At 38.3% G+C, this 144179-nt stretch overlaps 3 protein-coding genes across 4 annotated transcripts; all 3 read right to left on the bottom strand.

Moving 5' to 3' along the window:
- Positions 1–61425: 61425 nt before the first annotated feature.
- LOC119562494 (RNA polymerase I-specific transcription initiation factor RRN3-like) lies at positions 61426–62802 on the bottom strand. The gene is made up of 3 exons (XM_037875700.1): positions 62760–62802; positions 61821–62070; positions 61426–61759 (listed from the first exon to the last, which is right to left on the bottom strand). The coding sequence occupies exons 1-3, from the start codon at positions 62800–62802 to the stop codon at positions 61591–61593; spliced, it is 462 nt and encodes a 153-aa protein (XP_037731628.1). The 3' UTR covers positions 61426–61590.
- A 2472-nt stretch (positions 62803–65274) lies between these two features.
- On the bottom strand, positions 65275–68375 carry LOC119562493 (RNA polymerase I-specific transcription initiation factor RRN3-like). Its single transcript, XM_037875699.1, has 3 exons — positions 68333–68375; positions 65670–65919; positions 65275–65608 (listed from the first exon to the last, which is right to left on the bottom strand). The coding sequence occupies exons 1-3, from the start codon at positions 68373–68375 to the stop codon at positions 65440–65442; spliced, it is 462 nt and encodes a 153-aa protein (XP_037731627.1). The 3' UTR covers positions 65275–65439.
- Positions 68376–70847: 2472 nt separating this feature from the next.
- On the bottom strand, positions 70848–125995 carry LOC119562496 (RNA polymerase I-specific transcription initiation factor RRN3-like). Of its 2 annotated transcripts, none has more exons than XM_037875703.1 (6): positions 125764–125995; positions 125214–125695; positions 122620–123123; positions 122368–122543; positions 71243–71492; positions 70848–71181 (listed from the first exon to the last, which is right to left on the bottom strand). In XM_037875703.1, exons 1-6 carry the CDS (start codon positions 125929–125931, stop codon positions 71013–71015), a joined length of 1749 nt encoding a protein of 582 aa, XP_037731631.1. In that variant the 5' UTR covers positions 125932–125995; the 3' UTR covers positions 70848–71012. The 2 variants fall into 2 exon arrangements, with proteins under 2 accessions (XP_037731631.1, XP_037731632.1); XM_037875704.1 differs by lacking the exon at positions 125764–125995 and having other exon boundaries at positions 125214–125292; positions 125354–125400.
- Positions 125996–144179: the final 18184 nt, after the last annotated feature.

Below are 144179 nucleotides of genomic sequence, written 5' to 3'. Positions count from 1 at the left end.
AAAATTATTCCTGAGGAGATTGATGCCTGTGCTAGAAGAAAAACATATCATCCCAGATCACCAGTTTGGCTTCAGGCGAGCTCACGGGACCATACAACAGTGCCACAGGGTAGTCAGCTGCATTTTAGACTTCTTCGAGGCTAAAAGGTACTGCTCCGCAGTATTCCTAGATGCCAGGCAAGCGTTCGACAGAGTCTGGCACCAGGGCCTACTGTACAAAATAAAGCACAGCCTGCATACTCCTTATTAAAGGACTACCTTGAAAATAGAAGGTTTTACGTGAGATGCAACCACCAGGAGTCGCCCATCCACGAAGTGGCCGCCGGAGTCCCCCAAGGCAGCGTTCTCAGCCCAATATTGTACTCTGTATACACCGCGGACATTCCCATTCCCACGGATAGTCTCAACATGACTTGTACATATGCGGACGACACGGCGTTACTAGTCTCCGCAGACTCCCTGCCACTGGCTGCACAAGGTCTGCAACAAGCTCTCTTAAACATAGAACCTTGGCTTAAAAGATGGAACATCATCATAAATGCAGAGAAGTCGACGAATATTACCTTTACAGCGAGTATGCTGAACGGAGCAGTCATCCCGCAACAGCTCACAGCCAAATATCTGGGTCTGACCCTGGATTCCAGACTAACATGGAAGGAACACATCGTGGGCAAAGCAAAACTTTTGATGCTAAAAAACAGACAAATGTGGTGGCTACTGCAAAAAAGGAGCAAATTATCATTAAAGAACAAATTACTCCTTTATAGGAGCATCTTAAAACCAGCATGGACATATGGCATAGAGCTTTGCAGCTAGTACAAACTTAAAGAAATTAGAAAGAGTCGAAAACAGAATACTACGCCAAATTTTAAATGCCCCTTTTTGCGTGAGAAACACCACGATTAAGAGGGATCTTAAGCTCCCCACAGTGGTCGAAGAGGTGGCTAAACGCAGCAGACGGCATCTAGACAAAAGTGCTAGATGTTGAACCTCGGCGATTGAAAAGACGACACCCCACGGACCTGCCGTTCAGGGTCCCCTAAATGATGCAATTACACACACACAATCACATGTAATCCACCCCCATCTATTTCTACTAATACTCCTCACTACACAAACTTTTATGTAAACTAACACTGAATTTATTGTCATAACATTTAATTTATTGCCCCCTGGGCAGACGTAAATATAAAGAATCAAATCAAAAAAAAAAAAAAAAAATCTTGTTAGTCTGTTGTCAGTCACTGCTCTGGAGAGCAGACGTGTTTTTCGAGCGCTCCGTGTGACGGGTCAATTTCGGCAGTAAAACGCGTATTTCCTTGCTAAAAATAGCATGAATATTCGCGCATTGTGTCCGCAAAATCATTCCGTGTGTTTTCTGCACAAAAAAGTGGTAGGAAGGCCAAAATCGCGATTTTCCACCCCAGACAGTTCGAGAAGGTTCGACGTGCTGAGAGAGGCGCTCTCTCGGGCGCTCCGTGTGTCGGGCCAATTTCGGCAATAAAACTCCTATTTCATTGCTAAAAATAGCATAAATATTCGCGCATTGTGGTCGCATAGTCATTCCGCGTGTTTTCTGCACGAAAAAGGTGGTGGGAAGGCCAAAATCGAGATTTTCCACCCCAGAAAATTCGAGAACGTTCGACGTGCTGAGAGAGGCGCTCTCTCGGGCGCCCCGTGTGTCAGGCCACTTTCGGCAATAAAACTCTCATTTCATTGTTGTGAGAGAGGCGTTCTCTCTCGAGTGGCGCCTGCCTTATCTAGATAACGTTTTTACAGCAGCGCGGCTCGCGTCTGCACTAATTTGTATCGGTTCGTGTCTCCGCAAATTGGTTGGTTTTTGGAAATCAGCTGATTTCATTCCGCCAGAGGGCGACTACTCCAGGATTCATAGCATACATTCGGCGACACCTCATCGCTGTATCACTCGGCCAGAGGGCGGCGACTCCTAAAACTTTTGCCTACATTTCGGCGACACCTCGTCGTCGATTTTTTGTCAGCAGAGGTAAATGAAATAATTAGTTCACTCACACAGTTAGCCGGCTGTGCTTGTTGGTGGTGCTGTCGCCATGGGTGACAATAGCAACACCGGCAGCATGGATGTGGACAACGCAGCTGTAGCCGCACCCAAAAAATGTACTTGGCAGGTTCTGAAGCCGAGAATCTTACCACTCAAAAGGAGTCTACCTCCCGGGTCGCAAGATGCAATTAGAGGAGTAAAGAAAATCATCGTGGAGAAACGGGAAAAATCTCCCAACCCAACCCCGAGCTCCTCAAGCAACTCGTCACCTGAGGAAGGTGAGATAACTCGCCCTTACATTTTCCCTAAAAAGACCATAAAGATTAAGGCTGCCGTGAATCAAGACAAAAATAAGGATATAGGTCCTAGCACCTCCAATCGCTTCGCTTCTCTGCCTGTAGAGAGCAGCAATGAAAAGACAGTCGAAAATGCCGAACCTAAAACAGCACCCAAGCCCCCTCCAATTTTTGTCCCAGATGTAGAAAACATTGGCGAATTTTTAAACGAACTGCGCACATTGGTGAATTCCGATACTTTCTCTTACAAGGCAACGGGAAGAGGCAACATCAGACTGATGCCGAAGGACAGCACCACTTACCGTAAAATTGTTGCTCACCTGGACAACTGTCAAGTAGCTTTCCGTACCTTCCAACTTAAGGAAGAGCCAGCTTTCCGCATTGTTATTAAAGAACTACACCATACTACACCAATTGAGGAGGTTAAGGAAGCCTTTGTGAATCTCGGCCACAATGTGCGTGATGCTAAAAATGCAGTGTCAAGAGTAACGAAAATGCCATTGTCGATGTTTTTCATCAACCTCGAACCAGCTCCAACAAACAAGAAAGTATCCGAGATCAACAGAGTGTGCCATGCCGTCGTCTCCATTGAGGAGCCAAAAAAGTTCGATGGGGTGGTACAATGCTTCCGCTGCCAAGCTTTCGGGCATACTAAGAGGTACTGCAAACTCCAACATGTCTGTGTCAAATGTGGACTACCACACGACTCCCTTGATTGCAAGAAGGCAAAGGAAGACCCACCCGTGTGCGGAAATTGTGGTGACGAACACACCGCCTCCTACCGCGGTTATAGAGTCTACGTAGAAGCCAAGAAGAGCTTCAGCCCTAAGCCTAAGGCAGTAACTACTTCTTCATCCAATCCTACTCCACACGCAAATTTTCCAGCGAGCAGTGCCGCGAACCAGACAGGGAATCACAATTACAGTTACGCCAACGTTGCTAGGGCTAGCGCGGCTGGAAACTTCGACAACAATGGCCAGTCCCCCCTTGATGCCTTGGAGGAGAGAATGATGCGCCAAATGGAATCCATGATGAACTCCATGTTCAATCAGTTCCAAAACTTAGTGATGACAATGCTCTCCAACCAGAACAATCATAAATGTCCATAAACACCCAACTTATAATATGGAATGCGAACGGCTTGGCTAGGAGCAAGCCTGAGGTCAAACATTATATAAAGACCAACAAAGTAGACATCTTACTCGTGTCCGAGACACACTTCACCACCAGATCCCACTTTACCATTCCCGGCTACGAAATAATCAACGCATTGCACCCTGGCGACCGGATACGTGGAGGAGCCTCTATTATCATCAGACGCGGCATTCAATACGAGGAGCTCGAGCCCGTACAACTGGAATGGATGCAGTGTGCGAAAATCCACCTTATAACGTCGCAAGGCAAAATTACCATCGCCTCCGCATACCTCCCTCCAAGATACACACTGAGCCAATCTGATCTGTCCGACGTACTACTGAATCTGGGTCCTAGATTCTTAATCGGAGGCGACTTCAACGCAAAACATACCTGGTGGGGATCACGAACCGTCAACCCGAAAGGAAGCACACTTCTGGGATGCATCAGGGCACTGGGTTGCACCGTCTATTCAACTGGAGAGCCTACCTACTGGCCCACCGACCCAGCCAAAATTCCGGACCTCTTGGACTTTGCATTCAGCAGAGGAGTTGACCCCACAAAAATATCTACGGCTGCATGCCATGATCTTACATCGGATCACAGCATGGTCAAGATTTTGTATAACAACTCCTATCTGAGAAATCCAACTGCAGCCAAGCTCATCAGGCGGAATACAAATATCCCGATATTTAAATCTTGGCTAGAAAATCATGTAGACCCCAACCAGAATTAGAAACTCCAGTAGACATCGACGAAGCGGTGGAGCACCTCACTAGACAGGTTCATTTGGCAGCAAGCATCGCAACTCCAGAGGTTGAAACCACACGAACGGTGCACACCAGAAGCCTCAGAGACAACTATCTCTGGTCAACCGAGCTGGCATCAATAGTAAGCGAAAAACGGCGATTGAGGAGGGTCTGGCAGCTAAGTAGAAGCCGGTCGGACAAAACCACCTACAACAGGGCTTGTAAAGACCTTAACAGAATGCTCCTAGATCTAAAAAGCAAGTCCCTAGAAGATTACCTCGCGGACCTTGAACCCTGTAGCGCATACCACAAGCTTTGGAACGCAACTAAGTATTTGAAACGACCCACACGGAGAATAGCTCCGGTAAGATCATCGACTGCAGCTTGGTGTCGATCAAACCAGGAAAAAGCAAACGCCTTTGCCGACCACTTAAAGAGTAGTTTCCAGCCATTCGACCTGTGCAACCCAGTGGATCTTCAAGAGACACTTCATTTCTTGGATGTGGCGTGTCCCATGGACTTGCCCATTCCGGAAATCGACTGCGAGGAAATAAAGGAGGAGTTAGCAACACTCAAACCATCTAAGTTTCCCGGGTATGATCGTCTAGATGCCGCTGTTCTGAAGCTCTTGCCGCCAAACTGCATTGAAAACCTGAAGTCCATCATGAATCAAAGCCTGAGACTCGGGCACTTCCCTACACAATGGAAATGTGCAGAAATTATCGTCATCGCCAAACCAGGTAAGCCTGAGGCCGAACTGCTGTCAATTCTTTCCAAAATCTTGTAAAAATTATTCCTGAGGAGATTGATGCCTGTGCTAGAAGAAAAACATATCATCCCAGATCACCAGTTTGGCTTCAGGCGAGCTCACGGGACCATACAACAGTGCCACAGGGTAGTCAGCTGCATTTTAGACTCCTTCGAGGCTAAAAGGTACTGCTCCGCAGCATTCCTAGATGTCAGGCAAGCGTTCAACAGAGTCTGGCACCAGGGCCTACTGTACAAAATAAAGCACAGCCTGCCTTCTCCTTACTACCTACTATTAAAGGACTACCTTGAAAATAGAAGGTTTTACGTGAGATGCAACCACCAGGAGTCGCCCATCCACGAAGTGGCCGCCGGAGTCCCCCAAGGCAGCGTACTCAGCCCAATATTGTACTCTGTATACACCGCGGACATGCCCATTCCCACGGGTAGTCTCAACATGACTTGTACATATGCGGACGACACGGCGTTACTAGTCTCCGCAGACTCCCTGCTGCTGGCTGCACAAGGTCTGCAACAAGCTCTCTTAAACATAGAACCTTGGCTTAAAAGATGGAACATCATCATAAATGCAGAGAAGTCGACGAATATTACCTTCTCCCTAAGACCAGGTATATCCGCACCGATTATGCTGAACGGAGCAGTCATCCCGCAACAGCTCACAGCCAAATATCTGGGTCTGACCCTGGATTCCAGACTAACATGGAAGGAACACATCGTGGGCAAAGCAAAACTTTTGATGCTAAAAAACAGACAAATGTGGTGGCTACTGCAAGGAAGGAGCATATTATCATTAAAGAACAAATTACTCCTTTATAAGAGCATCTTAAATCCAGCATGGACATATGGCATAGAGCTTTGGGGAACTGCAGCTAGTTCAAACTTAAAGAAATTAGAAAGAGTCGAAAACAGAATACTACGCCAAATTTTAAATGCCCCTTTTTACGTGAGAAACACCACGATTAAGAGGGATCTTAAGCTCCCCACAGTGGTCGAAGAGGTGGCTAAACGCAGCAGACGGCATCTAGACAAAATAGAAGCCCACCCAAATCCACTCGCGTCCAGAGGGCTAGATGTTGAACCTCGGCGATTGAAAAGACGACACCCCACGGACCTGCCGTTCAGGGTCCCCTAAATGATGCAATTACACACACACAATCACATGTAATCCACCCCCACCTATTTCTACTAATACTCCTCACTACACAAACTTTTATGTAAACTAACACTGAATTTATTGTCATAACATTTAATTTATTGCCCCCTGGGCAGACGTAAATATAAAGAATCAAATCAAAAAAAAAAAAATCTTATTAGTGACGCGATTATAAAGTGGCAAACATATTCCATGTATAAATATTCCTATGGTATTAAAATTCAACTAAAGAGGACATATATAAAAGTAAGTATATGTTCATTTAATGGTAGCAGCGGTTGGTTAGTTGGTGTCTGCTCCTCTTATTGTTCAAAACTTATGTTATGGTAGCAAGTCTATATCGTCATATTATTAGTGACGCGAAAAAATAGTGGCAAACATATTCCATGTATAAATATTCCTATGGTATTGAAATTCAAGTAAAGAGGCCATTCAAGTAAAGAGGACATATATAAAAGTAGGTATATGTTCCTTCAATGGTAGCAGCGGTTGGTTGGTTGGTGGCTGCTCCTCTTATTGTTGAAAACTTATGTTATGGTAGCAAGTCTGTATCGTCATGTTATTAGTGACGCGAAAAAGTAGTGGCAAACATATTCCATGTTTAAATATTCCTATGGTATTGAAATTCAAGTAAAGAAAGACCATTCAAGTAAAGAGGACATATAAAATTAGTAAGTATATGTTCCTCCAATGGTAGCAGTGGTTGGTTGGTTGGTTGGCGACTGCTCCTATTTATTGTTCAATACTTATGTTATGGTAGCAAGTCTGTATCGTCATATTATTAGTGACGCGAAAAAGTAGTGGGGAACATATTCCATGTATAAAAATTCCTATGGTAATGAAATTTTCAAGTAAAGAGGACCATTCAAATAAGAGGACATATAAAAAGCAAGTATATGTTCCTCCAATGGTAGCAGTGGTTGGTTGGTTGGCGGCTGATCCTCTTATTGTTCAAAACTTATTTTATCAATATGAGTTTGGCAATACAGTAAAGAAGACCAATCTAATCCATATAAAACTAAATGTATTATATGGATATGCTTAGGAAACCCATATATTCATAAAAAAAAATTATGTATAGAAAATTATACATATATTTATATAAATGAATCGTATGGATTTTGCCTTATAGTAGATATAATAACTTTAAGGCATAATAATGTATAATATAAAAAATATACATTAAAATATATATGCATTTTTATAGATATGGCGGCATATAAGTGCCATATACATAAGAATAAATAAAAGAATTTACCAATATATAACTAAATTGAGATATATGAACCTAGTGAGGGGCGGCACTTGTGAATGAATCGTATGGACATGGCTTACAGGTATAATACATATATGGCATAATAATGTATAATATAATAAATATACATTAAAACATGAATGAATTGTATAGGCATGGCATATTAATGCTATATACATAAGAATAAATAGTAGAATTTACACATATATCACTAAAATACGATATACAAACCTAGTGATGGCTAGTACTGTAAACATGCACGCGGTAGAGCGTGGGGTAAAAAACTACTATAGGGAGGTGGTCGTTGGCGGGCCCCTCCTCGTATTGGTCAAATCTTATGTTATGCATATGAATTTGTCAATACTATATAGAACGCCAAGCATATCCATATAAAACTATGGATATGCATAGAAATCCATACAATAGTAAAAAAAATTATGTATTGAAAAATATACATACATTTATATAAATGAATCGTATGGATATGGCTTATAGGTATAATACCTATAAGGCATAATAATGTATGACAAGTAAATATACCTTGAAATGTGAATGCATTGTATAGATATGGCATATAAATGCCATATACATATATAGAAATAAATTGTATATCAATGATATAAGATTTATAAGCCTAGTGAGGGGCGGCACTAGTGAATGAATTGTATGGATATTGCTTATAGGTAAAATACCTATAAGGCATAATAATGTATAATATAATAAATATACATTAAAATGTGAATGAATTGTATAGATATGGCATAGAAATGCCATATACATAAGAATTAATAGTAGAATTTACCCATATATCACTGAAATACGATATATAAACCTAGTGATAGCTGGCACTAGTACTGTAAACATGCACGCGGTAGAGCGTTGGGTAAAAAACTACTATAGGGAGGTGGTCGTTGGCGGGCCCCTCCTCGTATTGGTCGAAACTTATGTTATGCATATGAATTTGTCAATACTACATAGAACGCCAAGCATATCCATATAAAACTATGGATATGCATAGAAATCCATACAAAAGTAAAAAAAAATTATGTATAGAAAATTATACATTTATTTATATAAATGAATCGCATGCATATGGCTTATAGGTATAATACCTATAAGGCATAATAATGTATAACAAGTAAATATACATTGAAATGTGAATGAATTGTATAGATATGGCATATAAATGCCATATATATAGAAATAAATTGTATATCAATGATGTAAGAATTATAAACCTAGTGATGGGCGGCACTAGTGAATAAATCGTATGGATATGGCTTATAGGTATAATTCCTATAAGGCATAATAATGTATAATATAATAAATATACATTAAAATATGAATGAATTATATAGATATGGCATAGAAATGCCATATACATAAGAATAAATAGTAGAATTTACCCATATATCACTGAAATACGATATATAAACCTAGTGATGGGTGGCACTAGTACTGTAAACATGCACGCGGTAGAGCGTGGGGTAAAAAACTACTATAGGGAGGTGGTCGTTGGCGGGCCCCTCCTCGTATTGGTCGAAACTTTTGTTATGCATATGAATTTGTCAATACTATATAGAACGCCAAGCATATCCATATAAAACTATGGATATGCATAGAAATCCATACAAAAGTAATAAAAAACAAGAAAGGAAGTTAGCTTCGGCAAGCCGAAGCTTATTTACCCTTGCAGCTATAATTATTAAATTTAAAAACACAAAAAATGATATTCCCAATAGTATAAGATAATATGTCAAAAACACCGAAGCTATAATTTGTTTCATATTATTTTCCTACCAATTTTCCGATCGTTCCTATGGCAGCTATATGATATAGTCGTCCGATTTTGATAAAATTAAATTCGAAATTCAGAACTAATTAAAAAATGTTGTTTCCAAGCGTAGGAGGTTATATGTTAAAAAACACCGAAGCTATAATTTGTTTCATATTATTTTCCTACCAATTTTCCGATCGTTCCTATGGCAGCTATATGATATAGTCTTCCGATATTGATAAAATTAAATTTGAAATTCAGAATTAATTAAAAAATGTTATTTCCAAGCGTTGGAGGTTATATGTTGAAAAACACCGAAGCTATAATTTGTTTCATATTATTTTTCTACCAATTTTCCGATCGTTCCTATGGCAGCTATATAATATAGTCGTCCGATTTCGATAAAATTTAATTCGAAATTCAAAACTAATAAAAAAATGTTTTTTCGAAGCTTAGGAGGTTATATGCCAAAAAACACCAAAGATATAATTAAAAAAAATTTTTTTTTTCAATTATTCCTATGGGAGCTATAAGATATAGTTGTTCGATCCGGCTGGTTCCGACTTATATACTACCTGCAAAAGATATAAGACTTTTGGGAAAGTTTCAGCCCGATAGCTTTAAAACTGAGAGACTAGTTTGCGTAGAAACGGACGGACAGATGGACAGACGGACATGGCTAGATCGACTCGTCTAGTCATGCTGATCAAGAATATATATACTTTATGGGGTCGGAAACGTCTCCATCACTGCGTTGCAAACTTCTGACTGAAATCAATATACCCTCTACAAGGGTATAATTATGTATAGAAAAATATACATATATTTATATAAATGAATCGTATGGATATGGCTTATAGGTATAATACCTATAAGGCATAATAATGTATAACAAGTAAATATACATTGAAATGTGAATGAATTGTATAGATATGGCATATAAATGCCATATATATAGAAAAAAATTTTATATCAATGATATAAGAACCTAGTGAGGGGCGGCACTAGTGAATGAATCGTATGGATATGGCTTATAGGTATAATACCTATAAGGCATAATAATGTATAAAATGGTAAATATACATTAAAATATGAATGAATTGTATAGGTTTGGCATAGAAATGCCATATACATAAGAATAAATGGTAGAATTTACCCATATATCAATGAAATACGATATATAAACCTAGTGATGGCTGGCACTAGTACTGTAAACAAGCACGCGGTAGAGCGTGGGGTAAAAAACTACTATAGGGAGGTGGACGTTGGCGGGCCCCTCCTCGTATTGGTGAAAACTTATGTTATGCATATGAATTTGTCAATACTATATAGAACGCCAAGCATATCCATATAAAACTATGGATATGCATAGAAATCCATACAAAAGTAAAAAAAACAAGAAAGAAAGTTAGCTTCGGCAAGCCGAAGCTTATATACCCTTGCAGCTATAATTATAAAATTTAAAAACACAAAAAATGATATTCCCAATGGGTTATCTGCTTTCGCGACGTATTCTGTTCTTCTCAAGAAACATACTAGTTTTTGAATGCTTACGTCCTGAATGGCCGCAAGGTTCGGAAGTGTGTAGCTACCTAGGGTTTGAAAGCGCTTTAGGTTATGCGCTGGGCAGAAGCAAAGGAGGTGTTCGATGCTCTCCTCTTCGTCTATCTGTTTGCAGCTGCGGCAGAAGTCGTGGTTACTTAGACCCAGCCTTATCGCATGAGTCCCTATAAGACAGTGGCCCGTGAGGGCATTTAGGAGAGTGGAGATGTCCTCCCTGCTACATTGTAGGAGAGTTTTTGTTCTTTTCGTGTTGTAGTTTGGCCATGTGAGTCTAGAATTGTGGCATGTTGAGATTGAGTTCCAACGGTTGTTGGAAAGAGTATACAATCTCTGCCTGAGATGGAGCTTGCAGGTAGCCATGGGCATCCCTACCGTGTCCTTATCACGAAGGATATCGGCGGTTGTCCCCTGTCTTGCTAGCTCGTCTGCTTTGCAGTTGCCCTCAATGTTGCGGTGTCCAGGCACCCAGATGAGGTTGATTCTCAGATGAGTGGCCATCTCGTTAAGAGATTTACGGCATTCAGAGATTGTTTTTGAGCTCGTTGTGCAGGAGTCGAGGGCCCTGAGGGCAGCTTGACTATCCGAGAAGATGAAGATATCTATGTCTTGATGTACAGACGTGTTCAGGTGGGTAGTGGCTTCCTGAATTGCCATCACTTCCGCTTGGAAAACACTACGGTGGTCTGGTAGGCGGAATGAGACTTTTATGTCTAGTTCGGGGGAAAAGACTCCCCCACCTGTTTGGGAGTTAAGCTTGGAGCCGTCCGTGTATATGTTGACGGCGTTTACGAATTTATGTGGGAGGTTGTCCCAGTCTGAACGGGTGGGTATATAAATTTTGTATCTTCTTTCGAAGTTGACTATGGGTGGGACGTAGTCTGTATTACGTGGTAGGAGTGAATGTTTTGATAGGATATTGGAGTGACCCGTGGAGCCTGTTGTCCATGCCGCTGCTTCACTGAGCCTCAGCGCTGTTGCAGATGCCCAGCTTTTGGCAAGTAGGTCCAGGGGTTGGAGATTGAGAAATGTGTTTAGTGCCTCAGTGGCGGTAGTGCGCAGCGCCCCACTGATGCAGAGCTCTGCGCTTCTTTGGATCTTGTGAAGGATCCGGAGGTTGCAGTTCTTATCTAGAGAAGGCCACCAAACGATGTTTCCGTAGAAGAGAATGGGCCTGACTATTGCAGTATATAGCCAGTGAACTATCATGGGGGAGAAACCCCACTTCCTCCCTATGGCTTTTTTACAAGCGAAGAGGGCTATGGCCGCTTTGCGTGTGCGATCTAGGATGTTATCAGTCCAGAGGAGCTTTTTGTCAAGGATGACACGTAGGTACTTTGCTTGGTTGCTAAAGGTTAGGCGCGTTTGGTGTAGTTTTGGGGGAACTAGAATTGGTACCTTGTACTTCCTTGTAAAGAGAACTAGTTCGGTCTTTTCCGGGTTAACTCCCAGTCCACAGCCAGCCGTCCACCGGGAGAGGGTGGATAGGGCTGTCTCCATTAGATTGCAAAAGGTTGGCGGGAATTTGCCCTGCAGTAGGATAACCACGTCATCCGCGTAGGCTACCCTTTTTTGTGCCCGCCTCTTCTAGAAGTGATAGCAGTTTGTTGACCACTAAAACCCATAGAAGGGGTGAGAGTACGCCCCCTTGTGGGGTTCCTCTACTGACGTTCCTGGTCGAGTGGGCCGATCCCATAGTGGAGTGCACTACCCTGCTGGTTAGCATGGTGTGTATGAGTCCCACTATGGGCCGCTCAATGCCCAGTTCAGTCAGAGCACCAGTAATCGCCGTTGGGGTGACGTTGTTAAAGGCGCCTTCTATGTCTAGAAACGCTGCAAGAGAGTAGTCCTTATTGCGGAAGCCACGTTCTATACTGTACGCATGCTGTGCGTCAAATAGTAGGCTATGGTCGATGGTTAGTCTGATATGGGTGTCAATTAGCCTTTCCAGGGTCTTCAACAAGAAGGAAGAGAGACTGATCGGGCGGAAGTCCTTTGGGTTGGTGTGGGAGGGCTTGCCGGCTTTCGGTATAAAAATTACCTTAACGTCCAGCCACCTTGTTGGAATATGGTTAAGAGCAAGGCAGCCGTGGAAGATGGCTGTCAGCCAGGGAAGGGACATATCTAGTGTCCGTTGTAGCTGGGCCGGGAAGAACCCATCTGGGCCAGGTGATTTGAAGGGCTTAAAAGAGTTAACAGCCCACTGAATGCGGCCAGGGTTTGAAATGTTGTCAATACTCTGGTCGTCTAAATTCTCCTCTATGTGGAGGTCCTCCACTACATGGGTGTTCTTAGGGAAGTGGGTGTCTAACAGCAGTTCAAGGGTTTCCTGACTGTTTTCCGTCCAGCTATCAGCATTGGCTTTAAGATAGCCAATGGTTGCTGGAGCTTTAGCTAGAATTCTTCTGAGTCTGGATGCCTCCGCAGTAGATTCTATGCTACTGCAGAAGTTAGCCCAGGCTCTTCGTTTTGATATTCTAATTTCCTTTTTGTATAGGCTTAGTTTTGTATGATATAAATTCCAGGAGGATTCGCTATTGTTGTATTTAGCTTTATTGAAGTAAGTTCTACACTCTCTTTTAAGGTTCGCCAGGGTTGGGTTCCACCATGGGGGTTTGTGCTTTGTTTTGACTGTTCTACTTGGGCAAGCCCTTTTTAAGGCCTCACCGCAGATATCAGTAAAAGTGTTAACTAGGTTATCTAATTCTTGACGGTTGCGTATGTGTGTCGAAGGAGCGTGTAGGTTCCTGTTGAGGAGATTTGTGTAGTATTCCCAGTTGGTTAATCTTAGATTAGTGATGTTCTCGGCGGGAGGATAGTCTAGACTTATTGTAAATTCTATGTATCGGTGGTCTGAGAATGAGTGTTCGATCCCCACCTTCCACGCTTCTAGCTGGGGTAGGGGATCAGATATTAGAGTAATGTCTAGAACTTCCCTCCTATTTCTAGTGATGAAAGTTGGGTCATTACCTTTGTTGCAGATGAATAGATTTGATTGAAGGAGATAGTCGTAGAGTAACTCACCCCTTTCGTTGGTGTTTGTACTTCCCCATTGTGTGTGGTGTGAGTTAGCGTCCCCACCCAGGATGAGTTCCTTAGATAAGTGAGTGCGTATGAGTTGTTGTGTAGTGGTGTTTGGTAGTGGCCCTTCGTAGTCGTGAGCCAGATAGAATGATGCTATGGTGTGATGGGTGTGTTCGTTTAGCTCCAGTCTGACCGTGGTAAGGTCGCCTTCGCTAAACTGTGGAATAAGAAATGTATTGAAGTGTGTCTTTGTAAGAATGCAGGTACTGGTTTTACCCTTGTCCTTGGTGTAAAATAGCTTGTATAGGGGGGTTGATAAGCCACAGATGTTGTTACCAACAATCCATGGCTCTTGAATGAGGACTACGTCTATGTTGCCTGTTGCCAGGCGGGTGAGGAGGGCAGCGGATGCTGCCTTGCTGTGGTGCAGATTAATTTGCATAAACTGCACCATCTTTGGGACTGGGGTCGGGCTGGGTACCCTCCGCTTCCTCCGCTATGTCCTGGAGAACAGAGCGCCCTGGTCGGGTTTTGTCCTGGTTGCACAGCTGCTTCAGGCTCTCTGTCAGCTCCGAGTCGGTTGACACTTAGCCGGTGAGGGTTGCCTCTTCATGATCTGGTTCGTCGTCGCTCGGGGGTTCGTACGACGCACAGGCAGCCAGGTTGTCTGCCGCTATCTTATCGGTGTCGTATATACGTAGCTGCACCTTATCGAACCCGTAGTTCACTCTGTGTTGTTGAGCTGCGAGAGGTTCCAAGCAGGCCTGGTTCAGGAGGATAACCACGCTCATGGTGACTCGCTCGGTTTTCTCCACCTTGACCACCTTCCAACCGTCTGTTGGAAGTTTTGGGTTGAACCTGGTCAGCAGGCTGAGTATAGCCTCTGGTTCCGATGGTTCCGACGGCAGCCACACCCTCGCTCTCGGTCGAGACGGGATGTCTGCAGCCTCACAAACTGCCAGCTTGGTCCCGGGGTAGACCTCGCCGACTTTGGTAATTGCAGCCTTGTAGAGTGCTGCCGATCTCTCGTCTTCGCAGGCGATCAACTTTACATTGCCCTGGTACCACCCTGCATCTGTGCGGAGAGAGTTGTGAAAGCAGAGAGTGCGGACGCGTTCTAAAATCGCTCCGTTTATTCCTTAAAGTTTTCAGCATAAAACCAGAAGCGCAGCCGGCCATCCGGCGTGGAGCACTTGGGACACGCACCTGGACATCAGCTGGTGGACGGGAGGCCGTGGACGACATCCAGGAGAAGCTTGGGAATCTATCCCCAACAGGTTTGGTGGCCAGGCAGGGGCCGGTCGTAGATGAGGGAGGGGAGGCATCTCTGCCTCTTATTACTTTCCACTCGTTGTTTGTTTAGCAGTTGCCAAATTTTTTTCACTCGCGCTTTCTATTTTTGCAAACACTGAATCAGTGGTGGAAAGCGCTTGCGCGACCAGCTGATCGTAGTGTGCGAAAGGGGCTGCGGGTGCTAAGGCAGCAAGCTTCGGACAGGGTGCAGGCCAAGCACATAAGTGCGTGCCGTAGCACGTAGGGAATTTTGGGTGGCTCTTTTAAAAAAATTAGAAAATAAAAACCATAAGCCTTATTACTAAGACTTATCCCTTTTATTGAATAATTCATAAAAACATTAAAGTCCGATCGAAAAACAGCAGATACTGCGGGTAAAGATCCAAGCTTACTGCAGTACCATCGAACTCCCCAGGCGGGGAAATGGCGGGCAGGGGATCGGGGGCACAACACCCTGGCGCTAGCCTAGGGGTTGGGCCAACCAATAGTGGAGGCACGCCGGCAAACAAAGGCCTGGCGGCGCCGGCTAATACCGACGGCTTCCGCACGCCTTTGTCCAGTCTACCTGACTGGGCCAACACGGGAGTTGACCCGTTTAAAAAAAGCAGTGTAATGGCGAGATCGCCAGAAAAAAGGGTGGAGTGCAGTGGCAGGCAGCCAGGCACCCCCCCAGCAGGAGATAAAAGCAGCCCAAAAGCTGCTGATGAGGAGCAGGGGGATATGCTGAAGCAGCTGACGGGCCTGGGATCAAAGGCCAGAGAGCTGAAGAAGCTAATGGAAGGAAAGCGTTCCATTACTAACCCCATGAGGGATATAGTCGACGAAATCGATGTCCTGGGCAACAATGTCGACGTCAGAGCGCTGACTGAGACAATGCTGATCGAGGTAAAAGACAGCGATGAGACCACCGTGGAACTGCCACCATGTGGAACTGCCAGAATCCGCGGTGGTAAACCTAAGGGTGGCATACGGAGGCACCCAAACCGCCACACTAAGAGTTATGCCCGACATAGGGAGGCGACTCTTGGAGAAGGGCAAAATAAGGCTGGGATGGACCTGGTGTAGAGTCCGCCCAAAGCTAACACCTAAAAGGTGTTTTAAATGTATGGAGTTTAACCATATAGCAGGGAATTGCAGGGTCCAGGAGGACTGCTCAAAATGCTGCTACAACTGTGGCGCAAAGGAGCACCAAGCCAGAGGCTGCAAAGCAAAGGCCTGCTGCAGCTATGCAAAAGCAAGAAGGAGAAAGATTGCGATCACCCAACAATGAGTGGGAAATGCCCGTACTTCAGGAGGGCTATGCAAGGGCTTAGGGGTAAATGAAGTTCCTTCAGATTAACCTAAACCATTGCGAGGTTGCCCAATCGTTGCTAGAGCAAAATGTCATCGAGAAAAACGTACAGGAATAAAAATTCCGGAGAATGGGTAACAAATAATAGCAAAAAAATCGGCAATATGGAGCTGCGGTAATCCAAGGCGACAGATTAGCAACAAAAAATGCGGAAATTGCTTCGCTAGGGCCCAAGTGAATGGTATAGCTTTCTATAGCTGCTACCTGCCGCCAAGCCTTAGCCTTCCCCAGGCAACATCTGCGCTCGAAGAGATTGCAGAAGACGCCCGGGAAAATCGCCCCGCCGTAATTGCCGGGGACTTTAATGCCTGGGCTACGGAGTGGGGCTCCCCCGAACCAACGCGAGGGGAAAGGCGCTACTTGAGAGCTTCGCCGCACTTGACCTAGTGCTGCTGAACTCTGGAACAAAACCGACTTTTTCAAGAGCCGGCACCAGTTCTATCATTGACCTCACATTTGTGAACGCTGGATTGGCCTCGGGCTCCAGCTGGGAGGTTAGTGACACCTACACGGGTAGTGACCATGCAGCAATAATCTGCACGATAAATTCTAGAAGTGGCCCACCACGAGTCCCTAAGACCGTGCCAGGGTACAAAATAGAAACGCTAGACGTGGAGATGGTACAGATGTTGTTCGAGGACCTCTCCACAAGCGGCTCAGCTGAAGAAAGGGCAAACCACATCGCAGAGTACACCAAGGTAGCCTGTGATGCATCTATGCAGAGAAGAGGGAAAATCCCATCAAGAAGAAGACCTGCATACTGATGGAACCAATCCATTGCGGAAGCCAGGAAAGACTGCCACAGGGCAAGACGCGCATACCAACGCTCAAGAGGAAGGCCCGAATTTGAGGCACTTCAAATATATTTCAGGGAAAAAAGACGAGCCCAGGAAAAAACTATAAAAGAGAGCAAACGCAGGTGCTTTAACAATATTTGCGAAGAAATAGACTCCAAACCATGGGGCTTCGCATATAAACTCGTCACAAAACGGCTGCGGGTATTTAGACGGCCATCACCGACATGCCCAGTCAGCCTAAAAGGGATAGTGGAAACACTATTCCCAGGGCATGGCGCGAACCTTACTGATCGTGAACTGGGCGAGCATAAAGCTCACAAGTGCCGAAGAAGTCCTCCAGGTATTGAAGACAATACTGGACGACAAGGCACCGGGACCAGAAGGAATCCCGAATAAAGTTCTCAAAATTGCCATAAAAGCAAATACTAAAGAGTACGTTGACATGTATAACGCATGCCTAACGGAAGGTGTGTTCCCTAGCCGCTGGAAAACACAGCGGCTGGTTCTGGCTCATACCAAAGGGGGAAAAACCCGCGGAGGAGCCTTCTTCGTATAGGCCACTCTGCATGCTGGACACGGTGGGTAAAATTCTCGAAAGAATAATCCACTCCCGGCTAGAAGGTGCCCTTGTCGAAACCAACGACCTCTCAGAGATGCAGTATGGTTTTCGGAAGGGGCTATCCACTATCGACGCCGTCGGTAAACTGTGTGAAATCGCAGATAAAGCCATTGAGGGGAAAAGGTGGTTGCACGGCACTAAGCAGTACTGCATAGCGGCAACGTTGGATGTAAAAAACGCTTTCAACTCCGCCAGCTGGCACCACACACTAAATGCACTGAGCAACCTAAATGTACCAGTGTATATACAGAGAGTACGAAACTGTACGAAACTGATTCCGGGCAATCGACCCACAGGGTCACCGGGGGAGTTCCCCAAGGATCAGTCCTAAGCCCTTTGTTATGGAATGTACGATGGGATACTTAGGATCACGATGCCCGAAGGGGCACGACTCATTGGTTTCGCGGATGACGTGGACATAGTGGTTACGGCAAAGAAACTCCCAGATGCGGAAGGAATCTGCAACGAAGCGGGGAAACGAGCAAGCGCATGGCTCGACTCCAAGGGACTCGCCTTGGCAGCGCACAAGACTGAAGCAGTCCTGATAAGTAGCAGGCAGAAAGTGGAGGTAGCTACTATCAAAATTGGAGAAGCCACAATTACATCGCATCCAAGCCTAAAATACTTGGGCGTCATGATCGACCACCGGCTTTCTTTCAAAGAACATCTAGCGTACGCTAGTGGCAAGGCAAGTAGGACCGCGGCCGCGATCTCGCGAATTATGGCGAACACTCGGGGACCAAGGCAACCAGGACGTAGATTACTGGTTAGTGCTGTCACATCGACGCTGATGTACGCTGCTCCCATATGGGCTCGAGCCACAAGAAATTGAAATTATATGCAAGACGGCGACTCCGTGCAGAGATCGTGTACGGGTATGCTGTGCGTTCCGCACGGTATCCCACGACGCGGCGCTAGTAATATCGGGAGGCATACCGATTGATTTGCTGGCAGTGGAATCAGCTAACATCCGCGCAGGCAGCACAGGGGTCGCAACTGCATAATCCGTACGGAAAAGGTGCAGAGAACTCACCATTGCTAAGTGGCAAGAGAGGTGGGTAAATAGTAGCAAAGGACGATGGACGTATAAGCTTATCCCAGAACTGCAGAGATGGCTGGGACGGAAGCATGGACATGTGGACTACTACTTAACGCAACTGTTGACGGGACATGGATGCTTTAAATACTATCTGAATAGGTTTAAGCATGAACGTTATCCGCACTGCCCACTCTGCGAGTCGGATAATGAAGACGCAGAACACGTGTTTTTTGTCTGTCCGAGATTCGAAAATGAACGAAGAGATCTGAGCATAAGGGTTGGGAGGACGCCAGCCGCTTGTAACCTGGTGGACATTATGCTTGAATCAGAAGTAAATTGGTCTGCGTTATGCAACATGGCCACAATAGTACTCAAAAAACTGCGCATCGCAGAAAGACTGCGAAATTCCACTAGGATAGAATCCTAGAGATCCCTAAGGGCATTCCCCCCCCGGCGAAGTAATACCTAACGGCAGTACCGCCGGGGAAGCGGGGAGGGGGTGGAGTTTTTACTGGGTTAGAGTCCCAGACTTCGGCAAGCTAGTTCAGCTCCGAGTTGGCTTTCGATGCTTTAAACCACCACTAACACAAAAAAAAAAAAAAAAAAACCCTGCATCTGTGCAATCGGGTGGCGGGCCTGGGTTTTCGTCCAGCACTTTCAAGGCCACTGACGCAAGGGCCCGTCTAACCAGACCCCATTGGTTTCTTGGGATCCTACCGCCTTCATCGCTCTGGTCGATGACACCAACGATCTTCCGACCCTTTACCACTTCCGCAAAGGATCTCGACCATGTGCCGCGGTTGGTTACCTTAGCCTTCTTGCTCGCTGGTTGAGCTGACTCCATCGACCTCTCTCGCTTGTTGCTGTTGCTGGTAGTCATAGCGATGTCGAAGTCTGGGATAATTGCCTTTGCCCAGGCTATGTCCTCTTGGATTTTCAGGTAATCCAATTTCTATGTCTGATCCTCACGTATCGGATTGGTGGCCAGCCGTTTGAGGATCCTATAAGCCTTCTTTCTTTCAAGAGGTCCTGCCTGGTTAGGTGGTACCCTCTTGGACTCCTTTGCCCTGGTACTCACCACGAGACCGGCTTTAGCGCTCCCCTCAATTTGGAGTGGCTGGTTAGCCACACCTACGCTGGTGGGAGGCTTGGGCTTGTCGCTATGGCGAGTTGGGCTTAGCCGGCTGCGTTGTTCGCTGGCCTTGGCAGGGGTAGACGTCACATGGACTGGGGTGGTCAGAGCCGTGATCTTGCTCTTTCTCTCGTCGTTGGTTGCGACTTCCGACTTTATAAGAGTATCGGGCTCTTGTCTTGTGCAGTCTTTTAGTCTTATATTTGTTAAATTCTCCATGTTAATTCCCACGAGCTGCGGAGAAAGGACAGGTCCACCCGGGCAGAGATCCGCCGTACCCGGGTAAGGCTGACTTAGAACAGGCGGTCGCCACTTGCCTGAGCTCACCGTTTGAGACTGAGTTATTTGATGACTCGGGCTCCCAGCCAGATTGACTCTCGGCACGGTACGAGTGACACCTTAGTCCAGCCCGGGGTGAGATGAGTTGTGTGGGTAGGGAAGAGGTAGGTTCAAAGAGTGTGGGAAGGGGTGTGTGTGAGCTATTTGTCGGAGGCGACAGCACAAGCGCGACGTCGGTACTGCTACGGCGCAGATACCCGCTGACTGTCCGGGGCTACTTATTTGCGCTTCGTGTTGGGGGCTTGGCGGTAGCCGTGTTGGCCGTGTCCAACTTCCACGCTTATTCGTAGCTACCCTGGTAGCGACCCGTTCGGTAGCCTTCAGCTCGGCGCCCTCAGAGCCATCCCACAAGCTCTTTGGCCGAAAATAGTATAAGATAATATGTTAAAAAACACCGAAGCTATAATTTGTTTCATATTATTTTCCTACCAATTTTCCGATCCTATGGCAGCTATATGATATAGTCGTCCGATATTGATAAAATTAAATTCGAAATTCATAACTAATTAAAAAATGTTATTTCCAAGCGTTGGAGGTTATATGTTGAAAAACACCGAAGCTATAATTTGTTTCATATTATTTTTCCACCAATTTTCCGATCGTTCCTATGGCAGCTTTATGATAAAAAATTTCGATAAAATTTAATTCAAAATTCAAAACTAATAAAAAAATGTTTTTTCGAAGCTTAGGAGGTTATATGCCAAAAAACACCAAAGATATCATTTAAAAAAAATTTTTTTTCCGATTATTCCTATGGGAGCTATTTAATATAGTTGTCCGATCCGGCTGGTTCCGACTTATATACTACCTGCAAAAGATATAAGACTTTTGGGAAAGTTTCAGCCCGATAGCTTTAAAACTGAGAGACTAGTTTGCGTAGAAACGGACGGACAGACGGACAGACGGACATGGCTAGATCGACTCGTCTAGTGATGCTGATCAAGAATATATATACTTTATGGGGTCGGAAACGTCTCCATCACTGCGTTGCAAACTTCTGACTGAAATCAATATACCCTCTGCAAGGGTATAATTATGTATAGAAAAATATACATATATTTATATAAATGAATCGTATAATACCTATAAGGCATAATAATGTATAACAAGTAAATATACATTGAAATTTGAATGAATTGTATAGATATGGCATATAAATGCCATATATATAGAAACAAATTTTATATCAATGATATAAGAACCTAGTGAGGGGCGGCACTAGTGAATGAATCGTATGGATATGGCTTATAGGTATAATACCTATAAGGCATAATAATGTATAATATGGTAAATATACATTAAAATATGAATGAATTGTATAGATATGGCATAGAAATGCCATATACATAAGAATAAATAGTAGAATTTACCCATATATCAATGAAATACGATATATAAACCTAGTGATGGCTGGCACTAGTACTGTAAACATGCACGCGGTAGAGCGTGGGGTAAAAAACTACTATAGGGAAGTGGTCGTTGGCGGGCCCCTCCTCGTATTGGTGAAAACTTATGTTATGCATATGAATTTGTCAATACTATGTGAAACGCCAAGCATATCCATATAAAACTATGGATATGCATAGAAATCCATACAGAAGTAAAAAAAAACAAGAAAGAAAGTTAGCTTCGGCAAGTTGAAGCTTATATACCCTTGTAGCTATAATTATAAAATTTATAAACACAAAAAATGATATTCCCAATAGTATAAGATAATATGTCAAAAAACACCGAAGCTATAATTTGTTTCATATTATTTTCCTACCAATTTTCCGATCGTTCCTATGGCAGCTATATGATATAGTCGTCCGATTTTGATAAAATTAAATTCGAAATTCAGAACTAATTAAAAAATGTTGCTTCCAAGTGTAGGAGGTTATATGTTAAAAAACACCGAAGCTATAATTTGTTTCATAGTATTTTCCTACCAATTTTTCGATCGTTCCTATGGCAGCTATATGACATAGTCGTCCGATTTTGATAAAATTTAATTCGAAATTCAGAACTAATTAAAAAATGTTATTTCCAAGCGTAGGAGGTTATATGTTGAAAAACACCGAAGCTATAATTTGTTTCATATTGTTTTTCCACCAATTTTCCGATCGTTCCTATGGCAGCTATATGATATAGTCGTCCGATTTCGATAAAATTTAATTCAAAATTCAAAACTAATTAAAAAATGTTATTTCCAAGCTTATGAGGTTATATGCTAAAAAACACCAAAGATATAATTATACCCGTTACTCGTAGAGTAAAAGGGTATACTAGATTCGTCGGAAAGTATGTAACAGGCAGAAGGAAGCGTTTCCGACCCCATAAAGTATATATATTCTTGATCAGGATCACTAGCCGAGTCGATCTAGCCATGTCCGTCTGTCCGTCTGACCGTCTGTCCGTCTGTCCGGATGAACGCTGAGATCTTGGAAACTATAAGAGCTAGGCTATTGAGATTTGGCGTGCAGATTCCTGAGCTTCTTACGCAGCGTAAGAGTACCACGCCAACTTTTACGACCACAAACCGCCCAAAACTGTGGCTCCTACAGTTTTGATGCTAGAATAAAAATTTTAACTGAAATGTATTGTTCTCATCAATACCTATCGATTGACCTAAAAAAAAGTTTGCCACGCCCACTTTATCGCCCACAAACCGCCCACAAACTTCAAGAAATCGTAAATATGAACGTGTATATCTCGGAAACTATCAAAGATAGAGAATCGGGATTTCAGATTTCGATTCCGTAGCTTTGTACGCAGCGCAATTTTGTTACGCGAATATGCCACGATCACTCTAACGCCCACAAACGTCCCAAGCCTGTGGCGCCCACAATTTTCATGCTAGATACAAAACTTTAACTGAACTGTATTGGCCTCGTCAATACCTATCGATTGACCCAAAAAAAAATTTGCCACGCCCACCCTAACGCCCATAACGCTATAATCTGTCTACCGCCGGTAGGTGGCGCATTTCAGTCTTGCTTTGCTGCTTGCTTATCTCCATTTCCCTTTGGTCCCTTTAGCTGAGTAACGGGTATCTGATAGTCGAGGCACCCGACTATAGCGTTCTTTCTTGTTTTTTTTTTAACTTTTTTGTCCGATTATTCCTATAGGAGCTATTTAATATAGTTGTCCGATCCGGCTGGTTCCGACTTATATACTACCTGCAAAAGATATAAGACTTTTGGGAAAGTTTCAGCCCGATAGCTTTAAAACTGAGAGACTAGTTTGCGTAGAAACGGACGGACAGATGGACAGACGGACATGGCTAGATCGACTCGTCTAGTCATGCTGATCAAGAATATATATACTTTATGGGATTGGAAACGTCTCCTTCACTGCGTTGCAAACTTCTGACTGAAATCAATATACCCTCTGCAAGGGTATAACAAGGAAGAACGCTATAGTCAAGTACCTCGACTATCAGATACCCGTTACTCAGCTAAAGGGACGAAAGGGAGATTGAAATGCGCCACCTGCCGGCGGTAGACAGATTTAAGCGTTATGGGCGTTAGAGTGGGCGTGGAAAATTTGTTTTGGATCAATCGATAGGTATTGACGAGACCAATACATTTCAGTTAAAATTTTTGTATCTAGCATGAAAATTGTGGGCGCCACAGGTTTGGGCGGTTTGTGGGCGTTAGAGTGATCGTGGCATATTCGCGAATATATACACTTTTTGGGGTCGGAAAGGCTTTCTTCTGCCTGTTACATACTTTCCGACGAATCTAGTATGTATACCCTTTTACTCTACGAGTAACGGGTATAATTATGTATAGAAAAATATACATATATTTATATAAATGAATCGTATGGATATGGCTTATAGGTATAATACCTATAAGGCATAATAATGTATAACAAGTAAATACCCTTCAGTTCTGCATTAGGGACGCGGTGACATGGCTGAAGGAAAAAAGCTTTTTGTTTTTTTTTCTGCCTAAAACGCTGCGCCGCTGTTGACGTCAGCAGAGCAGTCGGCGCAGCGTAGAAGACTGCCTACGAAAACGATCGTGCAACAAAGAGAGGCAGATATTCGGAGATTTCCCTCTCTTTCTTGTCTTATAATCTGCCTGCACTCCGCGCTCGCAGAGACAAATTTCGGCCGGTCCGTTATTTTTTTTGCGTCTCCGTTATGTTCGGCTAGCGACTAAAATTTCGACAAAAAAAATTTCGTAGAGCAGCGACATGTGAATGCCCTAATATTTTAGGAGCTGTTACGTGGGCATATTAGTGCCCGAGTCCTGACAGGGACTTGGGCCGAGGGAGAGGCGTCCGATATTCTGGCACCATTTGCCGGCATAAGCTACGTCGTATTCGGGTCGTGGGATCTTGGTAAGCCTCTCTCCTCTCCAACATAACGAGAATAAATATTAAAAGTGCCTGGAAAATAATATTAGTTCATAAAGTTCGTCAGTCGTCAGTCCACACTGCCCCACAAGCTTAGCTGTCGCTTGATCGCAATACGATCGGGCTGTGTTTTGGCCATATTCCCTCCCCTTCACACGTTCGTGTGCCAATGGATCGTCGCGGGCCACGCAATACGATCCCCTATTGTCAAGGTTGTCCGTCAAAAGTTATGTCATTGCTCTTGACCTACTCCACTTCTCGCGTCAGCACACCCCCTTAATAAAGCTTTAGCACACCATTATTTCGAATTCTTCTTCACATTACAAATTTATTAAATAATATTTAGGTCGGCGTGCACCGGTGTTGAGTAACATAATATTGGCTAATTCATATAGGAATTAAATTAATTGACAATTATTTTATTAGCGGAGAGTATCGATTTTATCACCTGTGAAGATGCACACATCAGCAAAATGCTGACTATTCACGACTACAAACGTCGCTCAGAGGGCTCTTGCAATTGTCATACAATTACAAGGCTGATACTCTCCGCTGAAAAATTAACATTTAATTATTATATATAAAAAATGGTAAAATGTATAAAAAGAGGAAAGTATATCTAAATGATTATATATATGAAATAATTATTGTATATGGATATTATTATATGAACTCCTAAAGGATTAATTCTTTGTCTTAACTAGGAAAGTTTTAACATTGACCAAAAACAAATTCTTATCTAAACGGGAAAGGACAATGACCGTTGGTACGGTGGAGATAATGATTGCTTTTTCGGTATTATTACAATGGGCAAGTGGTGAAAAATCTAGACGGAAGGTTTCAATATATAAGTACTCTAATTCACTCACTGTTATTGGCAGTTTGGCTTTGGATAACAAGTATAGAATTCTTACGTTAAACTGTGGATCGTTGTTTATAGTCTTTGCTAAAGCTTCTGAAGTGATCATGGTGCACGGATATATATATATATTAATTATAAGAAAGGAACCGTGTTCCGACGAACTTACCCTCCTTTTAATCCTGGGCGATGAGATCTCGACGCTCAGGATCCTGGGCTTTGGGAGATTTTAGAATTTTTTATACGTGCAAGACTTGATGGCGGTTTACAAAAACAAAACATCGCAAAATATCGCTGTATAGATATCAAACAAAAACACCTCTTAACGAGGTAGAAAGTAGTGGCGAACGCGCCTTTAACAAAAATTTCTGATATCAACAATTGTGACGAAAAATGATATTACATTCGATAAAATAAATAAACTATATTAAATTTATGATTTCGGCCCGCAACAGTAAATATTTATTTACCTACACGTAATTTTTCTGTTGTAGCGTGCCGAATACATAAATTTAATATAGTTTATTTATTTTATCGAATGTAATATCATTTTTCGTCACAATTGTTGATATCAGAAATTTTTGTTAAAGGCGCGTTCGCCACTACTTTCTACCTCGTTAAGAGGTGTTTTTGTTTGATATTAGAAGTTTTTTTTTGCTTAAGAGTTTAAATACCCCAATACCATGACTATGAAGTCGTCCCCATGTGGATTGGCTATCGAAAAACCAAACACACAGATTCGACCCCTAATCTTAGCTGAACGCCACCTTAAATTAGGCACAACAAGTTTTATCGCTTCAATTACCCATTTTAATAGCACAAGTTTGGAATCTCAAGGGCTGTATAGTTTCAGATTCCAAGAGAAATCTGTCGTTTCTTACATTTCCCGCCGAACTAGCGGGTTTTCTCAAAGTGGTAAAACAAATAGATCAAGTTTCCTATTTCGATTAGCTTCATGCAAGTAAAGGACCCTCAAACCAAAACAGATTTTCCGTTTGAAAAAATCTAATAAGAATATTTTTCATCAAATTGGTTTTTTTCTTTCTTATTCCAGTAAGTACGAAATATTTCGTATACGGAGCTGAAACGAGTTGCACTTTTTATCGCTTAATATCTTCCAAACGGTAATTTTTAGGCCAAAAAATGTTATAGTTCAAAATTTGAGGAATCTCAAGGGCTGTATGATTTAAAATTTAAAAAGAAATCGTTCGACTCAATTTTGAGAAAATAGTCAAAAAGTGGTTTTAAAAAATAACTTTTTATTATAACTCTAAATCTATTATATTCAATATACAATATACAATTTTACTGAATGAAGGGTATTTAGCAAATTAAATTATCTTTTCAGAGATACATAGCACGTTTCTGTAGCATTAGTTGTTTAGATACTATAAGCATTTTAAATCTGGCCTTTTTTTAGATTTCCCGCTAAACTAGCGGGTTTTTCCAAAAGTCTTAGAACAAACGTTTTCTATTTTAAGCTGCTTTATACACCCATAGGGTTTCCAAAACCCTAAAACTAAGATGGGATGCATACAAACCCACAAACAAAGGGACAAACATTTTCATCTTGTTTTTGAATTACTTTTGAACGGAACATCGGATTTCTACAAATGAGATGTCATTCGACGCGTATTCTCAGTAAGAATAAAACTAGCTAAACAGCCGGGGGATTTTATCCCCACCGTATCTAGCAGCTCCAATTTTCTAAATTTTTACTTTTACACTTTCACCGCTTTTTCTCCCAAACAAATCTATATTTCGAAAGTCTTGGTATGCAATCTTCTTAGTATTTGCAATACCTGGTGTATCACTCGTTGCGATCGGACCATAATTGCAGATTTTCAATTCTGCGGCTATATATAGTAGTTGTCTCTTCGCACGCTCTCTTGCGCGCTTCGCCACTACGCGTACTGCCGTCCACAGTGATGTATGTATGTATGCATCGTATGAGAGTTCCACTGCGGCACACGTCAGTTCCAATGCTCGGGCTGGGGCTGGTCGGTGCAGCTCCAATTTCTTGTTCAGCGTTTGTAATTGGGGATTCTGTTTACATTTGCATTCAGAAATGCATGTACTCGCAAATTGTTTGTGATTGTTTTTGGCGATTCACTTTTTTGTTTATAATATTGGAGTTCAATTTATTTATTATTATTTAATTGTTTCTATTGTTTTTTTTTGCTGCTGGTTTCACTTCACTGTATCTGCTCGGCTTATGCTCCGATGTGGGTCACCACTTTCTCCAGGGTGTGATGTTGGTCGCGGCGTCTCTGAACAGAGCGCTTGTACATCTTAACCACCTTAAGGATCACTATAACCAGTAGTAGTCCAGCTATGAGCTTCAGGGTCTTGTTGACATCTCGAATATCATCCCTGTGGTCAATGACCTCTACGTGGTTAATCACATTGGCGGTGCTGTCGGCCACTTTGGAAGTTTCGCCGCCCATCTTGGGGTCCTTAGGCCATTCACTTGGTTCACTAGTTCTTTTCGTCCTTCGGGACTTGCAGGTTGACTTCCTCCAGATTGTGGTCGATCGCAGGACCGGTTATCGGGACTTTCTCCTGGGTGAAGCAGATCCTAGGGAAACGTCAAGACATCCTTCTGGACACCAGCCTTCTTCCAGTCGTGGTCTGTGTTGATGGGAGTTGTGCTTCTAGACCACTGTCAGGGGGAGATCAGAACAATTTCTGTCTGACTTCTCTATTTGGCTGGGGTCTTTTATACCGGACTAGAGCTTTCGCTAGCCCCCCATATTGGATGAATTAACTAGGTGTTCCCACCTAGGGGTACAGTTTCTCTATTTCCCCTATTTTAGGAGTCAACGGCCGGCTGGTGCACTTTGCCACCTTACTGGAGTACGGTTACGAGCAGGTCGATCGTGGTCGTTGTTCTGGCCACGCGACACCCATGAGTTGTCGAATTGTTTTTGCTGTTTTGCCCTTATCAATCGGAGCGTTAGTCATTAGGGGCCCCTACCCTCAACTTATGGCAGTTGTTTTGCCGGGGTTAGTCTTGGTATGGGGGAGGGCGTACATAACAGAGCATCATAGTAGGGTGGATATGTATGTTTTGGACCACTTTTTGATTGTTGTTCTGGACCAGAATTCTTATCGCTGGTGCGGGGGCGCTTATCGCGAGCGGAAGCTTCTGGGGCCGCGCTCACTCCCCCTCCCCCTTCCCCACCCGCTTGTCCTGGGGCTTGACTCTCTGAGGGGTTGCGCTCACTTCCCCTCCCACTTCCCCTCCCGCTTGTCCTGGGGCTTGACCCTCTGGGCGGTTGCGCTCACTTCCCCTCCCGCTTCCCCTCCCGCTTGTCCTCGGACTCTCACTCTCGTTTGCGATAGCGCCCACTCCGCCCTCCCCTCCCACTTCCCCTCCCACTTCCCCTCCCACTTGTCCTCTCACTCTCGTTTAAAAGTTATATAAATATATATATATTGTTATCGTGAAACATTGTTGTGTGTATATATATACATATTGTTGTTATCCCACTTACCACAAGTATTTATTTTATTTAAATATAAGTATTTATCTCTCTTTCTTTTCTTTTCAGATTTGTTCGTCTCGCAAACTGGTATAAATATGAGATGTAGAGTACTGGAGTAATTCAGAAAGCAGAAATCAAATTCAGAGCAAGAATTACCTCGCACTATTTGAAGAATCCTTCATCATCAGCATTATCAGCAGCAGCAGCAGCATGTCTGACTTTGGAGAACAGTTTAACGAGCTTGGGGCCGTCTCTCTACCCCCGTTTAACACACCGATTGTGATACAGAACGCTGAAGTAAAGCGGACACGCTTCGGCGATAAAATTATGCTTACATTTGAAGATTTTGTGGTGTTCTTACCAGAACGCTGTGGAACACATGGCGACGGGGGGCTACAAGCTAGTCAAACCATATTATATTTTAAATTTTTGTAACGAATAAGAAAAATAAATAAAATAAACTTATTTAATTAATATTTAAAACAAAACAAAAACAAAAATGGCTGATGCTTTACATAACAATAACAATCCTGGGCCTAGTAACACAAATCCTGTCGCTAGTGAAATACGATATTGTGATGTCTGTAATCTAAATGTTGCTAAAATTAGTTGGTCGCATCACTTACGCACCAACTAGCATAAACAATTATCTGGTGCGCAAATAAGTGATAACTTGCGGTGTATAAGAAGTGCATTTCGTAATCGTATTGAAACTTATATAATCACAAATCACAATAAAGAGTGCTTAGATATCAAATTATTTCAACAATCAATCAAAGAACAAGTGATCACTCTACTCCAAGAAGCTCAAAAAAAACACATCAATATCAAATTTAATTTTGAACAATTCTGTAATTATGTTTTGATTAAATATAGTGAAAATCATTGTGAAATAAATCTAAAGTCATCTCAAACAAAAATGCAAGCCTTAAATCCAACAACGAGTCAGACTGAAAGTCTAAATGAAATAATCAATAATTTAAATGACTATATAAAAAGTGAGATGAGCGAGTTTCAAAAACGAGACAGTGGTTGATCCCTAATTGAAATAGTTCATTTAGAAGTTAATATAAATAAATATCAACTCATAAAGGGCTCGAATTTCATTAATTTGCCCAGAGAAATAGTAAGCAGAAAAGCCTGCATCAACGTGCAAAATAGAGACGAATATTGTTTTAAATGGGCATTAATATCGGCTTTTGTGAAATGTCCTTATCATAAGAATCGACCCAATCAATATAAAAGTAAAGGCATTTACAACATTAGGTCGGATATAATAAATATAAATAATAAATCATTAAATTTTAGTGGGTTAAAATTCCCCACACCGGTCGACAGCATAAAAATATTTGAAGAAAATTATCCTGAAATTAGTATAACTGTGTTGGGTGTAGACAGCGATGAAAAGACAATCATCGGCCCATATTATTTAACTAATAATAAAACTAGCAACGTCTTACACACTATATATCTACTACTTCTCGAGAAGGATGGCAAATATCACTATGCTTGGATTAAAAATATTTCCAAGTAAGTTTTAAATTAGAAAATTTAAAAAAAAAAATTATATTTATTTCTTTGCTTCTTCATTAGATTACTTCGCAAACAAATAACGAAAAGTTCGAGGAAGATTCATCTATGCAATGGCTGTTTTCAACATTTCGATGATAGCGAAAAACTGGAACGACATATTATGGAGTGTAATAGAGTTATAACTGAGATGCCCTCAAATGAAACGGCGATTTTAAGATTTAAAAATTTAAAAAATCAACTAGATGTTCCTTTTGTGGCATATGCTGATTTTGAGTGTATTTTAGAAGGGATGAATCTGAAAACTTCGGATAACATAAATTTAGTTCAAAATCACATACCGTATGCATATAGTTATTATATAAAGTGTTAATTTGACAATAGTTTGGATATATATCGAATATATTATGGTGAAGATTGTGCAGCACATTTTGTTGAGAGCATATATAATGATTGTTTATTGTTATATCAAAATCACTTAAATGTAACGATACCCTTGTATCCGCTATCAATAGAGCAACAAAAAATAATTGACTTAGAACAAAATTGTAGTATATGCGGTAATTTGTTCACTGATCAATCTAAAAGAGTTCTAGACCATTGTCACTTAACAGGCAAATATAGAGGTGTAGCTCATAATAATTGCAATTTAAACTATAAATTAGCAAAATTTTTCCCAATATTTTTCCATAATCTCTCGGCATACGATGCTCATTTATTTGTGAAAGAATTAAATCAAATTCCTGGTGATATTTCTATAATTCCGCTAAACAAAGAGTTTTATATTTCGATCTCAAAGAAAATTTATATAAATCCCAATGAAACGTTAGAACTTCGATTTTTAGATTCATTTAGATTTATGCCTTCCAGTTTAGACAGCTTAGCCAGTTATTTAAAAGAAGAAAATCTAATCACAATAAAGTCATTTTTCACGGACCCGAACAAATTTCAAATGGTTAAACGTAAAGGCATATTTCCGTATAGCTATTTAAATTCAGTTGAACGCTTGTCAGATACACAATAACCGTTGCGCGAAATTTTTTATAATCAATTAACTGGTAGACACTGTTCTGAAGAGAGTCATCAGCACGCTCAAAACGTTTGGAATGCCTTCGAGTGCACAAATTTATTAGATTATTTATTATTATATTTGAAGGTAGATGTGCTGTTGCTATGCGATGTTTTTGAGAATTTTAGAAAAGTATGTAAAAAAATCTATAATTTAGATCCTTGTCAATATTATACAACTCCTGGTCTATCATGGGATGCTATGTTGAAGACAACTAAAATTGAATAAGAACTACTCACAGATATTGATATGTATAATTTTATAATGAAAGGTATTAGAGGTGGTCTTGTTCAATGTAGTAAACGTCATTCTATTGCAAATAACAAATATCTAAATAACGATTACGACTGTGAGAAAGAATCAAATTATATTGTATACTTAGATGTTAATAATTTATATGGGTATGCTATATCACAAGCTATTCCGTATACAAATTTTAAATGGCTAGAAAAAACAGCAGAGGGAAATTTTGATCATTTTGATTTAAACACGTGCGTAGATGATCAATCAATTGGTTATATTTGAGAGGTAGATTTGGAATACACTGAAAACTTACACAGCCAGCACAATGATTTACCATTTTGTTCGCAAAACAAAAAAAATGAAAATATGCAACAATCAAAATTGATTGCAGACTTGACAAACAAATATAATTATATAATTCATTATAGAAATTTCCAGCAATGTCTTCGACATGGACTGATTTTAAAGAAAATTCATCGAATATTACAATTTGATCAATCTGATTGGCTTAAAAAATATATTGATTGCAACATTCATCACAGAACATTGGCTGTTAATGATTTTGAAAAGAATTTTTTCAAACTGCTAAACAATGCAGTCTATGGCAAGACAATGGAGAATGTCGACAAGAGAAAATCAATTAAATTAGTGTCCAGGTGGGAGAGTGATGGTAAAAAATTGGGAGCTAGAGCACTTATCTCAAAATTTAATTTTAATAATGTATTGCAATTAGCCGATGATTTCTTTGCAATTCAAATTAAAAAAGTGCATGTTGTCTATGATAAGCCTGTCTACATTGGCTTCACCGTTCTAGAATTATCAAAATATTAAATGTACAATTTTCACTATGACTATATGAAGCCGAAATATCAAGAAAATATCAATTTAATGTATATGGATACTGATTCTTTTATCTATGATATTAAGACTATAGATTTTTATGATGACATTCGTTTTGAAATTGATCAGCATTTCGATACTTCAGAATATTATAAGGATAATGTTTTTAAATTACCATTTATAAACAAAAAAAAATTAGGTATGATGAAAGATGAGTGCAGGGGGGATGTAATAAAAGAATTTATTGGACTCAGAGCTAAAATGTATTCAATACAAGTCTCTAATACAAAAAAATGCTAAACCATCGGAGATCAAAAAAATTAAAGGAGTAAAGGCGAGTATGACCTCAAAATTAACTATTAACGATTTTCGAGATTGCTTGTAAAAAAAAAATAAGTAAGTTGGAACAATGTACTTATTTAAATCGAAATTACATCAAATTTATACGCAAGAGTATACAAAAGTCACCCTAAACTATTTAGATGATAAGCGCTATATAAAAGAGAATAATATAGACACACTTGCATGGGGGCACAAAGATATAGCCTACTAAGTTAAGCTAAAAATAAAAAAATTGTCTTTTTTTTTATACAAATATATTACATTTTATTTTTTCGAAATAAAAATTTTAAACATAAATGGCCAGTTATATGTATTGAATTTTTGTTCATTTCTATAGTTATATTCAATGGGTGGTTTTAAATATTTCACAATTTCAATGGGCGGTTGCAAATCACCAAAACTATCATAGTATTCTTTATAATTTCTATTCTTGAAATATGCTGCCCAATGCGTGCCAGTGTTCTTTACCATTTTTGACAGCGTTTATTGCTTTAGCAACAGCAGATCCACCACTGGCAAGGCCACCAACTGCACCAAGTGCAGTCAATATTGGTATCAACGGTAGGAATCCCCCAATTTTTGGTAATGGTATCACCCTCGGAATATTGGAGGTATTATTCGCTAGACCTAGTCGACCTCGTCCTCGTTGTCCTCGATGAAAACTTGGTGGGATTGATTGTTGAGATATCTGAATTGCTTCATCGATACTCGTAGAATTTCTTCGTTTCAAAATTCGCTTCGTTTGACTCACAATGCATGCGAATGATTTTTTTTTTTTTTGTCGATGACGTCGACGTTGTTTTTTTTTTTATTACTAGCTGGTTTCCTCTTACGTTGACGTCGACGAGATTTGTTTTTAGACATACCTAGACCGAATTTAACTTTTGTTTTCATGGCGTTAGTCACAAACCAAGCAGCAGAACGTTCTTTTAGACCGCTATCTTTTGCTTTAAAACGTTCCCACGCTCTATCAGCTAATATATCATCGGCCTGATGACGATTTTTCAGGTCTTTGAATTGTGAATATGCAATATCGTGCTCTCGACACGCTGCATCTAGCGGATTAATCCCTTTGTCTCCACGTTTCAAACGCTCTGCAAGTTTTGTGCCTGGTCCACAAAATTGATATCCTGGCAAATTAAGTTCAATTGGTAGTTTGTTAATCAAGTTGTTAACGAGTCCACTACCAATTCGATACTGATATGAATTTAATTTATGTTTATAATTTATACGCATTATTGCATTTCCGTTTTTTTTTTTGTTTTTTGTTTATGACTATTCTGTTTCAATGACAACCGTATATTAAACAAAATCGAAATATATACTCAAATATTTATAGTATTTTCATTAGTAGTTGTAAAAATTTGTTCAATAAAACAACCACAACAACAAAAATAGCAACAACAACAAAATGAGATTTATAAAACAAACCAGACAAATTAAAGTTCGAAATGTCGATCAAATTTGTGGTGAGGGGGATAGGAGCGGAAAAATTACACATAGCCCATTGTTACCGAATTCGATACGCGCTCTAATTGTGGGACCATCTAATTGTGGAAAGACAAACGTAATGATAAGTTTGATCGAAAGTCCCAATGGACTTTAATTTCAAAATATATACATTTATTCAAAATCGTTGTATCAGCCAAGGTATCAATATTTAATGAAATTGATTAAACCAATTAAGGGGATACACATGTTCACGTTTTCAGACAAGGAAAAAGTCGTCAGTCCAGAAAGGGCTAGACCACACTCAATAATGATATTTGATGACGTAACAAACGCAAACAGCAATAAGAGATTATTTCTGTATGGGTCGCCACAAACACATAGACTCCTTCTATCTATGCCAAACTTATACAAAAATACCAAAACATTTAATACGTGACAACGCTAATTTGATTATAATTTTTAAACAAGATGAAATGAATATAAAACATATTTACAATGATCATGTTATAGGCGATATGACTTTTAAGCAAATTATAAAAATTTGTGAGGAATGCTGGAAGCAAAAATATGAATTTGTTCTCATAAGTAAAGATAATGATATTGATAAAGGACGATATAGAAAAGGATTCGATAGTTTTATACATCTATAATCATCATCTCTCGATCAGCTCTGGATCAGCTCTGGATCAGCTCTGGATCAGCTTTGGATCAGCTTTGGATCAGCTATATATATATATATATATATATATATATAATATCATATATTTTACTAGTAAATAATTGGCTTTTAAACAAACAACAACAACAGCAACAACAACAACAGCAGCAATAGTGAAATCAAAAAATAAGACTAAAGTGTTGGATGATCTGGTTCAAACCAGATTGTTGTTGACACAGAAATTGAAGAGCATGAAGTCGAATGAAATGGATCAAATTAATATGCTGGAAAATACCTTTAAACCAATTACAAAACCTTTGAATGTGATTGCGGAAAATTTTCTAAAAAAGAACAAGAAGGCAAATAAATACAACGTTGAGAATCCGACTAACCCGAACAACAACAACAACAATAATAAGCGTGAACTGATAAAATATGATGATCATCAGCATCGAGGTCGTCGAGAAGGAGAACAACAGCAGCAGCAGCAGCAGCAGCAACAACAACATGTTGAAATGCTTAAACACAAAAGACGATACTCTCCAAAGAGGGTTATGCGAAGAAGACTAGACACCAACAACAACAACGATTTGGGGATAAAAGTGGGAAAATTTAAATCCTATAATGCAAACAGTAGGAAAAGAAGACCTTATCAACGCAGAAACATCCAGCATGAGGATGCTGCTGCTGCTGCTGCTGCTGCTGCTAATGCTGATGATGATGATGATGCTAATGTGTTTGATATGGAATTTAATCGTCCGCAAATAACGAGTTTTCCAATAATCAACAACAACAACAACAACCCACCCGACTTGATAGATACTTCCAACGATATCCTATCGGACTATACTTCATTTTTGGATGGTCAAAGAGCAAAATACTCTAATTTATTAGAAAAAAACAGTCCTGCACACACACAAAACGGCAACGACGACGACGACGACGACCACAATGCAGTAGTTAATAGTAGTACATCTGCTGCTCTCCCTCTCCCTCTCCCTCCTGCTCCCCCTGCCCCCCCAGCTCTCCCTGCTGCTGCTGCTGCTGCTGCTGCTGCTGTTGATGATGATGATTATGATTTAAAATTAGGTCTTTTTACAAATCTCAAACGTAATGCTAACATTGAGAATTTATCTTTAGCAGCAGTCCAGCCTAATAACAAGAGATACAAATTACCTTTTAATCTGCTACAAAGAGATTCTATGCTTGAAAAAAGTCGTAAGGTCAATGGTCCCAAATTTAATAGATTTAAAAAAACAGCACAGACATCGTCGTCGTCGAACATTATAAATTTTACGCCGAGATCACACACACACACAAAAAAACGAAGTGCTCACACAGAAAATTTACCTCTGCCTCAGTCTTCTTCTTCTTCCTCTAATAAATGATTAAAATTAATCGAAAAAAGAGATTCTATGCTTGAGAAAAGTTTTTTGATAAATGGACCCAGATATCCAAGATATAACAAAACAAAACAACAACCACAACAACAACAACAACAAAACAACAACAATGTGATCAAAAAGGAAAAACAAATTGCAATCAAGAGAAAAGTTTCGATCAAGAAATCACCGTTTTTGCGTAATATTCAGCTTTTAAAAAGTCAAAAACAATTAAACATGTTGTATGGTCTGAATATAGAAGAAAATGGTGAATGGTATTTTGCCAATAGTAAATTGAAATATAATAATAATACAATTATTATTGATAAGGAAAAATGGAAATTGACTCCTGGTCTATTTCAATTGCTATTTCACACGAAGCCCGCGCATTATTCAAATCTGGACTTGAAAAATTATCGAGATATTATGTTAAGAACAAACGCACACAAACGAAAATATCAGAATATTTCACAAGTTAAGGGGTCTAAATCATTTAAGTATCAGCATATTATAAAAAATCTATTCAAACCGAAAACACAACTTATTGGTAAAGGTTTGCTTACAACACAAACAGCAGCAGCAGCAACAACAAAATCTTACTCCAAGGAGGATAGAGGATACAAGTATTGGGATGATCCGAATGAATTAATCGAGAGATTACGATTACTATTAGCATCCGAGAGTGCTGGAAATACCAATCACAAAAACGAAATTATATCCATTATTGAAGAGCTTAGAGAGGCAAATATAATAAAATGAATCAGATTAATAAATTTGGTGAAAGCTTGTCGTCCGGAGGAGTAGGAGGAGGAGGAGGAGGAGGAGCAAGTCTAAAAAAATATATTTTAAATCGACAAGAGAAAACGGATAGTGATTTAAACAGCTTGAGACAGAGCATAAATACTTTAAAAAGCAAAATAATTACATTGGAAACAAACCTTCAATCAGATGTCACTGAAAGTGCGAATCTTATAAAATTAGCTCTAGAAGACTACTCTCAAGATATTTATACTAAGTATATAGAGCGATTAGAAGAAAATATTCAACGGCTTGAGGACGTTCTCTTTAAATTACTCTCTACACAGCTACCTACGGATGAGGTGAAAAGAATTAAAGTACAGTTCCCTATTATTATCAAAGGTATTGAAAATAAACAAAATGAGTGACAACAACAACAATAACTTGAATGCGGATAAAAGACAACTCACCGAAGAGTTGCATAGACAAGGACGGAAAAATTTTATCAGACGACGTGTTTTAATGAAGGGGATAGATGATTTATGGCAAGCCGATTTAGTTGAAATGATACCCTATCAATTATATAATAAGGGATATCGTTATCTTTTAACTGTTATTGACACGTTTTCGAAGCAAGCATGGGCTGTTGCTATTAAAAATAAAACAGGAGACAGCGTCACAAAGAGTATGAAAAGCTTTTTCGATGACGCACAAAGAAAACCGAAAAACTTACAAACAGATGATGGTAAAGAATTTTTCAATAAGACATTTCAAAATCTGATGAAATTAAATCATATTAATCATTATTCAACGTATAGTATTTTAAAAGCCAGCATCGTTGAACGATTTAATAGAACCATCAAAAATATGATGTGGAAAGAGTTCAGCTATCAAGGTAGCTACAAATGGATTAATATCTATAAGGCATTGATTGCTAAATATAATAACACATACCATAAAACAATTCTGATGGCGCCAAACGATGTAAGTTTTCTAAATGAAGAATTACTCCTCCAAACCGTTTACAATCATCTGAAAATCACTCATAAACCAAAATTCAAAGTTGACGATTATGTGCGAATAAGTAAATATAAACATGTGTTCGAAAAAGGTTATACTCCAAACTGGACAACTGAGATATTCCAAATCAAACGGATACAAAATACCAATCCCATTACGTATATATTGAAAGATTATCGGGGAAATGATATTTAGGGAGGATTTTACGAATATGGGCTGATGAAAACTAAATTTCCCGATACATATCTAGTGGAGAAGGTTATTAGACGTCGAAATGGTAGAGCATTCGTTAAATGGTTAGGATTCTCATCAGAGCATAATTCCTGGATTGATTTGTAAACACACACACACACACGCAGCATACTATATATGTGTATGTGTAAAGTCTATAAACATTTCATTCCGTCCCGAACCGTTAAGATGCCGATAACATTAACACTAACAGGCAATACGTCAGTACTTGTTGCAGATTATTTTCCTCCAATTGAACTTGAACAGAACTATCAGTGTGCGTTAATCAGCCTGGACACTTATAATTCGATTCCAAACGTTGACGTAGACAATAATTTATTTCATATTGGTAAACATTTGATAAAAATCCCCGTAGGTTCCTACGAAATCAGCGATATTAACGACCTATTGACGCGAAAATATAGAAAGTTAACACAGAATGAGACCGACGGAAGTCCCAAATTTTATCTAGTTCAGAAATTTTCTCTGCAACTGATGAAATATATTTCAATAAGGAAAAGTCAATCGGCTCTTTATTGGGATTCACTTCGAATATATTAAGCCCTAATATATTACATACTTCTGATAAGGCAATTGATATCACAAAAATTAATACAATTTGTTTACAATGCAATATTATAAATGGTACATATATAAACAACGAAACAACACACACACTACATCAGTTTGCGCTTGTCGTTAGTCCTGGATATAAAATAACTGAGGTACCACAAAATGTTATATATCTACCAGTAAACACAAAAGAAATACATTCGATAACTTTAAAAATCTGTGATCAAGACGGTAATCTGATTAATTTTCGCGGTGAAAGAATTACAATAAGATTACATTTAAAACCAATATAAAAAAAATGATTACATGCAACAACAACAACAACGTCTATAAAAAGGCATTATCACTCAATTCTCCCTCACTCGCTTCACCAACGCTGACCAGATTAGCTACTCGACAACAACAACGACGGCGACGACAACAAAAACAAATCCCATTAACGGAGTGCAATAAAAAATTTTTATTGAGTTTAGGATTCAAATTAAAAAAAAAAAATGTTACATATAATTAACGTGCTCGAGAAACCAACTATTGATAATTCAATAATAAAGAAAGATTATCATAGTTATTCACCCTATTTGCGATCGTATGAGAACAATGACGAAATTCGGATTGCCATACAAAATGAAGATTTGTATGTGTTGCCGAGCGAAAGTTTTCTTCACATTCAAGGGCATATCACAAAAGTTGATGATCAAATCGAAACCACAATAGCTTTATTGAATAATTGTATGGCGTATCTATTTAGTGAAATTCGATATGAATTGAATGGTATTGAAATTGATCGAACACGACATTTGGGTGTAACAAGCGATTAAAAAAATTATTTATCAATTAAACAAAATCAAGAACACTTGCTCGAAAATTGTGGATGGTCCATCACAGACCATTTAAAACTTGAAAGAGGAAACTTTAATTTTTGCGTGCCGTTGAATCTGTTACTTGGATTTGCTGAAGACTACAATAAAATATTGCTTAATGGGAAACACAAGCTAGTTCTATTAAGAGGAAAAGATAACGATGATGTTTATAAGAGCACTGCTGTAGCTTTAACAATGAGTCAATTGAAAATGACGATTTCGAGCATTGTTTGGAAAATGCCTCATGTACAATTGTCTGATGCTTATAAATTGTACATGTTTAATGTGATAAACAAACAAACGCCATTATTGATTCCCTTCAGGAGTTGGGATATATATTATAACCCAGTAGTTCCACAGACTACTACATTTATTTGGAGTGTTAAATTAGCTGCTGAAACTGAACGCCCTCGCTATGTTATTATCGCATTTAAAAACAATAAGAAGTATGTTGATTGTGATTTAGTCGATGTGAAAGCATATCTCAATTCTGAAGTATATCCGTATGACGGATTAAATCAAAATTTTTCTTATAATAGATATGCACTATTATACGATATGTATATCAATTTTCAAAAAAGTTACTACGGCTGTGAGTCACAACCGTTATTATCGCTAGAGACTTATAAAAATAAGGCTCCCATTATTGTCTTAGATATAACGCATCAAAATGAAGCAGTACAAAGTGGAACAATTGATATACGAATTGAGATTAAAACACAAAGTAATATCCCTTCAAAAACATCTGCATACTGTCTCATAATTCATGATAAATTATTCGAATATACACCGCTATCAAACGAGGTTAGAAAAATATTATAAATATATGTACGTACATATATGTGAATATTTTTTCTATTTCGTTCTCTGTGAGAATGCAAGCAAGCAAGCATTTGTAGCAAGTCGAACTGCAAGCTAGAAACTACAATCAAAACGAGAATAAAAACAAAAAAAATATAAATAAAAATGTTGCGAATAATAATCATTACAATTATTTTACTATTCGGTTGCAATTCGGGAGGAAACTGTAATCCTATTCCGAATCCTGAATTTGCTTCTTTTCTGAATATCACCAATAGTATCAATGCAAATACAAAAAGTGTAGAATTTAATATAACATTATCAAACAACGAGGTGTTAAAAGTAAACCTCTCATTACAATTTATGAGACAATCATCATCAACACCACCACCACTACCACCACCACCACCACCACCAACCACAACAATAAAACCCAGTGAGTGGGTGGAATTGATAACTGAATCGTCAACACCACCACCACCACCACCAGCAGCATCAACATCAACAGCTAACGATGAGGACAATGCTGAGGATAATATTAAATTGAATTGTTCCAAGCAAACCTAATAGAAAAGGAGAAAAATATTGGAGGAATATTGAATGCAACAGTACCATTCTATAGGCACTTTAATCTCCAATATAGAGTCGGCAATATCAATTCGTTGTTTGTATAAAAGCAATTATGAGAAGAGAACACTAGATATAAAATGCAAGCAATATATTGAAACAATCATAATTGAACGTTTATTAGCAAACGGTGAAGTAGAACAAACATTTGTTGAAAAAAACCCCAACACCCTGAATAACATTATCCTCAACGAAGACATCAATAACTATGTACAAACTGAGACGATGACAATCACTTGAGAGAGAGAGAGAGGGGCACGCGCTAGAAGTCGATGACAACACAAACAAACAGACGCAGCCAATAAACGATAATCAGTGGAGAGCCGGAGTCCGAGAGAAAGAGAGCAGACAAAAAAAACTTTTTTAATCTTTTTTATACTTATACCTATATATATATATATTTATATACACATACTTTATTCATGCATTTACTTACTAGTGTTGCTAAGCTATCAGCCCAAAACAAATGCATCAAATACTCAATAATCAGTAGAGAGCCAAAGCCAGAGCCCGAGAGAGAGACGACAAAAAAAAAAGTTGTATTTTTTATAACTATATACTATTCATGCATTCATGCATTTTTTACTTTAATCACAATTCTGTTAAACTGGTCTCTAAGCATTCGCCCACAGGGAAAGTATATAATCGCATAATAAAAATTAATAAAATACAAAAAAAATGAAAATAATTATGGTTTTGATATTATTATTTGTACTTGGAATCGTCGTCGGAATAGCGCCAGTAAAAAGCGAATCTGATATCAAAAAAATTCCCTATCAAACGGAAATTAAATACTCTAGTTTTGATCTCGTTGTAAACGAAACATTGACTGTCAAAGTAAATTTAATTTTTGAACTTAATACCGCATTTGTGGAAGTGATTCGAGAGAGCAGCACCAGCAACAACAAAAATCAACATGATAATAGATTTAAACGAGATTTGGTACTATTCGAGCAAATGCCTCATACTTTCCCCACGATCGATGAGGTAGTTGAAAATTTCCGCCAAGAGTTAAATAGAAAAGAAGAGGATATTGGTGGAATAATTGATGCACCCGCTGTAATTTGTAGATATTTCAAATTAAGATACTTGAGAAGTATTGTCAATATTCGATGCAATTATCATAGCGATTTCACAAAGAAAACATTACGAATTTTTTGTCATCACTATAATGCTGTAAGCAATACCAATGAGCGAAACCTGTTAGAGAAAAATTATTTTTTTTAACGAGACTTTACCAACGATGAGGAAGATAATTATTACGATGAAGCCAACCCCACCAACCTTCAGTTAGAGAGACACATCGGAACGTATAACATCAATGATTATCAACAGGTTTTGCATATGAATATTCAATAATAACAACACAAAAAAAAAAAATGACATTTACAAAAAAAATTATTGATTTCATTCAAAATTATCTACACATTCTGTCGCCCGAGGATAAAGAGACTCTCCAAAGTATACATATGCGATTAGAACATATTAAAAATTTAAATATTACCTTTAATCAAATGGAAACGAATAAAGACATGAGTACAACTTATGCTGCTGCTGCTGATGATGTAGTAGATTGTGAAAAAGAACAACATTCCAAGTACATTCAACAAAAATTGGTTGATGAACATGACGCATTACATATTATGACCTCCTATCAAATTTTGTAAATATATATATATATATCAATTATTTTATTTGATTTATATATTTCAGATCGACATCATCATCATCGTCATCATCTAGTATATCCGAATAATAAGTGGGAGGCTTCCTGTGTTGTGTGTGTGTGTGTGTGTATTATAGAGCGAGAGATTGTAAAAAGGAAACAAAGAAAATGGGAAAAATTAAGGCAAGATAGAATGTGTTATATAGTATATAGATTCAGCTATAAAATTGACTGTATGTTGGTCAGTAGATTTAGTATGTTGGAAATTATTCTCGAGTCTCTCTCTCCAGCATTTCGAACACAAAAAAAATGCATTTTCACGTATTCCTATTACTGTTAGTATGCGCAGTCGCTAAAATCACTTCAAATCAAACAACAACAACAATAACAACACCACAACCCCCGACAACAACAACAACAGAAACAGCAACAACAACAACAACACAAACAACAACCAGCACCAAAGAGCCATCCTCATCATCATCAGCAGCAGACAACACAACAGCAGCAACACAAACAACAACCAGCAGCATCATAGAACCAGACTCATCAGCAGCAGCAGACAACACAACAACAGCAACAACACAAACAACAACCAGCACCAAAGCACCAGCCTCAGCAGCAGCAGCAGACAACGATGACGTTTCAAAAACACCACTTGTACCAAAATATGTCTATCATATTAACATTACTATTATATTTGTATTATTGCTTTTGTTAGTCTATCTTGCAATTGCAATATTTCAAATAATCTTTTCTTGTTATATAGACTGCATCAAAGTTGCGATGACTGAAGATACAGCATCAGCAGTTCTTAATAATAATAATTACGAACTTAATAATGTTTATTGTCCTCAAAATATTTAAAAAACAAAAATATTTCATATTGTGGTGAAATTAAAAGATCGTATTTAATATTGGGGTGAGCGGGAGGGAGAGCGGGAGGGAGAGCGGGAGGGAGAGCGAGAGGGAGAGTGAGAGCGAGAGCGGAAGGGAGGGCGAGAGCGGGATTTTTTTATCACTCACTTGTTGTGCAGTTGGGAATTTAAATCACCCACTCAGCCAATAAATTTAAAACCCTTTATTTCTTCGTTATCACAAAAAAAAAATACATACTTTGTATTGCAAGTGATTGTTTTTTTTTTTATATTCATTTATTTCATACAACTATATACAGTAGAAGTGAGTTCAAGAACATGAGTAGGGGGCCGAGGTTGCGCGGTATCACCGCAAGGTATTGCTTCGCGCAATGGTAGCCACCTAGGCTGTTACTTCTCTCCTCTCGTTGTCGGTGCGACGCAGCGTTCGCAGTACGCTCGCTGCGTAGGCTGCCGTCGCTTCCCAATTCGCTTCCTTCAGCAGCATGAGGGGCACAAAAGTTTCTGGCCGAACTCTTGCCCCGGTGGTCTCCATGAGTATCTGGCGGTCATAGCCAAAGCGGCGACATTCAAACAGGACATGCTGAGCGTCCTCGACAATGCCGCTGCCGCACTCTGGGCAACCGTCCTCCGTGTCGTGCCCGAAGCGCTTAAGGAAGCTTCGGAAGCAGCCGTGTTCACTCAGCGCCTGCGTGAGGTAAAAATCCACCTGGCCGTGCTTCCTACTTAGCCATGGCTCTATGCTGGGGATGAGCTTGTGCGTCCAGCGACCCTTGCTGGAGATGTCCCAGGCTGCCTGCCAGTTGACGACGCTCTGCATCCTGGCTCTTCTCTTCACCTCGGTCTTGGTACTGCGGTCCGCCTGTTCGCCTGCTAGAGCCGCGCGAATCTCCTTGGCCTCCCGCACCAGTTCACACAGGGGAACTTGGCCTGCGATGACAAGGGCTGCGTCGTCCGAGATCGTCCTGAAGGCACTCGAAATTCTAACGGCGCACAGGCGGTACGTCGAGTTAACACCTCGCATGTAGCTACTCACAGCAGTGGCCTCAGCCCACACTGGAGCAGCGTACAGCAACTGCGACTTGACAACAGTCGCGAGGAGCCTGCGTCTGTCCTGCTTCGGTCCCCTGGTATTCAGCAGGATCCTGCAGAGCGATCCTGTGGTTTCGCTTGCCTTCTTGTTTACGAACTCCAGGTGTTCGCGGTAGGAAAGGCGGGTGTCCAGCATGACTCCCAGGTACCTTATGGCACGCTGAGAAGTTATCGTTGACCCTCCGATCTGAATATGCGCCGACTCCACTGCTTTCCTGCTTGAAATCAGCACCGCCTCAGTTTTGTGTGAGGCCAGCTCCAGGCCCGCCACTGCGAGCCACTCCTCCACTGCTCGAATTGCGCAGTTTGCAGCTGCCTCCACGGCCGCAACTTCCTTGGCCACCACAACCAGCGCGACATCATCCGCAAAGCCCACAATGTCGGTGCTGCTCGGCAGTGGGAGCTTCAAAACACCGTCATACATCGTGTTCCAAAGCAGAGGGCCCAGTACCGAGCCTTGAGGAACACCGGCTGTCACCTCGTAAGTCCTGGGGCCCACAGAGGTATCTAAGACCAACTCCCTTTTGCTGAGGTAGCTGTGAACTACATTCAGCAGGTAATCCGGGATGTTGAAGGACCGTAGTGCCTCCAGTGTCCTCCCCCAATCGGCTGTGTTGAACGCGTTCCGTATGTCCAGCGTGACCACTAGACAATACTTTTTCGTCCCACCTTTCCATCTGGTACCCGCGATGGCTTTAGCAGCAATATTGGTGACCCTCTCTATCGCGTCCAGTGTAGATTTCCCTTTACGGAATCCGTACTGGTTTGAAGACAGTCCACCGGCATCCTCCATAGCAGCGTTAAGCCTTGTTGCAATGACCCTTTCGAAGACCTTGCCTATAGTGTCCAGCAGGCAGATGGGTCTATAGGAAGAAGCTTCGCCCGCTGGTTTCCCTGGCTTCGGCAGGAGCAGAAGTTTTTGGCGCTTCCACCTGTCGGGGAAGGTCCCTTCCAGCATGCACGTGTTGTAGAGCGATGCTACCACGCCCGGATGGAGGGATAGCAGGGTCTTCACTGCCCTGTTCGGGACCAAATCCGGCCCGGGTGCCTTCCTGCTCTTCAGGTTCCTTGCCGCAGACAATAGTTCCGTCTCCGTGACCGGACATATCTGGCTCCCAATTTGTCGCGTCCATCGGGGGATGCAGTGGCGGCGACCCTCTGGAAACAGCACTTGGACAATGCCTTCCAGGACCGCTGGGTCAGTAGGCGACCTGTTGCCGGCACTCACACGCTTGACCACCGTCTTGTAGGCTCTTCCCCATGGGTCGTTTTCCAGCTCGTCGCAGAGCTTGAGGTAGCTCTCCCTCTTGCTGTCCCGAATCGCCAGTTTGAGTGCCTTCTTTGCACTCTTAAAGCGAGTGTTGCAGGCAGAAAGGTTTGCGGTGCCTCTCGCCCTTTGAACTAACCTCCTGGCTCGAAGGCAGGTCCTGCGCAAGCTAGCGATTTCCTCGCTCCACCAGTACACTGGCGCGTGGTGCTTCCGAAAGGTCTTACGCTGCTGCATGCTTTGGTCACAGGCTTCCTCCAGTCTGGCTGCCAGTTTGTTCGCTGCTACATCTGCCGAGTCCAGCTCAGAAACAGCCAATCCCTCTAGTGCGCTGGCGAAGGTCTGTGTCCTAAAGGTGTCCTGGCGGTAGGCTTTTCTTGGCCCGGACATCGGCTGGCTTTGGCACGGTGGACCGCCAACTGTCAGCAGGATGGCCTCATGGTCGCTGGCCGTGAACACCTCGCCTATCCTCCAGCGTGTGCTACGGGATAACGAGCTGCTCGCGAACGATAGGTCGATGATTGAACCGGCCCCAGCTCTGTTGAAGGTGTGCTGGGAGCCCTCATTCAACAGGACGATGTCCAGAGACGCAATTGCTTCAAGGATGGTGCGCCCCCTGGCGTTGGTATAGAGGGAGCCCCATTCCTCGGCCCAGGCGTTAAAGTCGCCTCCGATCACCACGTTGCTCCTTCCTCTCAGGTCGCTGATCAGCTCGTCCATGATCCTGCTAAAGGACGTCAGTGATAGACTGGGGGCCAGGTAGCAGCTGTAGATCCATGTGCCGCCTACGTTCGCTCGGACAAATCCCTCTACTGCCATCGTGTCCCGCATCGGTGGAACACTCACGCCGCAGAGCCACAGTGCCGCTTTGCCTGTGCGATCCGTGACCCAATCGCTGCTGTTTTCCACTCTGTAGGGCTCGCTGAGTATCGCCACCTCAGAGCCCAGCTCGAGCACCGTCTGCTTCAGGAGGTCTTGCGCGGCCCTGCAATGGTTCAGATTTAGCTGAATCAATTGCATGACGGCCGAGGTATCCCTGTCCCGCTGGTTGTGGCTGGGCAGAGTCTGCTTCCTGCCTGGTGCCTGGTCTCCTTTCTTCCTGCCGCAGAGCAGAACAAGCATGAAGGCTCCTTGCTGCACTTGGCTGCCTTGTGCCCTTTTTCACCACATCTCATGCAGCAATCACTCCTGTCCACTAGGCTCTTGCAGTTAACTGCAATATGCCCGGATTCCAAGCATCTGAAACATCTTGGGGGGCCTGTTCTTTCCCGGATCCTGCAGATGGTCCATCCAATCCGTACCTCGCCTCGATGGAGGACGGCTTTCCCCAGGGAGTAGGGCAAACTGATCACAGCTAACTGCGACTCCGCGTAGCCTCGACGCAGACTCCGAACTCTGATGCGCTCCGCGTCGATACCATACTGGCTCGCAATCGCAGCGCAGATTTCCTGCTCCGTCGCGATGGAGTCGATGTCTCTTATCTCCAGAACGAGCAGTTTGGTCTCGTCCGACATGGCTCGCACTGACGCTGCGTCGCCTAACACCCTCGCAATGCTCTCCTTCATGGATTCTGCACTTTCTGCGCTGCCTTTGGCCACCTCGAGCAGTAGGTTGCCGTTAATGGTGCGGCGTACCTTGGATACACAGCTTCCCAAGTCCGATAGCTGTTTATCTCCCCTTCGAGTCACCATGGCTAACACCTCGCTGTACGATTTCCCGCTCGCCTGGACAACGACGGCGTCGGGTCTGGCGCGACGCGTGGCCCTCGGCTTTTTCTTGACCACCTCCCACTCAGCGACCGGAATTGCGGGGGTCACAGTCTTACTGGCGCCAGCGTGCGTCGCATCTCTCTCCTGTGGCCCTTTTGGCGGGTTCTTTTGGGTGCTCCTGGGAGCTTTGGCACTTTTCTGCTGCGTTGGGCGCGTGGATGGTGGGGCCACTTGCGCCGCGGATCCACCAGCCACAGTCGGCTGGCTTATCCTTCGCCAAGGCTCCGTTTGCGCTGCAAAATCTCTCCTCCAGACAGGCGTTGTCTGCTGTTCTTTGTCGGCGCTCTGCAGGCTTCGAGAGCATTTCGCGCACACAATTGCAGCATCTTGCCCATTTACCCTGATGTTGTCGTCCTTGCCGCCCTCTCTGTTCGCCTCTAGGATGTTCGTGTGTAGCGCCTTCATGCGCACGAACGTCTCCCTCGTGGCGACAGTTATGTGGCGCGCCGTCTTATCCATCATCTTGGTGGATACCTCCTGCAGAAGCTTCCCCAGCTCCAAGAGATCCTCCAGGCAGGTTGCCTCGTGGGAGGCCTTGCTCCTTTTGGCCGGCGTTGTCCTCTGCGAGTTAGCTGGGCTTGCAGGATCACGCGTCCTCTTAGGGGTTTCCTTGGCTTCCTCGGTGTCTACGGTCAGCTCATCGACTTGAGTTGTCGAAGGTGCCGGCGAGCGGGCGAGCTTGCTGCCCTTCTTGAATGCCGCTGGAACTCCATCGGTCCCATCTTCCCTCGGCTGGCGGGGAGATCTTGCCACCACTGGTCTGCCCGCGAAAGGGTTTTCAGTCTCCTCCATCTCGGGCTACCCGGTTTGTTCGAGGGAGGCTCCCGCGCTGACCACAGATTTCCCCTAGGCTTACGATGGGGGATATACCGCCCCTTTTCGGTCCCCAGAGCCCCTTTCGATACGCACCGCCGCGGCGGAGGGGTTGGAATTTAGCCCGATCCTTGGCCTTCTGCCTTTTGCCGTCCCTGAATCCCGGTGCCAGAATTTGGAGAATTTCGAATGTTCAAAATTCAAAAACTTTGGCTGGGCCCGCGTTTATGGCGCTTTCCAACACTATGTGCTGTTAGGCGCGGGGATCCGCGCTGTTAAGCTCCTACCCCGACGTTGTTCAACACTGTAAACAGCTGATTTTGTTGTTTGCAGTGATGAGGGAAAAAACGCGCGGGTGGCAGCTTGTGGATGCTGTGCGCGTGAGAGAGATTTCGAGGTGAAAGCCTCTCACTCGATGGGCGCGGGAGAGGATCCCCCCCCTGGCCCACGAACCGACAGCAGCCTCACCGGTACAAGACTTGGGGATACGTTCGGAGGCCCCGCCGGAACAGTGCCCTGGTACGTACCTCTAGTCCCGGAGTGTCTCGCACTATACACAGTACACTTTTTAGGTAACGACCGTCGCTACATTGACTTTAAAACGAGATAATTTCAGAGCGCACTCGACTATACAACCGTCTTGCCTCACGTCACTCTTCTTTTTTCGCAAGTGATTGTGTGTGTGTGTGTGTGTGTGTGTGCACTTATTGCGCAAATGTGAATTTAAATCGCATTTTTTTCTCAAAGCATACTGTTATCACCCACTCAGCCAATAAATTTTAAACCCCTTTTTTTCTTCGTTATCTTTCACATAACTTAAAAAAAAAAACAAAAAAATTTAGCAAGCCACCTACTCAAATAAAAAAATTGAGCGTGGGGGTAGAAATAAACAAATTAATAATTTTTTTTTTGCATTGGATGCAGTTATCGCGCATCCGGTGTTCAAAAGGGATTTCAAACAAAAAACACTTACTTTGTATTTGCAAGTTATTGCGAGAAAATATAGCGTCCACATACACACAGTCAATCAGAGAAAAATTGTCAATAAATAGCGCTGGGACAGTCGAATTCAAAGGCATTTCATAATTGTCTTACATTGGCTAAGTACGTGAACAATATATAACCCGCCGCCACCACCAACATCCAGACTTAGAACCAGAACTAAGCAAGCAGAAGTAAACATGGAGTCACAAACGATCAAATTCAAGCAAGTGGTAGTAGGAGCAGAAGAAGCATCCGATTCAAATTGGTTAAGCAAATTGGTTAGACCACCGAAAGCGCTTCGATGCTCCGATTGCAAATGCGTGGTGTGTACCCACAGACAACCCGGTTACGTAACCTCAGAAGAAGAAGAAGAAGACTACAAGATCTTAACTCAAATTCCTGAGGACACCATTGAGGATAATAACGTAGGTCTCCACCATAACCATACCTGCTGCGCCTAGACAAAAAAAAAACATAAAAAAAGAATGTAAAATTAAAATTTATTCTTCATCTCTTTTTTTATTTATATTTTTTTAATCAAAAAAAAAATAAAGGGCCCCAAAACACAAGTTTCTAAATCTATCATTGATGGTGATGGTGATGCTGCTAGTACTGATGATGGTACTACTGTTGATGCTGCTGGTGCTGCTGCTGCTGCTGCTGCTGCTGCTGAAAAGGAAGATCCTCGACCCAAAAAGTTGGTTAGATCCACCACTGTTAACTCTGTTGCTAAACGAGGATCTATCAACATTGAAGACGCTGTTGATGTTGCTGATAGAGAAATTCGAGAGTTAAAGGATGAAATTGAAGAATTTCGTACGTTATACGATGATGTAATATCTAGCACCGATCTGAGGACCTTACGTACCATAAAAAAACTGTTGTCAGTAGGAACAGTACTTACGCCAGGGGACTACAGAGCATTACGCCCAATCAGGGGGCAATTCATGTGGAAGCCTTCAATTTAATGCAACGCTATCGCTTTTTGCGTGAAAACTTATCAAAAAAAATCCTAAAATTATTATTGAAGATGATGATGACGTTTTCGGTGTGGGATACAGAAATAGGAAAGAATTAAGCAGTTATGAGATTGAAACATTCGTTAATACAGACGAAGTTGAGGACCTAAAAAAAGAAATAGACGAATTTTGTATTGAGTATGAAGATATTCTACCCGATTTTGAACTACAGACCTTACGTAATATGAGGAAATTGATGACGATAGGGCGCACACATATCAGACACCGATATGAAGATTTCGCGTAACATTAGAAAACGCTTCAAAGTAGGAGTTTATATTATAATGCAACGCTACCAGGATTTGGCTGAGAGAATTGAAAGGCGAAATTAATTATATACACATATTTAATAATAACCTATATACATATATATATATATATTAACCTATCAACATTAGTAAAAACTTATTTACTCCTGAAAATAGAATCTCTTAATATGCAACGTTCTCATTTCAGCTTACAGTCCCAAAAAAAAAAAAAAAAAAACAATATTATGTGAGGTTTGTGAGAACTAGTATATACACTGTTAAAAACAAAACAAAAAAAATATTGTTTCTGTACAACGGCCTATTGCTTGTATTAATATTCACAAAGTATGGCACTGGAACGTTGGACAGAAACAATATATCAAATACCTTCAACGATCGTGTGTGTGTGTGTGTGTGTGTAACGTGAGTTGAAGAGTATATTTTTTTCTGTATCGATGAGGAGGATCTGCTATATTTAATAGATCTTTTTACGCGATCAGAAAAAAATATATTTTTAAAGCCTTCAAAAAAAAAAAAAAAAAAAAAAACAGAAATGCAGAGAAAGTGATGTGAGATAAAATGTATTTTTTTTGTGTCGCGGAAAAAGATTTGCTACTTATTTAATAGAAGAACTCTTTCCGCGATAACAAAAAAAAGATATTTCTAAAGCCTTCAATAATGTGTGTGTGTAGAAAATAAAAAAAAGTGAAGTATGCGATAAAAGAGTATATTGTTTGTGCCATCATGGGAAAAATATCTGATATATTTAATAGATATAGCACCACGGTGACATCAAAAATATATTTAAAGCCTTCAAAAATGCGGAGAAAGTGAAGTGAAAGAGTATATTGTTTTGATGTTATTGAGTGGAAAAATCTAATATATTTAGTAGATATTGCACCACGATGACATCAAAAAATATATTTAAAGCCTTCAAAATGCGATGAGAGTGAAATGAGATAAAGAGTATATTGTTTTAACGTTATGGTGTGGAAAAATCTAATATATTTAAAACATCTTTAAACACGATAACTTCAAAAATATATTTAAAGCCTTCAAAATGCAGAGAAAGTGAAGTGAGATAAAGGGTATATTCTTTTTATTGTTATTGTGTGGAAAAATTTAATATATTTAATAGATCTTTTGTCACGATGATATCAAAAATATATTTCTAAAGCCTTCAAAAATGTAGAGAAAGTGAAGTGAGATAAAAAAGAGAGTATATTGTTTTCTATGGGGTACAAACTCTTTGTATTATAATTATATTCACATAATACGAAATTTTTGTAGTCCGTAGAAAATAATATACATACATATATAAAATTTAAACGAGTAACGTCAAAAAAAATATATTTTTAAAAGGCTTCAAAAAAATTCAGAGAACGTAAAGTGAGATAAAAAGAGTATATTGTTTTCTATGGTTACAAATTTTTTGTACTATATTAATATTCACATAATACAGGAGTTTGTAAACCGAAGAAAATAATATATATACATACATAACTTTTAAACGAGAGTGAGAGGTCAAGTGGGAGGGGGAGTGGGAGGGGAAGGCGGAGTGGGCGCTATCGCAAACGAGAGTGAGAGTCCGAGGACAAGCGGGAGGGGAAGGGGGAGGGGAAGTGAGCGCAACCCCCCAGAGGGTCAAGACCCAGGACAAGCGGGAGGGGAAGGGGGAGGGGAAGTGAGCGCGGCCCCAGAAGCTTCCACAACAACAACTTCCACTCGCGATAAGCGCCTCCGCACCAGCGATAAGAATTCTGTTCCAGAACATACAATCAAAAAGTGGTCCAGAACATACATATCCACCCTACTCATCATTGTATATCGAAAACAACTTTATTGATTTATAAAAGTATATTATTTGATTATAGTAAAATTAAGTAAATTGAATTTACTTATAATGTTATGTTTACTTATTATACATTTTTATTACAATATAATTCTTTAGTTTAGTTATAGAAATTTAGTCCGTTAAAATTGATTTAAATATTTAAAACATTTTATAATTAACATTTTTAAAAAAAATCAAATTGTGTTGTTTACTCAAGAAGTAAAAATTATGTAGTCGGATATTTTTCGCTTTAGAAAGGGTATAGGTGCAGTGGCACGCGCCAACAGCGAAGAGTAAATTGAATTTACTTATAATGTTATGTTTACTTTTTATACATTTTTATTACAATATAATTCTTTAGTTTAGTTATAGAAATTTAGTCCGTTAAAATTGATTTAAATATTTAAAACATTTTATAATTAACATTTTTTAAAAAAATCATATTGTGTTGTTTACTCAAGAAGTAAAGATTATGTAGTAGGATATTTTTCGCTTTAGAAAGGGTATAGTAAGTAACAAGTAAACCGCATTTTTTAATCATATGACAGTTATCCAACCCGTGAAACGGTTCCACTTATGGAATTTATAAACAAATTTTTGAATTCAATCTCAGCTATGTTACCCTTGCCTTCAACGACATTGACCGTCCTGCTAAGATAAATAAACCAATCGTAAAGTAAACACAAGCTTCCGTTCGAAGCCCAAACTTTTCCGTTCGAAGCCCACAGTATTGCGTTCTAAGTTCAGAACATATTGCGTTCCGATTTTCAATCAAATTGCATCGGTCAGCATAATTTCATTTCACAACGAGATGCGACAGTTTCAGCATAAGCTTTTATTTTAAACAAAAAGCTTAAGAAAAGGAAAGCTTCTGGCCGAGGTTCATTGGATAATTTTTTAGAATTAAGAGCCAGTCCTATTTTACCCGAGACCGCGATCGGTTCACAAGTTTTAAAAAGTGTCTTGTATTAATTGTGTTTTAAGAATAAAGGTTTATCACCCGAGTTTTAAAAATAAAAAATTAAATTTTTTTAAATCATCTACAAACGACGAATTTAATTGGCGCCCGTGGGGCCGCGTTAAATAAAAAGTTCCAAAAATTATTTAATGAAAAATAAGTTAAGTATAAACGGAGCTCGCGCGGCCAACAACTCAACATTTCTAGTGAAGAAATTAAAAAATCCACCAAACAACACCAGAAAGTGACAGTCGTTAACTACAATTAAATGGAAATTAAACAAGGGAGAACGCTATAGTTAAGAACCTCGACTATCAGATACCCGTTACTCAGCCTAAGGAACCAAAGGGAAATGGAGATATGCAAGCAGCAAAGCGAGATTTAAATGCGCCACCTACCGGCGGAAGACAAATTTAAGCGTTGTGGGCGTTAGGGTAGGCGTTGCAAATTTTTTTAGATCAATCGATTGGTATTGACGAGACCAATACATTTCAGTTAAAATTTTTTTTCTAGCATGAAAATTGTGGGCGCCACAGGTTTGGGCGGTTTGTGGACGTTATAGTGGGCGTGGCATATTCACGTGACAAAATTGAGCTGCGTACAAAGCTACGGAATCAAAATCTGAAATCCCAATACCCTATCTTTGATAGTTTCCGAGATATCCGCGTTCATACTAACGATTTTTTGAAGTTTGTGGGCGTTAAAGTGGGCGTGGCAAACTTTTTTTTGGGTCAATCGATAGGTATTGATGAGAACAATTCATTTCAGTTTAAATTTTTACTCTAGCATCAAAACTGTAGGAGCCACAGTTCTGGGCGGTTTGTGGGCGTTAGAGTGGGCGTGCCACTCTACTGAAACAAACTTGCGCTGCGTAAGAAGCTCAGGAATCTGCACACACTCTCAATAGCCTAGCTTTTATAGTGTTCAAGATCTCAGCGTTCATCCGGACAGACGGACAGACGGACATGGCTAGATCGACTCGGCTAGTGATCCTGATCAAGAATATATATAGTTTATGGGGTCGGAAACGCTTCCTTCTGCCTGTTACATACTTTCCGACGAATCGAGTATACCATTTTACTCTACGAGTAACGGGTATAAAAATGAAATAATCCATTTAAAGGTGAATTTTAAAAAAAGGTGGACCAAAATCTTAAATCAAAAAAATACAAGAACACAAAACCAGAAACGCACTAAACTAAAACAGTTAAACAAACAAGCTCTTACAACAACAACAACAAAATCACAACACGCTGAAACAGGAAAAATTAAAGAAGGAAGAAAGGGGATTCTATCGCCAATAATTTCTACTGAATCCAGGAAGGAAGATCAACCCACAACCTCACAGAAGGAAGACCCCATCGGGACAGTCTCGTGAGAAATTAATTTTCAATAATAAAAAAATTAAAGATTATAATCTAAGATCAGGGAATTTAAGAAAAAATAATATAAGATTTAAACATTGATAAAAAGTAAGATAGATTCGCAATTTAATAAAAAATATCGAGAAACAATCTGGAAGATTTAATAAATAGCTTTGGTAAAATAAATTTAACAATGGCAACCGGAGGTTCAGCACCAAATTTTTTCTGCAGGTAGTATAGCCACAGCAGGCGGCTTAACAGTGGAATTAATAAATAGATTGATAAATGTTCAATTAAATGAAGTAAGCAGGAAAATAGAAGGTTTAGAAGGAAAGTTAGCCACAGATGCAAACACTGTGGAGGATTATAAAATACAAATAATCGACCCAACTATAAAATGCGACTATAGTCAAACATTTTTATAATTATAATAATAAAATGCGATACAACACTTGAAGTGGTAAAATCTTTACCAAAATTCACGGGGGAACCAACACAATATGTAGGTTGGGGGGAAGCCGCAGAAACTGTAGAGTCTCTATAAAATTCAAAGTGAACAATATTTTATCGCCTAAACAATTTTACGAAATACAATTTTGGGAGCTGCCCATGATGCTCTTACCAATCATGGCACCGTTTTAAACTTTCGAGCAATCTTATCTAGATTGGACTTTATATATAGCGATAAATGACCAATACATATTCTCGAGTTAGAGCTAAGTATCCTTAGGCAGGGACGAATGACAGTTACAGAATACTATAATGAAGTCAATAAAAAAAATGACTCTACTAATAAACAAAACCATAATGACATACGGAAAGGACAGCGTAATTGCCAAAGAAACAAACAAAACAATAAGGAGCAATGCTTTACGAATTTTTATATCTGGGCTAAATGGATCTATCTCAGAAACTCTTTTCTCATTAAATCCACCAGATTTACCCAATGCTTTGGCAAAGGTCCAAGAATTACAATCAAACAATTTCCGTGCTCAATTTGCAAACAGGTTTCATGGATTTAAAAATGAAAATAAATATCAGGGAAAAAACTTACGATTTGATCAAAAACGACAGAACAATGATACTAATAAAATTGGAAATAATTGGAGTAATAACCAGAATTATAATTGGCCACAAAAGGGAAATTTTTGGCAAAACGATAATCATAATAACAATCAAAAGCAGCAAGCCGTCGAGCCAATGGATGTTAATCCACCGATTCATCTCCAGAATAAACGTAGTTACAATCGACAGCCGAATAATAATTGGCAGGCAAATAATAATCGAGGTAGATACAATAATAATTATTATCAAAATAATAATCGATCAAATTACTATCGCACTAATCAAAATAAAGAGCAAACTCAAGCTCAGAAAAGGGAACCAGATGGAACAGTAAATCAGCCAGCTAATAAAGTAACCAAATTAAACAATATCAACGAAGATCATTTTTTAGACCAGACCCCTACAGGGGAATGCCTTATTTAAATAGGACAGACCGAAAAACCAAGAAGCAGTTAAAGATTTTAATAGATACAGGAGCCACTGCTTGTTATATAAAAAAGGGAATTTTCGAAAATAAAAATGAGTTATCAATATACAAAAAGGTAACTACAGTTCATGGGTATTCAATTATTAGGTATTACCATATTATAAGTATATTTGAAACAGACAATTATTTTATGAAATCGAAGGATTAGAATCTGATTTAATTTATTAAGAACAATTGTAGCTATAATAAATAATTTTTCGGAATTATATAATGGCATAATTATCATTGATTTTTGTGTTTTTATATGCACTTGTATGATTAACAATGCGAAAGATTCAGGATACCTTCGGGACCCGTTTTGAAACACGGACCAAGGAGTCTAACATATGTGCAAGTTATTGGGATATAAACCTAATAGCGTAATTAACTTGACTAATAATGGGATTAGTTTTTTAACTATTTATAGCTAATTAACACAATCCCGGGGCGTTCTATATAGTTATGTATAATGATATTTATATTATTTATGCCTCTAACTGGAACGTACCTTGAGCATATATGCTGTGACCCGAAAGATGGTAAACTATACTTGATCAGGTTGAAGTCAGGGGAAACCCTGATGGAAGACCGAAACAGTTCTGACATGCAAATCGATTGTCAGAATTGAGTATAGGGGCGAAAGACCAATCGAACCATCTAGTAGCTGGTTCCTTCCGAAGTTTCCCTCAGGATAGATGGAGCATTTTAATGTTATATAAAACAAGAAAGGAAGTTAGCTTCGGCAAGCCGAAGCTTATATACCCTTGCAGCTATAATTATTAAATTTAAAAACACAAAAAATGATATTCCCAATAGTATAAGATAATATGTCAAAAAACACCGAAGCTATAATTTGTTTCATATTATTTTCCTACCAATTTTCCGATCGTTCCTATGGCAGCTATATGATATAGTCGTCCGATTTTGATAAAATTAAATTCGAAACTCAGAACTAATTAAAAAATGTTATTTCCAAGCGTAGGAGGTTATATGTTAAAAAACACCGAAGCTATAATTTGTTTCATATTATTTTCCTACCAATTTTGCGATCGTTCCAATGGCAGCTATATGACATAGTCGTCCGATTTTGATAAAATTTAATTCGAAATTCAGAACTAATTAAAAAATGTTATTTCCAAGCGTTGGAGGTTATATGTTGAAAAACACCGAAGCTATAATTTTTTTCATATTATTTTTCCACAAATTTTCCGATCGTTCCTATGGCAGCTATATGATATAGTCGTCCGATTTCGATAAAATTTAATTCAAAATTCAAAATTATTTAAAAATTGTTATTTCCAAGCTTAGGAGTTTATATGCTAAAAAACACCATAGATATAATTTTTTTTCATTTTTTTGTCCGATTATTCCTATGGGAGCTATAAGATATAGTTGTCCGATCCGGCTGGTTCCGACTTATATACTACCTGCAAAAGATATAAGACTTTTGGGAAAGTTTCAGCCCGATAGCTTTAAAACTGAGAGACTAGTTTGCGTAGAAACGGACGGACAGACGGACAGACGGACAGACGGACATGGCTAGATCGACTCGTCTAGTCATGCTGATCAAGAATATATATACTTTATGGGGTCGGAAACGTCTCCTTCACTGCGTTGCAAACTTCTGACTGAAATCAATATACCCTCTGCAAGGGTATAATAATCTTATCTGGTAAAGCGAATGATTAGAGGCCTTAGGGTCGAAACGATCTTAACCTATTCTCAAACTTTAAATGGGTAAGAACCTTAACTTTCCTGATATGAAGTTCAAGGTTATGATATAATGTGGCGCTGTGGGATGAACCAAACGTAATGTTACGGTGCCCAAATGCAGATACCATGAAAGGCGTTGGTTGCTTAAAACAACAGGACGGTGATCATGGAGTCGAAATCCGTTAAGGAGTGTGTAACAACTCACCTGCCGAAGCAACTAGTTGTATACCTGTACATTACCGCTAAATGATTTATATTACTTGTGATATAAATTTTGAAACTTTAGTGAGTAGGAAGGTACAATGGTATGCGTAGAAGTGTTTGGCGTAAGCCTGCATGGAGCTGCCATTGGTACAGATCTTGGTGGTAGTAGCAAATAATCGAATGAGACCTTGAAGGACTGAAGTGGAGAAGGGTTTCGTGTGAACAGTGGATGATCACGGGTTAGTCGGTGCTAAGTTTAAGGCGAAAGCCGAAAAATTTCAAGTAAAACACAAATGCCATACAAATATATTATATAAATTAAGCTAATTATTATACTTGAATCATTTTGAAAGAAAGGGAATACGGTTCCAATTCCGTAACGTGTTGAGTATCCGTTTGTTAATAAATATGGGCCTCGTGCTCATCCTGGCAACAGGAACGACCATAAAGAAGCCGTCAAGAGATATCGGAAGTTTTCTTTTCTGTTTTATAGCCGTACTACCATGGAAGTCTTTCGCAGAGAGATATGGTAGATGGGCTAGAAGAACATGATATGTCGATATTTTCTCCTCGGACCTTGATAATTTATGATGGCGACACGCAAACTTCTTAACAGGCCGTACCAATATCCGCAGCTGGTCTCCAAGGTGAAGAGTCTCTAGTCGATAGAATAATGTAGGTAAGGGAAGTCTGCAAATTAGATCCGTAACTTCGAGATAAGGATTGGCACTGAAAATTGAGATAGTCGGGCTTGGTTGGGAAACAATTACATGGTTTATGTGCTCGTTCTGGGTGAATAGAGTGTCTGGCATTTATGTTGGTCACTTGTTTCCCGGATATTTTAGTTTCGTAGCCAATTGTGGAACTTTCTTGCTAAATTTTAAAAGCCAATTAGTTCTTATTAATTATAACTTTTATCAATTAAGAATCAATTCAGAACTGGCACGGACTTGGGGAATCCGACTGTCTAATTAAAACAAAGCATTGTGATGGTCCTAGCGGGTGTTGACACAATGTGATTTCTGCACAGTGCTCTGAATGTCAAAGTGAAGAAATTCAAGAAGGCGCGGGTCAACGGCGGGAGTAACTAAGACTCTCTTAAGTCGAGAAAAGGAGAAGGAGTGGGAGCGAAAAAGGAAAGAGCGCTTATGTGTCGTGACCAAAGGAAGGAACGGTACAGCGCCTACTTTTGGACTCTAATGTGTTGCCGTGTGCAGAAGGCGAAAGGTCGAACGGTAAAACCGTGGACTTAAGATTCTGGTGTGGTGCCGTTTACAGAGGAGACGAGGAGGGGCCGAGGATAAACGGTACCTGGAGGCCTATATAAGCGGAGCCAGCGCCTTAAGCTGGACCAGTCATCGATAATCAAACCACGAGTGAACACGTATACAGTAGTGAAAGTCAGGAAGGAGCAAGATCGTTAGGTCGATACATTCGGGACAGCATAGTCACCGAATTGAGACAAAGGTAGCTGGCAATACACGGCTAAGTTGAGTGAAAACTCGGTCGACACTTAGGAGGACTGCTCTAGCTATTTGATTGCCCGTGGCTCCGGCGAATCTTGCCGATCCTGACAGAAGTCTGGAAAGCGCAGCCGTTAACTACCTTGAGTCCGGTATGAAAGGTGATTTCTTTTAATGGGGAACCAAGTGCTTGGGAGGAGTATAGAGGAGACCCGGTCGACTGTTACGAGTACAGCTCTGGCGACGTCGAACGAATGCCCGAATATTCAAGCAGTATTGGGCAGACGTGGCACCGTCTCACCCTAGTCAGAGAACGTTGTCCCATCCCTAAGCCCCAACAGCCCAACTCTTCGCCATCTCTTACGACTGGCAGTGGAAGTATCCGGTGCGGCGGAGGCCAACAAGCACGAAGGATCACCGAGACGTCGTCGCACGAGAAGCATCAGCACAATTCCATACACTTTGGATCCGGAGCCGTTTATAAACGCCTCATAACCAAAATTCTGAACTGTTGTTACTGTTTAGCCGGTCGGCCACGTTAACCATAAATATGGTGGGACGAACGCACAAATCTACTGAGCTAGTCTCACTAATTTCGTACGGAGCAAAAATATAAAAAAAAGTTCATTACAATGGTTTTTGATAAACAAAACCAAATTTCAAATACACTTTTACAAGACATTAGCGACAGCCATTAGCGTTGTGGGCAGAATGTATTCGGATAACAAACTTGAGCTGAACCAGAAGTCAAGGAATCTTCTGCTTGACCAGTTGTCTTTTGGCTTTTCCCAGATCTCAAAAAATCGCTTTTGCTCTCTGCCTGAGGTTGGTTCTTTTTCCCTTTTACTGGCTTTGTTGCCGGTGCCTTGTGCATCGCATTAGCTTCCTCAAACTCCCTGGCTTTCATACCCAGGTCTAATCCGGCAGCTTTTGGGCTGCTTGCCTCTCCTGCTGAGCGGGAGCTAGGCCTCTTGCCCTCGTACTTCACACTTTTTCTGGCGTTCTCGTCAGTACGCTGCTCTTCCTAATAGGGTCAGCCTTTGTCCGTCGCCTCCTCGAGGAATTTCCGGCCGCTCTCCTAGTTTGTATGCTAAAAACGTAAACTAAAATCGGAGAGTTTTTAAAACATGACTGCACTCTCTGTCCACAGAACTCTCATCCTGGGTAAGGGGAGAGGGACGACGCGTAGACCAATTAAAACGATATAGATAATGAACGAATACAAAAATCTCACAAGGCTGGTGTTCCCTTTGGTTTTCGTTTATTAATTACACGTATGTTTTTTAAAGACAAATAAATTCGTTGAAACTGTTTTTTCACTGGTAAAGGTAACTTAGAGTCCATAACTTCATCACATTTCTTAAATAAGTTAAATGGTAAGTCGCGGAAGACGGTGAAGATGAAAGGGTACCGTTTTTGTTAAACTATTGCTTCGTAGACATTTCCAAATGCTTTAGCATGTCCGATATAATGAAATCGTCCTCCTCGTCATCTGGTGGTGTAGAAAGGGACTTATTGGTAGAGCCACACACACAATTATCCGTGCCTTTGCATTGGTGAACTATGAAGTTGGCCTCAATATACTTCTTCGATCTTAAAATGAATAAGGACTTTTGTATATTGGCATATAAGGAATTATATGATGAATACTTACAGCTTTAGCACATAGTGGTTGAAGGGGAATAACGTTTCAAGCTTTTCCTCGGTCTTACATTTTCCACGGACGGAAACAATGGGTAGTTTACGCCGAGGGCTACTATGCAAAACTGTATAACAGTAGGCCAGCTGGTAAGTTCTCGAAACATCAGCGAATGCTGTGGCCACTGAGGCTAGACAGTATCGCAGGGGATTTAAGTGACATCCCGCGATGCGGGATAACTGCAGACACTCAAGAAAATGCAAATCTAAAAAAAAATTTTAAAAAATAACAATTTAATACTGTTGTATATGTACATGCTTAGGTATTTAAGACTATGTCATTAGGGCTGCTTTTTTAGTACAACTTTTAAGGCCATACCCTCACCCCCATTTTATAAAATTGTATATGAGAGTTTGTAAAAATCGGATAATCGGATCGAATTAGGATGAACCTTTACTTTAAACAGTGGTGCCCACTGGCCTGACTTGCGAGTCTGGTAGTCCTCTGCCGGCTCTCTGCCGCGACACCGACCTGTAAACGGTCATGTGGCTTTGGCAAGCGCCTTACATTTACGCACACAAATGCAAGTCTTACGTATTATTGTTTGTGTGTGGACACCACTGCTTAAGAAACTTTATCTTATCTCCCTACCCCACCCCCTTCCTATGTGACATGATGCATTAATTGATAAGAACTAAATCTCATTTGAATTTTTACAAAATATAAACAAATTTGGGTGTTATAGTCGTTTGTGGGCGTGGCACCCTGCTGAAATAAACTAGCGCTGCGACTCGGCTAATTATCCTTATCAAGAATATATATACTTTATGGGTTCGGAAACGCTTCCTTCTACCTGGTACATACTTTCCGACGAATCTAGTATACCCTTTTACTCTACGAGTAACTGGTATAACAAGAAAGAAGGATATCTTCGTCAAGCCGAAGTTTATGTACCCTTGCAGGTCGTTTCTATCGGAGCAATGCATATACAGAGCATTCCGGTTTTTAGAAAATAAATAAAAAACAAGAAAGAAAGTTAACTTCGGCAAGCCGAAGTTTGTATACCCTTGCAGTTATAATTATTACATTTAAAAATACAAAAAATGATATTGCCAATAGTCCCAATAGATAATATGTCAAAAAACATCGAAGCTATAATTTGTTTCATATTATTTTCCCACCAATTTTCCGATCGTTCCAATGGCAGCTATATGATATAGTCGTCCGATTTTGATAAAATTAAATTCCAAATTCAGAACTAATTGAAAAATTTTATTTCCAAGCGTAGGAGGTTATATGTTTAAAAGCACCGAAGCTATAATTTGTTTCATATTATTTTCCTACCAATTTTCCGATCTTTCCTATGGCAGCTGTATGATATATTCGTCCAATTTTAATAAAATTAATTAATAATTAAAAAATGGTATTTCCAAGCGTAGGAGGTTATATGTTAAAAAACACCAAGGATATAATTTAAAAAATTCCTATGGGAGCTATAAGATATAGTTGTCCGATCCGGCTGGTTCCGACTTATATACTACCTGCAAAAGATATAAGACTTTTGGCAAAGTTTCAGCCCGATAGCTTTAAAACTGAGAGACTAGTTTGCGTAGAAACGGACGGACAGACGGACAGACGGACATGGCTAGATCGACTCGTCTAGTCATGCTGATCAAGAATATATATACTTTATGGGGTCGGAAACGTCTCCTTCACTGCGTTGCAAACTTCTGACTGAAATCAATATACCCTCTGCAAGGGTATAACAAGGAAGAACGCTATAGTCAAGTACCTCGACTATCAGATACCCGTTACTCAGCTTAAGGGACCAAAGGGAAATGGATATATGCAAGCAGCAAAGCGAGATTGAAATGCGCCACCTACCCGTGATCTCTATATATGGATATGTGGGTGGACGACAGATTTAAGCGTTATGGGCGTTAGAGTGGGCGTGGCAAGGTATTAACGAGACCAATACATTTCAGTTAAAATTTTGTATCTAGCATGAAAATTGTGGGCGCCATAGGCTTGGGCGGTTTGTGGGCGTTAGAGTGGGCGTGGCATATTCGCGTAACAAACATGCGCTGCGTACAAGGCTACGGAATCTAAATCTGAGATCCATATTCTATATCTTTGATAGTATCCAAAATATCCACGTTCATATTTACTATTTTTTGAAGTTTATGGGCGTTAAAGTGGGCGTGGCAAACAAAGGTAGCTGGCAATACACGGCTAAGTTGAGTGAAAACTCGGTCGACACTTAGGAGGACTGCTCTAGCTATTTGATTGCCCGTGGCTCCGGCGAATCTTGCCGATCCTGACAGAAGTCTGGAAAGCGCAGCCGTTAACTACCTTGAGTCCGGTATGAAAGGTGATTCCTTTTAATGGGGAACCAAGTGCTTGGGAGGAGTATAGAGGAGACCCGGTCGACTGTTACGAGTACAGCTCTGGCGACGTCGAACGAATGCCCGAATATTCAAGCAGTATTGGGCAGACGTGGCACCGTCTCACCCTAGTCAGAGAACGTTGTCCCATCCCTAAGCCCCAACAGCCCAACTCTTCGCCATCTCTTACGACTGGCAGTGGAAGTATCCGGTGCGGCGGAGGCCAACAAGCACGAAGGATCACCGAGACGTCGTCGCACGAGAAGCATCAGCACAATTCCATACACTTTGGATCCGGAGCCGTTTATAAACGCCTCATAACCAAAATTCTGAACTGTTCTTACTGTTTAGCCGGTCGGCCACGTTAACCATAAATATGGTGGGACGAACGCACAAATCTACTGAGCTAGTCTCACTAATTTCGTACGGAGCAAAAATATAAAAAAAAGTTCATTACAATGGTTTTTGATAAACAAAACCAAATTTCAAATACACTTTTACAAGACATTAGCGACAGCCATTAGCGTTGTGGGCAGAATGTATTCGGATAACAAACTTGAGCTGAACCAGAAGTCAAGGAATCTTCTGCTTGACCAGTTGTCTTTTGGCTTTTCCCAGATCTCAAAAAATCGCTTTTGCTCTCTGCCTGAGGTTGGTTCTTTTTCCCTTTTACTGGCTTTGTTGCCGGTGCCTTGTGCATCGCATTAGCTTCCTCAAACTCCCTGGCTTTCATACCCAGGTCTAATCCGGCAGCTTTTGGGCTGCTTGCCTCTCCTGCTGAGCGGGAGCTAGGCCTCTTGCCCTCGTACTTCACACTTTTTCTGGCGTTCTCGTCAGTACGCTGCTCTTCCTAATAGGGTCAGCCTTTGTCCGTCGCCTCCTCGAGGAATTTCCGGCCGCTCTCCTAGTTTGTATGCTAAAAACGTAAACTAAAATCGGAGAGTTTTTAAAACATGACTGCACTCTCTGTCCACAGAACTCTCATCCTGGGTAAGGGGAGAGGGACGACGCGTAGACCAATTAAAACGATATAGATAATGAACGAATACAAAAATCTCACAAGGCTGGTGTTCCCTTTGGTTTTCGTTTATTAATTACACGTATGTTTTTTAAAGACAAATAAATTCGTTGAAACTGTTTTTTCACTGGTAAAGGTAACTTAGAGTCCATAACTTCATCACATTTCTTAAATAAGTTAAATGGTAAGTCGCGGAAGACGGTGAAGATGAAAGGGTACCGTTTTTGTTAAACTATTGCTTCGTAGACATTTCCAAATGCTTTAGCATGTCCGATATAATGAAATCGTCCTCCTCGTCATCTGGTGGTGTAGAAAGGGACTTATTGGTAGAGCCACACACACAATTATCCGTGCCTTTGCATTGGTGAACTATGAAGTTGGCCTCAATATACTTCTTCGATCTTAAAATGAATAAGGACTTTTGTATATTGGCATATAAGGAATTATATGATGAATACTTACAGCTTTAGCACATAGTGGTTGAAGGGGAATAACGTTTCAAGCTTTTCCTCGGTCTTACATTTTCCACGGACGGAAACAATGGGTAGTTTACGCCGAGGGCTACTATGCAAAACTGTATAACAGTAGGCCAGCTGGTAAGTTCTCGAAACATCAGCGAATGCTGTGGCCACTGAGGCTAGACAGTATCGCAGGGGATTTAAGTGACATCCCGCGATGCGGGATAACTGCAGACACTCAAGAAAATGCAAATCTAAAAAAAAATTTTAAAAAATAACAATTTAATACTGTTGTATATGTACATGCTTAGGTATTTAAGACTATGTCATTAGGGCTGCTTTTTTAGTACAACTTTTAAGGCCATACCCTCACCCCCATTTTATAAAATTGTATATGAGAGTTTGTAAAAATCGGATAATCGGATCGAATTAGGATGAACCTTTACTTTAAACAGTGGTGCCCACTGGCCTGACTTGCGAGTCTGGTAGTCCTCTGCCGGCTCTCTGCCGCGACACCGACCTGTAAACGGTCATGTGGCTTTGGCAAGCGCCTTACATTTACGCACACAAATGCAAGTCTTACGTATTATTGTTTGTGTGTGGACACCACTGCTTAAGAAACTTTATCTTATCTCCCTACCCCACCCCCTTCCTATGTGACATGATGCATTAATTGATAAGAACTAAATCTCATTTATCATTTATCTCTATCATTTTATCTCTAAAGTCTAAAGTCTAAATAAGTCTTTATTGAAATATATATATATATAGTGACATATTCACATATTCAGTTATGTACCAAGATATAAGAATATGCAGCGTAGGCGATCCCACGCTGAATTAATGTAAACAATCCACATCCGGAGCAGGCAATGCGGTTTTTTAATAACATAAATCACTAATTGACGCACCCTGAGTAGCACTCTTACTCTCAAAAATATTGTATAAAATCAATATCCCAAGCGGGAGACTCGATCCCAAACTTATGTACAATCAATATCCCAAACTTTTGTAAACAAAGGGTAGCACAAGAACGATTTTTGTCACAAGAAATTAGTCTTAAGCTGAGATCAATCGAATAAAGACGTTAAACTAAATCTTCCTTAATTTATTCTCCATAGCGTTGTCCTTAGTCAACTGACGGGTCATTAGTTCGACTCATTCAAATAATAAACATTTTACTAGCGCAGTCGGTAGGATACAAATAGTATTCGAAAAAAAATAACGTCGAGTGGAAAATAAATAAAATTTTATAATTCAGTTCTCGATTAATAATTATGCGACCCTTCAACCCTCAACTTGGAATATAATTCCAATTCGGTTTTCCAACAAAAAGTGGAAGATTAAAAACAAAACTAAAAAACACAATAAGTCAAAAGGCAACTAGCAGTTACAAAAATAAAAATAATAACATGTACAATTAAAAAAAAACTAAGTTAAACAAACACTAAAACAAAACATTTATTTTTACTGTAACAATGAAATCACAACTTTACAATAACAATGGAGCAACCAAATATAGCCGCTCCCCAAATCGTGGCGCTAAACGACAACAACCTTGCTGAAGGGTCGTCGGCAACTAAAAGACATCATGCCATTTAAGGGTGATAAAGAAACCCTCTACACCTTCATCAGCAGAGTGGACTATGTAATTTCACTCTACCAAACTAATGATGATGTGCGTCATTAGAGGATTTTACTTGGAGCCATTGAAAGAAACTTAGATTCACGATTATTGGGCCTTCCGAGCATCGAAGACTGGCCTACCCTTAAATCGAGACTAATTGCAGAATTAAAAGCGCAAACACCGAACTAAAAACTACTGGAGAACTTCGGGGAGACACCTTATAAGGGAAATCTGAGAGCATTCTGCGAAGAAGCGGAAACACGACGTCAACTACTGAATTTGAAATTGCATCTGGAAGGTAACCAACAAGATTTTCTTATTTATGTACAGGCGATCAAAGATTAAAATACGGATCAGAAAATTACCAATACAATTATTCACTATTTTGGCTCATAAAGATACGCACAAAATGAGGGAATATATGAAGAACATATTAATTTTGAATTAAATAAAAATCTAGAAATCCGTAATAAAAATGCAAACCTTATTATTATGAACAACAGTATTATGACCACAATCAATACTATGTTGATTAATGAAGGGCAACAACAGATACAATCCATCCAAAATGCAAAAGAAGAAAATCAAAATAGCTCAGAACCAAACGAAAATTTTCGGTTAGCAGCCCCGGACAACACCAGTACATAGAAATAGCATACAAAGGTTGCACATACAAATGCCTTATAGACACAGGATCCACAATAAATATGATCAATAAAAATATATTTCGTCTTCCCATTCAAAATAATAAATGTGAAGTTTTGACATCAAATGGTCCTATTAAATCTCATTTGAATTTTTACAAAATATAAAAAAATTTGGGTGTTATAGTCGTTTGTGGGCGTGGCACCCTGCTGAAATAAACTAGCGCTGCGACTCGGCTAATTATCCTTATCAAGAATATATATACTTTATGGGTTCGGAAACGCTTCCTTCTACCTGGTACATACTTTCCGACGAATCTAGTATACCCTTTTACTCTACGAGTAACTGGTATAACAAGAAAGAAGGATATCTTCGTCAAGCCGAAGTTTATGTACCCTTGCAGGTCGTTTCTATCGGAGCAATGCATATACAGAGCATTCCGGTTTTTAGAAAATAAATAAAAAACAAGAAAGAAAGTTAACTTCGGCAAGCCGAAGTTTGTATACCCTTGCAGTTATAATTATTACATTTAAAAATACAAAAAATGATATTGCCAATAGTCCCAATAGATAATATGTCAAAAAACATCGAAGCTATAATTTGTTTCATATTATTTTCCCACCAATTTTCCGATCGTTCCAATGGCAGCTATATGATATAGTCGTCCGATTTTGATAAAATTAAATTCCAAATTCAGAACTAATTGAAAAATTTTATTTCCAAGCGTAGGAGGTTATATGTTTAAAAGCACCGAAGCTATAATTTGTTTCATATTATTTTCCTACCAATTTTCCGATCTTTCCTATGGCAGCTGTATGATATATTCGTCCAATTTTAATAAAATTAATTAATAATTAAAAAATGGTATTTCCAAGCGTAGGAGGTTATATGTTAAAAAACACCAAGGATATAATTTAAAAAATTCCTATGGGAGCTATAAGATATAGTTGTCCGATCCGGCTGGTTCCGACTTATATACTACCTGCAAAAGATATAAGACTTTTGGCAAAGTTTCAGCCCGATAGCTTTAAAACTGAGAGACTAGTTTGCGTAGAAACGGACGGACAGACGGACAGACGGACATGGCTAGATCGACTCGTCTAGTCATGCTGATCAAGAATATATATACTTTATGGGGTCGGAAACGTCTCCTTCACTGCGTTGCAAACTTCTGACTGAAATCAATATACCCTCTGCAAGGGTATAACAAGGAAGAACGCTATAGTCAAGTACCTCGACTATCAGATACCCGTTACTCAGCTTAAGGGACCAAAGGGAAATGGATATATGCAAGCAGCAAAGCGAGATTGAAATGCGCCACCTACCCGTGATCTCTATATATGGATATGTGGGTGGACGACAGATTTAAGCGTTATGGGCGTTAGAGTGGGCGTGGCAAGGTATTAACGAGACCAATACATTTCAGTTAAAATTTTGTATCTAGCATGAAAATTGTGGGCGCCATAGGCTTGGGCGGTTTGTGGGCGTTAGAGTGGGCGTGGCATATTCGCGTAACAAACATGCGCTGCGTACAAGGCTACGGAATCTAAATCTGAGATCCATATTCTATATCTTTGATAGTATCCAAAATATCCACGTTCATATTTACTATTTTTTGAAGTTTATGGGCGTTAAAGTGGGCGTGGCAAACAAAGGTAGCTGGCAATACACGGCTAAGTTGAGTGAAAACTCGGTCGACACTTAGGAGGACTGCTCTAGCTATTTGATTGCCCGTGGCTCCGGCGAATCTTGCCGATCCTGACAGAAGTCTGGAAAGCGCAGCCGTTAACTACCTTGAGTCCGGTATGAAAGGTGATTCCTTTTAATGGGGAACCAAGTGCTTGGGAGGAGTATAGAGGAGACCCGGTCGACTGTTACGAGTACAGCTCTGGCGACGTCGAACGAATGCCCGAATATTCAAGCAGTATTGGGCAGACGTGGCACCGTCTCACCCTAGTCAGAGAACGTTGTCCCATCCCTAAGCCCCAACAGCCCAACTCTTCGCCATCTCTTACGACTGGCAGTGGAAGTATCCGGTGCGGCGGAGGCCAACAAGCACGAAGGATCACCGAGACGTCGTCGCACGAGAAGCATCAGCACAATTCCATACACTTTGGATCCGGAGCCGTTTATAAACGCCTCATAACCAAAATTCTGAACTGTTGTTACTGTTTAGCCGGTCGGCCACGTTAACCATAAATATGGTGGGACGAACGCACAAATCTACTGAGCTAGTCTCACTAATTTCGTACGGAGCAAAAATATAAAAAAAAGTTCATTACAATGGTTTTTGATAAACAAAACCAAATTTCAAATACACTTTTACAAGACATTAGCGACAGCCATTAGCGTTGTGGGCAGAATGTATTCGGATAACAAACTTGAGCTGAACCAGAAGTCAAGGAATCTTCTGCTTGACCAGATGTCTTTTGGCTTTTCCCAGATCTCAAAAAATCGCTTTTGCTCTCTGCCTGAGGTTGGTTCTTTTTCCCTTTTACTGGCTTTGTTGCCGGTGCCTTGTGCATCGCATTAGCTTCCTCAAACTCCCTGGCTTTCATACCCAGGTCTAATCCGGCAGCTTTTGGGCTGCTTGCCTCTCCTGCTGAGCGGGAGCTAGGCCTCTTGCCCTCGTACTTCACACTTTTTCTGGCGTTCTCGTCAGTACGCTGCTCTTCCTAATAGGGTCAGCCTTTGTCCGTCGCCTCCTCGAGGAATTTCCGGCCGCTCTCCTAGTTTGTATGCTAAAAACGTAAACTAAAATCGGAGAGTTTTTAAAACATGACTGCACTCTCTGTCCACAGAACTCTCATCCTGGGTAAGGGGAGAGGGACGACGCGTAGACCAATTAAAACGATATAGATAATGAACGAATACAAAAATCTCACAAGGCTGGTGTTCCCTTTGGTTTTCGTTTATTAATTACACGTATGTTTTTTAAAGACAAATAAATTCGTTGAAACTGTTTTTTCACTGGTAAAGGTAACTTAGAGTCCATAACTTCATCACATTTCTTAAATAAGTTAAATGGTAAGTCGCGGAAGACGGTGAAGATGAAAGGGTACCGTTTTTGTCAAACTATTGCTTCGTAGACATTTCCAAATGCTTTAGCATGTCCGATATAATGAAATCGTCCTCCTCGTCATCTGGTGGTGTAGAAAGGGACTTATTGGTAGAGCCACACACACAATTATCCGTGCCTTTGCATTGGTGAACTATGAAGTTGGCCTCAATATACTTCTTCGATCTTAAAATGAATAAGGACTTTTGTATATTGGCATATAAGGAATTATATGATGAATACTTACAGCTTTAGCACATAGTGGTTGAAGGGGAATAACGTTTCAAGCTTTTCCTCGGTCTTACATTTTCCACGGACGGAAACAATGGGTAGTTTACGCCGAGGGCTACTATGCAAAACTGTATAACAGTAGGCCAGCTGGTAAGTTCTCGAAACATCAGCGAATGCTGTGGCCACTGAGGCTAGACAGTATCGCAGGGGATTTAAGTGACATCCCGCGATGCGGGATAACTGCAGACACTCAAGAAAATGCAAATCTAAAAAAAAATTTTAAAAAATAACAATTTAATACTGTTGTATATGTACATGCTTAGGTATTTCAGACTATGTCATTAGGGCTGCTTTTTTAGTACAACTTTTAAGGCCATACCCTCACCCCCATTTTATAAAATTGTATATGAGAGTTTGTAAAAATCGGATAATCGGATCGAATTAGGATGAACCTTTACTTTAAACAGTGGTGCCCACTGGCCTGACTTGCGAGTCTGGTAGTCCTCTGCCGGCTCTCTGCCGCGACACCGACCTGTAAACGGTCATGTGGCTTTGGCAAGCGCCTTACATTTACGCACACAAATGCAAGTCTTACGTATTATTGTTTGTGTGTGGACACTGCTTAAGAAACTTTATCTTATCTCCCTACCCCACCCCCTTCCTATGTGACATGATGCATTAATTGATAAGAACTAAATCTCATTTATCATTTATCTCTATCATTTTATCTCTAAAGTCTAAAGTCTAAATAAGTCTTTATTGAAATATATATATATATAGTGACATATTCACATATTCAGTTATGTACCAAGATATAAGAATATGCAGCGTAGGCGATCCCACGCTGAATTAATGTAAACAATCCACATCCGGAGCAGGCAATGCGGTTTTTTAATAACATAAATCACTAATTGACGCACCCTGAGTAGCACTCTTACTCTCAAAAATATTGTATAAAATCAATATCCCAAGCGGGAGACTCGATCCCAAACTTATGTACAATCAATATCCCAAACTTTTGTAAACAAAGGGTAGCACAAGAACGATTTTTGTCACAAGAAATTAGTCTTAAGCTGAGATCAATCGAATAAAGACGTTAAACTAAATCTTCCTTAATTTATTCTCCATAGCGTTGTCCTTAGTCAACTGACGGGTCATTAGTTCGACTCATTCAAATAATAAACATTTTACTAGCGCAGTCGGTAGGATACAAATAGTATTCGAAAAAAAATAACGTCGAGTGGAAAATAAATAAAATTTTATAATTCAGTTCTCGATTAATAATTATGCGACCCTTCAACCCTCAACTTGGAATATAATTCCAATTCGGTTTTCCAACAAAAAGTGGAAGATTAAAAACAAAACTAAAAAACACAATAAGTCAAAAGGCAACTAGCAGTTACAAAAATAAAAATAATAACATGTACAATTAAAAAAAAACTAAGTTAAACAAACACTAAAACAAAACTTTTATTTTTACTGTAACAATGAAATCACAACTTTACAATAACAATGGAGCAACCAAATATAGCCGCTCCCCAAATCGTGGCGCTAAACGACAACAACCTTGCTGAAGGGTCGTCGGCAACTAAAAGACATCATGCCATTTAAGGGTGATAAAGAAACCCTCTACACCTTCATCAGCAGAGTGGACTATGTAATTTCACTCTACCAAACTAATGATGATGTGCGTCATTAGAGGATTTTACTTGGAGCCATTGAAAGAAACTTAGATTCACGATTATTGGGCCTTCCGAGCATCGAAGACTGGCCTACCCTTAAATCGAGACTAATTGCAGAATTAAAAGCGCAAACACCGAACTAAAAACTACTGGAGAACTTCGGGGAGACACCTTATAAGGGAAATCTGAGAGCATTCTGCGAAGAAGCGGAAACACGACGTCAACTACTGAATTTGAAATTGCATCTGGAAGGTAACCAACAAGATTTTCTTATTTATGTACAGGCGATCAAAGATTAAAATACGGATCAGAAAATTACCAATACAATTATTCACTATTTTGGCTCATAAAGATACGCACAAAATGAGGGAATATATGAAGAACATATTAATTTTGAATTAAATAAAAATCTAGAAATCCGTAATAAAAATGCAAACCTTATTATTATGAACAACAGTATTATGACCACAATCAATACTATGTTGATTAATGAAGGGCAACAACAGATACAATCCATCCAAAATGCAAAAGAAGAAAATCAAAATAGCTCAGAACCAAACGAAAATTTTCGGTTAGCAGCCCCGGACAACACCAGTACATAGAAATAGCATACAAAGGTTGCACATACAAATGCCTTATAGACACAGGATCCACAATAAATATGATCAATAAAAATATATTTCGTCTTCCCATTCAAAATAATAAATGTGAAGTTTTGACATCAAATGGTCCTATTAAATCTCATTTGAATTTTTACAAAATATAAAAAAATTTGGGTGTTATAGTCGTTTGTGGGCGTGGCACCCTGCTGAAATAAACTAGCGCTGCGACTCGGCTAATTATCCTTATCAAGAATATATATACTTTATGGGTTCGGAAACGCTTCCTTCTACCTGGTACATACTTTCCGACGAATCTAGTATACCCTTTTACTCTACGAGTAACTGGTATAACAAGAAAGAAGGATATCTTCGTCAAGCCGAAGTTTATGTACCCTTGCAGGTCGTTTCTATCGGAGCAATGCATATACAGAGCATTCCGGTTTTTAGAAAATAAATAAAAAACAAGAAAGAAAGTTAACTTCGGCAAGCCGAAGTTTGTATACCCTTGCAGTTATAATTATTACATTTAAAAATACAAAAAATGATATTGCCAATAGTCCCAATAGATAATATGTCAAAAAACATCGAAGCTATAATTTGTTTCATATTATTTTCCCACCAATTTTCCGATCGTTCCAATGGCAGCTATATGATATAGTCGTCCGATTTTGATAAAATTAAATTCCAAATTCAGAACTAATTGAAAAATTTTATTTCCAAGCGTAGGAGGTTAGGTTATATGTTTAAAAGCACCGAAGCTATAATTTGTTTCATATTATTTTCCTACCAATTTTCCGATCTTTCCTATGGCAGCTGTATGATATATTCGTCCAATTTTAATAAAATTAATTAATAATTAAAAAATGGTATTTCCAAGCGTAGGAGGTTATATGTTAAAAAACACCAAGGATATAATTTAAAAAATTCCTATGGGAGCTATAAGATATAGTTGTCCGATCCGGCTGGTTCCGACTTATATACTACCTGCAAAAGATATAAGACTTTTGGCAAAGTTTCAGCCCGATAGCTTTAAAACTGAGAGACTAGTTTGCGTAGAAACGGACGGACAGACGGACAGACGGACATGGCTAGATCGACTCGTCTAGTCATGCTGATCAAGAATATATATACTTTATGGGGTCGGAAACGTCTCCTTCACTGCGTTGCAAACTTCTGACTGAAATCAATATACCCTCTGCAAGGGTATAACAAGGAAGAACGCTATAGTCAAGTACCTCGACTATCAGATACCCGTTACTCAGCTTAAGGGACCAAAGGGAAATGGATATATGCAAGCAGCAAAGCGAGATTGAAATGCGCCACCTACCCGTGATCTCTATATATGGATATGTGGGTGGACGACAGATTTAAGCGTTATGGGCGTTAGAGTGGGCGTGGCAAGGTATTGACGAGACCAATACATTTCAGTTAAAATTTTGTATCTAGCATGAAAATTGTGGGCGCCATAGGCTTGGGCGGTTTGTGGGCGTTAGAGTGGGCGTGGCATATTCGCGTAACAAACATGCGCTGCGTACAAGGCTACGGAATCTAAATCTGAGATCCATATTCTATATCTTTGATAGTATCCAAAATATCCACGTTCATATTTACTATTTTTTGAAGTTTATGGGCGTTAAAGTGGGCGTGGCAAATTTTTTTTTTGGGTCAATCGATAGGTATTGACGAGAACAATACATTTCAGTCAAAATATTTATTCTAGCATCAAATCTGTAGGAGCCACCGTTTTTTTGGGCGGTTTGTGTGCGTTAGAGTGGGCGTGGCACTCTGCTGAAACAAACTTGCGCTGCGCAGGAATCTCAGGAATCTGCATGCCTAATCCCAGTACTGTAGCTATTATAGTTTCCGAGATCTCAGCGTTCATACGGACAGACGGACAGACGGTGATCAAGAATATATATACTTTATGGGGTCGGAAACGCTTCCTTCTGCCTGTTACATACTTTCCGACGAATCTAGTATACCCTTTTACTATACGAGTAACGGGTATAAATAGTAGTAGTAGTAGTCGGTTCTGGCACGGTTTTTTATGTCGGTTCTGGTACGGTTTTTTTTTATGTCGGTTCTGGCCCGGTTTTGTATGTAGGTTCTATTTTTATACCGGAAGTCGATTCTGGCACGCTTTTTATACCGGTTTTGGCACATTGTTATACCGGAAGTCGATTTTGAAACACTTTTTATACCGGTAGTCGATTCTGAAACACTTTTTAATTTTCTAGAATATTCTCCACCTCCTTTACCATCTTCATTTCTCCCTTCTTAGCATTTTATCATTTCTACTTTATCGTTCCACTTCCCCTCCCACTTCCCCACCCACTTCCCCTTCCCAATGCACACGATCGTTGTGTCTAAAGTCTAAAGTCTAAATAAGTCTTTATTGAAATATATATATATATAGTGACATATTCACATATTCAGTTATGTACCAAGATATAAGAATATGCAGCGTAGGCGATCCCACGCTGAATTAATGTAAACAATCCACATCCGGAGCAGGCAATGCGGTTTTTTAATAACATAAATCACTAATTGACGCACCCTGAGTAGCACTCTTACTCTCAAAAATATTGTATAAAATCAATATCCCAAGCGGGAGACTCGATCCCAAACTTATGTACAATCAATATCCCAAACTTTTGTAAACAAAGGGTAGCACAAGAACGATTTTTGTCACAAGAAATTAGTCTTAAGCTGAGATCAATCGAATAAAGACGTTAAACTAAATCTTCCTTAATTTATTCTCCATAGCGTTGTCCTTAGTCAACTGACGGGTCATTAGTTCGACTCATTCAAATAATAAACATTTTACTAGCGCAGTCGGTAGGATACAAATAGTATTCGAAAAAAAATAACGTCGAGTGGAAAATAAATAAAATTTTATAATTCAGTTCTCGATTAATAATTATGCGACCCTTCAACCCTCAACTTGGAATATAATTCCAATTCGGTTTTCCAACAAAAAGTGGAAGATTAAAAACAAAACTAAAAAACACAATAAGTCAAAAGGCAACTAGCAGTTACAAAAATAAAAATAATAACATGTACAATTAAAAAAAAACTAAGTTAAACAAACACTAAAACAAAACTTTTATTTTTACTGTAACAATGAAATCACAACTTTACAATAACAATGGAGCAACCAAATATAGCCGCTCCCCAAATCGTGGCGCTAAACGACAACAACCTTGCTGAAGGGTCGTCGGCAACTAAAAGACATCATGCCATTTAAGGGTGATAAAGAAACCCTCTACACCTTCATCAGCAGAGTGGACTATGTAATTTCACTCTACCAAACTAATGATGATGTGCGTCATTAGAGGATTTTACTTGGAGCCATTGAAAGAAACTTAGATTCACGATTATTGGGCCTTCCGAGCATCGAAGACTGGCCTACCCTTAAATCGAGACTAATTGCAGAATTAAAAGCGCAAACACCGAACTAAAAACTACTGGAGAACTTCGGGGAGACACCTTATAAGGGAAATCTGAGAGCATTCTGCGAAGAAGCGGAAACACGACGTCAACTACTGAATTTGAAATTGCATCTGGAAGGTAACCAACAAGATTTTCTTATTTATGTACAGGCGATCAAAGATTAAAATACGGATCAGAAAATTACCAATACAATTATTCACTATTTTGGCTCATAAAGATACGCACAAAATGAGGGAATATATGAAGAACATATTAATTTTGAATTAAATAAAAATCTAGAAATCCGTAATAAAAATGCAAACCTTATTATTATGAACAACAGTATTATGACCACAATCAATACTATGTTGATTAATGAAGGGCAACAACAGATACAATCCATCCAAAATGCAAAAGAAGAAAATCAAAATAGCTCAGAACCAAACGAAAATTTTCGGTTAGCAGCCCCGGACAACACCAGTACATAGAAATAGCATACAAAGGTTGCACATACAAATGCCTTATAGACACAGGATCCACAATAAATATGATCAATAAAAATATATTTCGTCTTCCCATTCAAAATAATAAATGTGAAGTTTTGACATCAAATGGTCCTATTACATTGAACAACTTGATTATGTTACCCAGCAATAGTATTTTTAAGACAAATGAACCATTTTATGTACACAGTTTTTCTAATAATTACTATATACTGATTGGCCGAAAATTGTTGAAAAATGCACAATCAATTATAAATTACAAAAACAGCACTGTATCCCTTTTTGATAAAATATACAAGTTAATTACTTTAATATCAGAAAAAAACCAAAATTTGTATATTCAAAAGGCACCAGAACCAATTAAAAAATCAGCTCAGGAATCAATAAAAAAAATGTATTTTGAATTATTTCGATTAGATCACTTGAATCAGGAGGACGTTACAAGGTTGAAAGGTTTATTAAGTAAATTCCAAAATCTTCAATATGAAGAAGGAGACAATCTATCATTTACAAATGCTACAAAACACGTACTAAATAAAACACATAGTTCCACAATTTATTCAAAACAGTACCCACTTGCTCAAGCGCACAATATTGAAGTCGAAAACCAAGTGCAAGAAATGCTTAGTCAGGGATTAATTAGAGAAAGTAATTCACCATACAATATTCCTACCTGGGTAGTACCCAAAAAAAACTGATGCTTCTGGTAAAATGAAGTATAGAGTAGTAATTGATTATAGGAAATTCCAATATTTTACTACTATCGATTTGGCAAAGGGATTTCATCAAATAGAAATGGACCCAGAAAACTGCATTTTCCACCAACAGCGGTCATAACGAATATCTCCGAATGCCATTTGGCCTTAAAAATGCACCCGCTTCTTTTCAATGGTGCATGAATAATATCCTTCGACCGTTGCTCAACAAACACTGTTTAGTGTATTTAGATGATATTATAATTTTTTCCACATCCCTTACCGAACACTTAAATGCATTACAACTAGTTTTTTCAAACTTGCAGAAGCCAATTTAAAATTGCAGTTAGACAAATGTGAATTCTTAAAAAAAGAAGCTAGCTTTCTTGGTCACATCGTAACCCCTAATGGCATAAATCCAAACCCCCTTAAAGTTAAAGCCATAGTTTCATATCCAATCCCAACAAAAGTAAAAGAGATCAGATCATTCCTTGGATTAACAGGCTATTATCGTAAATTTATCCCAAACTACGCAGACAAAGCAAAACCAATGACCAAATGTTTAAAAAAAGGAGGAAACACAGATACACAAAATCTCGACTCCATAGAAGCATTCAAAAAACTTAAAGCTTTAATAATTAGAGAACCAATTCTCCAATTACCCGATTTCGAAAAACAAAATTCACTTTAACCACAGGTGCCAGTAATTTAGCCCCTGGAGCCGTGCTTTCTCAAAATGGCCATCCTATATCCTTTAAATCACAGTGCTATCGAAAAGGAATTACTCGCCATAGTTTGGAACACTAAAACTTTTCGACATTATTTACTAGGACGACATTTTCTCATTGCTAATGACCATCAACGTCTTAGATGGTTGCATACCTTAAAATAACCGAATGCCAAGTGTTTAAGTCAAAACACCAAGTTACAAAGGTGGAGAGCTAAATTAAACGAATACCAATTTAAAATCGACCGTATTAAAGGGAAGGAAAATTCAGTTGCTGATGCATTACCAAAAATTCAAATTGAAGAAAATCATCATAGTGAAGTTACTCAACATAGTGCAGAAGAAGACAATAGTAACCTTATTCATTTAACAGAAATACCAATAAACCATTTCAAGAAACAAATAATTATACCCGTTACTCGTAGAGTAAAAGGGTATACTAGATTCGTCGGAAAGTATGTAACAGGCAGAAGGAAGCGTTTCCGACCCCATAAAGTATATATATTCTTGATCAGGATCACTAGCCGAGTCGATCTAGCCATGTCCGTCTGTCCGGATGAACGCTGAAATCTCGGAAACTATGAGAGCTAGGCTATTGAGATTTGGCGTGCAGATTCCTGAGCTTCTTACGCAGCGCAAGTTTGTTTCAGTAGAGTGCCACGCCCACTCTAACGCCCACAAACCGCCCAAAACTGTGGCTCCTACAGTTTTGATGCTAGAATAAAAATTTTAACTGAAATGCATTGTTCTCATCAATACCTATCGATTGATAAAAAAAAATTTGCCACGCCCACTTTTACGCCCAAAAACTTCAAAAAATCGTAAATATGAACGTGGATATCTCGGAAACTATCTAAGATAGAGAATTGGGATCTCAGATTTAGCCTTGTGCGCAGCGCAAGTTTGTTACGCGAATATGCCACGCCCACTCTAACGCCCACAAACCGCACAAACCTGTGGCGCCCACAATTTTCATGCTAGATAGAACATTTTAACTGAACTGTATTAGTCTCGTCTATACCTATCGATTGACCCAAAAAAATATTTGCCACGCCCACCCTAACGCCCATAACGCTTAAATCTGTCTACCGCCGGTAGGTGGCGCATTTCAATCTTGCCTTGCTGCTTGCTTATCTCCATTTCCCTTTGGTTCCTTTAGCTGAGTAACGGGTATCTGATAGTCGAGGCACTCGACTATAGCGTTCTTCCTTGTTTTCATTAAATCCGATAAAAATAAAGTAGAGAATTCAACAATATTCGGTAACTCCATTACCACAATTCAATGTAATGTAATGACATTCGAAAAGGCCAAACAGGTTTTACTTATTCATTTTATTCATAGAAACATTACCATTTATAATGAGAGCGATGTAGATTTTGAAATTATTCAAATACATACAATACATACAGAGAAATTATTAATACCACCTACACTAGAGTAATTTGCAGCCTCTACCTATTTTAGAGTGTTTGTTCATACACCGAAAGGAAAATAGATAAATTAAATGAAGATCGACAGGAATTTAACATTGACAATGGATACAGAAAAGGACAAATTCAAAAAGGAAAATTAGAAAATCCATTACAGCAAATAAAAATGTAGAAAAAATAGACGAAGACCATTACAAATTTACTAATCGATGCAGGGAAACCAAATACTGCAAAACACAATTTAAGAAACATAAGATAACTAATGTCGTTGAACTCCGACAGGAACCTTCTGTACAATGATGTTGTTTCTATTATTGAAAACGGGTCACGCTCAAAAAATTCAAATAACCAACTCAGATTCCGACCTTGGCTATTTACTCTTCTCAAGCATTCCAGTTCAAGTACCGGTAGTGTATGAACATTACTGTCTAAGAATTAATTTAACGGAAATCAATATCATCACTAAATCTTTTGGTAACAAAATCACAGATTCGCCCAGAATGAAATATTTGTACAATAAACTACTGAAAGAATTAAATGGTATAACCAAAGATAATATAAACTACAAGATGAGTAACGGCCATACAACGGAATGTACGGCAAAATTTTTGGTGTGGATTTTCGATCTTGCTAGTGTGCGTCATCCGTGTAAAGCTCTTTGGTTGTATGGGTGTATCATTTCGTGTGGTCTGCTGCAATAAGGGCTCAATGTCGCATTTGTCAAACGCGAGGTGCTAATGGGCTGTAGGTCAGGGGTGTAGTCGCTCAACCGCGGGAATGGAAGGTCGGAGTTCAACTCCGACTGGGAAAAACTTTTTTTTTTATGCAGTTGGTCTTTTTTAATTAATGGTGTTTTAAACAATGTCCATGGTTTCAGCCCATGTTTCAATATATTTTTTTAAAAATAGACGATTGAAAACATCATCGATGTTTTCCACTGCGCCAAAAAACTAAAAGGTTTATTTTTGGCTTATCAAAATGTTAGGGGACTAAATATGAAGCTACCCAAGCTTTATGCTGACTCCTCTGCATTTACTGCAGATATTTTGGCTTTTACGGAAACTTGGCTGAAACCAGAGATATCTGACTCTGAAGTTCTGTCAAATAACTTTAATGCCTATAGGACCGATCGCTCCTCACGTATTGGAGGCGGTGTGCTGATTGCCGTTACCACTAGCCTAACATCTGAAAAAATTTACTATGGTACCCATAACGAAATTGAATTTGTTAGTGTGAAAGTTTCCTTGCAATCCTTATATATTTTTGTTACATGTTCCTATATTCCACCTGGCTCTGATTTAATAATTTATGAGCACCATCTGTCTGCGATAAAATCTGTTCTATCCCTTCTTTCTAACAGAGACCTTTTAATTGTTTTGGGTGACTTTAATCTCCCTGATATTTCTTGGTCTCCTCCTACTGACTCACTTGTCGCTATACCCTTTTCCGTCCATGATTTTGTAGATGGCATTTTAGAATTATCGTTACAGCAAATAAGCTTTATACGGAATTCATTAAATAGACAATTAGATCTTGTGTTTGTTTCAGACCCGTCTGAAGTCACAATATCAAGAATTGACGCTCTTGTTGTACCTGAAGACCGATATCATCCAACAATGGAATTGACAACCTGCCTCCCATGCGTTGATACCCTCTCTCCTTTAGTTTCTCCAACTAAAATGAGATGTTTTCGAAAACATGACTATAATAAACTTAACGATATGATTTCTCAATATAATTGGACAGACTTGTACAATTTACTACTACTACTAATACTTTTTTAATGAATGCGTTCCTGATAGGCTTCCTTCAAAGCTAATCAGGTCTCCTTGGTTTTCCAATTCGCTTCAAAGACTTAAAAACCTTAAAACAAACACTTACAAAAAGTATAAAAAATCGGGTAAGCCATCTGATTTTTCAAAATATGTGGTGGCTCGATCGGATTTTAATGTTCTCAGTAGTCATTGCTATTCTATGTATTTAAGTCTATGTAAATTTTAATTTTCAAATGATCCGAAGCAGTTTTATAACTTTGTTAATGCCAAGCGTATGTCGTCGGCATTGCCTTCATCGGTACGTTTTAACTCAATGGAGGCATCGATGGATTCTGAAATTGCTGATTTATTTGCCGAGTTATTCCAAACTACTTATAGTTCGGCTGCTTGGTCAAATTCTAACTACCCTAATCCCTTAAATAGGGCAAATTGTATTTTTACCCTTGCAATTACGGAAAGTTCTCTCTTAAGAGACTTAGCAACAACAACGCCAACTTATTCTCCCGGTCCAGATGGTCTCCCCGGGTGTGTGTTTAAGTTTTGTGCGTCAACCATATGTAAACCGATTTTTAAACTTTTTAATTTGTCTATTTCATCATCAGTTTTTCCTACTATCTGAAAGGACTCTTTTATGCCCAGAATTATAGAATTATAGAGGTATTTCTAAGTTACTAAATTACTTCTCATTTGCAACATTCATGTTCCTCGCTAATATCACCGTGTCAGCATGGTTTTGTTAAGCGAAGATCGACCACCACCAACCTTCTTGAATTGTCATCTATTCTAATAAATGGATTTAAGAAAAAATACAGACTGACCTTATATACACAGATTTAAAAAAATGCAGACTGACGTTATATATACAGATTTTAGTAAGGCTTTGACTCTGTCAACCACTCTCTTCTCTTATTCTATTAACTTTAATTTCAATTTATTTGAATGGTAGGACTCAGAGGGTTATATTCAAGATCACTGCTTCAAAATTGATCTACGTGACATCTGGTGTGCCTCAGGGTAGTCATTTACCTCCCTTGTCCGTCCTATTTTGTTTTGGAGTCCTCAATATTAAGTGCATATTGACCGTATTGAGTCGGTACAAAACAAAATTTCTTCTTTTTGCCCTTCGTAGTTTGAACTGGGATCAAAACGTAAGGCTACCTTTCTATCAGAGTAGATTACTATTGTTTAATTTACCTACACTTGTAAATCGTAGAACAATGCTTGGTACTATTTTTATGCAAAATCTTATTAGAGGTGATATTGATTCTGTTGAACTTGTAAACCGCCTAACTTTCAATGTTCCTGTTAGACTAACACGAAATTATTATCCCCTAAATTTGCCACGATGTTCATCAACTTTTTGTCTGCACGAGCCCTTTCGCGTTTTTTGTAATAATTATAACAACCTTTATCATTTAACTTGCACTTCAACTTCTATCCCGTTATTAAAGACTAATATTTTAACTCATTTGCTTCATTCTTAGTTGCTTCTTTTATTTTCATTTGTGTCCCGTCTCTATTGGTTTTTTGTATCTTCCTCGCGAACTCGCATTTTTTGCTCAAATTGATAAAAGGGCCCCGCGCGTAACAAGCACGTGCTTGGTGTCGTTGGGCCATTTGGTTGTACTGCTCGTAGTGCATCAACGTCCATCATATATTTATTTAATACTCAATCGATGTTTTGGTCGATTGTTTGTGTCGAATGTCGATAATAACGATTTTTCATCGTGGTTTGATGAAAATGATGAGTGCTATTCACATAAAATGCTAATGTTAGATAAATTGATTAGAGTTTTGGTGTACAAATATTGTAAGTGGCTAGACTCCCCAGACAAATGTAAGAGTAGCAATAAGCTTGATATACTTCGTCATAAATAAATAAATATCTGGGGATCTTGGAACAGTAAAGCTTTAATCTATTTATCGAAAATTTGCATTTTATATGCAAAGCACTCACCATATTCATCAAAACATAATAAATAATCGTTTTCTCGAGTACACATTACGCTTTGAGTCAAAGTGAATTGCTTATTGTGTCATATTTTTATAGTTATTTGATATTTTTTAAAAACCTTTGATATGTAATATACACAAAAAAAAGTATATCTATAGAAGCGATTAATTCCTAAAATTCCAATTGGAACATATAAAAGACATTTTCGGCTATAAAAACCTAATTTAGAATAATAAAATAAATAAAAAAAGTCTATCAAAAATATTATTAAAAAAAATAATCAAAAAAGTACAACTAAAAAATATTAAAATAAAAAAAAACTATGAAAAATAATTAAGTTGTATCCAGCCTCAGAGTAGAATGAGTGGAACAGAGTGGAACTCAAATCCATTATCCACGGGTCACCAACATACGCAGAGCGCCACAGCCCGCTTATACACAACATGAGCAATGCGTCTTTTACATCGATTCCTTTTCGTCATCATAATTCAAGAATCGACAATTGAGACAAAAATTGAATTTCGACTTTTTCACAGCGCGTGAACGAGATAGCAAGAGAGGGGGAGAGAGAAGGAAGCAAAGCAACGGCATTCTAAAAATAGATTCCCATACGTGCGAGTCTTGCTTTGCAAAAATTACGCCGCCTGTGTACATTTTCTTACTCCTCGTTACGCATCTTGGTATTTTATAGTCTTTGGTATAACTATTCATCAGCAAAATAGGCAGAAACGTGGACTATTTGACATAATAAGTTAATCCCTTAAATTTCTTTTTGGCACACTTGATGAAAATTATAGAGTCAAAAAAACCTAAAAATGTAAAGACTTCGTCGTCTTTCTGTCAGAGCGTTTAAGCTCGTTGTCTAAGCTAGCCGTGGAGCACATTTCGAAGGGGAACTTTAAGTTCGTCAAACAAAGAACTGATGGAGACAACTATACTCTCAACTTTTATCAAGAAGAGGAATAAAAACGAAATATAATAAAATTTATATCAATATTGACAAGCAAAAAAAAAACAAAAATGGTTGTTGTTAATTGCGAATTTTGTGGAAGAATTTTTCAGTATAGCGCCTATTAAGGCGGCACATAAATACAAGCATAACAATAACAATCATGTGTCTAGTAACAATCCTACGACTGGTAACAATCCTACGTCTAGTAACAATGGTTCGGCTAGTGAAATACGTTATTGTGATGTCTGTAATCTAAATGTTGCAAAAATTAGTTGGTCGCACCACTTACGCACCAACTCGCATAAACAGTTATCTAGTGCACAAATAAGTGATAACTTAAGGTTTATAAGAAGTGCATTTCGCAATCGCATTGAAACGTATATAATCACAAATTCCAATAAAGAATGCTTGGATATCGCATTATTTCAGCAATAAATTAAAGAACAAGTGATCAATTTATTCCGAAACGTTAAAAAACAACACATTAATATAAAACTTAATTTTGAACAATTTTGCAATTATGTTTTAATAAAGAGGGTGAAGATCATTACCATATCAATCTTGAGTCATTTCAAACGAAAATGCAAACTTGAAATCAAACAATGTGTGAGAATGGAAATCTAAATGAAACAATCGATGATTTATATAACCATATAAAAAATGAAATGATTGAATTTCAAGAACGAGACAGTGGTTGGTCATTAATTAAAATAGAGCATTTGGACGTGAATATAAATAAATATCAGCCCATAAGGGGTTCAAATTACATTTGTTTACCGAGCAAAATATTAAACAAAAAAGCCTGCATCAATGTGTAAAATAAAGATGTTTATTGCTTTAAATGGGCATTAATATCGGCTCTCGTTAAAGTTGATTATAATAACTATATAAACGTAGAGGCACTCACAACATTAAATCGAATATAATAACTATAAATAATAATGCATCGTTAAATTTTAGTGGGTTAAAGTTCCCCACACCGGTTGATAGCTAAATACCTTCAAAGAAAATAATCCTGAAATTAGTATAACTGTGTTGGGAGTAGACATCGATGGAAGCACAATAATCGGGCCATATTATTTTACCAATAATAAAACTAGCAATGAATTACTCTCTATATATCTACTACTTCTCGAGAAGGATGATAAATATCAATATTTTTTTGGATAAAAATATTTCAAAGTAACTTTTAAATTAAAAAATTTAAAAAAAAAATATATATATATTTCCCTCTCCTCCATTAGATTACTTAGAAAACAAATGACGAAAAGAGAGGGGAAAATGCTTCTATTACTATGTTTATGCTATGAATTTCATGCATTATCCAATGCATGAAATTATAAAAGCCACTGTTTATACAACACAGACAATTTCATGAAATGATGTTAGTAAAGCTGTCAAATTTTTCGAATTTGATATAGAGCTCTATAGAGTAGTAGGCTGTGAAGTAGGCTGCGCTTCAGCATTTCGTAAATTGGGACTGAATTCATAGTCAACTTTCGTGTGTTATCGAATTCATGAAACGGTGTTTATGCACACACGAATTTGCTCATTTCATGAATTGATTTCATGAAATAGGCATAGCATAAACAGAGTATATGTAATGACTGTTTTCAGAATTTCGATGATAGCAGCAAACTGGATAAACATAGTCTGGAGTGTAATAAAATTGTAACTAAGATGCAGTCAAATAACAATTCTATATTAAGATTTACAAATTTTAAAAATCAATTAGATGTTCTTTTTGTCGTATGTGCTGATTTTGAATGTATTTTGGAAGGGATAGATATTTAAAGTTCGGATAACGTAAATCTAATTCAAAAGCATATACCGTATGCAAATAGTTATTATATAAAATGTTCATTTAATAAAAATGTGTATATATATCGAATATATATATGAAGATTGTGCATCGCATTTTATAGGGAGCATATAGAGATTGTTTAATGTTGTATGAAAATCACTTAAAGATAAAGATGCCGTTAAATCCGCTATCAATCGAACAATTAAATTAATTTCACTCAGAACTAAATTGTAGTATATGTGGAAATTTATTCACTGATAAATGTAAAAAAGTTTTAGATCATTGCTACTTAGCAGATGAATATAGAGGTGTGGCTCATAACAACTGTAATATAAACTATCAATTGCCAAAATTTTTCCATAATCTCTCAGCATACGATTGTCATTTATTTGTGAAAGAATTATCAAAAATTAATGGTGAAATTTCTATAATACCACACAGAGAAAATAAAATACCAAAACTGGTCATCAATCGGGTATGTTTCCCTATCAATTTTGATCCCTTATGTTGCCATATCATATTCATATATTCGAACATATGAAATTGATATTTTCGAACATGTCAATTTGGTATATTTCATACCAGATTGATATGCGCACATATTAAGGTTGTGACCAAATTGCGGTATTTTTGATATGATGATATGCTTTAATTTCAAACTGATATGCTTTCATATCAAACTGATATACTTTCATATCAGATTGATATGTTTGTAATATCAATATTAATCAGTTTTGTTTTTACTTTTTTGCATCTTATAAACAAATATTTATTGATAACGCATAAAGATCGCTGTAAATATTTATTTTTAATATATTTCGGACCAATTATAAAAATAATTCCAGGACTTAGCAATAAATGACCGATCACGCTGTACTCGGATGCCTCCTGTAGCTTTGCCTCAGCGCTAGGAAGTCCTTCTTCTGTCCTCGATAGAAGTTTCCCAGCGAAGTGGTGGACGCCAATTTGCCCAGTTTGGCATCTTGGCCAGCCATTTGACTTTGTGTAGCGCAGTGTGTGTAGTCAGCCACCGAAAAGCACGTTACAGTGTCCAAGAAATAAATATATTAGAATTAGACAAACATCAAGTACAATTGAAAATGAGATACTTACCATTTGTAAAAAAAAAAAAAACAACATATGTAAATGTTTCACTTTTGTACACTTACACTTGTCGTCGAATGTTAGAGTGACCGCGGCAATTCAGTCATAAAATATCTTTAGTACCATACTAAATACCATAAATACACAAAAAATACGAAGGCACAGCCATACTTTTTTATCGAAGACTTTTCGATGTTACGTTTGATATGAAAAACATATCAAATTAATACGAATTTATATTAATATGATGCAAAATCATATCAATTAGAAATGTTGATATGAATCCGTATCATATCGATATGAATTCGTATCAATTTGTTATGTAAAAGGTGATATGTGAAAATTGAGGAGACAATATCAAACGGGTATTGTTCTGTGCACTTAAAGAGTTTTGTATATTCATATCAAAGACAATTCTGATAAGAAAAATGAAATTTTGGAACTTAGAATTTTAGATTCATTTAGATTTATGTCTTCCAGTTTAGACAGCTTAGCAAGTTATTTAAAAGAAGAAAATTTATGCACGATAAAATCATTTTTCGGAGAACCGGACAAATTTTAAATGGTTAAACGTAAGGGCATATTTCCCTATAGCAATTTAAATTCAGTTGAACGATTGCAAGATACACAATTACCGCCACGTCAAAATTTTTATAATCATTTAACTGTTCTGAAGAGAGTTATGAGCACGCGCAAAACGTTTGAAATGTCTTCAATTGTGAAAATTGTTTGGATTATTTATTGCTATATTTAAAGATAGACGTGCTTTTGCTTTGCAACATCTATGAGAATATTAGAAGTGTGTAAAAAATGTATAGTTTAGATTCATGTCAATATTAAACAACTAAAATCGAATTAAACCTACTCATCGATATTGATATGTAAAATTTTATAATGAAAGGCATTAGATGTGGTCTTGTTCAATGCAGTAAACGTCATTCAATTGCAAATAATAAATACCTAAAGAAGGATTACGATTGTGAAAAAGAATCAAATTATATTGTATACTTAGATGTTAATAATTTATATGGGTCCGCCATGTCACAGGCTATTCCATATAAACATTTTAAATGGGTTGAAAAAACAAAAGAGAGAAAATCTAAACAAATTTGATTTAAACACGTGCGTAGATGATCAATCATTGGTTATATTTTAGAGGTAGACTTGGAATACACTGAAAACTTACACAGCCAGCACAATGATTTACCATTTTGTCCGCAAAACAAAAAAAATTTAAATATGCAACAACCAAAATTGATTGCAGACTTGATGAACAAATATAATTACATAATTCACTATAGAAATTTGCAACAATATCTTAAACATGGAATGATTTTAAAGAAAATTCATCGAATATTACAATTTGATCAAACTGGTTGGCTTAAAAAATATATTGATTGTTAATGTGTTTGAAAAGAATTTTTTCAAACTCCTAAACAATGCAGTCTATGGCAAGACCATGGAGAGTGTTGACAAGAGAAAAGCAATTAAATTAGTGACCAGTTGGGAGAGTAAAAGTAGAAAATAAGGACCTAGGGCACTTATCGCAAAATTTAATTTTAGGTATGTATTACAATTTACCGATGATATGTTCGCAATACAAATGAAAAATGTGCATGTTCTTTATGATAAACCTGTCAGTATTGGTTTCACCGTTCTAGAATTATCAAAATACAGTACAGTTTTCACTATGACTATATGAAGCAGAAATATCAAGAAAATATCAATTTAATGTATGTATCTATGAGACTATAGTTTTATATGTTGAAGATAAGGTTTTTAGTTTACCATTAATAAACAACAAAAAATTAGGTATGATGAAAGATGAATGCAAGGGGAATATAAAAAAAGAATTTATTGGACTGAGAGCTAAAATGTATTCGATACAAATCTCTAATGTTAATAATGCTGAAACAACACCAGCAACAACAACAACAAAATTAAAGGCGTTAAGGCGAGTGTGACTTCCAAATTAACTATTGCCGATTTTCGAAAATGCTTGTATAATAAAATAAAGCAAGTTGGAACAATGTATCTGTTTAAATCGAAATTACATCAAATTTATACGCATACAAAAGTCACCCTAAACTATATAGATGATAAGCGCTATGTAAAAGAGAATAATATAGACACTCTTGCTTGGGGTCATAAAGACATACCCTAAGTTAAGCTAAAATAAAACGCATACACACAAATATGTAAACAAAAAAATTTTATATTTTTTTAAATATCTTACATTTTATTTTTTCGAAATAAAAATTTGAAACATAAATGACCACATTTATATGGATTGAATTTTTGCCCATTTCTATAGTTATATTCAATGGGTGGTTTTTAAAAATTCACAATTTCAATAGGCGGATCCAAATCTCCAAAACTATCGTAGTATTCTTTATTATTTCTATTTTTGAAATACAAGTATGCTACCCAATGCGTGCCACTACCGCTTTCGTTATATAAATTTATTATCCCACATTCGTTGACCCATGGTTTCTTGGGGAGACGATTACGCATAAAAGCACCACGAAAGTTTCTAAAATGCTGTTTACCAAAATCAATTAAATCAGTATCGGTAAGTTCTCGTTTGGGTAGCATATCTATTAGTTTTTTGCTGAATACGTCCATATAAAATAGTCCATAGCCTTTCTTATATGGCTTCAGGAAAAGTCTCTTTCCCATCGCAATTGATTTCATGTATCGGTTATGTCGTGTCGCTTCAGATAATTGCTCTTTACCATTTTTGACATCGTTTATGGCTTTAGCAATATCTGATCCACCACTAGCAAGACCGCCAAGTGCACCAAGTGCAGACAAAATTGGTATCAACGGTAGGAATCCACCAATTTTTGGTAATGGTATCACTCTCGGAATATTTGGGGTATTGCTCGCTAAGCCTAGCCGTCTTCGTCGTTGGCCCCGATGAAAACTTGGTGGGATTGATTGTTGAGATATCTGAATTGCTTCATTGATACTCTTTGGATTTCTTCGGCTCAAAATTCATCTCGTTTGAATCGCAATGCTTGCGAATGATTTTATTTTTTGCTTATTGACGTCGACGCTTTTTTTTTTATTAACTGATTTCCTCTTACGACGTTGACGAGATTTGTTATAAGTGATGCCTAGACCGAAGTTAACTTTTGTTTTCATAGCGTATGTCACAAACCAAGCAGCAGAGCGTTCTTTTAGGCCACTATCACACACGTTCGCAGGCTCTTTCAGCTAATATATCATCGGCCTGATGTCGATTTTTCAAGTCTTTGAATTGTGAATATGCAATATCGCGTTCTCGATACGCTGCATCTAGCGGATTAATCCCTTTGTCACCGCGTTTCAAACGCTCTGCAAGTTTTGTGCCTAGTCCACAAAACTTATATTCTGGTAAATGAAGTTCAATAGGTAGTTTGTTAATTAAGTTGTTGACGAATCCACTACCAGTTCTATACTGATTCGAATTTAATTTATGTTTATAATTTATACGCATTATTTATTATTTGAATTATTGTATATGTATTTGTATGTCTGTGTATGACTATTCTGTTTCGATGACAATCGCATATTAAACAAAACGAACCCAAATATTTATAGTATTTTCATTAGTAGTTGATAAAATTTGGTTTATAAAAAAACAACAACAACAATAACTACAACATAAAAAACAAGGAAGAACGCTATAGTCGGTTAAGGGGTCTAAATCCTTTAAATATCAGCATATTATAAAAAATGTATTCAAACCGAAAACACATATTATCGGCAAAGATTTGGTTACAACAAAATCTTACTTAAAGGAGGATAGAGGATACAAGTATTGGGATGATCCGAATGAATTAATCGAGAGATTGCGTTTACTATTAGCATCTGAGAGTGCTAGAAATACCAATCATAAAAACGAAATTATTTCCATTATAGAAGAGCTTAGAGAAGCAAATATAATAAAATGAGTTAGATTAAAAAATTTGGTGAAAGCCCTTTGCGCTCGAATTCCGGTTCCGGGAACGGTCTGAAAAAAATATCTTAAATCGACAAGAAAAAACGAATATTGATTTAAAGTGCATGAGATAGAGCATAAATATTATAAACAGCAAAATAATTCAATTAGAAATAAGTCTTAAAACATGTCGCTGACAATGCAAATTTTATAAAATTAACGTTTGAGGAATACTCTCAAATTATTTGTTCTATATACTTAGTACTTATATACTTAGGTTAAGAGGCATTACAATCAAATATTCAACGTCTTGAATTTTTTTTTTGCAAAAAATTAAAGTAACGTTACCAATTATTAAATTTTAAAAAATAAAAAAGGGCGACAACAACAGCAACTTGAATGATTATGTAATGAGGGCTATCGATATTTATACCCGTTACTCGTAGAGTAAAAGGGTATACTAGATTCGTCGGAAAGTATGTAACAGGCAGAAGGAAGCGTTTCCGACCCCATAAAGTATATATATTCTTGATCAGGTTCACTAGCCGAGTCGATCTAGCCATGTCCGTCTGTCCGTCCGGATGAACTCTGAGATCTTGGAAACTATAAGAGCTAGGCTATTGAGATTTGGCGTGCAGATTCCTGATCTTCTTACGCAGCGTAAATTTATTTCAGCAGCGTGCCACGCCCACTCTAACGCTCACAAGCCGCCCAAAACTGTGGCTCCTACAGTTTTGATGCTAGAATACAAATTTTAGCTGAAAAGTATTGTTCTCATCTGTTTACGTCAAAAGGGCGTTTAATTTCAGGAGGCAGTGTCGAGCGGCAGTTTTATCCAGATGTCTACATCTCGCACGCTCGCACTGCCGTCCGCTCTCCCTCTTCATATCTCCCCTAAGTCTCCGCACCTATGCACGTCGCGCAAAAAACCCCAAGGTACCGCCGAGTTTTTTTGCGTACCCTTCGTTCTTGGGACTTCATCTTTTTCAGCTATCAAGCTACCCCGGCCCAACATTTTGGTCCTTCGAGCCGGATTTTAAAATCTTAGGATTTTCCCCTCCTGGAGTTTCCTTTGATTTTTCCCAGCAGGCTTGAACCGCTCCAGATAAGATCCACTTACTATATTTTGCTGGTCATACAGCCAGTTTTTCGAACCCTATTTCGACTAACTTTCTGTTTGATATATTGTCTAAGTCCAAAAGTGATTAATCCGACCCAACGGCAATAAATATATTTATTTCAATTCCGTTATTTGTGCCCGACAATATTCCAGTTTCCTTTGCCCACAATTGTACACTTGAAACAATTCTAGTAAATATTTCAGTGCTACTATTTAACTGAAATAATTCTCAATTATTTTAAATTCCAATTGTCTGTAAAATATAACTCAGCCACAGTAAAAAATTCCCGATCATAAAATTTTCCCTAAGATTTGCACTCCCTATTTTTTACTGTGTTCCAGCTGCGTGTGTATATTTACATAAATATTCTAGTACAGTCCACTCTAACTACTCTTTATAATACAGTCCACTCCAACTACTTTTCTCGACCTACAAATACGGCTAAATTATTTCTAAAATTAAAAATAAAATTACAATATCCACAAATTTACTCCAGCAAATCGTCTGCAATTTAGTTGTGCAGGTGACAAACATAAGCGAAGTCTTTACAATTCCCGCAGCGTTATTCCGCTATTCGCACCCCATATATGTACATATGTACAGTGTACATACATACGTATATCGACATTTTTGCCAGTGCACAGTGGGTCAAGGGCTCACAATACAAGTTCCTTCCAAACAAACAAAATTTAAGTCCGTAATTCTTTACATAAGTCCGACCATCCGATATAATAAATATTTATTGACTTAGCCTATCCGACAGTGTGACCGTATATATTTACAATCTTGATTGGTTCAAAAATTCCAATTGGATTCTAGCCCGTTTCCTTACTTCTGAATTAAAATTTTTTAATTAATTTACGTCTTGACAACATCAGTCAAATCCGCTTTAAGGGGGTATTCTAGTCTAGAAATTAAAAAAAATCTAAAAATTTTTTTTTTCATAATTCGATAGTTTAGATATTCAAAAATATCTCCCTAAACGAATTTTTCAAAATTCAAATTATTTTTAAAATTATGGCTGATTAAGAGAATGTAAGTTATACGAGCTATTCTATCAGTTAGACTGCCTGAAATTTAACGTAAAACTTTAAACGCGTTTTTCTCCAAACTACTTTTTCTGATACGGTAGCCATAATATTTCAAGTTCTAATCATCCGATTTACTTAAAATTTGGCATGAATATTCTTTCAATATCTCTCTATCGCATGAACCAACAAAAATTAAGAATTTAAAATTTGTAATATTTTTAAAAAAATTCGATAAAATTAAAAAATTAGTAAAAAAAATCGACCTTTTTTTGAGTGGCCGCCATTTTATGAAAAAAATTTTTTTTTTAGTTTTGCTGGTTCATGACATAGCGACATTCGTACCGATTAAGAATCTTTTTTTTTTTTTTTTTTAAGATGACCACAAGGGTAGAAATCATGGCGACGAGGACACGGCCCTTTTTTTCCCCCTCTACTTCAAGGACGCATAACTCGATGAAAAAAAAATTTTTTTTTTTAATTTTATTTTATGTACTCTTCTAAGTTAAGTAAACAAATGATAAAAAACCCGACACTAAAAATATTAATTGTTTAGTTTTAATTAATTGTTAAAAAAGGCTCGAAACTAGAGCCTCTAGACTAGAATACCCCCTTAACCCGATTTATGGCCACAGCTGACTGTCTGATCCACTTTGAGGCCACTGTGAACGCTCCAGGTGCTCCTAACCCAACGTTATCCGCCTGTAAAATCCGACGCGATCACTTCAATTCCTTGTGGCAAACGGTAAAGGCAGCATACGACATATGCTCCGACTGTATTATAGCTGCAGGCGAGGGCGCCGCAGACACGAAATCCATACTAAAATGCAAGTATAACCAAACGTACTCCACCTATGAAATGTTTGCCGCGCAGCTCATGAAACAAATCCAAAAAGGCTCCTCCCAAATACCTCAAGCGCCAGTAGCTCCGTCCCAAAATCCCACGTCTTATGGCTTTCGGCTCCCTCCTATCGACACAGAGGTTTTCTCTGGCGATTATCTTCGCTGGCCGACTTTCCGGGAAATTTTCACGGCAATATACATAGACAATCCGAGACTAACGCCCGTTGAAAAATTATTCCACTTAAATTCAAAAACAAGTGGCGAAGCTCATTCCATAGTTTCGAGATCCCCACTTACCAAACCTAACTGAGCGTTTCGAAAATAAGCGATTGCAGGTGAACATTCACCTGAAAACACTTTACAATGTGCAATCCATAGCACAGGAGTCGGGAGCAGCCTTAAAGGAACTTCAACGCACTTTTCAAGGTTGCTTAACTTTCTTAAAAGTATCCGGTGCTAATATTGAAAATTGGGACCCTATCCTGGTTTATATGTGCTCGGCAAAACTACCAAAGCTCACCCTCTCATTATGGGAGCAATCCGTCCAAAATAAAGCTGAAATTCCTACGTGGCTTGAGCTTGATTCCTATTTGACGGAGCGCCATCGAACTCTTGAGGCCGTCGATAGCTTCCGATCTGCCAATTTCCTCCACGTCCAGTCCAAAGACACAAATCGAGTGGCAGAATTTCTAAAAATAAATTCCTTCAACACAAGGCTATTCCCGATACCCAAAGGCTGCGATCTGTGTTCGAAGAAGAACCACCCCGTGCGTATATGTCCACGCTTCCTACAGATGACGGTAGACGATCGCCTAGCCTATATCCAAAGCAAGCAGTTGTGCTCCAATTGCTTTGCAAGCAGCCATCCATTCCGGGATTGCTCAAGCGATCACAACTGTCTCACTTGCCAAGATCGGCATCACACATTGCTGCATCGAAACAGCGGTCCTACTACTCCGCTGATTCCATCCGACCCTCCAAGGCCAGTATCCGCCTCAGTTCCACACACCATTTCGTCCTATTCAACGCAAGTTTCCGTACAAAAAGTTCCTCCTAAGAATACTCCATCCAAATATTGGGTTCCATACCCCGCCTTGGATGGCAGACGTACTCGAGGTATTAAATCCTACCAAAACCGAGTCTGCCAAGAGAATGTCTGGCGGAGAATGTTTACGTCAAAAGGGCGTTTAATTTCAGGAGGCAGTGTCGAGCGGCAGTTTTATCCAGATGTCTACATCTCGCACGCTCGCACTGCCGTCCGCTCTCCCTCTCCATCTCTCCCCTAAGTCTCCGCTCCGCTCTGGAGCGCTTACGTTAAGTTAGGCTTAATGAGTTCTTATGTCGAAGTGTACCTATAAACACCTATGCCATAGAGTAAGAATCTATATAGAGACACCATTTGCTCTGCCGCTCTCTTTTGAGACTTTGCCAATGTTGCCACCTAGGCGAAAACAGATCATTTCCCTACCTTTTTAAAAGTTCGATTGGACCTTGTAATTCCTTCCCGTGGTGAGTTTTATGGGAAATTATATATGGCGAATTCGTATTACTTTTGAACGGAGCATCCGATTTCGACAGTTGAGGTGTCATTCGACGCGTATACGCGTAAGTGAGAATATAACTAGGTTAAAAGCGGGGGGTATTTATCCCCACCGGCCCCAACAAATCAAATTTTCCAAGTTTTCAATTTTACACTTTCACAACTCTTTCTCCCAAACTAATTGATTTTCTTAAAGTCTTGGTATGCAATCCTCTTCGTTCTCTCGTAACCATCGAACAATTACTGTAGATTTTCATTTTTTCGTGTATATATAGTAGTCGCCTTCGCACACCCTCCTGGTGCGCTAGAGATATTTATTTATTTCTCTATTTATTTATTTCTCTATTTATTTATTTCTCTATTTATTTATTTCTCTATTTATTTATTTCTCTTTTTCTCTATTTCTCTATTTCTCTATTTATTTATTTCTCTATTTATTTATTTCTCTATTTATTTATTTCTCTATTTATTTATTTCTCTATTTATTTATTCTCTGTTTATTTATTTCTCTATTTATTTATTTATTTATTTATTTATTTATTTATTTCTCTGTATATTTATTTCTCTATTTATTTATTTCTCTATTTATTTATTTCTCTATTTATTTATTTCTCTTTTTCTCTATTTATTTATTTCTCTATTTCTCTATTTATTTATTTCTCTATTTCTCTATTTATTTATTTCTCTATTTATTTATTTCTCTATTTATTTATTTCTCTATTTATTTATTTCTCTATTTATTTCCCTATTTATTTATTTCTCTATTTCTCTATTTATTTATTTCTCTATTTCAGCCCGATAGCTTTAAAACTGAGAGACTAGTTTGCGTAGAAACGGACGGACAGACGGACATGGCTAGATCGACTCGTCTAGTCATGCTGATCAAGAATATATATACTTTATAGGGTCGGAAACGTCTCCTTCACTGCGTTGCAAACTTCTGACTGAAATCAATATACCCTGTGCAAGGGTATAAAAATAATGAAAGGTAGAGGGCGAAGAGAGCTACCTTGAGAAAGTCCAGATGTCGCTTTATAAGGATGGGATAATGCACAACCTACTTCAACATGACAGCGTCGGCTATCCAAATACGATGCTATCCAGTTAAGAAAAGAGGAGTGAAAGCCAGGTTTGGAAAGTTTAGCCTTTAGGGCAGTGTGACAAACCTTGTCAAAAGCTTTGGCAAAATCTGTGTAAATCGTGTCCATCTGTAAATGATCCTCATATGTATGCATACAGTGATTGGTTAAAAAAAGCCAAGTTGGTCGTCGTAGATCGACCGGGCATAAAGCAATATTGATTAGGTTCGATGTAAGACCTTATTAAGAAAGATATTTTTTTGAAAATTATTCTTTCGAACAATTTAGCTATGTTGCTGATTTTAGCAATTGGCCTATAGTTAGAAATATCAAATTTACTTCCTCCTTTATGGACCGACAGAATTTGAAGGGGTAGGTAAAGACTGGCAATACAATTCTTAAGGAAGAATGAAGAAATTCCATCAAAGTCAAATCTTGGCGAATCATCAAAATAACTAATTGCTTCAGAAATGTCATTATACGATATGTCCAGGCTTCCAATGTTGCAAATTTCTGAAATTGAATTAAAGTTTCCAGGTCATACCAATCATCAGAAGGTTCCATGTTCGAGGAAAAAAAGGCAGCAAACAGATTGACGATATCGGCCTCGGTGGAAGCAACAACATCACCATACGACATTGTTGAAGGTATAGACGAATGTGATTTTTTTGTGTTAACAAAGCGCCAAAACGCCTTAGGGTTGGCCTTCAAACTATGCTCAACTTCACAAATGTATTGGTTATATAGAAATATATTTAAAAACTCAAACTCACGTTTGTGCTGCCTATATCTTTCACCATCGGTAGTATTTGTTCCTAAGGTTTTTGAGTTTTTGCAGTACCTTAGTATACCAAGGAAGCCTGTAGGAACCCCGTACCTTGGAACGGACTATGCTGTCAAGAGTATTTCTAATCGTTGAAAGAAAGGTTTTATAATTAGTTTCAATGCAAGGGTTCGATAGCAGGGCACCCCAATTTAAGGATAGCAGGCAATCCCTTAGGGAACTCAAACTCAAATATATATCTAGGATTAGAATCATTGAATGGCAGAAAGCTGTAAAATTCGATGTTTAAGCACAAGGATTTGTGATGTACAACACAATTTGAAATCGTAAATTCAGCCAGAGTTACGTTAGAATGAACAATGGAATTAATAAAGATTAACTTAAGAAGCTTATGCAAATCATTGAAAATATTATTAATTTGGGTGAGGACCATACTAAAACAGTCATTATTTTATGTGAATGATGTACATTTCCGGGCACCATAGCAGATGCTTGTGGGTCCCACGTCCAGAAAACAGAGCTGAGGTTGAAGTCTCCTGCCACACATATGCCATCAGAGTCCTCCAAGCTGGCATGTATGTTAGAGATGTTGTTTAAGTGAGCCTGGTAAAGCCCAGAATCACTGCCAGGTGGAACATAGGAAGCCACAATCGATATCTTCCCGGATGAGCCAGACACCATCACCGCCAATTGGTCCAGAAGGGAGTCATCATTAAGGAGTCGAATTACAGTGCAACAGAATTTACGGCTAACAGCCACGATGACACCACCTCCTCTCTCGCACTGCATTCTGCCGAAGTCTCTTTCTTTACGAAAAACTTGGAATAATTTAGGATTGAAGAATTCATTCGAACTTAAGTTAGAACTTAGCCGTCTCAACCAGTATGATAATGTCATAGTCACTGTTGGAAGTAGTAATAAAAACAGACTGCGTTTTAGTTCTCATGCCGGATATACACTCATGGACAATATAATAGGTGTTTTTTTTTTTCATTTTTAACTTTTTATTTCTAATTCTTATCATCTCTAATCTCAACAAAATAAACTTTTTTCAAAACTTATATTAATTGTCTTCAAACAAAAAGTAACAAAGGTTTCACAAACCCTTTCATAAACAACTAAATTAAATATTTCCTTAAATCCTCCAATTTTGGCTGGACACAATAATAGGTGTACAAAGATAAATGTTTAAATTAAATCAATATTTCACTATGTTTGGTCTTTTTTTATATTAAACTAAGTATCTGGCAGCTAATAGCCGGTATATCGGCCAATATTTTGCAGGACTTCCTCCATTCGTCTTGGCATGGAGGATATTAGCTTGCGACATGTTCCAATTGGAATATTGTACCATGCTCTTTGGACAATATCCTTTACTACTTGAGAGGCGTGCTTCGGGTCATTATCCTGCTGGAACTTCCATAAAGTGGCATATCATCCTCGGCATATGGTAGCATCACCGTCTCCAATATATCTTTGTAAACAAATCTGTCCATTATTCCGTCAATGCGATGAATCGGACCAACACCATACCATGAAAAGCAGCCCCATACCATTAGGCTACCACCTCCATGTTTCACAGTCTTATATGTGTATTTAGGATCAAATTCTTTGCCTTTCGGACGACGAACATTCCTTTTGGCATCATTTCCAAATAAATTTATTTTGGTTTCATCACTCCAGAGGATATTACGCCATTTTTTCTCACCCTCTGGTCCGCACCAGGTTCTACGATATAATGAAAATTTTTTCCTCATCTGTAAATTTGCCGACCGAAGCAAAGGAACCCTGCGAGCAATCCTACTTGGTAGGTTTGCTATTGCCAATCGTCGCCTAACGGTCCTTGATGACACAATATTCCCAATTTCATTGGCAATCGTCCTGGAAGACTTGAACGGGTCGCGTTTAACCAATTGAACAATGCGATCGTCGGCCTTAGATGATGATTTTCTAGGTGCTCCCCGACTTTCACCTATTTTTTCCGGTTTTAAGGCATTGGTTATGAAGTTTTGAGAACGTTTCATTAGCATGGCAATGGATTTATACGTTTTTCCTTCATCTCGGAGTCGTCGAATGAGCCTTCTCTCCTCCGCACTGCAGTGACGCCCACGGCCCATCAAATACAATTAAGTCCTTATTTAGGTATATTTTCCTAATACCTTACCTTGTGCAACCAAATAATTGTACTAATAAGTAACAGGTTAATGATTTGGTTAATACACCTATTTCATTGACCAGCCGAGATTGCAGTCTCAGCAATAAAACATTCCACAATTTTTCCCAGAAGCTTATTAATTTCGGGAATTCACCAAATTCGTACCGAAACATTGTGACCATATTAAAAAGTATCGCTTCCATATTAAATGTTATGTTTATATTGATTTAAATCGATATTTAAAAAAAAAATCTTCACACCTATTATATTGTCCATGAGTGTATATTGAAAGTATATTTTCAGGCCATTATTTCCTGAATGATGGCTGTTTGAGTTTACTGCAGACAAGCCCATAGCCGGTTGCCAGTCAGCGCATATTGTTGAAGAGGAATTCTCAACATCCAAATTAGATGTCGGCCTCGCGTGGTCGTAAGTACTATTAAGTACCTTGCGCAACGTATCCGTACGTATTTTTATAGGCAGGTTGAGATCGTCGTTCCAAGGAATAATAGTGCAGTCGAATTGGAAATATGTAAATGATTTTCTTACGGACGCATGCCTGTTCTGTGACGGCCATCCAAAGAGCGTAGAAGAAACTGCATCAATGGAGAGAGGCGATGAAGAGCACAGTGAAGAGTGTATCCGACTACTCATAAAAGAGAGCGCTATCCCAAAAGGCGTGCTGAGCTCAATAGTATCAGAATCCGAAGATAGCAGCATCCGATATTGGTTTTACTCCGACGGCGAATATGTAGAGAACATATTTTCAATGAGGGCTTTCCAACCTAATGAAGAGTACGAATCCAGCCGATGTTCTAGGTACTTCGGGAGAGAGGCGCAAGATGTTGAGAGCGCAACTCCGAGGAGCGCTCCGAAATTGAGCCAGGCGGACGGCGAATGTCGCGCAAAGTGGACAACAAAAGGGAGAGCGCCGCAAGATGATGAGAGCGCAACTCCGAGGAGCGCGCCGATATTAGAACCAGGAGGACAGCGAATGTCGCGCAAAGCGGACAACAAAAGCTCCGGCTGTTCCGGATGGTGCGTTAGGAGAGAGACAGAAGATGATGAGAGCGCAGTGAGAAAGGCAAGCAGCTGCCGATGTTGTTGCGAAAACGACTCCGACAAATGAGGAAAGACTTGCAGAAGATGTCCCACAAAAGTAACGACGCCAGTGGCGTCGAACACTAGGGGTTTTTTGATGGATGACTTGATGTTTAAGTTTGTCCAGGCTCCGGCAAATTAGATAAGATTCCATCCCCTACCACAATGGCCCATTCTCTATAAATAAATCTTTTGACCTTAACTGAGTTTGGCCAGAAATCGTTTTTGAAGACTGAATCGTAAAGGTGATCGGGGATACCAAGCTTGAAATTTACAAACTTTAAGGTTGTAACGTTAACATCTTTTTTTACAAGAGAACTAGCATCCACCTTAAGCTTTGTGGACACATATTTTAAAACAGCATTCGGCTCTGTATCAGTTGCAAACTTTCCGACATGCAAAAATTTCTTGGTCGGCAAAACATGAAAATCTTCGGCATTAGGAGCCACTCCAACAACATGTTTATTGGGCTTGTTGTTATTCCTTCTCTTCTTATTTCGAACATGTATGAAATATCCTCTCTCAACATGCAGAGCATGATAAGAAGGGTCAACGACCGCGGAAGACGTAGCAGCAGCAGCCGCATATGACTGGGGAGCTGCACCCACGTTGGTAGGCCTCGGTAGACGAGGTTTGGGATTTACATTTAAATTCGGAGTCAATGCATCATCTTTAGGGGGGAACGCCTCCAAGAATTCATCAATTTTAGAATGCGAATCATTCGCATACGCAAGAAGTATGATAGGCGCGACGGCACAAAGAAGAGCAGCGAAAAGCACACGAAGCGCGAAGCTGGGCCAATGTAACATCGGTATTGCACTTGGGACAGCGGGGAAGTAACATAGCGAGAATTTTAAGCACGTCTGAACGCAAAGAAAGCTAGATGACGACTAAAATATGCTGCTCTACTTCGCACATTGTAGCTGCTTGTCCGAACATTCAACTGTGGCGTACTGCCTGTTCGCGCGTCTTATAAGGTTACTGGAACGGTCCCTTTATTTTATATGAATAAAATTGCAACCACACATCCGGGGTTCAGAAGCATATCAGAAGCACTTTGTCGAAAGTGTGGGAAAATACAATTAGCACAACCATCCAACCACAAAAAAAAAATCCTAGATAGCAATTCGAAGTGAATAGCGCTAGGCAATCAAATTCAAAGTCTGTTTAAAATTGAATTTCATTCAACTCAATCCCTAAATACGAGAACGATAACGATTGTAAATGCAATTGCAGCAACCCCCAATGAGGATGACGAAGAAGAAGAAGAAGACAGCGCTTTCCAAATTCTTACCCAAGTACCGGAGGATAACTTTGATGAAAGCACCCATGTAGGTTACCATAAGCATACCTGCTGCGCCTATCTAGAAAGTCAAAAACTCGCAAGATTTTTAAATACCAATTTTATTGAAAAACAAGGAAGAACGCCACAGGTTTGGGCGGTTTGTGGGCGTTAGAGTGGGCGTGGAAAACTTTTTGTTTAAGTTTGTGGGCGTTAAAGTGGGCGTGGCAAACCTGACGGTCCTGACGTCAGAAGGACGCGTTTCGGACCCCATAAAGTATATATATATTCTTGATCAGGATCACTAGCCGAGTCGATCTAGCCATGTCCGTCTGTCCGTATGAACGCTGAGATCTCAGAAACTATAAGAGCTACAATACTGGGATTAGGCAGAAGGGTGCCACGCCCACTCTAACGCCCACAAACCGCCCAAAACTGCGGCTCCTACAGTTTTGATGCTAGTATAAAAATTTTAACTGAAACGTATTGTTCTCTTCAATACCTATCAATTGACCCAAAACTTGATATCGCCCAGCTACAGTACATTTTTCCCCACCAAGCAGTTCTACGTCCAGACAGCTTAACAACGAAACTACGTATAGTATTCGACGCGCCACCTACAACATCGAGTAACCTGTCCCTCAATGGTATTGTTATGGTTGGCCCAACCATTCAACAGACACTCTTACTCCTCTCATTTCGCACTCACAGATATGCTCTCACTGCAGACATCTCTAAAATGTACCGACAATTTATGCTACACCCCAATGATCGCAAGATTCAATTGATATTTTGGATCTTCACCAGAGCAGTCACTGAAAATCGATCAGCTCAATACGGTGACCTATGCAATGGCATGCGCACCGATCCTAGCAATAAGGAGTCTTCAATGTATCGCCCAACGGAAACAAGAACAGCATCCTATTGTATGACATGTACGTCGACGATCTGCAGACTCCATTGAAGAGCTACAACAAAAGTTCAACGAAGCTGTTAAATTTCTCACGGAAGCAGGATTAGCACTTGCAAAATGGAACGCAATTCACCTCATCGAAACAAATACGGGGTTTCATATCAAGCAGAATGGCGATAATGTGACGAAGACTTTCGGCATGTCTTGGAAGTCAATATCGGACGTATTTTGTTTCCGATATGCATTGCCATCGGGCGGAGAAGTTATCAAAAGTAATTTCAATCCTAACCCGTCTCTACGATTTACTCGGCTTGCTCAGCCCAGTTGTCGTTCGTTGCAAAATCTTGGCTGAACACCTTTGGCTCCAAGGACTTGGATTAGACAACACAGTGCCATCTAACCTCACCGTGGAATGGCATCGAATTGAATTAATAAAATCGAAATACCACGATTTGTGAATTCGTAGCCACAGCAAACTGGACAAATCCATGGGTTTTCAGATGCGACAGAACATGCATAAGGACATAAGCACATATCACGTTTAATTATTTTGAAGTCAAAGCTCGCGCCAACTAAAGCACTCTCGTTACCGAGATTGGAGTTATGTGGAGCAAGTTAGCTGTGCAACGTATGCCACAAAATTACACACAAATTCACATACTTAATCAACTCAACATTCATTTGGATAGATTCGAAAACTCAGCTTTATTGGATAAACTTAAATTCGTCACAGGTCATATGCTTTATTGCCAATAGGGTATCTATAATTCAAGCACAATCGGTCGATGTCACGTGGCGACGTTTTCCAAGAAAATGCAATCCAGCCAAATCAGACCCGCAAACTTAACGCACGGGTTTGGTTTCACCCTAGATTTGCTGAGGAACGTACATTTGTTATTCTTACACTGAAATCGCATTCCAGTGTTTAGACAAATAGATTCACGGCTTTCTCCCACACCCGTCTCCCACAACCAAGTAGAATTCCAATGAAAGCAAGAGTACTGAATACAAGATATCTCTCTTCTTATTACACCCGTTACTACCCGTAGAGTAAAAGGGTATACTGGATTCGTCGCAAAGTATGTAACAGGTAGAAGGAAGCGTTTCCGACCCCATAAAGTATATATATTCTTGATCGGGATCTTTAGCCGAGTCGATCTAGCCATGTCCATCTGTCTGTCCGTCCGGATGAACGCTGAGATCTCGGAAACTACAAAAGCTAAACAGCTGGGATTTGGTATGTAGATTCCTGAGCTTCTTGCGCAGCGCAAGTTTGTTTCAGCAGGGTGCCACGCCCACTTTTACGCCCACAAACTTCAAAAAATCGTTAATATAAACGCGGATATTTCGGAAACTATCAAAGATAGAAAATGGGGATTTCAGATTTAGATTCCGTAGTTTTGCACGCAGCGCAAGTTTGTTACTTGAATAAGCCACGCCCACTCTAACGCCGGTTTGCCACGACCACTCTAACACCCACAAGCCGCCTAAACAAATGGCGCCCACAATTGTCATGCTAGAAACATTTTTTTAACTTTAATGTATTAGTCTCGTCAATACCTATCGATTGACCCAACAAAAGTTTTCCACGCCCACTCTAAAGCCCATAACGCCTAGATCTGTCTGCCGACCACATAACCATATATTGAGATCGCGGGTAGGTGGCGCATTTCAATCTCGCTTTGCTGCTTGCATATCTCCATCTCCTTTTGGTCCCTTAGCTGAATAACTAACGGGTATCTGATAGTCGAGGTACTCGACTATTGCGTTCTTCCTTGTTTTTCATTTCGTATGACTTTAGTATATGGTGTTTGGAATACCATATTCACAACACCATCGTTTATCGTTTTCAATCCTTTTACAACACTGATAATGCTTATTTGTTATTTAAATACATTTATTTAACGAAAAAAAATTAAAAGACATTTGATGAAACAAGGAAATGTGCTGAATAAATCTTACTCTTTAATTACTTTGCACCAGAGGGAAAATCCAAAGAAGTCTGTAAAAAGTCTTACAGAAATTGTAAGCCTTTAAAAATAAAATAATAGAGTTTAAGAAAATATATTTTCTGTGGAGTATGCCCCTTGGTGAAACCACAAAAAAACGCTCCAAAACCCCTTTATGTATGGCGTGAAAATGAGAAATTGTTTAAGTTTAATTTAAGTTGATATAACCGGTCTATTTGCGACATTTTCAATTTCGATTTCCGCAGGCGAAGCTGCGCGCGACCTTGCTAGTAAATAATATAAAATGACCCTGCCTCGAGAAAACGACGCCCCGAGCCTAAAGCTATCTCTCCCGCTAATTAGTTTTCCTGAGTTTGATGCCGAATATCTAGATTGGCTCCGGTTTCACGACTTATTTGTGGAATTAGTACCTAATAAACCATACTCAGCCAGTCAGAAGCTGCATATCCTACAAGGCTCACACCGCGGTGAACCGCGGTGACAGACACAGCTTTCTCACAAACCAGGAACCAAAACGGCAAAATATTAGCCTATGCTGCAATAGAAGAAATCCTCGATTATATGCCCATTAACGGGTCTGCACAACAGTCTCGATCACTACACGATTCAGTCCGGAAGACTTGGAGCACCCTCATAAACCTCGATATCAACACAAAATCATGGAATCCAATCCTTTGTTTTATTATCAGGAGAAAGTTAGGCTAATAGAACCAATCTGCACGTGCACCAACGGAAATTCCAATGGTAAGGAGTGAACTGACGTTTATAACCAAATTCTGAAATAATTTGAAGACGCTTGCTAATTATAAATTGGCACGGTACAATAGGCAACCCCAAAACTGCCCAAAAATGCATTTCGCTCTTTCAGTAAACGGTCGTGTTTTTGTCTTGCGATCTGAAATTGTGTTCTTTTTGTCCATAAACCATCGGGGCTTAATTCATATTTTCTTACATTTATATAGCTTCTTATGTCCCTAACAACATCCGTTCGCTTCGTTCATAGTGATTGTTTTGTGTTTAAATTAACAAAATTAGTTTGCACGTTTAATCTATATGCAGTGTTTGTTCTTATTGTTTTATCTAATTGACTTCTTTTTTTACAAACGCTGTTTGTAACGGTAAGAGTCTAAACGGTAGTTACCCGCTCTCCCTCACTCCCGCATAAAACTTTGTTGTTGCAACATCAAAAACTTACGCTTCCCTAGCTTACTCACTCCAGTCCCTCTAACTCTCTCTTATACTTGCGTTGCTTTATTTTCTTTGCACTGTGGTTCGGAATATCGCGAAAATGGCTGTCTGTAATTTAAAGAAATGCAAGTCGTTGATTTTGGCTGGGCAACAGAGCATTCCTTGCCATTCGTGCGAGAATATTTTTCATGCAAAATGCCTTGGCTACTCGGGCCTGGTACGCGATGCAATCGACATGAGAAGTGGCTTGCGCTACTATTGTGATAATTGCATTGCTTATAAAACCCAGGTAATCTCTATTAGGCGGCTTACAAAAAGCACTGTTACGGAACTAATCCGGAACAGCCGTAGAAATACGGATCTGCTTGTGGCGCTTAAGTCGCAGCTCACTAGCCTTATGCTATCTGAGAACGATTTTCCTAAGCGTAAAAAGATCGCGGTCGATAGACAACCCACGGTAGCCGCTAGTGAAACTCTCTGGCGATCTTGTGTCTGCAGCATAGCAGTAGATCTCAGGTGCCGCACAAATGGTACTGAGGTCGAAAGCTAAAAAAGATTCGGTTTCCGAATGCAAAGGACGTGAGATTTTGCCGCATGAGACGCCCGAAAAATCTGTTGTAAATAATACAACAATGATTCCAACGCCGCATGTTGACTTAACGTCCAGAGTACCGACTGAAACTGGTAGTGCGGCCATAAATGATGTAGTACCAAAACCTGTCACATGCGTGGTACCTAAAACAGTCACCTGTGTACCGCAGTGGAAACAAATTTTTGTTTTTCGGCTGAATCCTGACCTTTCATCCCTGGACATTACGGCCTATATCCGTAACAAAGTTCAGATTGATAATCTAAAGGTTGAACGATTTGATTTTCCATATGCTAGGGAAGTATTATTTAAGATCGGTGTTTCCTGTGCTAATTTTTCAACTATGTGCTCAGCTCATCCAATTTTTGGCCTGGAGACATTTTTGTTTAAGAGTGCGAAGCTAAAAAAAGAAAATTCGTTCAAAGGAAGTTGGAAATCCCCTTAAAAAGCCGTTCACATCTACCTCTTCATCTATCTCAAAAAACTAGATTCTTTCCTTTTGCTTTCCTATCAGAATACAAAAGGTTTACAAAGTAAGCTGACCAAATTGTATACTGATAGTTTTTCCTTGTCTTCCCATGTTATTGTGTTTACAGAAACCTGGTTAAAAAATGAAAACTGGAAATTCTTAGTTCCCAAGTCTTTCCAAGTAAATACACAACTTACAGGCTTGATCGTCTGTCCCGAGGTGGAGGTGGAGTTAATTGCAGTTGACTCAGAATTAACGTCTATCCCTTCCGGGTACTTCTAAATACATAACATGTTCCTATATACCGCCGTTATCTGAATTCCCACTATATGCGAATCATCTGTCCGCTATCCAGTTTACACTGGTCGGCATATGTATTTTGACAAAATAAAAGTTAAGTATACTCATAACTTGAACTTACTTCTTGTAAACTATAGGCATCAATGGAAAGGTAATTTCAATGCCGTTTGAATGATACAATACATTTCTTTACCCATTCAGTACTTATTGAAAAGGACGAATTTGTGTAAATCAACTTTTAAATTTTTTTTAAAAACTTTTTTCCTCGTCTTGAAAACTTAAATTTTTTGATGCAAAAAGTTTCTTCAAACAAAAACAATAGTAACTGCAAAAAGAATTTTTCAAAAATCATTTTTCTTATATTTTTTATGAATTTTTTATGAATTTTTGAAAATGCTTAAAAACAGGCATTTGAGCCATATTTTTGTCTTTTTCATACAAATTTTTTCCGACATTGTCACCTTCAAAAAATCATAAAAAATATAAGAAAAATGATTTTTGAAAAATTCTTTTTGCAGTTACTATTGTTTTTGTTTGAAGAAACTTTTTGCATCAAAAAATTTAAGTTTTCAAGACGAGGAAAAAAGTTTTTAAAAAAAATTTAAAAGTTGATTTACACAAATTCGTCCTTTTCAATAAGTACTGAATGGGTAAAGAAATGTATTGTATCATTCAAACGGCATTGAAATTACCTTTCCATTGATGCCTATAGTTTACAAGAAGTAAGTTCAAGTTATGAGTATACTTAACTTTTATTTTGTCAAAATACATATGCCGACCAGTGTATTTCAAGTAAACTATCAGATAGGTGACTTTAAAATATCTAGCTACACCGTCGAAACATCAAATATATTGTTACCTTCAACGCAGCATGATTTTCTTGACGGTTCCTTGATATTTCATTGTCTCAAGTATATCATGTTCTAAATTTGTTAGGAAAATTACTAGATCTATGATTTCTTTCCAGTCCAGATTGTGTTTGCATAGTTAGAACCTCTGCAATTACTTTACCAGAAGACCCATATCACCCAACGCTGGAGCTGACTGCATGAACTATCTGAAAAGTCAGCTAAACGCATCCCCTGCTTTCGTAGAGCAAGCTTTGCACTCATTAATAGCTTTATAGCTTGCTCGGATTGGTCTAATCTGTACTTATGAACTAATATTACTGAAGCTTTTAATACATTTTATAATGTATTAAACGCAGTTTTTGATACATGCGCTCCTACGTATTATCCTAAAATTTCAAACCTGCATGGTTTAACAAAGAGTTGGCACGACTTAAAAATGTAAAGTCTAGACTCTACAAAAAGTTTAGTGCTTCCGGTTCACAAGCTGCCTTTTTCCGATACTTAAGTGCTGGGTCTGATTTTACCGTGCTTAACGCCCAGTGTTATAAAAACTATTTAACTCGTTTCAAGACCCAGTTTACACTGGATCCAAAACAGTTTTATAATTTTGTTAAAACAAAGCGTAAATCTTCAAGTTACCTGATGGGTAACTTAAATTTGAAAATTCGGCCGCAAACACTGATCAGGCCATAGCCGATCTTTTTGCACAGTTTTTACAAACCACCTTTTCAACATCAAGTCCTCCAGATCAGTCTTACCCATATGACATGCTTAAATCAAACCTTTTTTTTGTCCTGTTATAAGAGCAAGCTCACTTCTTTTAGATTTGCAAAGGGTCAATCCAGTCTACTCTCCGGGTCCTGACGGATTCCCTGGATGTGTTCTTAGGTATTGCGCTAAGACTTTGTGTAGACCATTGCACAAACTTTTTACTTTGTCTTTAGAAATGTCAGTTTCCAGGTGATCTTCTTAGGTGGATCTTAAGTTATTTGAATGGCAGGACTCAAAGGGTCATTTTTAAAAACTCTTTTTTATCCCTAATCCGAGTTACGTCCGGTGTACCACAAGGATGTCATCTTGGTCCGCTCCTGTTTACATTATTTATAAATGACCTTCCTTTAGTCTTAACGAAGTCACGTGTACTTATGTACGCAGATGACGTTAAGTTGTGCCTGCAATATAATGATCCCGCACAAAGTTTAGCTTTACAATCTGATCTCAATGCACTTCAATCATGGTGCATGGATAATGAATTTAATTTATATGGTTCTAAGTGTAAATTTATGACTTTTTTTCGTGTCAGCCCTCACTATTCAACTTATACTTTGAGTGGTTGTGTGTTAGATGGGATAACGCATGCTGACGACCTTGGAGTCTATATGGATCCTGAACGTAAGTTTTCTGACCACATTACTACCACGGTAAATAAATCCAGGAGCATGCTTGCATTTATCAAAAGGTGGTCGAAGGAATTCGATGACCCTATGTCACGAAGACCTTGTTTATTTCATTAGTCCGACCAGTTCTTGAGTACTGCGCTCCTGTTTGGAGTCCCCAATATGGGGTGCATATAGACCGGATTGAGTCTGTGCAAAAAACTTCTTAATACTTGACTTACGGTGACTTAACTGGGATACAAGCCTAATACTACCATCCTTCTCTAGTAGACTACTTCTAATTAACTTTCCATCATAAGCTAACCGTATAACTATGCCTGGTATTACGTTTATTAGAAATCTTATTCATGGTGATGTTGAGAGTCCCGAGTTACTGGGTCGCCTGCAGTTTAATGTGCCAATTAGATTCACTAGAAACTATATTCCTATAGTTTAAATCATTGTATCTCTAATTATGCAATGGATGATCCTTTTAGAGTACTTTGCAATGATTATAATAGACTATATCACCTAATATCTACGACCGACTCACTGCCTATCTTTAAATCAATAATACTATATCACTTAGTAACTAATTAGTTTTACTTTTTGTATCTTGTCTATTCGTATTTTGACCTGTATTTATCCCCTTTACTCTTAGAGTAAAAGGGTATACAAGATTCGTCGAAAAGTATGTAACTGGCAGAAGGAAGCGTTTCCGACCCCATAAAGTATACATATTCTTGAGATCTCGGGAACTATAAGAGCTAGGCTATTGGGATTTGGCATCCAGATTCCTGAGCTTCTTGCGCAGCGCATGTTTTTTTCAGCACACAAGCTTCAAAAAATCGTAAATATGAACGCGGGTATATCAGAAACTATCAAAGATAGAGAATTGGGATCTCAGATTTAGATTCCGTAGCCTTGTACGCAGCGCAAGTTTGTAACGCGAATATGCCACGCCCACAAACCGCCCAAGCCTGTGGCGCCCACCATTTTCATGCTATATACAAAATTTTAACTGAAATGTATTGGTCTCGTCAATACCTATCGATTAAAAACTTTGCCATGCCCACTCTAACACCCATAACGCTTAAATCAGTCTACCGCCCACATAACCATATATTGAGATCACGGGTAGGTGGCGCATTTCAATCTCGCTTTGCTACTTTCATACCACCCTTTGGTCCCTTTAGCTGAGTAACGGGTATCTGATAGTCGAGGCAATCGACTATAGCGTTCTTCCTTGTTTTAATTGTATATTGTTATATTGTCTTTTTCTTTGTCCGCGATTTCGTCTACTCGCGCAAAACGGTGAAGGGCTCCGCGCGTAACAACCATTTCTTGGTGTCGTAGGGCCCCCTGTTTGTACTGACCATAGTGCATCAACGTCCAAGAATTCAACTTTTTTTTTTTTGGTTATTTCTCTGTTGTAAATGTTGCCAAAGCATACCAACAAAGTACTACATGTACGACTATACGGTTATTTCTTTGTTTAACCATTTTACAATACTGGTAGGTAATGGTTGCTTATTTTATAAATACATGTATTTAAAGGAAAATTTAATAAGGTGTTTAATTGAACAACGAAAACATGCGAATAAATATAATCTAGGCGAAAAGCTAATGAAAATAAGAATACTGAAAACAAGATATTCGTGCGTGTGTGTATATATGCATTTGTAGTTGGCGGTGGAAATGATATTCGTTAAAATTCAACTTCATTATAATAAACACTGATATACTTTTGCTAAAAAATATTTCATTTGCAATTCTTAAACAGCTTTAACACATTTCCCTTAAAGGGCAAAAATCATTTTGCATTTTAATGTTTAAACATATATACATTTTTAAACAAACAGGTTCACGGCTTTCCCTCACAACTGTCACCTACATCTAAGTATAATTCTAATGAAAGCAAGAAGAACAAGATGTCCGTGCGTGTGTGTGCGCCCACAACTTTCATGCTAGATTAAAAATTATAACTGAAACCTATCGATTGATCCAAAAAAAAAGTTTGCCACGACCACTCTAACGCCCACATGCTAGAAAAATATTTTAACTTTAATGTATTAGTCTCGTCAATACCTATCGATTGACCCAACAAAAGTTTGGCACGCCCATAACGCCTTAATCTGTCTGCCACATAACCATATATTGAGATCGCGGGTAGGTGGCGCATTTCAATCTCGCTTTGCTGCTTGCATATCTCCATCTCCCTTTGGTCCCTTAGCTGAGTAACGGGTATCTGATAGTCGAGGTACTCGACTATTGCGTTCTTCCTTGTTTTTAATTTCGTATGACCTTAGTATATGGTGTTTGGAGTACCATATTCACAACACCATCGTTTTTCGCTTTTAATCCTTTTACAACACTGATAATGCTTATTTTTTATTTAAATACATTTATTTAACGCATAATTAAAAGGCATTTGATGAAACAAGGAAATGTGCTGAATAAATCTTACTCTTTACTTAATTTGCACCAGACGGTAATTGTAAGCACTTCAAAATAAAACTGCGAAACTGCGGGCAACCTTGCTTGTAACTAATATAATATGACCCTGCCTCGAGAAAACGACGCCCCGAGCTTAAAGCTAACTCTCCCGCTATATTGGCCCCGGTTTCACGACTTTTTTGTGGAATTAGAACCCAATAAACCATACTCAGCCAGCCAGAAGCTACATATTCTACAAGGCTCACACCGCGGTGAGCCGCGGTGACAGACACAAAACAGGTACCAAAACGGCAAAATATTAGCCTATGCTGTAATAGAAGAAATCCTCGATTATATGCCCATTAACGGGTCTGCACAACAGTCTCGATCACTACACGATTCAGTCCGGAAGACTTGGAGCACCCTCATAAACCTCGATATCAACACAAAATCATGGAATCCAATCATTTGTTTTATTATCAGCAGAAAGTTAGGCTAACATACCCAATCTGCACTGGAAAATTCTGCGGATGCACCAACGGAAGTTTTAGTGTTCGGGAGTGAAATTACGTTTATTGATCACCTCTCTTGCATGCTTGAGATGATAAACGCACAACCAACAACAACACTCCGCAATCAATCAATCCTCAACTAATAAAGCTTCAAGATTTGTCACCTAGAGCCACATCATCCCAAAACGCGGCGCCAAGGTATTATTCAAGTAGGAGCATGCAAAAATTGCTTATCTAGAGCTCATAAGGTTGAAAGCTGTGGATCACTGACTACTTGTCGAGTATGCCAACAACGGCATCATTCAAACTATACTTACTATTAGAAAGGTCCCTAAAAACGGAAAATAGCTCCTGCAGTAAATATGGTTTGACATACAAATCTAGGAAAAAACAAAATTCGGAAAAATTTCAAAGTCTCTTGCTAAGTATAAATTGGCACGGTACAATGGGAAACCCCGAACTGCCCTAAAATTCCATTTGTTTTTTTTTTTTTTTTCAATTTTTTCTATTGCCATTTCTCTGTTATAAATGTTGCCAAAGTGGTTTTTAAATGTGCTGTTCATAGTCTTAAGGCATACCCGCAATTAACTACATCTTTTTTTTTTTTTGGAAGTTAATCCTGTTTATCAACAAATTTAAAAATACTTATTGCGAAAACTAAGCTGACACCACTACTATTCTATGGAGTCTTTGGAAATTGTGATGCTACTAGCCAGCACAAACTCCTTGTAGCCCTCAATAATGTAGCGAGATATATATTTAGTCGCAGGGGGACAGATCGAATCTCTGATGCAACTTTGAAAATTTTTGATATGCCGCTTAAAGTCTGGATCGAGTACAAAACACTAGGACTGTTGCACAAAGTAATAACAACTTACGAGCCAAAATTGCGATGCGTACAAAGCTACGGAATCTAAATCTGAGATCCCGGTTCTCTATCTTTGATAGTTTCCGAGATATCCACGTTCATACTTACGATTTTTTGAAGTTTGTGGGCGGTTTGTGGGCGTTAAAGTGGGCGTGGCAAACTTTTTTTGGGTCAATCGATAGGTATTGATGAGAACAATACATTTCAGCTAAAAATTTTATTCTAGCATCAAAACTGTAGGAGCCAGTTTTGGGCGGTTTGTGGGCGTTAAGTGGGCGTGGCACTCTACTGAAACAAACTTGCGCAGCGCAGGAATCTCAGGAACCTGCATGCCTAATCCCAGTATTGTAGCTTTTGTAGTTTCCGAGATCTCAGCGTTCATACGGACAGACGGACATGGCTAGATCGACTCGGCTAGTGGTCCTGATCAAGAATATATATACTTTATGGGGTCGGAAACGCTTCCGTCTGCCTGTTACATACTTTCCGACGAATCTAGTATACCCTTTTACTCTACGAGTAACGGGTATAAAAATACTTACCACATTATTTCATTCAGTGTTTTTGTTTAATATAAATATACCAATAGTTCTTATTAAAGATATCCGATATAGTAGTCCGATTTTTATACCCTTGCAGAGGGTATTATGATTTTAGTAGGAAGTTAGCAACGCATTGAAAAAAAAGGTCATATTCTTTATGTTTAGGGATGCAACTATCCCAAAATTCTTCTTATTTCTTCATTTGGAACGAAACAGTCAACCATTTTATATAGCTTCCATAGGAATGATTGGAAAATTAATTGAATAGAAGAAATCAAGCTATTTCCGCAAGCCGAAGTTTCTATACCCTTGAAGGTCGTTACCGTGGAGCATTGTATGTAAAGAGCTTTCCGATTTTAGGAAAACTAAACACTCATAACAGAAATATAAATAAAGAAATATAAAGATAATGTTCCGTTTAAATTTAATACCGTATATTAACAAACTATATCGGTCCTTGTTTTATTAAAAAAATGGGGGCGCTAGACGGGTTTTAGTGTTAAAGTCGTTTGTGGGCGTGACACCATGCTAAAACAAACTTGCGCTGCGCAGGAAGACCAAGAATCTGCATGCCAAGTCCCAGCACTCTAGCTCTTATAGTTCCCGAGATCTCAGCGTTCATATGCAACAATATATATATACGAAAACGTCGAAAACGCTTCCTCCTACCTGTTACATACTTTCCAACGAATCAAGTATACCCTTTTATTCTACGAGTAACGGGTATAAAAATAGGCCGAGCAGACAGTCACACGTTTAAGTCTGTTTAAAATGTAAACAAATTAAAGAAGGCATAGCAGGGTTAACAGGGAAAAAGGGCACCCAGCAATTTTTAAAAATTTTGAGTCAGCGATTGTAGATAATTGGGGGAACGATTTTCAATCCTGCGGCTATATAGCAATATATATAGCTATATATATATAGCTGTATATAGTATTCGCCGCGGTCCAGGCCTGTTCGGACCTGTTCGGTTCGTTCGTTTTTTTTCTATGAATTTACAGACACTCAAAACTTTGAGGGAAATAAAAACATACTAATATGTTGTTTATAATAATGAAAAGCAAACAAAATAATATTTATTTTTTAATAAAATAAAAAATTGTTGAATCCTGGGTGAGCCTAAACCCTGTTCCAGGTTATCGACAAATGGGTTATAGGTTCAAACGCCGAGCTTTATAGGCACTAGTAGAATCTATATGAAACTCTCCCGCTTTTAAAATGTGGTCGCTAAGAGACGAGTTCTTGTTGACTTTAAAATTAAATTAACATGAAAACGAGAAAGGAAGTTAACTTCGGCAAGCCGAAATTTGTATACCCTTGCAGTTATAATTATTAAATTTAAAAATACAAAAAATGATTTTCCCAATAGTATAAGATAATATGTCAAAAAACACAGAAGCTATAATTTGTTTCATATTATTCTCCCACCAATTTTCCGATCGTTCCTATGGCAGCTATATGATGTAGTCGTCCGATTTTGATAAAATTAAAGTCCAAATTCAGAACTAATTAAAAAAGTTATTTCCCAGCAAAGGAGGCTATATGTTAAAAAACACCGAAGCTATAATTTGTTATACCCGTTACTCGTAGAGTAAAAGGGTATACTAGATTCGTCGGAAAGTATGTAACAGGCAGAAGGAAGCGTTTCCGACCCTATAAAGTATATATATTCTTGATCAGGATCACTAGCCGAGTCGATCTAGCCATGTCCGTCTGTCCGTCTGTCCGGATGAACGCTGAGATCTTGGAAACTATGAAGGCTAGGCTAATGAGATTTGGCGTGCAGATTCCTGAGCTTCTTACGCAGCGCAAGTTTGTTTCAGTAGACTGCCACGCCTACTTTTACGCCCACAAACCGCCCAAAACTGTGGCTCCTACAGTTTTGATGCTAGAATAAAAATTTTAACTGAAATGTATTGTTCTCATAAATACCTATCGATTGACCAAAAAAAAGTTTGCCACGCCCACTTTATCGCCCACAAACCGCCCCCAAACTTCAAAAAATCGTAAATATGAACGTGGATATCTCGGAAACTATCACAGATAGAGAATTGGGATCTCAGATTTAGATTCCGTAGCTTTGTACGCAGCGCAATTTTGTTACGCGAATATGCCACGCCCACTCTAACGCCCACGAACCGCCCAAACCTGTGGCGCCCACAATTTTCATGCTAGATACAAAATTTTAACTTAACTGTATTGGTCTCGTCAATACCTATCGATTGATCAAAAAAAAAAATTTGCCACGCCCACCCTAACGCCCATAACGCTTAAATCTGTCTACCGCCGGTAGGTGGCGCATTTCAGTCTTGCTTTGCTGCTTGCTTATCTCCATTTCCTTTGGTCCCTTTAGCTGAGTAACGGGTATCTGATAGTCGAGGCACTCGACTATAGCATTCTTCCTTGTTTTATATTATTTTCCCACCAATTTTGCGATCGTTCCTGTGGCATCTACATTATATAGTCGTCCGATTTTAATATAATTAAATTCGAAATTCAAAACTAATTAAAAAATGTTAATTCCATGCTTCGGAGGTTATATGTTAAAAAACACCGAAGCTATAACTTGTTTCATATTATTTTTCCACCAATTTTCCGATCGTTCCTATGGCAGCTATATGATATAGTCGTCCGATTTTGATAAAATTTAATTCAAAATTCAAAACTAATTAAAAAATGTTAATTCCAAGCTTAGGAGGTTATATGTTAAAAAACACCAAAGATATATTAAAAAAAAAATTTTTTTTCGATTATTCCTATGGGAGCTATAAGGTATAGTTGTCTGATTCGGCTGGTTCCGACTTATATACTACCTGCAAAAGATATAAGACTTTTAGGAAAGTTTCAGCCCGATAGCCTTAAAACTGAGAGACTAGTTTGCGTAGAAACGGACGGACATACGGACATGGCTAGATCGACTCGTCTAGTCATGCTGATCAAGAATATATATACTTTATGGGGTCGAAAACGTCTCCTTCACTGCGTTGCAAACTTCTGACTGAAATCAATATACCCTCTGCAAGGGTATAAAAATTATGGTTTTGTTGATTCTTATCGTTTTTTCTCGTTTTTTATAATTAGCAACAATAATTAATAATTAACCATGGTTTTACTAACATTGACTATTTCTTATAACTACAAGAGTATATTCATTTCCAGTTGCCGAATCTAGCTTCCTTTATTGTTTTCTAAAAAAAATCGAAATTATAATATCTACAAAAAATGCAATACCCCATCTTGCTTAACATTATTTTCTCATGAAATTTTCCATGGCTCCTATGGCAGCTATATGATATTTAATTCTACACTTTAAAAAAGTAAATACGCCTGAAAAGAAACAAGAAAGAACGCTATAGTCGACGCCCTCGACTATCAGATACCCGTTACTCAGCTAAGGGGAATGCGAGGGAGATGGAGATATCCAAGCAGCGACTGTTCCAATATTGCACATTCCTTTTTTTTGCTTGTAACTTCTTAATGGATGGTCTGATCTGGACAATCTGGACAAAGATAGATATTGATGTGGGCGACAGACTTTAGCACGGGCGTATGGGCGTTTTTGTGCTTTAGAATCTGCATGTTAAGTCCCAACTTTTTAGCTTTTATAACGTTCATACGGACAGACAGACGGACGTGGCTAGATCGACTTTGCTAGTGATCCTGATCAAGAATATATATACTTTATAAGGTCGGAAACGCTTCCTTCTACTTGTTACTCGCAGAGTAAAAGGGTATACTAGATTCGCCTTAAATTCAACCAGTAAAACAAACACAACCCCCCCCCCTTTTATACCCGGACACTGCGGTATAAAAGGAAATGATCTTGCAGACACAACAGCTAAAACATCGACAACTACCCTGTTATCACAGAATGCAACTACAACCCATCAGATGTAAGCAAAAACATCAACCAGAACTTACAAATTCTAGATAACACAACACTTACAAAAGCATCCCCCTACTTCAAATTAATCTATCACGAAAAAGCTACTCCGGAGACAGTTAAAAACACATTACGTACAGACTTAAAAAAATTCAGTAGAATCAAACTCGGACACACCAACTTAACCCACAACTATATCCTTAGCAAATCCCCACCAATCCTCTGCCCCAACTGCAACATAGCCCTTACTATTTGTCATATTTTGATAGATTGCCCTTTCCTTACCACAATAAAAGAATCAACCACCTTGATAGTACAATAGAGAAAATAACTTCCTACAAAAACTTACATAAATCAATAGACTTCCTAAATCCACAAACCTGTACCATCTAATTTAATTTTACACACATCCTTAGCTTCTACTCAGTCACGTAACATAACACCATGTACATTAATACCTCTAAGTTATGTTACAAACTAAACCCTTTGGACCAGAATAAAATCATGTAAATAATTACTTGAAATCTAATCTCAAAAAGGCTTAAGGCCTTAGTTGCTATAGCTTTAATCATTAAGCTAAGCGCGGACTTATAATTTTCGTTTACCTGTTAATAATAATAATAATAATATTTTAAACTAGTATTAGTTAATAAGTAAGATGAGTCTAGGGGTCGGGGGACTCATTTTTGTTGAGTTTTGTTTTCTTTTTTGGTTTTGTTTACCCTTTCCTAGTTGTTAATGAATATAAAGCCCAATATATTAAAAGAAATCGTTAAATCCAGATTTGAGCAACCAGGTAATGTAACGAAATCCTTGTTTTTATAATTTATAAACTATATTTGAACAAATTTAGCTAAGGCGGAGACAAAGGTTTTAGAAAAAAAACTTTTTAACAACTTATAGCTTTAGTTGTTCAGAAGTTACGGCCTTGCGAAGTTTAGCTATATATAGCTGTTTGCCCGCAGAACTAGAGGAATTTTCTAGAATTGATAAAACTCACGTTTCTTATATCGATTATATCGAGCTGTTTATCACCATTCAAATGTTTTTAGGAGCCAAAAAAACGATTTTTATTTTATAAAGCTCTAAACAATCTTGTTCTGCGTTTGTAAATTCGGATTGTAACAAATGGGGTGTCATTCGACGAGTATTTTCAGTAAGAATACGACTAGGCTAACAAACTGGGGCATTTCATCCCCAATCGCCACAACAGACCATATTTTTTTAATTTTTATTTTTACACATTTACTGTTCTTTCTCCCAAACCAATTAAAATGTTGTAATATAATTATACCCTTTACTCGTAGAGTAAAATGGTATACTAGATTCGTCGGAAAGTATGTAACAGGCAGAAGGAAGCGGTTCCGACCCCATAAATAACATATATTCTTGGAAACTTAAATAGCTAGGCTATTGGGATTTGGCATGCAGATTCTAGGGCTTCCTGCGCAGCGCAAGTTTGTTTCACCAGGGTGCCCACGCCCACTCCAACGATCACAATCCACGAAAAACTGCAGCGCCTACAGTTTTTATGCTAGAATAAAATATTAACTGAAATGTATTCTTCTCACCAATCGAATGACCTAAAATAAACGCGTCACGCCCACTCTAACGCCCACAGGCCGACAAAAAAATTCAAATATCGTAAATTTGAACGCTAATATCTCGGAAACTATAAAATTTCAGTTTTAGATTCCGTAGCCTTGTACGCAGCGCAAGTTTGTTACACGAATATGCCACTCCCACTTTAACGCCCACAAACCGCCCAAACCTGTGGCGACCACAATTTTCATGCTAGATAAAAAATGAAATAAAAAACAAATGTTTTAGTCTCGTCAATACCTATCGATTGACCCAAAAAAAAGTTTGCCATGCCCACTCTAACGCCCATAACTCTTAAATCTGTCTACTGCCCACATAACCATATATTGAGATCACGGGTAGGTGGCGCATTCCAATCTCGCTTTGCTTTAGCCTTTAGCTGAGTGACGGGTATCTAAGCGTTCTCTCTTGTTTTTGGTACCATCACAGTAGATATTTATTCTTTGTGAATATACAGTCACTTTGGCACACTCTTCTGGTGCACTGTGATTTTTAAGAAATGGAATGGTTTTTTCTAACATAATTTGTGTTGCATATTTCTTTATGCATTGAAATTTGAAACAAAACAAGTTGCAAGCTTAAAAAGTCGAGGATTCTCAAAGGCCTTATAATCTTTTATTCAAAGTATTGATCGTTGAGATAGTTTTTGAGAATAAAAGCAAAATATGTGCACAAAAATATACTTTCGATATATTTTTAAAACGGGCTTTTGATCCAAAATATGTTTTGTTAGCATAAATAGCCTAGAAATACCTACTGAACAACATATAGCACGTGCTTACAGCTTCTGTTAATTTTTTTTTATGTTTTCCCGCTAAGCTATATTGGTTTTTATTAAGCCATAAAAAGTGGTTACAAGAAGAAAAATTTTTACTTTCACTACCATTTTTCCAAAGCTGTGCGTGATGGAAAGTTTCCAAGTTTTGGGTAGTAATCCACAGGTAATACCTTTCAGATTTTTTAGCTCTTAGTCTTGGGCCAAGAAAAAGTCAGTATTTTGTCGACCTGTGTAATTTTTCGTCAACAAATTTGATATTATAACATGTATGCGCGCCACGACTTTGTACTTTGTTTGTGGTGTTTGTGTATGATTAATCAGAAAGCAGAAAGGTACGATTTTAAAACAAGGAAGAACGCTATAGTCGAGTACCTCGACTATCATATACCCGTTACTCAGCTAAAGGGACCAGAGGGAAATGGAGATATGCAAGCAGCAAAGCGAGATAAAAATGCGCCACCTACCGGCGGTAGACAGATTTAAGCGTTATGAACGTTAGATTCGGCGTGGCAAATTTTTTTTGGATTAATCGATAGGTATTGACGAGACTAATACATTTCATTTAAAATTTTTTATATAACATACAAATTGTGGGCGCCACAGGTTTTGGCGGCTTGTGGGCGTTAGCGTGGGCGTGGCATATTCGCGTAACAAACTTGCGCTGCGTACAAGGCTACGGAATCTAAATCTGAAATCCCAATTCTCTATCTGTGATAGTTTCCGAGATAACCACGTTCATATTGACGATTTTTTAAAGTTTGTGGGCGTTAAACTGGGCGTGGCAAACATTTTTTTTGGGTAAATCGATAGGTATAGATGAGAACAATTCATTTCAGTTAAAATTTGTACTCTAGCATCAAAACTGTAGGACCCACAGTTTTGGGCGGTTTGTGGGCGTGGGCTTGGCACGTTGCTAAAACAAACTGGCGCTGCGTAAGAAGGTCAGGAATCTGAATGCCAAATCTCAATAGCTGAGCTCTTATAGTTTCCGAGATTTCAGCGTTCATCCGGACAGACGGACATGGCTAGGTCGACTCGCCTAGTGATTCTGATCTAGAATATATATAATTTATGGGTTCGGAAACGCTTCCTTCTGCCTGTTACATACTTTCCGACGAATCTAGTATACCCTTTTACTCTACGAGTAACGGGTATAAATATATATCCCAAATATTAAAAATCTTTTAAAAAGTATGAAAAAATATGTTACAACAACATTATTAGGCAAATGTAGTATGATTTTAAAATACCTCCTAGGTTTTATGAAGAAAACAATTCAGAACCTAAGGTAATGTGTGATACGGCTCAGTCTAAGAATCTTATGACAACAAATTTTAAAGCATACCTTTTGAACTGTCAGTCAAATATCTGGCACGAGACGCAATCAAATAAAAAATTGTTTCGCAGACAGAGTAGAAAACCAAGTGTGCACCAAACGACCAAGTCAAAGTCTTTTTACTCGAGTCGTCTATGTAGGTATGAGCCCAAATACTCATTTTTTTTAAATAGTATTGTACAAGGCTAGAAAAAAAAGTTAAGAAAATTAAAGTTCTTATTATCTTATCTTATTTGGACATTGAATGACAATTTTTCTTACCTTAGTGGCAAAAATCTGGCGCGAGATAAAAAGCTAGTCATGTATCCCACCGCAGCATGTCCAATAATCGGCGAAATTTGGGGATTTTGTACCTTCTGCCAAAGCAAATCAAGAAAAGCCTCAGAATATGCAACACGAATACTAGTCACATAAAATAGGACAAACTGCACATGATGGGTATTGTAGCTGGGTAACAGAGTATCATCGAATATATGTAGTAATAGATTAAATATGCGTTTAGCAGTCAAGCGCTGTTCGCCGGTACTGTTTTTGTGAATGCGACATTTTTCGTCAATAAACCTATACAGCATGAATAGGCAAATATCCAAGGTTTTGCCGACAGGATGTTTAACAGTTTTTTCAGTCTTAGTATAGCTGGATACATCGTCCATTTGAAAAACTCTATCTGCGTCCACATTGTCATCTTCGTCATCTTCGTCATCTTCGTCATCTGTTTCTGCGCCAATTTCTTCTCTTGGAGCGTTAACATCTAGTAATAAGAATCTAAGCGTAAAAAGAAAACGCCAAATTTATCTAGATGATTATCCATGAAAATAAAAAGAAATTGATTAGATTGCTCAAGGATCATTAGAGCCAGGCCCCAAAAGCTTACTAAGACTTCAGCCACGCCTGCCTCTAAATCCATAAGAAAAATTTTAAGTTATACAAGGGTGCCGAAGACATTGCTTAGCGTTGAGTTTGTGATAAATTTCTATTGCCGCACATATGACACCCTTTCCAATTTAGGCCTAACCGATTTCTAGAGCACATCTATAGTCGTGTTTCTGACTATGTAACACCAACCTGTAAGATCAATTGGCCTGCTACAAAGTTTCCGGAATTTGCAGAGATGCCGAAAAATCATAATACTTATATTATCCGGAAGTTTGTCCTTTTATTTCTTTCGAATTCAACAGATTTATAAACGATTGATCGATTTTACTAACATTTTTATTTAACGGATGAATGCTTTACAAGTTAATAAAAAGTCAGGATTCCGGATAATAAATGTATTATGTTCGGCATCACTGCAATCACTCTAGCATGCTGCAACTACGGGACCACGGAATAAGTAGGAAATTAGTACAAAATAAACGGAACGCTCAGTCGAATGCCTCGACTATGAGATATCCGTTACTCTATTAACCAAGTTTAAAATAAATATAACTTGGGTAGAGTTTAAAACATCGATATTTACATTACATGGCATCGATAAGGCTTGTATCACGAAATATAGCAAGATTTCTGCGTAAAAGGGTGTTCTTGATTCGTCGGAAAGTAAGGAAGAAGGAAGCGTTTCGGAGCCCATTAAGTATATATATTCTTGACCAGGAAATCAATCTAGCCACGTCCGTCTGTCCGTTTGAACGCTGTGATCTCGGTAACAATAAGTTACCAACACCACCCACAAGTCTTGACGCTAGAATGAAAATTTCAACTGAAATGTATTGGTTTCGTCAACCCTCCAACGCCCTCACACCGCCCACAAGCTGTGGCTTTCAGTTTTGATGTCAGAATAAAAATTTTAACAGAAAGTTTGTTTCGCCCACAAGCCTCCATAACGCTTAAATCTGAAGCCTAATTTTTTAAAACCTTTTTTATATGTGTACATGGAATTTGACTTTGGTTATTTATTCCTATATTCATATCTACAAATTGTTCAAATGGGTCCATTTATTAAGAAGATATGACCTAATAATGAATTCGCTAGTGGCGTCCTGCAATCTACCAAACAGGCAGTTTGCTGCTTGCATATATCCATCTTGCTTGCGCTCCCTTTAACTTATTAACAGGTATTTGATAGTCAAGACACTCGAATATAGAGTTATTCCTTGATTTATTTCTCTTTTATATGATTTAAAGTTCATAATATCTAGTTTTTTTTAATTAAAAAATCAATTAATTGATTTATAAATTAAAAATAACACAATTATAGGCAATTGTCGGATCTCTTTCGACTTCGGATGTCTTGTAGTTTACACGATTGCGGGATAACGGATGTAAGATTACTCAATTCTCTTATCTATCTAATCGCACCTAACGTATACCCGAAATAGTGTACACCTCTAAGCTATTTTGGGTAAAAACTGTTCCGATTTAATCGCCATTTTTATTTTTATATACATAACACATAACCAAATTTTAATTTTAAAAAATATAGCGATATACACCATATGGTATAGTACATGAACCCTTAAAATTACTTTAATATTCTGTAAAAAGTTTAAAAGGTTTTTATCCTGCTCTCTACCCGTTTTTCTTAATTTTCCCTATATTTCATTTTTTTTGGTCAACGGAAACTGGTTAGGTTGCCAAGTTACTTTTTCGGTTGATGGCTATCTGGAAACTATAAAATCTGCACAGCAGGTGATTCTGATCTGGATTAAAAATGTATATATATACAGCAGTGATAAAAAATAGGGTGGAACTTATATTGACCAAACAAAGCAAAATCGAGTACATTCCGAACAAAAATTGTGCCCGAAATCCACGCTAAGTGATTTGTGCAGCACCCTCGATATACCTTATGTCTTTCTACCTGATTTTGGTTAATAAGTCATTGGTATAAAGAAATAATTTAGTAAAGTAGTTACCTCTGCAAAACCAGCTGCAACATCGGTTCTTCAAATATAGGCTTGTATTCGATTAACCAGAGCACGTTATAGACATACCCTGCCGTCACATAAGCTGGCCTTTTATAATAGGGAAATTTATCGGTAATGGTTTTACATACAAACTGAAATGTCATTGGAGCTGCGTTTAAAATGCGATTCAGTACATCATGTACAGCTTTCAGTTGAAGTCTGCTACGTTCTGAGGGACATCCCTTGACCCAGTCGAATTTGTCCGATTTTTCAGGAATCCAGTGTTCAATAAGTTTAAATACTCCTATTGAAAGATATTGGTTGTGGGTCATCAATAAGTCCACATAAAATTCAATATATGCTTCGATTATCTCGGAACTTCTTTTCTTCCAGTTCAAAGATAACAAAGCCTTGACTGCTTTTAAAAAAACTGGAGTTAAGTGTTGAACAACTTCTTTGGCATCTTTTAGGATTGACAAGACCTCGTCATCCTAAAGTAAAAAAAAGTGGTTCTATATAAATATACAAAAATTACGCCTAAACATACATACACACATACCTTAAGTTTTGCTTCACAGAGAAAGATTGTGAACTCCTTAATGAGCTGGAACTTTCTTTCTTTTAGGGCCACGCGTATAGATTCTGCCAGGCCTCTGTTTTTTGGATCAGAACGTACATTGTGGATGGCACGGCAGTGCCAATCAAACAAATTGATTGGTATCGACATAGTGACATGCACAGACAACAAGATAGTATATGTATTTCTCAATTATGAGATTTTGAAACAGCTTTTGTATCGGCAATTCACAGAAGATTCAAATTGCAAATGTGCTTAGGTACAACTATTAAACAACGTTCCTGGGTGGCCGCGTTCCAATGGATTCGCAGTAATACCCTATTCCCACGTAGACACATTGGCATTTGCAAACAAGTTATCGCATCTTATTTACATAGGCCGCTGCTTTTGAAAATATAGAAAACCCTAAACAAATAAATGACTCTTAAAAATAATTGAAATATTTAAGATGCTTATAAATTTATTAGGATAACGTTTTTTAAAGTCCTTATAGCACTTGCTTGATTTTCGACTCAGTGATTGTACCTATATTCATGAATTTTTAATTTAAATTAAGTAAGTTGCCAACATACCAAATGTTTGTAACTGTGTTATTTTCCGACAATGCTTGGCTCATTTATTAGAGAATCATTAGAGGCTGAGAAACAGATAATATATGACATTTACATGGATTTGTTTAGATAAATAAAGCATTTGAACGGTAACCATAAACTTTATAACTCAAATAACACAAACTACCTGTCTTTAATGTTCAACGCTTTCAAAATAAACTTCTAGATGGGTAAAAAATTATCGGCAATTAAAAACATGTTCTGCCGTAAAAATATACTCTTTTAATATGACTTCAAAATATTTTGGGACTGTACCAAAATAAAAAAAATAATTCAATGTGATAATCTCCGGCAGTAATTTCTTTAGAAGCCTTTCGATTTTGATGTCTGAATGCTTTCATATAGTTAAGTCTTAGTTTATAAGCAGCGTTACTTTTGGGGTCGCAACAGACTAACTTAGTCGTTTAAATATTACTTTTGTTGTTTTTATTTGTAAAATGAAACTAAAATAAAAATAATTGGAATTTTCAACTAATTTTTTTATTTATGTAAATTAGTAGTAAAGAGCTGCCTTCTCGTCTCGCGGAAGCCTCGCCATCTTTTTTTCCACTTTTGCAGCATCTTCCCGACGCATGCTGTTCAGCTCCGATTCTCAAAGTGCTAGCATGGGCCTTGATGAAGTGGGTGCCGGCTGGGGAACGGGGGTATTCATTCGGTGCTGCAGCAGATTTCTCTTAGCGGACCGCATTTTTTTTTTCTAGTCCCTATAGTGTAGTACTCAGATGGGCTAAGAGTTTCACTTGTTCGTCTAGAAAAGACGAATCTGCTGGTGCACAAGAAAATAAAAATAAATGGAATGTTCGAACAATGTTTTTATTTATGATGTTAGTAGTTTAACGTAATAGCTGGTAATGGCTCCTTCAGCTGTCCCTTAGCGAGCGTCATTTTTCCTCCTCCCCATAGAAGCCAACTCTTCCTCCAGCACCGCATTAGCTGAAAAGTAGCTTGTGGTGGTGGACTCCATCGCTTCCCTACGGAGAGCTCGTCAGAGATTATTACTAGTGGTTCTGCGAAAAATATACCTATATTAGTACAACGAAATCAAATTCTTTTGGCCAGAACTTACTTTTCATCTCAATGGGCTTCTCGATTATTGGATTATTCCAGCATCCCACTATAATGGGCAACAGCTTTGATTAAGCGTCCTTTTTTTATCTGCACTGACCTTCTTTGGCGTTTTTAGGGTTTTCCTTCCATTTTTATTTTTAAATTCCACACCGGTGTTGCACGAACACCGCCAAAGATTAAATTTCTTATTCTTTGGGCCGCAGCTAACGGCGTTCATCGAAATTCACTCGCTAAATCTGGTATTTTGTCTGGTATTTCCTTAGCTCATCTGAATACCGAGCTGAAAAACAGACCCGACGAAAAGCGTTAGCCGCTTAGCTAAAAGAAATTAAATAATTATTTGGCGCTGAAAACATTATACATACTAGAGTTCAAATTGTATTTAGTTTTGCGTTCTTTTTCATTTCTTTTCGGAGCAACCGAATTTGCACGTCCTCTCCCTTCGGATACGGTTCGCTTCAGCGATTCTTTATGTGAACAAGGCTGTGTGCAAAAATACCAAAATTAGTTCGCGACGACAAACTGAAATCTGCTGATTCATTGCGATAACATTCACAGCGAAATTGAGGACCTCACTAGCCAAAAGCATATTGATAATAATATGTCAGGGATGAACGGGAATTCATTGAAGAAACTTTGGTGAAAACTAGCAAGTTAATATCAATAAGCATGGATATTTATTAAACATTAATATTTTTGATAAGTGATTGAATACTTGGATGCGTGGACCTCTAGCCAGAAAGTTAAAAAAGTGGAGCAGACGCTTTGGAGTCCCAAGTGAAAGTTCAGTGGGAGTTTGGCGACCGCATGTCTTTCTTGCTTGACTTCTCCACAAAGAGACCGTAAGTCCTTTATCCTTTTTAAGAAAAGCCCACAAGGCTAAAAAATACCAATTTTGTAGAACATTCAACACAAATTTTACCGAAGCCGACAAGTCTATTGATATTCTCGATTATGAAGAAGTCTTACCCTGTTCGACATCGCCGCCCAAAAGCAACTATGACTATGAAGCATTATCTTAATATTATCGGACTTCCTTCAAGACCAATATTTTCTTAAGCCTAGTACTCCATAGAATAACCATAGAAGAGAGCGAGAGGCAAGTAGGCGGCTAACTCTTTTGGTGGGGTCTGTTTTCACCGCGGTACTCAGATGAGCTGAGGAAATAGAAGAGAAATAAACCAGATTTAGTGAGTGAATTCCGATGAACGCCGTTAGCCGCCGCGCAAAGATTAAGATATTTGATAATTGGCGGTGTTCGTGCAAAGGCGTTGTGGAAACTAAAATTTAAAAATGGAAGGAAAGTTAAGTGCAGTATTTTTTAACTTGACCCACAAGAAAAAATACCACAGCAGGGCAAATCAGCTTCTGAACCACCAGTAATGCGGTCTCCGACGAGCTCTCCATTGGGGAATCGCTGGACTCCCCCACCACCAGCTACCTCACAGGTAAAGAACTGGAGGACGCGCTGGCTACTATAGGAACGAGGAAAAAAGGTCACCCGCTAAGGGACAGCTGGAGGAGCCATTGCCAGGTTGCTGGGCGACTTCCTGCAGCATCAGCGGAACAGCTCTTTTCCCAATTCGACTTCAATTCTCTCAAGGTCTACTTTGGCATATTGGGAATCGCAGGTATGGCAAAGTATCCGTGGGACGAGAAAGAACATTCCATTTATTACTCTCGGTACTCTTAGAGTAAAAGCGTTTCCGACACCAGAAAGTATACATATATATTCTTGATCAGGATCACTAGCCGATTCGATTTAGCCATGTCCGTCTGTCCGTATGAACGCCGAGATCTCAGAAACTATAAGAGCTAGAATGTTGGGATTTTGCATGTACACAATGGAAAATTTTCAAGTAATATGCACTCAAATTGAGAATTTTGGTACTCAAAAATTTAGCATGAACATAAATTCTCACTTTGAGTGCAAAATACTCACTTTCAGTCAGAGCTCCCAGAATATGCTCAAGCATTTTTCTCTAGCCTTTCAGACTCAGATCAAAACAGGAAAATAGTATCAACCTCAGTCTCTGTTTGAGCAAAGATATTTTCTTTTGTTTCACTCGTGTTAGGTGTCTGAACGTTACTAGATCAGAAGCACATGAAAGTGCCCCAAAATTACACTTGGGACCGGATGGAAAGTTTTCCATTTCCACGTACAATTTGGCCAGTTGCTCTGAAACCCCTCATCAAAAAATGACGAAAACAATGAATTCTTCTTTCTAGCATCTATACAAAAACTACTCGATGGGACATCATCTGGTACTGATCCGATATTTATCTTAGAAAAGTTAGTGTTTTAATTAGTATACGTAGGAAACTGGATTCTAAAAAGCAAAGCACAAACATATAATTACACATGTACATCTAATAGATTTCTAAGTTTTCAAATTTTTGCAGCAATCTTTCCTTGGTTTACTTCAGTGATGTTAAACATACGATACGATACGATACGCTGTCTTCTTTAAATTTTGTTTTCGAACAATTTTTGTTTGTCAGACAGTATCAAGTGGATCCTTGGGTCCATGAATATCGCTGACAGCAATGCTTCATTTTCGAGCAACTTGCGTTCTCGAAAATTAAGAAAGGATTTTTTTACATAAACCTAATCCATCCACACTATAAAGAAATAGGTATGTAAACACAAGTTGCTCCCGCTGGAGCTTAAGCGTAGCTTTAAAGCGCCCTGTAAACCGTCAATATATAGCTCAACGAATCCCAATCCTTTTTACTGTCAACCACCGTGCTACGTAAAAAATTCTTTTATATCGAATAATTTTTTAAGCATTGTATATGTGGAATTCCACCTAGTGAAGACATCAAGATTTGGTATGGCTTTGTTATTTTCCGTTAACGAGCGTATGCGTAGTATCAAAAATATTAATGTTTTAATTAATGAAGTTAAAATCCTCATACCTATGCTGTCCCGAACGAAAAGCTTTGCACAATTGGCAACAATAACTTATTTTTATACCCGTTACTCGTAGAGTAAAAGGGTATACTAGATTCGTCGGAAAGTATGTAACAGGCAGAAGGAAGCGTTACCGACCCCATAAAGTATATATATTCTTGATCAGGATCACTAGCCGAGTCGATCTAGCCATGTCCGTCTGTCCGTCTGTCTGTCCGTCCGGATGAACGCTGAGATCTCGGAAATAAGAGCTAGGCTATTGAGATTTGGCGTGCAGATTCCTGAGCTTCTTACGCTGCGCAAGATTGTTTCAGCAGAGTGCCACGCCCACTCTAACGCCCACAAACCGCCCAAAACTGTGGCTCCTACTGTTTTGATGCTAGAAATGTATTGTTCTCATCAATACCTATCGATTGACCAAAAAAAAGTTTGCCACGCCCACTTTAACGCCCACAAACCACCCACAAACTTCAAAAAATTGTTAGTATGAACGCGGATATCTCGGAAAGTATCAAAGATAGAGAAATGGGATTTCAGATTTAGATTCCGTAGGCTTGAGCGCAGCGCAAGTTTGTTACGCTAATATGCCACGCCCACTCTAACGCCCACAAACCGCCCAAGCCTGTAGCGCCCACAATTTTCATGCTAGATAAAAAATTTTAACTGAAATGTATTGGTCTCGTCAATACCTATCGATTGATCTAAAAAAAAGTTTGTCACGCCCACTCTAACGCCCACAACGCTTAAATCTGTCTACCGCCGGTAGGTGGCAATTTTCAATCTCGCTTTGCTGCTTGCATATCTCCATTTCCCTTTGGTCCCTTAAGCTGAGTAACGGGTATCTGATATTCGAGGTACTCGACTATAGCGTTCTCCCTTGTTTTGTTTGCGTCTCTCCGTTATGTTCGGCTAGCGACTAATATTTCGGCGGAAAAATTTTCGTGGCGCAGCGACATGTGAATGCCCTAATATTTTAGGAGCATTGTTGTATATCGAAAAAAAACCACTAATATTGTTTTATAAAATTAAATTATTTGATTACAGTAAAATTAAGTAAATTGAATTTACTTATAATAATATGTTTACTTATTATACATTTTTGTTACAATATAGTTTTTTAGTTTAGTTATAGAAATTTAGTTCGTTTGAATTGATTTAAATATTTAAAACATTTTAGAATTAACATTTTTTTAAAAATTCACAATGTGTTTTTTACTCAAGAAGTAAAAATTATTTAGTCGGATATTCTTCGCTTTAGAAATGGTATAGGTGCAGTGGCACGCGCCAAAGGGGTGAGAAGACTTGGTGCATTCTATTTGAGTGATTGAAAGGGAAGCATCCATTTTAATTGTGCGCAGCAGAGTTACTTTAATCGTTTAGTTAATATAATAAAGTCAGGTAAGAGCTACAATAAGTTTAAGATGTTGTGAATTGATCTTAGTTTAAAGTACGTAAATTTTGAAGGTATTCAATGGGTTCCGTTAGCCGAAAGTGGATGATGAAATGTTTTGTGCCAATAAAAATCCTGCAAACAGTTAAACACAGCTATAAAAGGTAAATATACAAATAAACAAATAAAACGCATTTTTTAAACATATGTTTTTTCAGGAGCGTTGGCCAAGGATTCAGAAAACCCGGACAAAGGTTTAAGAACGGCGATGACAAATGTTAAAAATAAGCTTACAAAAAAACCGAAACAACAATTGTCCATTAGTTGAAAATTTGAATAATACCATCTAATTAAAATTAACTAAAATGTATTTAAATACGTATTTACTTTAAATTCAATATTTTCATAATTGTGTGATTTCACTTGGGACGTGTCACTTGCCAGTGATTTCATAAGTGAAAACTCATGGAAAAATTCTGATTTTTAAAAGTGATTCACTTGGGACGGCACGTGACAGGCCATTCGAAAAATGAGTATAAGGAACAAGTGAAATCCCGTGGGACTTCGAAAAATTTTCATTTGAATTTTCACTTGTGAAAATGCGGACATCCCATACAATTTTCTATATGGAGCGTCACTTGTTCTTCACTTGTGCAAGAGGAAATGTCCCACGTGATTCCCAAGGTGATTCACAAGTGAAACTTTTTTTTTGGAACTGAAGGGATACGATTAGGCTACATACTGTTTAACCCTTTCTCAAAAATCTAATTAAGCTCAATTTTGTTTGTATACAAGCTCAGTTTTTATAAACGATGTATCAAATATTTGCAGGTTAACTCCCAATATGGATTTTTCCAGTCTTGTCGCCATATCTATTTTCAAGATAGAAGTTTGCACCTTTCCCAAGGAACTTGTTTCTTCCATAATTGATAATTATTTTACTGGGCCATCACATTTCGTGAAGTTATGGGTGTCATATTAAGGGCACAAGTGAAAATGGTCTTCCATCAGAAGTGATAATTTATACAATTGATGCAATTATATATATTTATATATATATTATATTTATATATATTATTTATATATATTTTTTGCAACGCGTTGACCATCAGATTCTTAGCCTTCTTCATGCAATGCAAAAAAAAGAACAATATTTTTCACTTGAAGACTCATTTTTAGACACCTTTTACTTACCCACAAAAGTGAAGAACTGAATCAAAACAATTTTAATATCAAAAGACACTTTTGTCAGATTCTGAACACAATAGTATCTTAGAAAATCAGGTTCCTATATAGAGCAAACAGAAATGCTCAGTGTCTGAGCGGGACACTTTGTAACAAAAAACACTTTGAGAGTGTCTTTTCGATTCCGTTTTTCAAAAATACCTAATGTAAAAAAATATGTACTAAAATTTAGTACATTTGTGCTCTTCCTAGACAATTTTTTCCTCAAAATTAGTACAAATTTTAAATTGCACTCACTTTAGAAAAAATTTAGCTTGCATTTTTAAAATGAGTATTTAATTTTTTCAATCTGAGAAATGCCCAGTGCTCAAATTGAGATACAAGTTCTTGATAGTACTTCCAAATTCTCAATTTAAGAACATTTGTGCTCTCAAATTGATGGAGAGTTAACCCGTTCCAACCATTTCCAGAAAAAGGGTAAACTATTTTGTTTCATTTTATATTGTAATACAGTTATTGGTTATGATATTTTTTCCCTCAGCTGTCTGGTCTAGCTAAGAGGCTGAAAAAGAAACCATTATTGTTAGCGAATATTGTAAACCTATATGCACGCATACGTATGTATGCGCATTAAAAAACAAAACTACGTACATTTAAAAGCAATTTAAAAGTCATATATGTTTGTATGTCTTGTAACGAACTGCCACATTAAAATAAAATTCAGGCGGAGGTTATACCATGGAAATCAAGCGCACGCGGGCTTGCTTGTGTAGTGAGAACGCATCTTTTGGTAGTTTTAATATTCTTTATTTGTATTGTAGTGAGAACGCATCTTTTGGTACCCTTCAGTTCTGCAGTAGGGACGCGGTGACATGGCTCAAGGCAAAAAGCTTTTTTGTGCCTAAAACGCTGTGCCGCTGTTGACGTCAGCAGAGCAGTCGGCGCAGCCGTATAAGACTGCCCACGAAAACGATCGTGCAACAAAGAGAGGCAGATATTCGGAAGTTCCCTCTCTTTCTTTGTCTTATAATCTGCCTGCACTCGGCGCTCTCAGAGACAAATTTCGGCCGGTCCGTTATTTTTTTTGTGTCTCTCCGTTATGTTCGGCTAGCGACTAATATTTCGGCGGAAAAATTTTCGTGGCGCAGCGACATGTGAATGCCCTAATATTTTAGGAGCATTGTTGTATATCGAAAAAAAACCACTAATATTGTTTTATAAAATTAAATTATTTGATTACAGTAAAATTAAGTAAATTGAATTTACTTATAATAATATGTTTACTTATTATACATTTTTGTTACAATATAGTTTTTTAGTTTAGTTATAGAAATTTAGTTCGTTTGAATTGATTTAAATATTTAAAACATTTTAGAATTAACATTTTTTTAAAAATTCACAATGTGTTTTTTACTCAAGAAGTAAAAATTATTTAGTCGGATATTCTTCGCTTTAGAAATGGTATAGGTGCAGTGGCACGCGCCAAAGGGGTGAGAAGACTTGGTGCATTCTATTTGAGTGATTGAAAGGGAAGCATCCATTTTAATTGTGCGCAGCAGAGTTACTTTAATCGTTTAGTTAATATAATAAAGTCAGGTAAGAGCTACAATAAGTTTAAGATGTTGTGAATTGATCTTAGTTTAAAGTACGTAAATTTTGAAGGTATTCAATGGGTTCCGTTAGCCGAAAGTGGATGATGAAATGTTTTGTGCCAATAAAAATCCTGCAAACAGTTAAACACAGCTATAAAAGGTAAATATACAAATAAACAAATAAAACGCATTTTTTAAACATATGTTTTTTCAGGAGCGTTGGCCAAGGATTCAGAAAACCCGGACAAAGGTTTAAGAACGGCGATGACAAATGTTAAAAATAAGCTTACAAAAAAACCGAAACAACAATTGTCCATTAGTTGAAAATTTGAATAATACCATCTAATTAAAATTAACTAAAATGTATTTAAATACGTATTTACTTTAAATTCAATATTTTCATAATTGTGTGATTTCACTTGGGACGTGTCACTTGCCAGTGATTTCATAAGTGAAAACTCATGGAAAAATTCTGATTTTTAAAAGTGATTCACTTGGGACGGCACGTGACAGGCCATTCGAAAAATGAGTATAAGGAACAAGTGAAATCCCGTGGGACTTCGAAAAATTTTCATTTGAATTTTCACTTGTGAAAATGCGGACATCCCATACAATTTTCTATATGGAGCGTCACTTGTTCTTCACTTGTGCAAGAGGAAATGTCCCACGTGATTCCCAAGGTGATTCACAAGTGAAACTTTTTTTTTGGAACTGAAGGGATACGATTAGGCTACATACTGTTTAACCCTTTCTCAAAAATCTAATTAAGCTCAATTTTGTTTGTATACAAGCTCAGTTTTTATAAACGATGTATCAAATATTTGCAGGTTAACTCCCAATATGGATTTTTCCAGTCTTGTCGCCATATCTATTTTCAAGATAGAAGTTTGCACCTTTCCCAAGGAACTTGTTTCTTCCATAATTGATAATTATTTTACTGGGCCATCACATTTCGTGAAGTTATGGGTGTCATATTAAGGGCACAAGTGAAAATGGTCTTCCATCAGAAGTGATAATTTATACAATTGATGCAATTATATATATTTATATATATATTATATTTATATATATTATTTATATATATTTTTTGCAACGCGTTGACCATCAGATTCTTAGCCTTCTTCATGCAATGCAAAAAAAAGAACAATATTTTTCACTTGAAGACTCATTTTTAGACACCTTTTACTTACCCACAAAAGTGAAGAACTGAATCAAAACAATTTTAATATCAAAAGACACTTTTGTCAGATTCTGAACACAATAGTATCTTAGAAAATCAGGTTCCTATATAGAGCAAACAGAAATGCTCAGTGTCTGAGCGGGACACTTTGTAACAAAAAACACTTTGAGAGTGTCTTTTCGATTCCGTTTTTCAAAAATACCTAATGTAAAAAAATATGTACTAAAATTTAGTACATTTGTGCTCTTCCTAGACAATTTTTTCCTCAAAATTAGTACAAATTTTAAATTGCACTCACTTTAGAAAAAATTTAGCTTGCATTTTTAAAATGAGTATTTAATTTTTTCAATCTGAGAAATGCCCAGTGCTCAAATTGAGATACAAGTTCTTGATAGTACTTCCAAATTCTCAATTTAAGAACATTTGTGCTCTCAAATTGATGGAGAGTTAACCCGTTCCAACCATTTCCAGAAAAAGGGTAAACTATTTTGTTTCATTTTATATTGTAATACAGTTATTGGTTATGATATTTTTTCCCTCAGCTGTCTGGTCTAGCTAAGAGGCTGAAAAAGAAACCATTATTGTTAGCGAATATTGTAAACCTATATGCACGCATACGTATGTATGCGCATTAAAAAACAAAACTACGTACATTTAAAAGCAATTTAAAAGTCATATATGTTTGTATGTCTTGTAACGAACTGCCACATTAAAATAAAATTCAGGCGGAGGTTATACCATGGAAATCAAGCGCACGCGGGCTTGCTTGTGTAGTGAGAACGCATCTTTTGGTAGTTTTAATATTCTTTATTTGTATTGTAGTGAGAACGCATCTTTTGGTACCCTTCAGTTCTGCAGTAGGGACGCGGTGACATGGCTCAAGGCAAAAAGCTTTTTTGTGCCTAAAACGCTGTGCCGCTGTTGACGTCAGCAGAGCAGTCGGCGCAGCCGTATAAGACTGCCCACGAAAACGATCGTGCAACAAAGAGAGGCAGATATTCGGAAGTTCCCTCTCTTTCTTTGTCTTATAATCTGCCTGCACTCGGCGCTCTCAGAGACAAATTTCGGCCGGTCCGTTATTTTTTTTGTGTCTCTCCGTTATGTTCGGCTAGCGACTAATATTTTGACGGAAACATTTTCGTGGAGCAGCGACATGTGAATGCCCTAATATTTTAGGAGCATTATTGTGTATCGAAAATATACAACTAATATTGTTTTATAAAAGTAAATTATTTGATTATAGTCAAATTAAGTAATTTGGATTTACTTATAATGTTATGTTTACTTATTATACATTTTTATTACAATATATTTTTTTAGTGTAATCATAGAAAATTAGTCCGTTAAAATTGATTTCAATATTTAAAACATTAGTAGTATTAGTATTAGGATTTTTAAAAAATTCGTATTGTATTTTTTACTTAAGAAGTACAAATTATATAGTCGGATATATTTCGCCTTAGAAAGGGTATAAGTGCAGTGGCACGCGCCAACAGCGAAGAGAAAACAAAAGAAATGAAGTAAAGGGGTGAGTAGACTTGGTGCATTCTGTTTGAGTGATTGAAAGGGAAGCATCCATTTTAATTGTGCGCAGCAGAGTTACTTTATTCGTTTAATTAAGTTAATATAATATAATCAGGTAAGTGCTACATTAAGTTTAAGATGTTGTGCATTGATCTTAGTTTAAAGTACGTATATTTTGAAGGTATTCAATAGGTTCCGTTAGCCGAAAGTGGATGACGAAATGTTTTGTGGCAAAAAAAATCCCGCAAAGGGTTTATACACAGCTCTAAAAGGTAAATATACAATTAAACAAGTAAAAAGCATTTTTTAATCATATCCCCATACATTTTTTAGGAGCGTTGGCCAAGGACTCGGAGGACCCGGACAAAGGTTTAAGGAAAGCGATGACCAATGTAAAAAGCCAATAACGTAACATAAAACTAGGCTTACTATAATAATTGTCCTTTAACAGATAACCTAAATAACACTATTTAATTAAAATGAATTTAAAAGTAAATAAAAATGTATGTATTTTAAATTCAATATTTTCATAAGTGAAAACTCATGGAAAAATTCTGATTTTCCCAAGTGATTTCACTTGGGACGTGTCACTTGCAAGTGATTTCACAAGTGAAAACTCATTGAAAAAATCGGATTTGCACAAGTGATTCACTTGGGACGTGTCACCGGCACGTGACAGGCCATACGAAAAATGAGTATAAGGAACAAGTTAAATCCCGTAGGACTTCGAAAAATTTTCATTTGAATTTTCACTTGTGAAAATGCGGACATCCCATACAATTTTCTGTATGGAGCGTCACTTGTTCTTCACTTGTGCAAGAGGACATGTCCCACGTGATTCCCAAGGTGATTCACAAGTGAAACTTTTTTTTTGGAACTGAAGGGTAGTTTTAATATTCTTCATTTGTATTCTTTATTTGTATTCAGGAGCAGCATTAATGCCGCTTCCAACGTCGAGTTGTTTCTGATTTGACAATTCTCCTTAGGTCCTAAGTAAGCCTAAGTCTCGTAGCTGCGCTGCCTACACTTGGACGGCAGAGAGAGACGGCTATGTATATCTTATAACTGTGGACGGCAGTACACGTAGTGGCAAAGCGCGCAAGAGAGCGTGCGAAGACAACTACTATATATAGCCGCAGAATTGAAAATCTGCCATTATGGTCCGATCGTAACGAGTGATACATCAATCGAAAGGTATCGCAAAAACTAAGAAGATTGCATACCAAGACCTTCGAAATATAGATTTGATTATGAGAAAAAGCGGTGAAAGTGTAAACGTAAAAATTTAGAAAATTGGAGCTGCTGGATACGGTGGGGATAAAAACCCCCGGCTGTTTAGCTACTTACTCAAACAAAAAAAAACACCTCTTAACGAGGTAAAAAGTAGTGGCGAACGCGCCTTTAACAAAAATTTCTGATATCAACAATTGTGACGAAAAATTTAATTTATGTATTCGGCACGCTAAAACAGAAAATTTACGAGTAGGTAAATAAATATTTACTGTTGCGGGCCGAAATCATAAATTTAATATAGTTTATTTATTTTATCGAATGCAATATAATTTTTCGTCACAATTGTTGATATCAGAAATTTTGGTTAAAGGCGCGCTCGTCACTACTTTTTACCTCGTTAAGAGGTGTTTTTGTTTGATATATATTAGTGTATTTAATTATGCTCCCTTTAGCTGGAGCGCGAAGGTATATGTATGTACTTGAGTTTGGCTGAGCGGCCGGCGTGTGCAACAGAATGCTGACACTTGCACTTTCTGTGAGCGCGCCGATCGACTCATGTTTCGGCCACTTAGGTTTTTGACCGGGCCTTTGCTTATGTAAATACTGCAACAAAGTGTTACAGTGTGTTTGCTTCAAGTACTCTAGGTACAGTAGTTATTCAATATATGTGCATACTACATCTCCCTCCTTTTGAAAAATAACGTAATATTATGAAGTTATTTTATTAGTATATTTTACTAAAAGGAATAATTAATTTTTTTTATCTTTTTCTTTTTAAATTTTTTAGATACAAAGAGAATGGCATTGGTAATAATATTCGTATTTAAAGAAGAAGTATTTCTAAAGCATGGCCATGCTAAATGCAATTATGAAATAAACGTTTTTAATCTATCCTTATGAACTGTTTGTTTTTTGTTCTTATTATTCGTTATTATAGTGTTATTTCTTTCTCCTATTTCCGTTACTTTATACGGACCGGTATATTGATAATCTAACTTATGACCTGTTTCATTTCTTAAAAGGACTTGATCACCTACTGATATATCTATGTTGTTAATTTTCTGATCATATAGTATCTGATTATTTTCCTTATTTTTTTCTATCATTATTCTAGCTCTTTTGTATGCTACTTCTAATCTATATTTACTTTCCTTAGCATAGTCATCTATATTATATATAGGTTCTATATTTTCTATACTATTAAATTGTTTTGGTAAATTATTTGTTTTACCAAATACTAGCTCGTACGGGCAATAATTATGTGCCATTGAAGGGGTCGTGTTGAAACAAAAAACGAAATATTGAAGCCATACGTCCCAATCAGTTTTATCAACCGATATATATGAGCGTATGTATTCATTGAAAGTTCTTTGACTTCGTTCTATTGTTCCTACTGTCTGGTGGTGGTGTGCCGTAGATGTTATATTTTCAATTTTTAAGTATTTGCACAGGTCATTTATAATTGAATTCTTATATTCGGTACCCATGTCCGTAATGAACGTCTTCATTGGACCGTACTTCAGAATAAATGATTCAAAAATTGCTTTAGCGACAGTGTTCGCGTTTTTATTTGGAACTGGTATGGCAACTAAATATTTAGTCAGGTCACATATTACAGTGACTGCATACTCATTGCCATTTTCTGATTTTGGTAATGGACCTATAGTGTCCACTATCACTCAGTCGAAAGCATTTATAGGCGTATCTGTTATTATCAATGGAGTCTTATTGTGCTTAGTTATTTTAGCCTTTTGGCATTTCTGACATTTTCGTATGTATTCAGTAATATCTCGAGTCATACCTTTCCAAAAATAATGTCTTTTGACCTTGGCCAAGGTTTTTGTAATGCCAGTATGACCTCCTTGTATTGGATCATCATGTAATTTAGACAGTATTGCTTTTCTTTTCGTTTTGTTTTTCTATAAGAGTCCCCGGGTTGAGTAGCGCTACTCTTAAGGTATTCAATATCTTGTTGCCCATTTGTCTAAAATTATCTATTGATACATGTTCAAAGATATTTTCCCACGGTGCCATTTTGAGTTGGCTGATTTTTTTTATATCGGCTTGCATTTCAAGCCTTTGGAAAAATTGACCTAAGTCTAGGATTCCATTGGTATATAAATCGCTAACATCATATCTTGCAGTAATTTTCCTACCATGTTTAAATAAACATAGCATATCTTTTACATACAAGGTCACTACTTTACTTGCTCATAATTGTCTTTTCCCTTTAGGTATTCAACTGTGAAATCATACTCTTCTAACTCTAGCCTCATACGTGTCAGTTTGGAACTCGGATTTATCATTGAAAATAGATATATTAATGGTCTGTGATCTGTTTTGATTGTAAAGTGATTTCCATAAATATATGGTCGAAAATGTAATATTCCTCAGTGAATTGCAGCTAATTCCTGCTCTGTTGTACACTTATTACTTAGTGAAAGCTCTTGATGCATATGCAAAGGGAAGTTGGAGTCCGTTATGGTTTTCAGTTAAAACCGCTCCACACGCTTGTTTACTTGCATCAGTACAAAATTCTTTGCTGAAATCGGGATATTGTAGCAAAGTAGGTTCTATGAGTTTTGTTTTTAAATATTGGAATGCGTTTTGGCATTCATCTGTCCATTCAAAAGGAACATTCCTTTTACATAATCTTGTTATATGCCGTGAATATTCGGCGAAATTTTTTATGAAACGTCTATAATAATTGCAAAATGCTACAAATCGTCTAGCGCTGTCCGCATTGTGCGGCGCAGGGTAATTCATAATGACGTCATCTGTGCATTTATGACCGAGAAAGGTCACTTCATGCATAAAAAATGAACATTTTTCTAGATGTAACTTTAGATTGTATTTCCTGCATTTCTCAAAAACGTCTGTTAAGTTTTTAAGCATATGTTTCTCGGAACAACCTATAACTATTAAGTCATCCATATAAAGGAATGCTTGTGAAGGTTCTAATCCAGAGAATGCAATAGTCATCATTCTTTGAAATGAATTAGGCGCTATTTTTAATCCGAAAGGTAATCGCGTGAAGTGATACGAGCCATTGCTCGTTGAAAATGACGTTATATCCCTTGAACTTTTTTCGAGTTCAATTTGATGAAATCCTGACATTAAGTCAAGGCATGAAAAATATTTTGCTCGTCCCAGTTGATCCAAAATATCATCAATTCTTGGGAGTGGGAATTTATCGGACAGTAATTTCTTATTAATTTGACGATAGTCAATCACTAATCGCCATTTCTTTTGTTCTGAACCTGGGGATGGTTTTTTAGGAACAAGTAACAATGGGCTATTATATTCAGATACCGATGGTTCAACAATCCCGTCGGTGATCAATTTTCCGACTTGTTTCTGTATTTCATTCACCTGACTGTGTGGGCTTCTGTAATTTTTTATATACACTGGTTCATCATCCTTCAATCTCAGCTTTTGTTTATAAAAATTATTTGTGCTTATTGGTTCGGTTTCCAATCCGAATATATCATTATATTGGGTGCATAGACTTGAAAGCTGTGATTTGAATTGTGGAGGAAAGTTTTTTGAAGTAGAAGTATTGAGTTGTTGCCAGAACTGTATGTTATTGGAACATAAATTGGAAATTTTAAGTTATTAGGTCTGATTATAAGCCAATCTTCAGATGACTTCAAGTCTAATTGACAGTTGTATTTTCTTATAAAATCGATTCCTAAAATGCCATCACAAGGGATAGCGAAATGTAAATCCACGATATGAAAATCGTGTTGGATTATGTACTTAGTGGTCTGTATCTCAATAGAAGTTAACCCCTTGGATTTGGTTACCTCTTGACTTATTCCTCTTATGTCTATAATATAATTATCTTGTATGTCATGAAAGACATCAGAATTTTCTTTAACTACTGAAATGTCTGCACCTGTGTCTACTAAAAAGACAAGTTCTTTTCCTGTAGCCACATGATTGAATGATACAAATATGTTCTGACTGAGATTAACGGTATGAACCTTTGCATTTTCTACTGTTGAATATCTAAAGGGTTTTGTGAGTTTCCCGATGTACTATTGGTTACTCGGATATTATTTTGGTTATTATTGTTGTGGCCTCGACTCGAGTTGCCACGGCCTCTATAGTTTCCTCTATATTGGTTTTGTCCAGTATTGTTTTGTGTACTATTGTTGTTGTAATTATTATAACGACTACGAAAATTACCTCTGTAATTTCCCCGTCCGCGGTTTCCGCCGCGCTGCGGGTAATTTTTATAATATAGGGCGGTGTTTGGCTGTCCGGTTGATTCTGTGCAACTGTTTACAAATTTTGATATGGCATCATTCATAGTATTGAAAGTACCAAATTGCATGATAAGTTTAACCTTATCGATTGTACAATTTTTAGTCATTGCTTTGACTGCATGCTGAGTGGAATAACTTCTGGCTAACTCTAGGGGTAAGCCATCTGTTATATACGCACCTTCTAAAGATTTTGTCATCTGCTCAACCTCTTGTGTGTACTGGTTGGCAGTTTTATTGCGTTGCTGTAGGTTCATCAGTTTTGCTGACAACACTTCTACAGTTTCGCCTTTGACGTTGCTTTTTAATCTTGAAATGACTTATGTTACAGTTGTTTCATTTCCGATTAAATTTCTGGCGACATCTTTTAGCTTTGTTTTTATTATGGAAACTGCTAATTGTTCGTGCTCGCCTTTTATTGATTCTATTATTTGTAATGCATCAATAAAACTTGTTAAGTTTTCAGCTTTACCATCAAAAATTGGTATAAGCTTGGATGCTGTATTAATAAAATCAATATTAGATTGTGCCATTGTGATATTGTTTCTTATTTTATTTTCTATTATGCTTGAACTATCATCAGAATCTGTAGAATTATCCAGATCTGACATTAAAACAGCTGGAATAATAAGATTATTTAAATCTTGCTCTTCTATTTTAGGATTTGTTTCTGTAAGGTCTTCTGATTCTATTTAGTCAATGTCAGTTTGTTTTGTTGATTCCGGTTCATTACCAGTTTCAACTGCTAGGAAAGTGTTAAGTATAGTCGGTACTGATATGTCCAATTTAAACTTTTGTTTAATTGATATTTAATTAGATCGTAGTCTGATCAAAAATTTTGATACTTGGGACCAATGATCTTGATTTAATTTTTCCCTCTGGCCATATATTAGTATTCGTGCTTCATTAAAGCATTTTACTTGAATTTCCACATGTTTATTAATGGTATTTTTTTGAATTGGCCTGTTTTGAGTAAGTGACTTTTATGATTTATCAAAGTCAACTTTTATGTTATTTATCTGCTTATATAATTCATTCCATTCCATTATATTGTGGAGATGAATTATTTCTTAAGGACCATCATTACTATTGCTCTACCTAGTATTGGGTGTTCGTCTACTACTGATCTAACTTGTACCCCTGGAATGCTGGATAGGACAATTCCCTTTTGGGTGCTTGTGCAATGAATTAGTAAAGAGGCATCTAAATTAAATGTTTCAATTTATAAATTTTTTAATTCATAAATGCTTACTGAAGTTGGACTAACTGAACTAATTGCAGAATTCTTTCTTTAAAATGAATGTCCCTATCATATGTTCTCTAATGGCTTTTAGAGTAGCCATTTTTAATTAATTTTTTTTTTATTTATTTATTTTTATTTTATTCCATTTTCTTTAATTTTTAAAATTTGTTTCTTAAGACATTTATTATGC

The sequence above is a fragment of the Drosophila subpulchrella genome, unplaced genomic scaffold (assembly GCF_014743375.2).
Source record: "Drosophila subpulchrella strain 33 F10 #4 breed RU33 unplaced genomic scaffold, RU_Dsub_v1.1 Primary Assembly Seq53, whole genome shotgun sequence".
NCBI lineage: Eukaryota > Metazoa > Arthropoda > Insecta > Diptera > Drosophilidae > Drosophila > Drosophila subpulchrella.
This window is presented reverse-complemented; position numbering and strand designations above follow the sequence as displayed.

Coding starts and splice junctions, on each gene's coding strand:
- LOC119562494 (XM_037875700.1), bottom strand. CDS start 62,802: ATGCTCTGTATATGCATTGCTCCGATAGAAACGACCTGCAAGG. Junction 62,071..62,759: donor GATAGAAACGACCTGCAAGG/GTACATAAACTT, acceptor ATTTTTTTTTAG/ATTTGCATTTTCTTGAGTGT. Junction 61,760..61,820: donor AACCACTATGTGCTAAAGCT/GTAAGTATTCAT, acceptor ATTCATTTTAAG/ATCGAAGAAGTATATTGAGG.
- LOC119562493 (XM_037875699.1), bottom strand. CDS start 68,375: ATGCTCTGTATATGCATTGCTCCGATAGAAACGACCTGCAAGG. Junction 65,920..68,332: donor GATAGAAACGACCTGCAAGG/GTACATAAACTT, acceptor ATTTTTTTTTAG/ATTTGCATTTTCTTGAGTGT. Junction 65,609..65,669: donor AACCACTATGTGCTAAAGCT/GTAAGTATTCAT, acceptor ATTCATTTTAAG/ATCGAAGAAGTATATTGAGG.
- LOC119562496 (XM_037875703.1), bottom strand. CDS start 125,931: ATGTCGATACCAATCAATTTGTTTGATTGGCACTGCCGTGCCATCCAC. Junction 123,124..125,213: donor TTGCAGCTGGTTTTGCAGAG/GTAACTACTTTA, acceptor TTTTACGCTTAG/ATTCTTATTACTAGATGTTA. Junction 71,493..122,367: donor TTTGACTGACAGTTCAAAAG/GTATGCTTTAAA, acceptor ATTTTTTTTTAG/ATTTGCATTTTCTTGAGTGT.